The 106,707-nt window shown below is 58.9% G+C and overlaps 5 protein-coding genes across 5 annotated transcripts; 4 read left to right on the top strand and 1 right to left on the bottom strand.

Annotated features, from left to right (window-relative positions):
• The first annotated feature begins 17,559 nt into the window (after positions 1-17,559).
• ABLIM3 (actin binding LIM protein family member 3) lies at positions 17,560-58,710 on the top strand. The gene is made up of 23 exons (XM_035563935.1): positions 17,560-17,608; positions 41,721-41,858; positions 42,968-43,151; positions 43,360-43,472; positions 45,141-45,267; positions 45,677-45,770; positions 49,170-49,257; positions 49,886-49,944; positions 50,272-50,343; positions 50,708-50,863; positions 51,217-51,246; positions 51,544-51,673; positions 52,484-52,582; positions 53,910-53,957; positions 55,270-55,404; positions 55,645-55,709; positions 56,009-56,156; positions 56,481-56,510; positions 56,990-57,048; positions 57,438-57,498; positions 57,719-57,726; positions 58,247-58,327; positions 58,597-58,710. The coding sequence occupies exons 1-23, from the start codon at positions 17,596-17,598 to the stop codon at positions 58,708-58,710; spliced, it is 2,052 nt and encodes a 683-aa protein (XP_035419828.1). The 5' UTR covers positions 17,560-17,595.
• Positions 58,711-67,763: 9,053 nt separating this feature from the next.
• AFAP1L1 (actin filament associated protein 1 like 1) lies at positions 67,764-79,728 on the top strand. The gene is made up of 20 exons (XM_050713696.1): positions 67,764-67,889; positions 70,561-70,645; positions 72,269-72,397; positions 72,940-73,023; positions 73,195-73,296; positions 73,400-73,549; positions 73,882-73,980; positions 74,458-74,669; positions 75,030-75,209; positions 75,837-75,923; positions 76,219-76,312; positions 76,442-76,594; positions 76,886-77,097; positions 77,274-77,419; positions 77,783-77,861; positions 77,990-78,104; positions 78,329-78,493; positions 78,757-78,935; positions 79,181-79,309; positions 79,705-79,728. The coding sequence occupies exons 1-20, from the start codon at positions 67,764-67,766 to the stop codon at positions 79,726-79,728; spliced, it is 2,550 nt and encodes an 849-aa protein (XP_050569653.1).
• A 2,532-nt stretch (positions 79,729-82,260) lies between these two features.
• GRPEL2 (GrpE like 2, mitochondrial) lies at positions 82,261-93,694 on the top strand. The gene is made up of 4 exons (XM_035563927.2): positions 82,261-82,409; positions 86,648-86,816; positions 87,682-87,763; positions 89,452-93,694. Exons 1-4 carry the CDS (start codon positions 82,333-82,335, stop codon positions 89,805-89,807), a joined length of 684 nt encoding a protein of 227 aa, XP_035419820.1. The 5' UTR covers positions 82,261-82,332; the 3' UTR covers positions 89,808-93,694.
• A 2,513-nt stretch (positions 93,695-96,207) lies between these two features.
• PCYOX1L (prenylcysteine oxidase 1 like) lies at positions 96,208-98,901 on the top strand. The gene is made up of 6 exons (XM_035563934.1): positions 96,208-96,327; positions 96,453-96,659; positions 96,967-97,141; positions 97,228-97,439; positions 97,530-97,670; positions 98,112-98,901. Exons 1-6 carry the CDS (start codon positions 96,243-96,245, stop codon positions 98,768-98,770), a joined length of 1,479 nt encoding a protein of 492 aa, XP_035419827.1. The 5' UTR covers positions 96,208-96,242; the 3' UTR covers positions 98,771-98,901.
• Positions 98,902-99,551: 650 nt separating this feature from the next.
• IL17B (interleukin 17B) lies at positions 99,552-101,218 on the bottom strand. Its single transcript, XM_050713617.1, is given in 6 exon segments — positions 99,552-99,622; positions 99,625-99,809; positions 99,888-99,915; positions 99,918-99,958; positions 100,031-100,317; positions 101,198-101,218. Coding segments are annotated over 6 exon segments (633 nt in total).
• Positions 101,219-106,707: the final 5,489 nt, after the last annotated feature.

Raw genomic sequence — 106,707 nt, 5'->3', positions numbered from 1 at the left:
TGATTACACTGTGATTTACTTACACTGTGATTTACTTACACTGTGATTTCCACCCAATTGCTCTAAGGAGTATGGTTGTCTGCATTTTACAAGTTTGTCTGTTAAGCTTTCTTATCGCTGCAAGCATATCTCAATACCACCTTCCTTCCCTCTAAATGATGTAACTCTGTGCAAAAACATTTTTATTCCCACAACCTTGATCCCCTTACCTGAAAATCCTTATTCCCTTTACCCTTAACAACTCTAACCACAACCCTAACCCTTCACATCAACTCCCCATCGCTAATGACACTGACTAATGATCCAAACCCCAAACTGCCCCTAACCCCAGACAGCCAACAAAGAAACAAGCACAAAGCTGAAAACTACAGAAAAGGCAAAACCCTGGATACAGGCCCCAAATCACAAACACGCGACCAAAACGCTACAGAAAACCCCAGACACAGGCCCCAAGCACTACAGCTAGGCCCCAAAAGCCTAAACATATGCCAAAAAAAGTATTAATGCAGGTGCCAAATGCTACAGACAGGCCCAAAAGCGCAGGCCCCCAGAGGAGGAGGAGGAGAACCGGCAGTGAGAGTATTTGTATCCCATATTTGCCCCAGAGGACAACCCCCGGTGACAGTATTTGAGAACTACATGTGTCCCAGTGTAGAGCTCCTGGTGACAGACTGTGGAACACCCTCCCAAGTGCCCCAGGCGACCACCCCTGGTGACAGTGTAGGCACTCCCGGATGCCTCAGTGCCCAGCCTCTGGTGACCTCTGGCGTAAAGGGGGTGCTCCGATGGAAAACTGCCTGGTGACATCCTTTGGGACACCCAGGTGCCCCGGAGGACAACCTGCTGTGACACTATATCAGGCGCCTCGGAGGACACATGCCGGTGACCCCCGACGGGTCGCCCGGGCGCCCCAGAGGACCCACAACGGTGACCCCCGGCAGGTGCACGGGTGCCCCGGAGGACCCACCCCGGTGACCCCCAGCAGGTGCACGGGCGCCCCGTAGGACCCACCCAAGTGACGCACAGCGGGCCTCCGGGCGTCCCAGAGGACTAACCCCGGTGACACCGTGCAGAGCCCCGGGCGCCCAGGAGGACCCACCCCGGGGACTCCAAGCGGGCCCACGGGCGCCCTGGAGGAGCCACCCCGGTGACTACCGGCGGGCCCCCGGGAGCCCTGGAGGACCCATCCCCGTCACCCCCGACAGGCCCCCGGGTGCCCTGGAGGACCCATCCTGGTGGCACCTGGTGGAACCCCGGGCACCCTGGATGTCCCACGCTGGTGACCCCCGATGGGCCACCGGGCGCTCCGGTGGACCCACCCCGGTGACCCCCGGCGGCCCCCGAGCGCCCCGGAAGTCTCACCCCAGTGACCCACGACGGGCCCCCGGGTGCCCTGGAGGACCCTCCCCGGTGACCCACGGCAGGTGCACGGGCGCCCCGGACGACCCACCCCGGTGACCCCCGATGGGTCCTTGGGCGCCCCGGAGGACCAACCCCGGTGACCCCCGGCGGGCCCTCAGGCGCCCCGGAGGACCCACCCCTGTGACCCACGGCGGACCCCCCGACACCCTGGAGGATCCACCCCGGTCACCCTCGGCGGGCCCCCGGGTGCCCCGGAGGACAAACCCCAGTGACCCCTGGCGGAACCCCAGGCACCCCAGAGGACCCCCTCCGGTGTCCCGTGGCGGTATGCCAGGAGCCCCGGAGGACCTACCCCGGTGACCTGCAGAGGGCCCCGGGTCACCCCGGAGGACCCACCCCGGTGACCCCCGGCGGAACCCCGGGCGCCCCAGAGGACCCACCCCGGTGTCCCCCGGCGGTATCCCGGGTGCCCCGAAGGAACCCACCCGATGACCCGCGGACGGCCCCGGGACACCCCGGAGGACCCACCCCGCTGACCCCCGACGGGCCCCCTGGCGCCCCGGAGGACCCACCCCGGTGACCCCCGATGGGCTCCCTGGCGCCCTGGAGGACCCACCCGGTGACCCCCGGTGGGCGCACGGGCCACCCGGAGGACCCATCCTGGTGGCCCCCGGCGGATGTCCAGGCGGCATGGAGGACCCACCCCGGTGACCCCCAGCTGACCACCGTGCGCCCTGGAGGACCCGCCCTGGTGACCCCCGACGGGCCCCCGGGATCTCCGGTGTACCCACCCCGGTGACCCCCGGCAGACCCCCGGGCGCCTCGGAAGTCTGACATAAGTGACCCCCGATGGGCCCCCGATCGCTCCGGTGGACCCACCCCGGTGAACCCCGGCGGCCCCGGAGCGAACCGGAGGACCCACCCCGGTGACCCTCGGCGGGCCCCCGGTCGCCCTGGAGGACCCACCCCGGTGACACCCGGCGGGCCCTCAGGCGCCCCGGAGAACCCACCCCAGTGACCCCTGGCAGGCCCCCGGGAGCCCCGGAGAACCCACCCCAGTGACCCCCGGCAAGTCCCAGGGCGCCACGGAGGACCCACCCCGGTGACCCCCGGCGGGCCCCCAGTCCCTCCGGAGGACCCACCGCGGTGAGCCCCGTCGGGTCCCCGGTCGCCCCGGAGGACCCACCCCGGTGACCCCCAGCGGGCCCACGGGCGCCCCGGAGGACCCACTCTAGTGACCCCCGGCGGGCCCTCAGGCGCCCCGGAGAACCCACCCCAGTGACCCCCGGCGGGCCCCCGGGCGCCACGGAGGACCCACACCGGTGACCCCTGGCATACCCTCGGGCGCCCCAGAGGACCCACGCTGGTGTCCCCCAGCGGTACCACAGGCGCCCCGGAGGACTCCCCCCAGTGACCCGCGGAGGGCCCCGGGTCACCCCGGAGGACCCACCCCGGTGACCCCCGGCAGGCCCTCGGGCAGCCTAGAGGACCAACCCCGGTGACCCCCGGCGAGCCCACGGGCTCCCCAGAGGACCCAGCCCGGTGGCCCCCGGCGGACCCGGTGCGCCCCGGAGGACCCGCCCTGGTGACCCCCGATGGGCCGCCGGGCGCCCCGGAGGACCCACCCCGGTGACCCCCGGCGGGCCCCCGGGCGCCCCGGAGGACCCACCCAGTGACCCCCGGCGGTACCCCGGGCGCCCCCGGAGGACCCCCCGCGGTGACTCGCGGAGGGCCCCGGGTCGCCCCGGAGGACCCACCCTGGTGACCCCCGACGGGCCGCCGGGCACATTGGAGGACCCACCCCCGGTGACCCCGGACAGGCCCCGGGCGCCTCGGAGGTCTCACCCCGGTGACCCATGAAGGCCCCCGGGCGCCGCGGAGGACCCTCCCTGGTGAGCCCCGGCAGGTGCAAGGGCGCCCCGGAGGACCCACCCCGGTGACCCCCGGCAGGTGCACTGGCGCCCCGGAGGACCCACCCCAGTGACCCACAGCTGGACCTCGGGCGCCCCGGAGGACCCACCCCAGTGACACCCTGCGGACCCCCAGGCGCCCCGGAGGACCCACACTGGTGACTACAAGTGGGCCCATTGGCGCTCTGGAGGAGCCACCCCTGTGACCCCTGGAGGGCTCCAGGGCATCCCAGACGACCCACCCTGGTGACCCCTGATGGGTCCCCGGGTGCCCCGGAGGACCCAAACCCGGTGACACCCGGCATACCCCCGGACGCCCCGGAGGATCCACCCCGGTGACCCCCGGCAGGACCCCAGGTGCCCCGGAGAACCAACCCCCGTGACCCCCAGCGGACCCCCGGGTCGCCCCGGAGGATCCAACCCGGTGACCCCAGGCGTTCCCCCGGGGGCGCCGGAGGACCCACCTCGTTGACCCCCGGCAGGCCCCCGGGCACCACAGGAGGACCCAACCCGGTGACATCCGGTGGACCCCCGGGCGCCCCGGAGGACCCACCCCGGTGACCCCCGGCGTGCCCACGGGCGCCCCAGAGGACCCCCGCCAGGTGACCCACAGCAGGCCACCGGTCGCCCAGGAGGACCCACCCCGTTGACCCCTGGCAGGTGCACGGGCGCCCCGGAGGACACACCCTGGTGACCCAGAGAGGGCCCACGGGAACCCCGGAGGACCCACCCCGGTGACCCCTGGCGGGCCCCTGGTCGCCCTGGAGGACCCACCCCGGTGACCCCCGGCGGGCCTCCGGGCACCCTGGAGGACCCACCCTGGTGACCCCCGGCCGGTGCACAGACGCCCCGGAGGACCCACCCCAGTGACCCCCGGCAGACCCCCGGGCGCCCCGGAGGACCCACCCCGGTGACCCCCGGTGGGCACACGGGCTACCCGGAGGACCCATCCTGGTGGCCCCCGGCGGATGTCCAGGCGGCATGGAGGACCCACCCCGGTGACCCCCAGCTGACCACCGTGCGCCCTGGAGGACCCGCCCTGGTGACCCCCGATGGGCCCCCGGGATCTCCGGTGTACCCACCCCGGTGACCCCCGGCAGACCCCCGGGCGCCTCGGAAGTCTGACATAAGTGACCCCCGATGGGCCCCCGAGCGCTCCGGTGGACCCACCCCGGTGACCCCTGGCGCGACCCGGAGGACCCACCCCGGTGACCCTCGGCGGGCCCCCGGTCGCCCTGGAGGACCCACCCCGGTGACACCTGGCGGGCCCTCAGGCGCCCCGGAGAACCCACCCCAGTGACCCCTGGCAGGCCCCCGGAAGCCCCGGAGAACCCACCCCAGTGACCCCCGTCGGGTCCCCGGTCGCCCCGGAGGACCCACCCCGGTGACCCCCAGCGGGCCCACGGGCGCCCCGGAGGACCCACTCTAGTGACCCCCGGCGGACCCCCTAGCGTCCCATAGAACCCACGCAGGTGACTCATGGTAAGTCCCCGGGCGCCCGGGAGGACCCACCCCGGTGACCTTCAGCGGGCCCCCGGGTGCCCCCAAGGACCCACCCCGGTGACCCCCGGCGGGCCCCCATTTGCCCCGGAGGACCCACCCCAGTGACCCCCGGCGGGCACCCAGTCGCCCTGGAGGGCCTACCCCGGTGACCACCGGCAGACCCCCTGGCGCCCCGGAGGACCCACCCCGGTGACCCCCGGCGGGCTCCCGGTGGCTCCTGAGGACCCACCCCGGTGACCCCACGCGGACCGCTGGGCGCCCCATAAGACCCACCCCGGTGATCCCTGGCAGGTGCACGGGCGCCCCGGAGGACCCACCCCGGTGACTTCAAGCGGGCCCACGGGTGCCCTGGTGGAGCCACCCCGGTGACCCCCGGCGGGCCCCGGGCGCCCCGGAGGACCCACCCCACTGACCCCCGGCGGGTGCATGGCCTCCCCGGAGGACCCACCCCGGTGACCCCCAGGTGGACCCCCAGGCGCCCCGGAGGACCATCCCCCGTGACCCCCGGCGGGCCCCCGGGCACCCCGGAGGATGCACCCCGGTGACTCCAAGCGGGCCCATGAGCACCCTGGAGGAGCCACCCCGGTGACCCCCGGCGGGCCCCAGGGCACCCTGGACGACCCATCCCGGTGACCCCCGATGGGTCCCCGGGCGCCCCGGAGGACCCTCCCCGGTGACCCCAGGCGGGCCGCTGGACATCCCAAAGGACCCACCCCGGTGACATCCAGCCGAACCGCAGGCGCACCGGAGGACCCACCCCGATGACCCCCGGCGTGCCCACGGACGCCCCGGAGGACCTACCCCGGTGACCCCCGGCGGGACCCCGCATGCCCCAGAGGACCCCCCCCGGTGACCCCTGGCGGAACCCCGGGCGCCCCAGAGAACCCCCCCCCAGTGTCCCCCGGCGGTGCCCCGCATGCCCCGGAGTAGCCACCCTGGTGACCCCCAGTGGGCCCTCGAGCGCCCCAGAGGACCCACCCCGGTGACCCCCGGCGGGACCCCGCATGCCCTGGAGTACCCACCCTGGTGACCCCCGGCGGGCCCCTGGGCGCCCCGGAGGACTCCCCCCGGTGACCCCCGGCAGGCCCCCGGGTGCCCCGGAGGACCCGCCCCGGTGACCCCCAGAGGGCCCGCAGGCACCCCAGAGGACCCACCCCGGTGACCCCCAGAGGGTCCCCAGTCGCCCTGGACGACCCACCCCGGTGACCAACGGCAGGTGCACAGGTGCCCCAGAGGACCCACCCTGGTGACCCCCAGCAGGTGCACGGGCACCCCGGAGCACCCATCCCGGTGACCCCCGGAAGGTGCACGGGCGCCCCGGAGGACCCACCCCGGTGACCCAAAGCGGGCCCACAGGCGCACCGGAGGACCGACCCCGGTGACCCCCAGCAGGTGCACAGGCACCCTGGAGGACCCACCCCGGTGACCCCCGGCGGGCCTCAGTGCTCCCGGAGGACCCACCCATGCTACTCCAAGCGGGCCCCCGGGTGCCTCGGGGGACGCACCCCGGTGACCCCTGACGAGCCCCCGGGTGCCCCGGAGTACCCACCCCGGTGACCCTCGACAGGTCCCTGGGCGCCCCGGAGGATACACCCCAGTGATCCCCAGTGGGCCCCCGGTCACCCCAGAGGACCCACCCTGGTGAGCCATGGCAGACTCCCGGTCGCCCCAGAGGATGCACCCCGGTGACCCCCGGCGGGCCCCCTGGCACCCCGGAGGACCCATTCCGGTGACCCCCGAAGGGCCCCCGGCCGCCCCGGAGGACACACCCCTGTGACCCCCGGCGGACCCCCGGGCGCCCCGGTGGACCCACCCCGGTGAACCCCGGCGGGCCCCAGGGCGCCCCGGAGGACCCACCCCGGTGACCCCCAGCGTGCCGATGGACGCCACGGAGGACCCACCCTGGTGACCCCCAGAGGGCCCCCAGTCGCCCCGGAGGACCCACCCTGGTGACCCACGGGAGGTGCACGGGTGCCCCGGAGGACCCACCCTGGTGACCCCAGGCAGATGTACGGGCGCCCCGGAGGACCCATCCCGGTGACACACGGCAGGCCCCCAGTCGCCCCGGAGGGTCCCCCCCAGTGACCCCCAGCAGACCCCCGGTTGCTTCGGAGGACCCCCAGCTGCTGACCCCCACTGGTCTCCCGGGCAGCCCGCAGGACCCACCCCGGTGACCCCTGGCGAACCCCCATGCGGCCCAGAGGACCCATCCCGGTGACCCCCTGCAGGCCCCCGGTCGCCCCAGATGACCCACCCCGATGACCCCCGGCAGGTGCACGGGCGCACTGGAGGACCCACACCGGTGACCCACAGCAGGCCCATGGGCTCTCCGGAGGACCCACCCCAGTGACTCCCGGCAGACGCCCGGGCACGCCGGAGGACCCACCCCGGTGACCCCCGGCAGGCCCCTGGTCGCTCCGGAGGACCCACCCCAGTGACCCCCGGCGGGCGCACCGGCACCCCAGAGGACCCACCCTGGTGACCCCCGGCAGGTGCATGGGCATCCCGGAGGACCCACCCCGGTGACCCACAGCGGGCCCACGGGCGCCCCAGAGGACCCCTCCCAGTAACTTCCGGCGGACCCCCGGTCGCCCTCAAAGACCCACCCCGGTGACGCCCGGCGGGCCCCCAGTCCCCCACAAGGACCAAACGTGGTGATCCCCGTCGGGCCCCCCGGAGGACTCACTCCGGTGACGCCCAGCAGGTGCACAGGCGCCGCGGAAGACCCAACCCAGTGACCCACAGCGGGCCCACGGGCTCCTCGGATGACCCATCCTGGTGAGCCCCGGTGGGCCTCCGGGCGCGCCGGAGGAACCCCCCTGGTGACCCCCGACAGGTCCCCGGGCGCCCCGGAGGATCCACCCCGGTGACCCCCGGCAGGTGCATGGGAGCCCCGGAGGAACCATCCCCGTGACCACCGTGGGGCCCCCTGTTGCGCCAGAGGACCCACCCCGGTGACCCCCGGCAGGTGCACGGGCGCCCCAGAGGACCCACCCTGGTGATCCACAGTGGGCCCACATGCTCCCCAGAGGACCCACCCCGGTGACCCCCGGCGGACCCCCAGGTGCCCCGGAGGACCCAAACAGGTGACCCTCTGCAGATCCCTGGGCGCCCCGGAGGACCCACCCCGGTGATCCCCGGCGGGCCCCTGGACGGCCCGGAGGACCCACCCCGGTTACCCCCAGCAGGTGCATGGGTGAACCAGAGGACCAACCCCGGTGACCCCCGACGGGTCCCCGGTCGCCCCAGAGGAGCCACCCCGGTGACCCCCGGCAGGTGCATGGGCGCTCCGGAGGACCCACCCCGGTGACCCCCGACAGGTCCCCGGTTGCCCCAGAGGACCCACCCCGGTGACCCCGGGCATACCCACGGGCGCCCCGGGGGACCCACGCTGGTGACCGCCAGCGGGCGCATGCACAGGCGCCCTGGAGGACCCACCCCGGTGACCCATGGCAGGCCCCCGGGCACCCCGGAGGACCCACCCCGCTGACCTCCAGCAGACCCCCGGGCTGCCCGGAGAACCCACCACGGTGACCCCCGGCAGGTGCACGGGCACCCTGGAAGACCCACCCCGGTGACCCACAGCAGGTCCCCGGGATCCCCGGAGGACTCACCACGGTGACACCGGCCGGGTGCATGGGCACCCCGGAGGACCCACCCCGTGACCCCCAGCAGGTGCACGGGCGCCCCGGAGGACCCACACCGGTGACCCACAGCGGGCCCACGGGCTCTCCGGAGGACCCACCCCAGTGACCCCCGGCGAAACCCCGGTTCCCCCAGAGGACCCCCAGCTGGTGACCACCGGAGGGCCCCCGCTTGCCTTGGAGGACACGCCCCGGTGACCCCCGGGCGACCCTGAGGACCCACCCCGTGACCCCAGGCGGGCCCACCGGTCACGCCCTGGTGACCCCCAGCAGGTGCACGGGCGCCCCAGAGGACCCATCCCGGTGACCGCCGGAAGGTGCACGGGCGCCCCAGAGGACCCTCCCTGGTGACCCCCGGTGGGCCCACGGCCCCCCTTTAGGACGCACCCAGGTGACTCCCGGCCGGCCCCCGGGCGCCCCAGAGGACCCACCCCGGTGACCCCCGGCAGGCCCACGTGCGCCCCGGAGGACCCAACCCGCTGACACCCGGCGGGCCCCCGGTCGACCCGGAGGACACACCCCGGTGACCCCCTGCGGACCCCTAGGCGCCCCGGAGGACCCTTCCTGGTGAGCCCCGGCTGACCCCCGTGCGCACCCGAGGACCCAACCCAGTGACCCCTGGAGGACCCCCGGAAGACCCAGCCCCTGTGACCCCTGGAGGGCCCCCGGAGGACCCAGCCCAGTACACCCCAGCAGGCCCCCTTGCTCCCCAAAGGACCTAGCCCTTTACACCCTGGCGGACCCATCCTGGTGCACCCCGGGCGCCCCAGAGGACCTAGCCCAGTGACCCCTGGCAGGCCCCCAGGCTCCCTGGAGGATCCACACCAGTCACCCCCAGCAGGACCCTGCCCACCAAACCCGGCGGCCTCCCAACAGACACCGCCCGGCCACCCCTGGGGGACCAGATCTGGGTACCGAGGACTGCCCACTGCTATTTGGTGCAGCAATTTGCTTGCAAAATCCCCCTTTCCCCCATTTTTTTTTTTTTTTTTTTTTATTTGCAACTCACCCATGCCTCTTGTGTCGGTGTAGATTTTCCATCCTTTTTTCTCCTGTCCTCTCTGTGGTCACAGTGGTGAAACCACAGGGTGGCACAGGCTATGTACCCTCTCTGTTGTCTTCCTTGCACGGAAGGACACTTACCCCTCATACCTCAGAGGCTTGTTTGTACAGGTGGGGAGGAAGATAAATTCTCTAAGTTGGTGGACCTCTTCTGAAAGTTTCTCCACAGCGGAGACGCAGGCCTGTAGGGAAGAGGAGAGGCTTCCTTCGTACTGCCAGGGTTGTTTAGCCAATTCATGCACTGCGGGTTCCTCATGGTCTTTCCAGTGAAGGTGCCCCCTACTCTAGATGCCTGCCCATATCCTCCCACTCTCCCCGCCACTCCTAACTATCCTGCCTTGGGACAGATCTCTGGATGACACTCTTCAGTATTTGTTTAACCTTAGACGAAACCTGAAGTGTATTCAGGAGACATAATGAGAAGAACATGCTGGTCTGAACATTGCAAGGATAGTCGAAGTTTCGGAAAGCTACCATAACACTCCTGGAGGAGAAGAAAGGGAGAGTGAACAAGTGGGAAAAAACACCATCCCCTGACCCTACCTCAGAAACTATCAACAATTACACCTTTCACGCTTTCTCTTTAGGGAGACAATCTACAGAGGGGTCAGGGGGAAAGGTCCAACAATAGTTTCTTTCTTTGAAGTTATCTCCTTGAAACTATAACTTCTGGTAATCTAAAGGCTTTTGACTTGCATATTGTAGAAACAGCATTTCTTTTATGTACAGCACATTCTCACAATTTCCACTTAGTGAAAGTAATGATAATGCTACTAGTATCTATCCAAATCTGTTCCTACTTACCAGAAGACATCATTTGAGTTCACATTAAGGCATCTTTTTCACACAGTCTGTTGTTCAATCTTAACAAATACTTAAGAACATTCTTCAAAGTCAGGCTTACCTGTAAGCACTTGAGCTTCTGAGTTTTTTTTTTTTTTTTTTTATTTATTATTTTATTTTATTTTTAAGGGTTGGAAAGGGAACTTAGAATCCACATAAGTAATTTCACTGAAAACAGGCAAGGTGAAGGAAGTACTCAAACTCCTCAAGATTAAACAACCGTAGAACCCAGGAACACTTACCTGCCAGCTTCTGAACTTGAGTCACTTCCAAACTACTTCACAGTGAAGTCGTACCACCAGGGTTTTACTGTACTGAGAAGGCACCACCAACGTAGCTAGCTGCTAGAGTCACTAAAACTATTTCACAGGGATAGTAGAAAACATGAAGAAAAAGCAGCCTCCTGGGGAACACTGAGTCCATTTCACCACAGTAGAAAAGTACCCTAGATAACCCAAGCCTCCAGCTCCCCTGGGGAGGTAATTCCCTACAAGCCCTCATGCTTTCTATAGAGCAAAGGTCAAATGATCCACACCTGGCAGATTTCACTTAACAAGGGTGGAGCCAAGAGACCTTGTGGAATAGGCTCATCTACCTGGCTTCAGTCTTTTAAGGTCAATCGCTCCTTATCACTAATAGAAATAGCCTGAGATGTGGCTTAGTGGTTAGAGTTTACGTAATGAATTAACTACAAAAGGTGCACAAGGGTCATATTTCTGGTAGTCATTCTGTGAGGAAAATTAGTACAGAGCCTGTTAAAATCAATTAATCAAACAATCAATTTATAAATAAATAGAAGAAATAAAAGAAAAAAGAAAATGACCTTAAAGGCAAAATTGCTATCATAGATTTTCATCTGTCTAGTCACGGCAGATAAAGAATATAGCAATCAGAATTACTTTTCTTGACATTAATGTTATTTAAATTTGCTTTTCTGAGATCTTTATGTAGGACTTTTCAAAATCTAGCCCTGTGACCTCTGACTACACTATTTACTTGGGCTGCATATAAGCTCTCACATATAAATGCCAGGATCAGGATCCTCACCCACTATTCAGGTCAAGGACTGGGCTGAAGGTTTGGGCTTTAATTTGGTTACATGTCTACATTGCTGCTTCCTGGCAGGTCATGGGAAGAAGATTGGCTGGCTTGGGGGAGCTTATGTACACGTGGCTTTTAGGCTGCAGCCAAAGTGTTCCTCTAGATCTGGAAGTTTGAAGAGGGTTGCAGTCTCCAAGCTCAGATACAACCACATATTAGTCTGGCGCAACTGATTTTTGTGTTCCTTGCACTAGCTGTTCCTTCACCTCCTCTTCAGAGACAAGGACACGCGTCTCTTTCATGCTCCTTCATTAGTAAACAAATCAGGAGAGATTAAAGCCCCTTTCTTCAAGTCAGTAAGATACTGGGCTACAAAGATGGTGAAGGGCCTAGAGGGGAAGACGTATGAGGAGCGGCTGAGGTCACTTGGCCTGTTCAGCCTGGAAAAGAGGAAGCTGAGGGGAGACCTCATCGCAGTCTACAGCTTCCTCACGAGGGGGAGCGGAGGGGCAGGCGCTGATCTATTCTCTTGAGTCACCAGTGATAGGACCCGCGGGAATGGTGTCAAGCTGAGGCAGGGGAGGTTTAGGCTACACATCAGGAAGAGATTCTTCACTGAGAGGGTGGTCGCCCACTGGAACAGGCTCCCCAGGGAAGGAGTCACTGCACCAAGCCTGCCAGAGTTTAAGTGTTTCGACTGTGCACTTAGTCACATGGTCTGAATTTTGGGGTAGACCTGTGTGGTGCCAGGAGTTGGACTCGATGATCCTTATGGGACTGTTCCAACTCAGGCTATTCTATGATTCTATACCCGCCTTTGGTTTCAGCGAGAATTCAGGCCCTCACAACTGAAGTTTCTTCTGGATGGTGTTTCTTCTGAATAGGATAATTTCATCTCCCTTTTGAAGACTTACAAGGGTGTAGTAACAAAAGCAAAGGCCTAAACAGTACCTGAGGCATAGGCTACTTTTCAGCCTGCAGCAGACTATAGGTAGGATATTATCATTTCAGACAACTGTGATCTACGTAATGTGAAGTGTTCCGGCATGCTTACAATCTGCCAAAGGCCAGAAAAGGGGACCTTCATTTTAAGACTGTATGGAAAAGAAAACAAAAACAACAACAACTAAGAGAAGGAACTTTTCCTTCACCTCAATTTTATTATTATTTTGCAACTCCTTCAGATGTCCACAAGGAATTCTGCCCCTCTCCTCCCCCCCTCCAAAAAAAAAAAAAAATTAGAGATTGTGGCATAGAAGTATAATTTCAGTTCACACCAGAGGACATTCTTCTCACTGAAGTACAGTTAAGCCCCACAAAGTGCCAAAAAGCCTGCCAAAAAGTAATGTATTTACAAGTTAGTTTTACATGTTGGTATTATTTACTTGTCTGGTCTTGCATTCAGGGCTTGATCTATCTGGGGGGGAACATGGAATGCCATGCAAGGTTGTTTGGTTGTATGACTGACAACATGACTTTAAAATTTTGAACTGTTTGTAAAGAAGCAAAATACAGAAGAGTACACTATCCCCAAGGGAAATGTAGAAACTACCTGTTGCTTCTCAGGTAGAAAGTTGTAAAGGTGTAAGCATCTGTTAAGGTGTAAGAAAAAGTGTCATCAGCTGTTTGAGCACAATTCTTACGTATACATGAACATTTTCCTCTCCAATTTCCAACTTGGAGTGCAACATTTTTCATCATACTCTTAGATTAGGATTCTGATTCTAACACTGGTTCCTAGTGCAAATTTCCAGAGAAGAGAGAAGCAAACCAGTCCTGACTGCTTTGAATGAGGTGGAGATAGCAACCAAATGTAAATGAAGAAAATAAACCTGTAGGAATGTTTTCAAATAACTGTCGTTGTCCAAAAGCTTTAAATTGCTTGAATCCTTGAAAGGTAATTAATGTAAACTCAGGTTGCGTCACTGGATTTGAAGTAGTAGGCTAGACTTGCACCATTGCAGAGCCTCAGTCACAGTTTAAATCGGCACTGCCTCTAACTTCACAAGAATGAAAGAGAAAAGCACATCTTTCTACCTTGTCAGCTGCTGGCAGACCTAGAGAAAGAAAAAACAAAAGTTGTTAAAATTAGAAAGTAATGGTTTTTTAGGACATTTCACCCAATAGGTAATATTGAGTAGGAACCAGACGACAAATGAAAGGGAAGATGAAACAGTAGAAGGTACTTGCATGGCCTTAATTTACATGGCAATTGACAACAACCTCAATCTACAATGATTTATAAGTGCCTTACACCATTCACCCTTGAGACAGAAAAATGGGATTCCCATATTATGGAAGGGGAGTGCAATCCCTCTCAAAATACGAGAGTCTGGGCTACGTGACTGAGTACTGAAAATCTTAAGACTAGGCAGCACCGAAGTCAACTGAGAAGGGAGGATGAGTCTCTCTGGATGTTCACATACCAGAAAGGAAACTCAGATTTTAGCCCTAAGCAGCTATTTTTAGAGACAGGCTGGGAAGTGGTTCTTTTTAACCCAGGGTCCATTTCAGCATCTTCAAAGCTAAAGAAATGGTTGACTGCTCTGTTGAATTGTGTTCCAGATGGAAAAACTCATGTTCCTGTTAACATAAAGAGCTTAATGTCTTGCTTCTGTCCTAAAGATGAGTTTTGGATTCAAACGTACCCCCTCCAAGATGAACCTTTACATTGTGGGGCTCATATTCTGCATAAGAGATTTGTAGCTTCAAACTTCATAATGTCTCCTCTTGATGAAGGGAAGAGGTTGCAGATGTGTAAAAGGGCAAGACAATGTCCAAAAATACATTGCATTGCCACAAAGCCACTTTAACGGATTCCTGCCAGTGCAAAAACTCCTTTGCAAACCACAACATATTAGACATTAGGGCTAAAAAGTGTGGAACGCATTGTTTAACATTTTTCTGCATACTTCCAACTTTAGGAGCCAGTCAAGCTGAGATGACAGTGTGAGATCCCAACTGTGGCTTAGGATATGCTGTGCGCCATAGAACTTTGTCCCCATAAGACACCTTGTTTAGGAATTACGTCCTCTGTGGTGACCTGATTTTTAAAGTCCACTGGATTTAAAGTGACCTGATTTTTAAAGCCCACTGGAAGTTGGAGCACCAAGTTTCTCAGAGAACACCTTTTTCCCATTTTTTTTTCCTTGCAATTCAAGTACCCATGCCTCTAGTGTCCTGGTAGATTTTCCATGCTTTTTTCTGAAGCCCTCTCCATGGTCACGTGGGTAAAACCACAGGGTGGCACAGCATGTGTACCCACTCTATCATCTTCCTTGTACAGAAGGATGCTTACCCCTGATAGCTGAGACACTGGTTTGTACAGGTGGGAGGAAGATCAGTTCTCTTTAAGTTGGTGGACCTCTGCAGAAAGTTTCTCCACGGCCGAGATGCAGATCTGTAGGGAAGAGGACAGGCTTTCTTCGTACTGCTTTTGACTTGCATATTGTGAAAACAGCATTTCTTTTATGAACAACACATTCTCACAATTTCCACTTAGTGAAAGTAACGATAATGCCACCAGTATCTATCCAAATCTGTTTCTACTTACCACAAGACAAAATTTGAATTCACATTAAGGCACATTTTTCACACAGTCTGTTGTTCAATCTTAACAAATATTAAGAACATTCTTCAAAGTCAGGTTTACCTGTAAGCACTTAAGATTCTGAGGTTGTTTTTTTTTTTGTTTGTTTTGTTTTTTGTTTTTTGGGTCCAGGTCCAGGGTGGGGGGTCAGCTCTGGGTCCAGGTCTTTGGGTTGGGTTTGAGTCCAGGGCTCTGGGTCGGGTCCAGGGTGGGAGATCCGGGGTTGAGTCCAGGGTGGGGGCTCAGCATTTGGGCTTGGGGTTGGCGCTCAGGGATGGGGCTTAGGGTTAGCTCCAGGTCCTGGGTCAGCTCTGGGATCGGGGATCGGGGTCAGCTCCATGGTCCAGGGCTCGTGTCCGGAGCTCATAGTTAGCTCTGGAGTGGGGATTCCAGGGTCAACAGTCTGGGGTCACTACTAGGGTCAGGGGCTCAGAGTTGGGGCTTGGGGTCAGGGCTTGGGGTCAGGGCTTAGGTTCGGGGCAAACTCTGGGGTCGAGGGTCCTGGGCTCGGGCATGGGTCCAGGTCTGGGGCTCAGGTTTGGAACCGGGTCCGGGGCTCTGGGGTTTGGTCTGGGTCGGGAGTTCCAGAGTCAGGTCCAGAGTGGGGTCTCCAAGGTCTGGTCTGAGGCAGGGGCTCTGGCGTTGGGTCTGGGTCGGTGGCTCAGGGGTCAAGCGTCCAGGGTCAAGGGTTCGGGGTGTGGCTTGGGGTTAGAGCTCAGGTTTGGGACTCAGGTTTGGGTCCAGTTCTGGGGGTCGGGGTAGGGAGATCCAAGGTCAGGCCCGGGTCAGGGGCTCTGGGGTCATATATCCAATGTCACGGGTGTGGGTTTAAGGGTCCAGGGTAGGTACTCGGGGTTGGGGCTCAGGTTTGAGGCTAGGGGTTAGCTCCGGGTCCGGGGTCAGCTCCGGGTTTGGGGACTCAGGGACAGCTCTGAGGTCAGGGTCAGCTCTGGGGTTGGGGGCTTGGGGTCAGGGCTTGGGATTGGGGCTCAGGGTCAGGGCTCAGTGTTGGGGCTCGGGGTTGGGGCTTGGGGCCACCTCTGGGTCCAGGACTGGGGGTGAGCTTTGGGTCCAGGTCTTTGGGTTGGATTTGGGTCTGCGGCTCGGGGTCGGGTCCAGGATAGGGGCTTCGGGGTCAGGTCTGGTGTGGGCTAAGGTTGGGGCTTGGGGTTGGCACTCAGGGATGGGGCTCAGGGTTAGCTCCGGGTCCTGGGTCAGCTCCAGGGTTGGGGGCTCGGCGTTATCTCTGGGGTCAGGGCCTGGGGTCAGCTCAGGAGTGGGGATGCCGGGGTCGACAGTCTGGGGTCAGCTCTGGGGTCGGGGGCTTGTAGATGGAGCTCAGGGTCTGGGCTTGGGGTCAGGGTTTCGGGGCGAACTCCAGGGTTGAGGGTCCTGGGCTCAGGCACAGGTCCAGGTCTGGGACTCGGGGTCGAATCCGTGTCTGGGGCTCTGGGGTCTGGTCCGGGCTGGGTGCTCAGGGGTTGGGTCTGGGATGGGGTCTCCAGGGTCTGGTCTGGGGCAGGGACTCTGGCGTTGGGTCTGGGTCAGTGGCTTGGGGGTCACAGGTCCAGCGTTGAGGGTTCGGGGTTGGGGTTCTAGGGTCGAGTGTCTGGGGTGGGGGCTTGGGGTTGGTGCCTAGGGGTCGAGCCCGGTTCTGGGGGTCAGGGTCAGGGGCTCTGGGGTTGGGTCCGGATCAGGGGCTCTGCAGTCATGATTCTGGTGTCAAGAGTTTGGGGTCGAGGGTCCGGGGTTGGGGCTCTCGGTTGGGGCTCGGGGTTAGCTCCGGGTCTGGGGTCAGCTCCAGGTTCAAGGGCTCAGGTTCAGCTCTGGGGCGGGGTTCTCAGGGTTGGGGGATCAGCACCAGGACTTTGGGTCGGGGATTGGGGTTGGGGCTTGGTTCCAGGGGTAAGTTCCACGGTCACTGGCAGGGCGGTGGCATGGATAGCGGGTAGGACAGCAGGATGGGCAGCTGGATGGGCAGCAGGATGGGCTACGGGCAGGTCTGAAAGCAGGGCAGCAGGATGGGCAGCAGGACGAGCAGGGCAGTAGTACAGGCAGCAGGCCGGACAGCAGGTCAGGCAGTAAGACAGACAGGACAGGCAGCAGCCCGGACAGGCGGTGCCCAGCAGATGGCGGCGGTGCCGCGGCGGCGCCCCGCAGGCAGCCCCCGAGTCGGGTCGGGTCTGGCCCCGCACTGCCCCTGGTGCTGCCCACCCCACCCCATCCCATCCATCCCACCCCACCCCATCCCATCCCATCCCATTCCATCCCACCCCAACCCACCCCACCCTATCCCACCCCAACACGGCTCGGCTCGGCACGGCCCGGGGCGGGGCGAGGCGGCCGGGGGGAGCGGCACTGCGCGGCCCCACGCCCGCTATAAGAGCAGCGGCAGCGGCTGTGCTCCGCAGTGCATGGCAGCGCCGATCCGCGTCCCTAGCTTGGTCTCTGTCCTCTCCCCGCCGCCACCACCCCACTTGACCTTGAATTTGGCACTCGGGGCCGCCCTGGGATGAGGCGGAGCGCGCAGGACCCTCGCCCGTAGGAAAGGGAGAGGAGGCCCCCTCCCGCTGTAGGAGCGCAAGAGGATTTACGGAGCATCTTTGCCCCCTTTGTTGAAGGGCAGGGGAGGGCCGTCAGGATGAGTACCAGCAGTAAGTACGGCTCTCCATTCCCTTTGCTATGGGAACGCGGCTGGGATTGCATGGATCTGGCTGGGAGGAATCGGGAAGAAAATGTGACACCAGGGCTGGCAACTCTAATGGGCTGGGTATTTTTTGTCCCCCCCCCCCCCCCCCCCCCCCCCAAGCATTTTGCTTTCTGACAGGGCAAGGCTTGGCCAGGGATGCTTTTGTGTGGGCTGAGCCATGGTGCTTATCTCTGATGAGTACTTCTTTGCTCATGTTTCTGGGGATTGGAGGGCAGATCATGCAGTAAAATGTCGATATGCAACATGGGGAGAGGCAGCCAGGAACACTGTGACTGGCAGCAGGCTCACTTCTGAAGCTGCTGCCTACATATGAATAGACACTGGGGAGCAGCCAATTGGGAGGAGAAAGAGGAATGAGGAAGGGAGACCCCAAAAGCAGGGATCTGAGCAGAGCCCAGGTGTGGTACAGAAAGGCATGTACCTCTGCAGTTGGGTGTTCCTATTGTGCACGGGTGAGGGAGAGGGATGGAGATACTCATGCACTACGTATGAATTGCTAAAGAAGCAAGGCGTAGAGACATGCTACATAAGATGAGAAGTGGCACCTGCTGCTGGTCTGCTCACCTCTGGTTTTGTGGCCTCCTTACAAAGTCTGGGAAGGTTGATCAAGTCACAGCTGACTTCTTTTTCATGGCTGTTAGGATGTGTGACAGCTGTGCCCATTTCGACAGCAGGTCCATTCCTTTAAAAGCATGCCCAGCCACCCCCCACCCACAGCAGCTGGTGCTGACTGCCAGGTGGGGGTGTCCCACCAGGGACGAGGGGGTGTCCCACCAGGGACGAGGTGCTGTCCCTCCTATGGGTCCCGAAGGCTGTGAGGAGTTCCCCAGGCAGTAAGTGGCAGATCGGTGACTTTGTCCCAGTGGTGTGCTGAGGTTTCTCAATCTGAGGGCTTGGGGTGGTTCCCAAGCAAAACACTGTAGAAAAAATTCCTTGGCAGGCTGCAGGCAACAGAACAGGTGATTCCAGATCTGTTGGGCTGTGTCAGAAGTGAGAAAACTTCCCAGGTGCCAGCTGCATGAGCTACACCTGGGGCACGAGCTAGCCCCTTTTTGAGGGGGGGTGGCAGTGTGGGGCTGGTAGTGCCCGGGTAGGGACCAAAGGGGACCCATTTGTTCCTAGCCCTGTGGGGTGCCTGGTAGCAGAGGTTCCTCCCTCTCTCTATCTCTGAGTGATGAATGTGTGATGGCACTCAGTGCTCCCTGGGGCCAGTGACTACAGTGGTTGGGTGGGACTTTATGCCTTCTCTAAGCCAATTCTGACAAATTTGTTTGTTCCTACTGGGGGTTCCTTCCCAGCTCTTAACAACCAGCTTGGATGCTGATAGCAATGAGGGTTGTTTATGGTGCCACATATCGTGACTATCTGATTGTGCTGCAAAACTCCTTTACTCGTTCCTCCCCCATGCAGAGAGGTCCCAGCAAACCCAGACTTGCACCCTGCCTGTTGCTCTGCCCTCACTCACAAGCAGAGGCTGCCAGGCAGGCGGTGAGCATGGAGCTGGGCCTCCTTTGGGAGGCACACCGCCTCCTCCTGCCACTGACTTGCTCCATGACCTCTGGTATGTCACTGGGCCATGCCTTGGCATCTGGATTTCACAGCCTAATGCTTTGGATGGCTTTGCCTACATGCTGTTCCCCCTTCCTAGGTAGCCATGTGGCTTATGGAAGGTTTAGAAGGCTGCTAACAGCTGCTGTTTGTTTCTAGAGCTGTGGGTTGATTGATGCGGTGGGCACACTGTGGGACCACACCTTGTACAAGCAGCTTGGCTGCTCTCTGCAGTGGTTCTGCAGCTTGTGTCCCTCGTGAGGAGGGCTCGGGGGTGAGGGGACCCTGCCTGCAGTGTCATGCACAGGGAGGGAGCTGAGCCCTATGTGGAAGTGAGGAGAGGAAACACAGCAGGAGGATGGATGACAAAGCCAGACTGTGCACAGGGTGATGAGCTACAGGTGCAGCTGCAGTACTGAAGTTTTGGTGCTGCCAAACTGATGCGATGAGGACACTTTTTATCCTCTGTTGTGCGCCTGATCTGTGAGTTGCCACCTCTCCTTTCCTTTTTGCTTGGTGTGCTTTGGTAATGCTTCTGTCCTGTCTGAAGTGACATGAGGCAGGAAGCCTGGGGCTGCTGGCCACTGTACTGGCCTCAAGCCCTGCCGTTGTGCAAAACTGCTGGCTGGGCCTCTGGGGGCTCAGGGCAGGATTTGCCGTGCTCAGGCTGGGCTGTGCAGGTGCATCTCTAAACACAGCACACAGGAGTCGCGTGTGCCCTCGCTGAGGGACTTGCTTTGCACCCACTGTGGGTCCTGGGGTTTGGAGCCCCATGTGTGTCCTCTCCTGTGATGCGGGGGTAGCAAAGCCATATGGAAATGTTGCTTTAAGGGGAAAAGTAGGCCCCTGATCTTGGATGTGAACTCATATCCTGAGGCTCCAGAGCAGCCAAAGGGGGCCCGAGGGTGCAAGGGTTGTGTTGGCTGGGAACGCAGCCTCCTGGCATACAACGAGCGCTTGGAGGGCACAAAGTTGATATTTACATTAGCTACACTATTTATACCTCCCACTCGGATTAGCACTGCTAATTGGTTGCAAATGGATTCATACATTCCTGAACAGGTCTATCAGCGCTGTGCTGCATCTCTGCTGAGGCTGGATCTGGTGGTACTAGCCTTTGCCTTAGAGAACATCCTTTGAAATCACCCTCTGAAGCCTCCACAGTTCCAGGTTCCAGCCTTTCCCCAAGAACCTTTTGGGGGAGGAAAGTCCCATCCTGCTCCCTTTGAGCAGCTGACACCTGTCAGAGCATGGGAAGGCCTTGCAGGGGGGTTTGGTATGCGAGGTGGAAAGCTTTCCCCAGACCATCCCAGTCCCTGGCACCTCAAATCCCTGCAGAGCAGCCCCACTGGTCTTGGGAAGCCAGGACAGGAGGTGTGGGACAAGGCTTGCTGGCCAAGCCTTTGGGAAGGAAGTCTTCATGCCAGATACTGATGAATGCAGCATGTTTGCCTGGTTATTTTTACCATTCCTAAATCGTGTTCCCTGTTACGTGATGATCCACTGAGCATAATTACCCAGTAATCTCCAGGCACATGTGGTTACAAGGTGTTTACCAGCAAACTCTACTAAGTCCCTGTGTAATTAAAGAGGAATCATGTGGGGGTGAACACCTCCAGGAGCTGTGGCTCTGCCCCGTATGGCTCGGTGGGCAGGGGGCGATTCACAGCTCCCCTACCCGCTGGGGAAGGATGTGGTGCTGCTCCCCTGCCCAGAAATGCAGCACCCTGAGCCATCAGTCCAGGTGATGGGCAGTGTTAGTCTTCCCCTTGGGGTTATGGTACAGCCTCTTCTGCTATAGCACGTGTGGCTCCTGGACAGCACCGGTTCCTCTTTCATCTTGGCAGTGCTGGAGGCTGCTACAGCAAGCAGTAAACCTGGGACAAAGCACAGCTCCAGCAGGGAAGTGTCCAGGGAAGTGCTGTCCTCTCACCAAGCTCTGCTCAGGTTCCCCACAAGCCCTCTGTCTTGGTGGTTTACCCTCTGAAGAGCAGAAGCCACAGAAAGTGGCCTTGCAGGCCAATGAAGTGCATGCTGTAAAGTCAATTGAGGCAATTGAATTATTTCAAGGGCCTGCTATGCTCTTATAAAACAAATAGCAAGCTTTCTAATGACAGAGTGATGATCAGTTTAGCCAGATAATTCTTTATGATGCCAACAGGCTTGGCTAATGACAGACTGTCCTGTTACCAGTGAGCTGCTGTGATGCTGCCTTTGCTCTCTATGAAGGCAAACCCACCAAGCTCCTGCCAGACCCTGCAGTCCTATCATGGTGATACCATAATGAAGTGCTCGGAACATCTAATTAGATATTTTTAGACTAAACACATCAGTGCCTCTCCATTGTGAGCACTGCAGCAGCACCTCTGGAAGGCATCCTGGGGGTAGAGTAGTGATGGCAAGGGCCCAGGGAGAGAGTGGTGGGGGGAAGAGGGAGGATTTACAGAGTGGAAGGGGACCAGGAGTGACTGTGGCAGCCATAGGGAAGGCAGAGCCCAGATCCAGATGTTTTAGCCCTGGAAAGCTTGCTTGCAAACAGCTCAGGGTAGGCATGTCAGGGATGGCTGGCAGACTCCAGCAGAGACAGTTGTTCTTGGTTCTTGGTTCCCAAGTCCTCCTGTGCCCAGCCTCTGCATCCGTAGGCCCAGTAAATCACTGGGGAAGTAGAAGAGCTTGTGTGCCCTGATGCACAGCACTGATGGACATGCTTTCTCTTCCAGAAAAGGGCTGTCTGAAGCTTAATAGTACCCAATTGAGCATGTGTGGCAGCCAGCTTGGACATATGGTTCCCATATATTTGATGGTGGCTCAGGTTTTTGGTAGGTTATAGCTTATACCTGCATTTTTCAGTTCTGCTACAGTCTGCATGCTCTGTCAGTATCAGCCATAAGACCTGGGCTGGGAATTGATTTGCCTTCTTTGCTGCCTGGGGCAGAGATCTGAAAGAAGAAGGAGCTGATATTATGGTTTCCTTATGCAGCCTTCCTGACCTTCCTTTCTTCTTGCCCTTTTTACCCTGGCAAAGCCCTTCTCTGAGCCTCAAGCGTCACTTGTTTTTCTGCTCATGCACATTTTACTTCCATGTTGAAACACTTTTTTTCTGAGACTTAGACAAGTGGGAAAGCCCTTGGGAGGAAGGTGTCTCTAAGGAGCAGGACAATGTAAGAGGGTGTGTTTATCTTGTGGGTTTGAAGCCATCCTGCTGGTTTCCATCTCCCTCCTTGGTAAAAAGGGATCCATTTTGGGGAGCACCAGGCTGCTGTGGGCAGGAAAGGTGCTGTTGGTGCAATGCCACCCCTGGAGCCCTTCCTCAGCACATTTTGAGTCCACTGAGGTCTGTATTTCAGTTTGAGGGGTTAATGTGTTCTCACAACAGTGAATTTTGGGAAGATTTCTCTGGTGCATGCAGCCTGGGTGAGATGAGCACAACCCAGGCTGGGACTCGAGGTGCGAGCTACTAAGCATGCATCCCAGGCTCTGCAGTATGGCACTCTTCATGAGCATACTTTGTGCATCTCGCTCACAGAAGCACACTGAGGCCCTGCGTGCCCTTCCCACCACCCGTGTCATGTACTCATCAGCCCTGAAGATGTTGCTGCCTCTTCCACATCCAGCCCTCGGGACCTGGCTGCAGGGAGGCGTCCTGGTGAGCACTGCCCAGCCCAGGAACGCTCGCTGGCGAGGGGAAGCTATTTTTGCTGGGGCGGCTCCCTGGCTCAGCACCACTTGCTGGGACAAGTCGGGCACCTGCTGGGGGTGTCCCCAGCTGCAGCTGCTCCCCAGCCTGGATTCACTGCACAGGTGGGGAGGGCTGTTTCTCCCCTGTCAAGGACTCGTCCCTGCCCCTCTGGCCCTCCCCAGGGAGGCAGGTCCCCGTGTCTCCAGCTTCTCCCACCAGCTGGGGATCTGCATTCAGGTGCTGCGTGCAGTGAGGGCAGGGGAAAACTGTACTTGTCTGGGGCAGGCAGAGGTCCTGGGGGACGCAGACCTACGTGCGCTCAGCACCCACGGAAAATGCATCCCGTAAGGGGCAGGATGCTGGGTGGGCAGGCGAGCTGTACAGCTCGGTGCCGGTTTCTCCTGTCAGCTCTGCTCCAGATTTTCTCTCTCTCTGCTCATATCGCAGCAGCCCTCGGAGTGTGATAGAGTGCAGGCTTCCCCAGCGCCGCTGCGCTCGCACAGCCGCTGTCTGCACTCGGGTCCCAGCACGGCGCTGGTCCCTGCACACCCCTCCCTGCCCGTGCCCTGTGGGGGGCATGGGGTGCCCCTGCCTCCCTTCTCAGCATCCCCTGTCCTCAGAGGATGAAGAAGGGGGGGAAAAAGTGAGATGAGCTCCCTCCAACCTGCTGCAAATAGCCACATCACCCGCATGTGTCTGAGCGATGTGGGCGAGCTGTGGGTCCTACAGGCGTGTCCAATGCTTTGTCACTGGCACTGATGGAGAAGCACCCGGGGGTGCTGCCTGTGAGACAGAGCGTGTCGTTGCCTTGGCATGTGGTGGGACTCTGCTTGGGTTGTGCCTCTCCTAATCTTGCCCAGCTGCTGGCCAGGTCTGGGGCACTGATGGAGGCTTCCATCTTCCTGATGGAGGCATCAGGTCTTCAGTCAGGCCTTGGGAGGGAAGGGGAGGATGCTTTTCTGCAGGAATAAGGGAGACAGAAGTAGTTATCCTGGTGCTGTTGGAGTGCCCCTGGGCTCTTTGAATGCTCCTGTGCTCCCTCTGCCCGTGCTGGGCTGGAGACTGGGGTTGATCAAGAAACTTTGGTCTTCTCTAGTTGTCCAGGCGGCCTCCTGAGATTCAGCTCTTGGGGGTTTTTTGTGCCTTCAGGAGGAGGTTTTCTGTGGCACCAAGCTATCTCCCACCTCTTGCTTGTCTGGGACCACCAACCAGAAGGGGAACCACACAAATACAGCAGCTTTCTCATGGGCACTGGGCACGCAGGGAGCAGCACAGCCACCTCCTCAGCGAGGAGGCTTCCTCCACCTGCCTCTGGGGCACAAAGCTGGGTGATCCCCAGCTCAGAACCCTTCACCCAGTGAGAAATCTTCCCTCTGGATGGCCACATCACCTCTGTGAGGGGATCTGCTGTGTTCCCCAGCATCTGTGCCAGCTGCCTTCTTGGGAGGGAGCAGGTTGGGCCCAATCCTTCCCCTCCAGGATGGGACATAAATGGCAGTGCTGGCCCAGGCAGGCTGACCAGGGAGAGCTGAGGGACCAGGCGTGGATGTTCTTCCCCCTCACTTTTTTTAAAAAGTCACTGTCTGCATGGTGAGTTTTATGTGGTGATGACAGTTCCTGATGGGTTACATATAAAATCCCTTGCATCCCCGAGGATGCTACCAGTTGAAAGCTTTTATGGCATTTTAAAAATAGCTGCAGAGGGGGGAAAGAATGAGTAGATGGATGGGTAGGTGGATCCCTAATAAGGAGAGAAGAGGAAACTGCAAGAGAGGGAATGGAAAGACTTTAGTGAACGGCATGTGAGTGATTGCTGAGAGAGGGGGGGATGCGGTCGTACTGAGCTGTGTGCCCAGCAGGAGTGGGAAACCCTATAAAAAGCCTGGACATGAGATATGTTCCTTGCACAAGTCAGGGGGAGAGGGATGGGGTGAGCATCAGTGTGGGCTGTCTCTCTTGCATATGCTCCTGGTGTTCTACAAGTAGCCATTAAAATTAATCCCCGATTTGGGCTGGCTGCTGCTCTTGCGTGGTTCCCCGAGCACCTCCAGGCTCACCCATGCCTCTCTGCCTGCTTCAGGCTGATGGCCTTGCCTGGGAGCTGGCACATGAGGTTGATTTTGGCTTTCCCCATGGTCTTTCCTACCTGGGCTGTGCTCCAAGGAGAGGTGCTGAGGCTGCCTCTCTGCTCTGGCCCCTGGCTCGCTGCTGACAGCTTCCAGCTCTCGGAGGCAGGACCTGGTGGGGCTGGGGCAGAGCGTCCCCATTCCTCCATGGAGCAGTGATCCTGGCAGGATGTCCCTTTGGGACAGCCCCTCGCTGCCTCACATCGCTGCTGGTGCGGCAGCTCCAGGGCTGCTGTACAGCCCACTGCTCTCCCCCAGCGCTCAGGGAAGATTACATGGAGCGTCTCTAAGAAATGCTAATTGCTTTGGCTTGTGCTTGGTACAGCAGTGCCACTGGGCACTCGGAGCTTTTAGTCAGCTCAGAGATCTGTCGGATCCTTCCGCTCCCTCCTCCAGAGAGCCAGCAAAGGTCTGATGTGGCCATTGCTGATCCTTTCATCTCTGAGCCCAGCTGAGCAGCGGGCTGGCACCCACCTGCGCTGCCCCAGCACCCATTGTGACATAGGGACAGCATGTGCTGCCATTGGGGTGCCACAGCCCTGGGCAGGCACAGCACACTCAAGTGAGGCTTGTGTTGGAGGAAGGTGCTGGGTGGGTGTTGGGAGCTTCCCATCCCAGGGAAGAGGACTGAGCTTGTGGCGCAGCAGAAGCCTTCAACACCGTTCTGCCGCCTGTCCTCCCTGAGCCCCGCTGCTGCTGCTCTCCTGCTCTGCCCCTGGCAATCAGAGCTCTGTGAAGCTGGGCTTATTTGGTGCAGGCTGCTGGGGAGCATTCCTTGGCTTTGCCCCTGCTCAAACAGCAGGGAAAAGCGCTGCTAACAAGATTCCTCTGTCAAATATGCCAGCCTGTCACATCCAGGCCATCTCCCCCTGCTCCCCTGCACTTGCTTTTTTTTGTCTGTTTTTTTACTTCCTCAGCAGTGAGGCAAATAATCAGGGAAGCTGGGGAGTGTGTGCTCCCTGGTCCTTGTGCTGGCCTCTCACAAAGTGCTGCTGCTGGTCCACGTGCTGTTTTCCTATTGTGTTTCTCCAGCTCTCACCTCTTGTCCAACACTGCAACTCAGGAGCTGGAGTCCAAGCCCCGGTATCCTCTGGGGGCATTGAGGCCTTCACCCTGCCTTTGTCACCAGACCTGGGGCTTGGTGGTAACGTGGATGGGTCCTGGCTGGCCCTGGTGATGCTGGTGGGCAAGGGGACGTGTGAGCTTGGGGGTCTCCTGGGAGCTGCATGGAGCCTCCTCCAGGTGCCTGGTGAATCGAGGACTTGCCAAGAGAGGTCATCTGTGGCTGTCCCAGCTCCTTCCTCCATGCTTGGGTCTGGTGGCACAAAGGGTACAATTCAGAAAATTTCGCTCCTTGGCAGGCGGTTCCTGGCTCATGTAAGCCAAAAGCACGCACAACAAAGCCGGTGTTGATTATGTCCCTTGAAAAGGGGACTTGTTCCCTGGAAAATGCAGCTCTGCTGGGCCCATTGACCACCCGCTAATTGGCACTAATGAGGAGCTGGGAGGTGGGTGCTGGGGACAGATAGGCTGTTGCTGGTGTGCGGCGGGGAAGGGAGATGTGACCTTGGTGCAGGGAATCTGGGCTGTGGGATGGGGCTGTCCCTGGAGAGCCCTCTGCTCTCCTCCTGCAGTGCTTAGCCCGGAGCAGAAAGCGTGGAGGGTTAAGAGGATCTCTGGTGCTTACTGTACACAGATGGATTTATTTACATCTGTATTGCAGGGAGCTGGGATGCGGAGGGTGAAATGCCATGTTGGGAGCATAGGGCTGATGCCAGGTTGGGCTGTCTGCCTCCAGCCCGACCACCGGTGCCTTTTTCCTCCAGGCCCTGATGAAGGCACTGAAGGCTTTTAGCAGGAGACAGCCACGTCTGCCTGCCTGCCACTTCCTGTGCTGGCAGCCCCCCCCTTTCCTTTTGAAGTCTGTTCCTGGGCGTACACAGGAGCCAAGGAGAGCAGGAGTGTGGGAAGGAGGAGGGGAGGATGAGTCTGTGTGAAACCCCTGTGTACACGCACCCTGGGGAGCTCATTGTTCTGCCCTGCCACATCCTCCCCTCCATGCACACTGTCCCCTGCCGGCACTGAGCCCTTGTGGCCCCCTGGTAGGAATGCCCCGTGTCCCTGGGGGCTCAGGATGTGCCCGGGGTTTCCAGCCCCCTGGGAGGGCCCGGCAGGTGGGCTCTGGTGGGCTGAGGCAGAGGGGTCTGGTGCTGCTGCCCTGCTCCAGCTGCTCCTGTAACACCTGCACTGATTCCATTGGGGGTTCTCATCTTCTCCTTGCTAAAGTGTCCAAGCTGTTGCACCCAGTCCTTTCTCTGGGAGGTTTTTCAGGCTGCCAGCCCATCTGACCACCGCCTCCACCTGGGTGCCCACTCTTGACCCCATAACCAGGGGTCCCAAGGCTTTGCCCCCTGCGTTGTGCTCTGCCTGTCAGGGGCTGTCTGCGCTGTGAGGGTGGCTCGGCAAAGGGAGAGCTTCCCTTGGGGATCTGTTGTTTTCTTAGAACAAACAACCAAGTGGGATGCTATTTTCCCATTCCAGCTGAGAGAGGTCGTAGTTGCTGCTTTTTGACCCTAAATCCTGACATTTGTTTTTTAATTATCTCTGTCTTCAATGAAGTGTGACCAAGAGATGAGAGCAGAACATGCTTTGGCGGTGGACACAGCTTGTGGTTTTGCAGTTTCAGGGCTTATGTCAATATATTTGTAGCTGCATCGCTACTTCCTACATTGACCTTGGGCTAGGGGTCCAGGTGAGCCTCAGGCTGTTTGAGGAAACGTTTTTGGAGCCCTGCTCCTTTCACAACCAGCCATGGAGATGGCCTGCCCTTGTGGGGCTGGCACTGGGCATTGCTCCAAGAGGGTCCACTTGGTCTTGGCAGCATGGCCCTGAAACACCTCACATCAGGTCTCAGGCTGAATAACCTGGCCTTGTCCCCAGACACCCACCCACATGTCACCTTAAGAGTGTCCCCAGGTCAGGTTCCTGCCCTGCCTCAGGGCATGTGAAGGGCTCCCCCAGCCTCCAGGATGCTGCTTCCCTGTGCCAGGCTGGGATGTCCCACAGCATGGCATGGAGCTGCCAGAGGGAAATGGCCCATGGGCTGATGGGCACCATCTCGGTGGCACAGCTCAGTGTGTGCCCTGGGTTGCTTCCTTGAAGGTCATCCCAAGGTGAGCAGCCAAAAGGCAGCTCTCCTCCTCCTCCTCTCCACAGCCCCAGTGCTTTCCCACCCCATTGCTCCCTCCTGCCCCAGCCTTCCCTCCAGGGTTGTAAGCTTGTCTCCTTCCTTTTTTTTTTTTTTTTTTGCCTTTTCCTCCTTTCCTCTTTCTTTCCTCTCCTCTCCCACCAGCTTTGTTCGCCCTGGCTGTGTATTGGAGTTGCCATGGTGACTGCCGGAGCATCTCTGCATCCCGCAGCAGGTCCTGTGCCTGGCCCTGGGGGCGGCAGGGCCCACTCCTGCCCCTCAGGGGGACCAGCCACCACGTCCTCCTGGGGGTGGGGGTCTCTGGGGACATCCCTGTGACACACCCTGGTGTGTGGGGGGAGGATGGGTCAGGGTGCAGGGTGGTCCTTGCCCACCCGGGATGGGGCCATGCAGCACCTTGTGCTGGGAGAGGTGCTGGCAAGGCTGCTGCGTGGCATGGCATCATTAGCCTCTCGTTGCTGGAGCTGTTAATCTTCGATAAATGTCGCTAATGAGTGAGCATTACTTATGGAAAACAGAGGAGCCTGCTGCAGCACGGGCCGTCCCTTTAACAGGCACCTCCGTGTGCTAGCAGAGGGGCAGAAAGCTGTGCAAGTACCAGACTGAGCCCCGTTAACTTTTACGGGACACGTGCACCTTTCTTTTAGGGAATAAGCTTTCTTTTTCCCACCCTGGGAGCCATGCTATTGCTCCTGTTGGTATTATGTCACCATGCAAGTACCTGCAGAGACTTCACCTTGCCTTGGCCGGGCTCAGGACCCTGGGGTGCAAACATCCCCAGGACTTTGGGCAAAGTGATGCCTGGATCCCAGATCCTTTTTTGGGGCATGATGTACATGGAGGACCAGCGCTGGCAGCGGGGACTTAGCTGCATGCCCAGCCAGGGAAGGTGCCTCTTCATGAGCCATGTTCTGGTGTTGGAGGACACGAGCAGAGCAATGGTTTGGAGGCAGACAGTGACCTGTGGTCTCTGGTGCTGCTTGGCAGACAACGAGATATCCTTTCAGTATTTGTCAGAGCTTTTGTGTCCCTTTCATGAGATAATTAGGGTGACATGTTATTAGCTGATTACTGGGGGAAAAATATATTTACTGAGGATTTATTCTAGAAACATTAATCTTCTGTATAGTTGCTAAGTCCCCATAAATAATCTGGTTTTGATAATCAATTGCTATTGTGACCTCCCTTATAAATCTCAGTTAAATGCACACTTAATTCACATAAAGTTGCCAGATTTACTTGTACGTTTCTGTCCTGCTGTTTGCCTCAGGCAGTTGTCTGTGTGTGTGTTAGCTCCACTCTGTTTATCAGACAGCCCCAAACCAGGACGTGGCTTGCCAAGGCAGAGCAGTGGTAGCAGCAGCGAGGCTCCTCTCCTGGGGTCCTATGAGGAGAGCCCAGCACATCCCAGCTCCCTTCTAGCTCAAACAAAAGTGCCCTGCAAACAGCAATGCACGGAGCCCTTCCCCTGCCCTTTTTGTGCTTTGTGTCAGGTTTGAGGGGAGCAGGAGCAGCCCAAAGAGATCTTTCACCCAGAGCAACCCAAGGTGTGTGGCTGTGGGTGAGTTAAGCCCCAGTTTGCGGGTGCCAAAACCCCTGCAGAGGTTTTCAGCAGCGCTGGTTTGAGCTCCAGGGTGATGGCAGAGCTGGGTGTGCAGCTCCCGTAGCTCTGTGGTGCCTTTTTGCTTGTTTGTGATGAGGCTTGGCTGGAAACCCAGGTCTGGGTGGGCTCCGCAGGGTCCTGAGCGCCCTCAGGCTGGCGGTGGGAGCTTCTCGAGCCTCGGTGCGGGCGGGTGGGTCAGAGGGGAATGAAGTGGGGCTGTTGTAGGGGTGAGGCAGTTGGCCCTGGCTAGCAGGACGTGTCACTGTCAGCTTCCTCTGGAGTTGCAGGGAGATTCCAGCCTTGAATCAGGCTCCGTTGCTTGTCGGGGCCACGGTGACTTATTTTATCCTCTCGCAGTGTTGCACACCCAGAGAGGGAAGAGGACTGGCTTTGTTCTGGCAGAGCCCAGAGGTGCTGGTGCCCTTCCTGCCAGGGAACACACGGATGGGCCAGGTGGGAGCGTGGCAAACCTCCTGCTGTGGTTAGGGACGTGGGGTTTTTTCCCCTCACCTGTGCCCCCTATGGCACTGCCCCGTAGCTGCAGGAGCTGGTGGTCCCTGGAGCACAGCCTGCCCAGCCCATGCCAAGACACCAAGAGGGACAGCTTGAGCAGTGATGGTCTCAGTGACAGGGACCGTGCTAGGGGAGCTGTAAAAGAAATGATGAAGCTGTTGGAATTGCTGGGAAGACGTCAGCTAAGATCTCCTCCTGAGCCTGGCTGGAGCCCAGCCTGCTAATTGTGGTGGTAGGGGAAATACACAAACATACAGATGGCAAGGAGAACAGAAACTGCTGCCTCTTAATATCGAAAGCTCTGTTTTTGACCAACTGAAATCGACACATGGCAGAAGATAAACGCTAACAGCTTTGGGGGAGAGCGGCACACATCGCCAGCCTGCTCAGGAGCACCTTGAGCCCTTGCAAAGCCTTAAGGGGGATTTGCCTCTCCCTGGGCAGCAGGGTGGCCAGCCCAAAGTCACTGCTCAGGGGAGCATCACCTCTAGGGTATCATTCCTTTTTTTTTTTTTTTTTTTTGTAGTTGCAAAGGGGCTGTGCCTATAGCTTGTAAAAGATGTTCTGTCCCATGGGGCTTCACCCTGACCCTAGACACTGAGGACGGGATGGGTGAGATGGACATCAGGCAGCAAGAGACAGCTCAGTCAGCCCACGGGACAGTGAGCCTGATGCTGTGCTCCAACCCACGGTGTCTGCGGTGCCTAAAACCCCTTGGTGGCCATGTGGTTGGCACTGGCATGGTGCTGTGCTCCTGGCTCTGCCACCCCCTGCATGGCCACATGTCTCCCTTGCACCCTGCAGGGGAGTGCAATCTTTTTCTGACCACTTAAAGGCTCCATTTGCTGCCTTCAACAGAATTAGAGTGGAGATCACAATAGATTAAAGGAGGCGGTAAGCACCCTCTGTGCTGCTTGTGTAATCTGTGAGGACCCCACGGGGGCCAGCTGGGTTGGGGCTCTGCTGAACCCTTGTCCTTTGCATATTTTTTGTAGGATGGTCCATATTAAGTGGCTAAAGGTGTGTTTTCTCTTCGGATGCCATGGTTTGGAGGCAGTTTTATGGCCTGGCAGGGATGTGGCAGTGCCCTTCACACCGCAGCTGCGAGCTGTGCTGCACTGCTCCCCGACCCCAGCTGTTTCAGAAGCACCTTCCTGGGGCGTAAGAGAGACCAGAGGAATTTGGAGCCTGCCGGGGAAGCTCCAGATCCATTTTGCTGCCAGCCCTGAGCCGAAATTCATCCCCTGGAATGTGACTGGCTGCACGGCGGCTGGTCTTGAACCTCCAGCCTCCGAGCACGCACTGATGGCAGTAAGGTTGCCCTGTAACCTACACCCCTTCGGTGCATCCTATTTTTGTGGAGTCTGTCCCCTCTGTGACGCCAGGGCTCGCTTGGCCAGCTGTCACCCCCAGTCCAAATTCCCACTTCATTGCATTAATATCTATGTGGTGTCTCTGGCTAGAGATTTGATTTCAAGTTCCCTCCCCAGAGCAGAAGGAGTTAAAAATAGCAAATCCACCACCCTTCATTCTCTGGCTATGACGTAGCCTCCCAGTTTGGAATTACAATGCCAGTGTGAATATGGTCTAAAATAAAACAAATGAGCGTGCTGCGCTCATTCTGCAGAATAAAAGAACAAGTTCCAGTCTTGAGCAGCACCATGGAGGAGCCTCTGTCTGCTAACCTGCACCTGCAGAAAGCAAAAATTCAGCTTTCTTGCAGTGCTTGTGTTGGCCAGATGAAGGATGCTATGCACGGAGTGATTAGCGGGGTAATAGAGGTGGCATCCAGCCCACTGGGGAACTAACTGATTGCAGGAGGAGCCGGGAAGGAATTAGCTTAGTGCATTATGGTTTGACGCTGTCTTCCTCCAGCATCACGTACAAACCGCCTTGCCAAGGGGCAGCTGGATGCCAGAAGTGAATTACTGGGGCAAAGCCGTGCTGGATGCAGCTGTGGTCCATGTAAAGAGCAGGGCGTGAGCAGCGGGCACCAGCCCTGAGCAGCAGCCTGCCTCCATCTCCCCGAATGGGGCTCTTGCTCGGAGCTGGTCTAGAAAATCCAAAATCTCCACATTTTTCCCTCTCAGATGCTGCCCTAGTTTAAAAATGCTGGTTCCTGGCTTGCTTTGTAATATTTTAAATATAGCATCCTTTATTTTTTTTAACGTATGCACCATATGTTTTGAAAACTGCAACAAAATCCATGGGGCTTGTGGGTGGAGATTAAAGGGAAAAAAACATTTCCATACAGGAAGCTGCAAATGTGAAACGCAGCGGCAAACAGAAAATCCCTCAGTGCATCAGCCAGAAATAAGCTCCTTTCTGTCCTGGCTGCCTCAGACGCGCTCATGTGCATGCGAGGAACTGACCTGAACCTTTCCATTGTGTCAGCTCCTCACCCCGATGCCCTGGCACCAGCTCCTCAGCCCCCTCCAAAGCCTGGTGTTTGATGCCACTGTGTCGGAGAGCATCCTCCGTTGTTCTTTCCCTTCTTCAGTGCTGTCTATTTGTCTTGTTTGTTTGGCTGGGCCCGATCCCTCAGGATTGGTTGCTGCATCCCTCAGCTTTGATGGCAGCGGGGAGCATACACCGTGGCTCACTGTGCTCCCTCCCAGGAACAAACGCAGGCTCAGTTTAGCAAGAAATTCAGCTGAAGCAAAAAATGATGAGCTAATAGGTTTCATCTCTTGGCCAGAGCCTCAAGTTTTTCTCCACCATGCACATCTAGCACGCCTTGAGCCAAGGACCCAAAGGCGTCTGCTCGCAGGGACACCCCAAACCTGCCCAGCCTGGTTAGAGCAGAAAATAGCAGCATGTGGGCTGGGGCCGGGCTTGCTCCCCAGCCCGGGCGCTCTCCTCCTGTTCTCTAGCTGCTATGAGCTGCCGGATGAGTCGTTTCACTGCCTGCAGCTCACCCACTTGTCATGCCTCATGAATAAAATCCAGGGGAGGAGACGGGCTGTGGCCAACGTGTGGCTGCTGGTGGGCTTCTTCCCTCTGGGACCACCCTGCAGGTCCCCAGCCATGGTCACTGTCACCCCTGCAGGCAGGAGAGGGGCTGGGTGCCAAGGATAGTGGTGCGGTGGAGGCTGGTGGGACCCCCATGGCTGCCGGGTACCCGAAGCTCGTGCTGGGGTGGCCCTGAGGGGGATGGCACCAGTTGGCCGCATTGGAGGAAGGGACGTGGGACAGAAACCCCATGAGAGTCAGAGTCAGCCCCTTGCTGGTTCCCAGCCTGCAGTGATGCCTCTTCATGGGTTCCTCTGTGTTTGTTCCAGCTCTGCAGCATCCCCTTGCAGTGGAGGTTCGGGGCTGGGGTCCGTGTGTCACCCTGTGGGGTGTGGGGCTCTTGTGGCACGGGGATGGCAGGGCGGAGGGAGGGTGCTACCAAGGACCTAGCTGCACATTGTGTCCTCTGGAGAACATGGCCTCAGGTACTCCTCCTGCACCTGGGACCCACTGAGAGCATCCTCTGTGACAGTCCCAGTGGGTTTGTGCTCAACCAGGTCTCCATCCCGGAGTAGTTCTCAACTCAGTTTGGGGCTCAGGCAGAGCTCAAGCCCAGCACGCCGTGGATATGTGATGTATCAGCATGCTGGACTTACTCATCTGCCTCGCCCCCACGCTCATACACAATTTATTTGTATCTATAGCAGCCTGGGCAAGATTTTTAAGCTGAACCAGATGTAAGGATGAAATTCCATCTTCAGCCTCCCAGTGGGGATCCCTCCTTGCCCGCCTCGAGTAAACCTTTCCGCTGCCCAAACCGCTGATCTCAGGGAGCGCCGCACATCTGCTGGGAGCCGGTGGGATTGGCATCCAACAAGAGCTTACAGCTGCCGGCCAGGGCTGGAAAACAGCAGTGGGGTGAGGGCTGCAGGTCTCTGGAGCACTGCAAGGTCTCTGGACCTATGGCCGGGGTCTCTCAGCTTCTCCCAGCTGGCTCCTGCCCCTCTGCATACCCCCGGGCTTCGTGCCCATTGATTATTGCTCGTCAGACCTCCTGAAGCATGGCTGACCCCTCTGATTCGAGAGGTGATCCCTCAGGAGAAACCTGGTCTGGCTTTCTGGGCCAGGATCCAGCATTTTCACAGCCTCCTGGGTTAAGAGCTGATGTGTGCATGCCGGCGGTGTCTGCTCAGGGCATCGGAGCCCCTACGTCCCCTGCGGTGCCGGGGCTCTGCTCTCACTTCCCACCTGGGCGAGAAGAGCTCTGGGCAGTGTGCGTGGCACTGGGAGCCGCACGGTGCTACAGGGTATCTCAATCAAGCCCTTCTCCACCTTGCACGTCTCATAAAGGCTTTTTTGTCTTCAGCTGACCCTTCTCTAGCGAGGCCTGCTCACAGGTGCTGGGCAGGAATGTTTTGCTTGGACTGCTACTGCACTAGTATAAGCCCCCAGCGAATCTCTCCCTTTGCAGGCTTGCCCTGCCCTCCCATTTCTCCTCCCACCAGCTCCTGCAGTTTCCTTCTGGTGTGCTGAACATGCACATCATGTCTGAGGCTCAGCCTGATGTTCTCTGATTTCTGGTTCACCCTGGAGGCTTTTGCTGCCAGGCCTTTTTGCTGGAACAGAGCAGATCAGGTCTCAGCCTGAGAGTGCACGCAGCCAGCCTCCAGCACCCACACTTGGGGTGACCAGGCCTTGTGTGGGGACCTCAGGGTGGCTGTTGGGAGCTGGGAGCAGGGTCCTGAGCACCTCTGAGCTGGTCCCCACCATCCCCTCGTCAGCATCCCGCACCTGATGCCTGTGCCAGCCACAGGCATCGCCCTGCAGAGCCGACGGGGTGAGTTGCATCGGAGCCATGAGATGGGGACATATCCTGCGTGCTCGGGGAAGCATCCTGCTTCCTAGCGCTGCCAGTCACTGTGGAGCATCCTTGCTCAGGGATGGGGCAGAGGGGGCAGCTCCCAGCTGTCCTGCTGCAGCCACCCTGGGGCAGGATCCCGTGCCACCCCACTGTCCCCCTGGGATCACCGTGCTGTCCCCTCCTGTTCGGTGCAGCTCCCAGCTGCAGGCTCACCACGGCTCCTGCCCTGCAGCCAAGCATTCCAGCCATTATTAATTAAAATGCAATCTATCCTCTCTCTCCCTCTCCCCAAGCCACCAAGAACTGCTAAAATATTCTCAGGGCTAATGGGGAGGGGAATTAAATAGTTACTGTGCAATTCAAGCTGTGCCTTTTGGAGATTTATTGCCGCTCCTGGAGCCCGTGATTCCCTCGGGTACTACGTAGCTCAGCAGAAATCTGCCTGCCCAAGACAGTGGGCACGCTGTGCGAGGGGCTCAGGCAGCTGCAGTGTGGCCAGCCTGCTGCAGCTCCTGGGTGCCCAGAGCTGGGGGATCTCTTCTCTGTGAGCCACTGGAGGTGAACTTTTCATCTCTGCCCACGTGCTGGCTGTCTGTGCTAGGCCCCACGGGACGGGCATGATGCTTGTGTTAGGATGAGAAGTGGCGTGCTGCTGGTGGAGAGCAGCTCCTGCTGCAGGCTGCTGCAGGGAGCAGAGGCAGGGGGGTCCTGCTCACACCCGGTGTGGGGGCACAGGCTGCTGGCAGGGCCAGGGGCTCTGCTGGAAGCATCTGCGTGGTGTCTGCAAACTCATGAGCACCCAGAGTCCCGGTTGCAATTGCAGCTCAAGGAGCTCTTGTTGCCATGACAAGCTGTACAAGCATTAGCTGGGAAGAAAAGCCCCTGGCAGCGCTCGGTGGAGATGGGAGAAAGGCGGCCAGCATGGCGGCACACAGCCCCTGTGCAAGCCACACACCACTGTGGGTTCCGGTGTGGGTCCTGGAGGGGACGGGGGTGCTGTGCGTGCAGCAGGGTGCTGTGCTCGTCCTCCTCCCGCAGCCCCATGTGGCACAAGGACCTCTTTTCCCAGACAATGGCTTTGGCGTCAGCGGCGCCCTGGGTGTGCCTGTGTCGCGGTGACCTGCGGTGGCTGTGCCGTGCTGCCAGCACAGCCCCTTTCCCTGCGCTCCCAGGGTCATTTCGGGGGTGTCAGGGCACGCGGCTGACCTCAGCAGCCCCCAGCAGGCCAGGGAGGAGCTGCCAGGCTCAGGAAGCCGCTGAGCTCTTCACAAGGCTTCTCACCCCATACAGCCCACGTCCCTCGTGGCCGCGGGGCTGTGCTGGGGCAGGTCCCGACCCCACAGCAAGGAGGTGCATCCCGCACAGCCCCAGCCCCAGCAGGCTCTCTGGGCTTCCCTGGCCCTGCCGGGGGAAACGCACATCCTGCAGGCAGGGGCAGCTGCCGGCAGTGGGGGGGACAATCGCCGGCTTCCTCCGCGCTCACGCTTAGAGAATAATTTCCATGAACGCAGCCAGGAATGAACTCGGCCGCACATTCTCTATTCACTGCTCCTTTTTTTTTTCCCATTTCCCTCTAACCTCTTTCATTTTCTCCATTCTGCTTCCCTCTTTCCCCTTCTCCTTTGGCTCCCCCAGTGACCTCCCTCCTCTCGTTTCGGAGCAGTACCAATGTCCTGCTGCCAGCAGCTGCCTGCCCTTGCCCGCACTATCCCCTGCTGCAGTGCTGTCCTGGCACCCACGTCCTGTTTTTGTCCTGTGTCCCACTGAAGGAGGTGACACAGGGTGGGAGTGGCAGCGGCGGGTGGACAGCGTGAGGCAGGTGGGAGCAGTAATGGGTCATGATCTGACTAGGGAAGCCTGGGGCAAGATGGGGAGCAGCGGCAGGCCGAGGGCTGTCGCTGTAAGCCACAGATGGCTACGAGGGCAGAGGTGCGTGGCCTCGCTGGGTTCCCAATCCTGCCTGCTCCATGATTCCCTAACGGGGCTCTTTTATCATTTTTTGGGGACCCCTCAGTGCTGCTCCCAGCTCAGTGGTGCCGCCACAGCCCACTCCTGCAGCTCCACATGTGGTGCCAGCAATTCATGCAGTGCAAACATTGGAAGCAGCAGCAAAATGTGGAGCAGCCGGAGCCAGGCTCACAGTGCCCTGCAGCAGATCCATGGCACCTGCACTCAGCCTTTGTCAGCAGCACCCAGCTTAAAAAATTAACATTAAACTTAGGTAAGGGATCATGGAACGCTTCTGGGTTTTACACAGGGGAAAGATTAGAATGAAAATATTTTAATGAAAGGTAGATACACAATTTTCTCACTGCTCCAAATGACTCCAAATGTGTGGAAGCATGACAGAGAGCAATGGCCAGCAACCTGAGCACCAAGATGGGCACATGGCTGTCTCTGCAGCTCTCGGCTAAGCCACCGCTCGGAGCCCCCCAGTTATTTGGGGTACTTTGTCCCATCTTTCAGCTGGGCTACCTGTGCATGGCATAGCTGGGTTGCACACGCCTGCGTTGTGCCCTATACCAGGCTGTCTGCGGACACAGCCCCGGTGCCTTCCCCACTGCTGCATCCTCGGCAGGGATGGGGCAGGAAGTGGCTGCAGGGCCAGGAGCTGGACAGTTCCCATGTGCCGAGGTCAGAGACACCCCAGCAGCACAGCAGCCGCGGCTCTCCCCACAGCACCAGCACTGGCTGGCCCCAAGCTTGCCCTTCCCTTCCTCCCCATGGCCACAGCCAAGCTCCTCCTTGCCTTTGGCCTCTGCAGGACAAGCCCTCAGCCCTGCAGCTGATGAGAAAACCACGTCCCGCAGCTCTGGGGCTCCCACCCTTCCTCCCTGCCACCCTCGGGGCGCAGCAGGGCTCCGGCACGAGGGGAAATCCTGCCCCTCACCTCCCGCAGGGCTCCCACACACCGCTCTACTGGTACGCCTGCGGGGTAAGCCCAGGGGCTCTGGGGCTCCTGTCTCCCCCCCACCCCTCAGCAGGGTCTCCTTTGTGCCCTTCCCACCCAAAATTACACAGCGTGTTCCAGTGCTTCACCCCAGCCTCTCCCTCAGCATCCAGCCCTTCCAGCAGAATTCCTTTCTGGCCACTCATTGCCCCCCTTCGGCCTCGACGCCTCCGGCCCGGTGCGCTGGCTGGGCCGGGCTTCCTCTTCCTGAGCCTCCCCAGCCCCCGCTGTGCTCCTGGCCTCTGACCCGGCCTCTGCTTTGCCTCCCTGCGATGGCACCATCCTGCCCAAGGGACACGGGGCTGCCCCACTCCTGCCATCCCTGGGGACAGCCACCGCCTGGTGTCATGGGGCAGGGACCTGAGGGCTGCTCACAGCCTGGAGCATCTCCTAGGCTGGTGGCGGCCCCACTCCCCGTGCCCTCCCTGGGGACAAAGCTCCTCGGTGTACTCCTCAGTGCAGTTTTGGGTGCTGTTTGGGGGCACTGTCTCTCCCACCCAGATTTTGAGCTCCCGTGCTTGCGTACGGCTGCTGCTGTGTGTCCCTGAAGCGGCGCAGGGCACCGATCCCTGACCGGAGGTGCCACCTTAATCCGGATCAGTGGGGGATCTGCCACGTGCCCACGCGGCTCCACACCACATCTCACTGCCCCGCTATCCTGGGGCTGTGCCCAGCGAGTGCCAGGGGGACCTGGAGGCAGCCCTGGAGGGATCCAGCCCTGGGCAGCCTTCTGCACCCCATCGGGGGCTGCAGATGCATTGATCACTGGGTGAAGCCCAATTAAAATCCTGCCCTGCGAGCACAACAGGAGCAAACCGGGGGCAGATTAAGGCATTCCTTGGGCAGCTCCCACCCCTTTGCCTGCCGTATCTCAGCCCGCGAGGCCACTAATGCTACTTACATTATTACTGGATTATTTGGGTGTAATGAGCTTTGCCCCGCTCAGCTGTCCCCCCGTGCAGGGGTGCTGTACTGTGTAATACTTCCTGCACAGGGCCACGAGGCGGGCAGCTGGCTGCTGGAAAACAAGCAGAGCCCCAGCAAAACAATGTGTTAATGTCCCTGGCAAAAATTCCATCACGGGGCTGAGCCTAATCACAAACCAGGGAGCTCGGGGCTTAGCGCTGAACAAAGCCAGCAGGACGGTGGCAGTGCCCTAAGCCGGGTCCTGACCCATCCCCATGGGTGCCAGTAGAATGACTGCATGGGTGTCATCCCTGCCAGTACAGTGACAGCCACAGGCACCTCTCCATCACCTCTCCCATCCCCTGCTCCCTTCCCTCCTCTCCCATCAGTCCCGCCAGCACAGGGGCTTGGCCATATGGACACACAGATGCTTCCCCCAGAGACCAGAAGCCCCAAATAAGTGATGTCGGTGCTTTTTTTGACACTGTTTTTTTCCTCTTTATTATTATTAATATTTATTTAAGTGCTGATGTAATTTGCAGCCTTTCAGCACTGCCGCCCCCCGCCTCCTGCTGTTCTGGCTGAGCTGTGTGCATTGCCGTGGCTGCATCCCAGGGCTTGGCTCCTGCTTCACTCCCTGCCAGGGTGTGAGCACAGGGTGCATGGGACGAAAAGTGTCAGCGCTATGACTCTGCTCTGCTGGACACCCCTCCAGCAGGGATGTCCCCTGACTGCAGGAGACCCAGCCCCGGGTGCTCCTGTTGGGACCAGCCCAGGGTTCCCCCGGCTGCTGCAGCATTCGTGGGCTCACAGCTGCTACAGGAGGTCCTGGACCCCTCTTCCCAGGGTTTGTGCCTCCCTGCAGGAGCATGGGTGGGGGCACTGCTGCTTTTATGGGTGCCCTCCGTTCTGCTTGGGACCCCAAGGTGATCTGAAATCTGAGCAGCTCTCAGGAGCTCGTGCCATGGCTGGAGCCTGAGCTTTGCAGAGGGGCAGGGGGGTTCTCATAGAGCATCTCAGCTTTCCTTGCAGCCCTCAGCCTGGATTCCCAAGCCAGCAGAGAAGCAGCAGCCTCCAGTCCTTGTCCCTTCACAGCCCCAGGGCACAGAGCAGAGTCAGGGGGACCAGCACATTGTCACCCTGCTGTGTCCCTGTGGGCGGTAGCAGCAAGCAGCCCCGCATGTCCTAAAGCATGTCCATGGGTGCTTGACCCGTGAGATGGGCTTTTACCGTGAGATGGTCTCTAATCTCACTTTGACTTTTCTTTCTTTGCTTTTTAGGCCAATAATGGGCTGTTTCTGTTCCCTGACACCCGATCTGCCCTTCAGTGAATGCAGAGCCTCTCTGATGAGTGAGCTCCTCTGTCCCGTGCCCGGTTCTCCCTGCTCCGCAGGGTGCTGGCATGCCGGCTTTCAGCCCGCCGCGTCTCCTGTTCCTGGGTAGGCAGTTCAGCTCTGGGTCAGAAAGTCTCCAGTCCTTTGAAATCCCTGCCCTTCAATGGCTGGGTTGCCCAAATTGCAAGTCCGTCTCTGAAACCTCGTAGCAAACAAGGCCTTGCTGCTCGGTCTGTGCCAGCCACAATTAACATGGCGAGGGACAGCCCAGAGCTCCTGCGAGCAGCAAGCAGGTGGAGCAGGGGAAGCAGGGGCTGCTCCTCCCAGTGTTTGCAGTGTGTCTGGGGTGTGCTGAGTCAGCAGAAAGACCTCTGCTGTCTGGGGTGTGCTGAGTCAGCAGAAAAACACCCTGCTGTTCCTCCCCGGGGCAGGGGTGAGGCTGCAGCGCATCCGTCCACCACAGTGGTCTGCAGAGCTGCCAGAAGAGGGTCAAGGAGTGGGGTGAGCACCCGGACGGCTTTCCCTGGAGCTCCGGTGTCCCCGTGTGCCCGTCCTGCTGAGCACAGAGGCCACATGCATCCCAGTGCCACTGTGGAAGGAGTGGTGGGGCTGGGATGCTGCTGCTGGCCAAGGAGGTGAGACCTGCCTGGGCCGAGGCTCTCAGCTGCTGCCATCCTTGACAGCTCCTTGAAAAATGACTTCTCTGTCGAGTTCCCAAACAAACAAGTGGAAGCTCCACAAGCTAACAGTTCTTTCCCATGCTGCTGCCAAATGAGCAGGTCAACAGCAAGCCAGGGCTGGTGGAGTCGAGCCGAGCAGGGCAGTCTGGGGGTGGCCAGTCCCTGCGTGCTCCTTCTGCACCCACTTTGCGGACAGAAGAGCATCGGGGAGCTGTGCACAGCTTTGGGGGCGATGGCACAGGTGATGCAGTTGTGTAGGGGCAGCGAGCAGGGCCTGGTGCTTGCACTGTGCTCTGGTGAGGGGCTGACTCTCAGGGTGTTGCTCTCCTTGCCCTGCACCCCCAGGCACCTGTATGTTTGAGGGGAGCCTCCCGGAGCATCCCCAGGAGAGGACCTAGACCCCTTCTGCATGTGCACCCTGAAAGAGACCTGCGAGAAGCAGCGCTTGGGATGCAGACCTGTGAGCCACATGTGGGTGGCTGCAGTTCTGTGGGGACAGGGAATCCCAGACCTGGGCAGGGATGTGCACCCAGGTCAGGGCCACCAGGGACCGTCATGGCCTGCTCTTTAGCTTCAGCATTGCCTAATGTCTGCCTGCAGCAGGGGTGTCTGTGCCGTGACGCCCAGCCAGGCCATGTCCCGAATGCTAACAGACCCCTTCCCTCTCGTTTTTCCCTCCCTCCTTTCTGCCAGCAGTTCCCTACCAGCAAAGCCCCTACACCCCCGGGAGTGGCTCTTCCGTCATCCAGTGCTACCGCTGCGGGGACACCTGCAAGGGCGAGGTGGTGCGCGTGCAGAACAATCACTTCCACATCCGCTGCTTCACCTGCCAAGGTAGGACGGGGCAGAGCGCGATGGCACCAGGCTGCCCGTGTCTCTGAAGGATGCCAAAGCCACCAGGCTGGGTACAGGGGTGCCAGAGACCTGGGTGCTATCAATCCCTGGGAGGGAGCTGCACATGTGGCTGGGGGCTGCTGTGTCCTTCAGTGCCCGTCCTCAGTGCTGGTGTCTGCGAGGAGCAAAGGCTGCTCCCCCCCGACAAGGTGCTCGGTCAACCACTGGCTTCAAAGGGGACGGAGCCGGTTGGAGATCTTGGCAGAGCTTGCTGCCTGCTTTCCAAGTGAAAGGGAATAAATAATGAGAGGAAATCCTCCTGTCTCACCTTCCCTCTCAGCTCTTACCCATGCCACCTCAGGCTCGCTGCCGCCAGCTCCCGCGCCAGCCCCGAGGCTCGTCCTCACCGCATCCACAGGAGCCTGGCACGGCCAGGGCAGCCCGTGGGGATGCACTCTGGGCCCCACAGCCAGCCAGGCATGATCCTGCTCGGGTTTTCTTGCCTTGGGTAAAGCAGGGAGCTGGGCTGTGCTGGCAGGTGCTCAGTTGGTCCCCCCGCTGCACCCCATCACCTTGCAGGAGAGGTGATGGGCATCGTGCACAGGCCCCTGGAGCCCGTCTCTGTTCTGTTCCCGAGGTGCCTTACGGAGTTGGATGCTCTCAAGGTCTCCCTGTAGATGGAGAAGATGCAGGAGGGGAATGACACTGAGGACCAGGGCTTGCCATGTCTCTGTGCATCACTCTGGGCTGTGCACCACCCATGGCTCCTGCTGCAGGGAAGGAAGTAGGGGGCTGGATGCCTCCCCAGCGGGGCTGGATGCCTCCCCAGCAGCCCCATCCTGCACCCTGCTGCAGCCCAACACTGACATCTTGTGGTGCTGGGGGAGGTCCCAGTGGGCCTGGTGGGCAGGGAGACCAAACCCTCTGAGATGCCTGCAGACACCTGCATCTTTGGGATGCCCTGAGAGCCCTGCTGGGGCAGCAGCAGGGAAAGGATTCACCTCAACCTGCCCAATGGGGCTGGGAAAACCCAACCGGGTCCCAGGGCTGAGCCTGGGGGGCTGCAGCTGCCCCCTGCCCCCTGACGGGTGCGTGTCCTCCCCCTGCAGTGTGCGGCTGCAACCTGGCCCAGTCGGGCTTCTTCTTTAAGAACCAGGAGTACATCTGCACCCATGACTACCAGCAGCTCTACGGCACCCGCTGCGACAGCTGCGGGGACTTCATCACCGGAGAGGTCATCTCGGCGCTGGGCAGGACCTACCACCCCAAGTGCTTTGTCTGCAGCACCTGCAGGTGAGCCCCTGCCGGCACCATGGGACGGAGAGGGTGCAGTGGTGGGTGCACCTCAGCAGGCACCTGGTTTTCTTGGTGGAAATCCTGGGGAGGCTATAGGGTGGTCCGAGCTGGAGAGCTGCCTCAGTGCCCAGCTCGCTGCCTGCCCTCACCTGCAGCCAGGGACCAAGCACGCAGCTCCCATGTCCCCCCTTCTCCTTGGCCACAGGAAGCCGTTCCCCATCGGAGACAAGGTCACATTCAGCGGGAAGGACTGTGTCTGCCAAAACTGCTCCCACTCGCTCATCAGCACCAAACCCATCAAGATCCACGGACCCAGCCGTAAGTTACGCAGGTGTTATGCAATGCCTGCGAGGAGAGACCACGGGAGCTCCTGCAGGCCCTGCTCCTTGGGGCTAGCAGGGCTGTTCGTGCTCCCCCTGAAATCCTTTTTCTAAGCCCATCCCCTGGGTCGCCCCCATGCTTACAGCTGTGCCTTTTGCCCCAGGCTGGTGCTGGGCAGAGCTGCCCGTGCCAGTGCTTGGGGAGGCGATGGGAAGGGTTTGGGGGCTGGCATGCAGCCCTGCACGAGTGCTCACAGGTTTTGGAGGAGGAGCAGGGCAGTCCTGGTCTCCACCCAGGGCTGCAGGTCACCACTGGTTTCGGTCACTCCCTTGGCCTGTTTGTGACCTGGGTGGGTACTGCCACCCCGTCCCTGTGCCAGAGGCTCGATGGGCTGCACGAGGGCTGCCGTTGCTCACTGCCTCCACCAACTGAGGAACATTTCTCAGGCTCTTTGCCTGTGCTGATGATCCCAACCTAAATCACAGCAAGAGCAATGTTTTGGGTGGGTTTGGCCAGGTATCACCATGAGCTTGCCTGATTTGGGGATGTGGCTGGGTCTGTGAGCCCCAGCCTGAGGACAGGGCTTCCCTGTCCTCATCGCCACCCTGAGCCAAGTGGGCGAGCTGCCTGGGGCATGCTGTGGCCAGCCCGCAGCACCTGCTGCTTCCCATAGGGCAGCAGGAACGGCAAGGGTAGCCACGGGCTCTGCCTAACGCCGGCTTCCTCCCTTTCCATCCCCTTCCAGCTCCTCCCCGGTGTGCACAGCAAGGTTACCCGAGGGCACCATGCTTTATCCAGCGGCAGCAGCCAGGTGCACGGTGCCGTCCTGGCTTCCCTCCTGCTGTGTTTCCCCTGGTGGCCCTAGCACTGCCACCCTGCAGGGGTGGCACTTGAGGCTGCTGGAGCCCAGCTGGTGCCCTCGGTGGGGAGGACCTCCCCAGAGGAAGGATGCTGTGCCTCTCCCTGCAGCCCCAGCACTGGAAGCAACTCAAGAACTAGGCGAGCAGCACTTGCGTGCGAGAAGGGCTGGATCCTGACTCAGCCAAGCTGATGCAACTGCTTCTTTTGCTTTTGGCCAGGGCCTTGGAGGGTCAAAAATCCCCCCAGCTTTGCTCAGTGGGCAAGGCTTGGTGTGGAGCTGCTGGAGGCTGGGCTGAGTGGGAAGCCCTGCCTGCTTGCGTGGTGCTGCTGCACCTCCGCAGCGCTGCAGGGAGGACAGAAGGGAGAGGGTTAAGGAGAAGCCCCGTCCGGCCATCGAACCTGCTGTATGGGGAAGAAGAGGATGAGGAGCCAAGGTCAGGGGTCCGAGGCCCATGTGCTTCCTGCTCCCAGGCTTGGCAGGAGCCGGGGGAAACGGGGAAGGAAGGGAGTCTCATAAATACTGCGGCAGGGCCGGACGTGGCTGCCGGAGAGCACAGCCCTTCCTCTGCTCCGCTCACTGCCGGGGTCTTCCCACTGCCCCTGCCCCTCAGGGAGCCCCCAGGGACCGGTCACTGGGGAGCCCTGGCTCTGTACCATGCTGGTCCCAGCTCCAGCAGGCGGCTTTCCACGTGGCTCCCTGTGGGAATGGGCAGGGGGGTGGCATCTTCCCATCAGTGGTAAAGAAAGGATCCCCACGGGGCAGCAGTGTTTTCATGCGTTCCCCTTCTTCTCACCCACCCTCAGACTGCGCAGGCTGCAAGGAGGAGATCAAGCAAGGCCAGTCCCTCCTGGCGCTGGAGAAGCAGTGGCATGTCAGCTGCTTCAAGTGCCAAACATGCGGGATCATCCTCACCGGGGAGTACATCAGCAAGTGAGTGCCACTGGCTGGGCTTCCCCTGCTGCTGGGGCTGCAGCACTGGGAGATTGGGCACCTGGCCATGGGGAGGGGGTGGTTTGGTGTCTGAGCTGCTCTCCAGGAGAGGCACCAAAGTCAAAACAGCATAAGGCAGTGCTGAATTTGTCCTTGAATACACAGGGAGCAGGAGCTGGGGAAAGGCAGTACAACAAATCCGGGCAGGAGGTAGATTGAGAAGCCGAGGGCTGGTGCCCGAGGTGCCCTCTCCAGCCAGGATCAGGCTCCCCAGACAGGCAGCGAGCAAGTGCCCCATGGGCAGGTGGCTCCCGGGGGTACTGTTTGGGCTGGGGGGATTTTGGCAATGCTGCAGGTGGTGCCCAGCCCAGCTCGCCTGCCTCACCCCGCTCTCCTCCCTTTCCTGAAGGGATGGAGTCCCGTACTGCGAGTCTGACTACCATGCCCAGTTCGGCATCAAGTGCGAGACCTGTGACCGGTACATCAGCGGCAGAGTCCTGGAGGTGAGTCTCGGGGCCATGGCCACTTGTCCTGCCCTGTAATGGGGGCTGTGTGCGTCCCACCCATCATCCTTGTCACAGCATCCCTCCCTCGGGGCCATGGCTGTCCCTGCAGCAGGGGTGTGGGCACGGTCCGAGCACCTTGTCTGGAGGGCGGCAGTGGGAGGAGAAGGAGCCAGGGCTGGAGGAGGAGCAGCACCATGCTGCGCACCATTGGAGAGGTGGCTCAGGTCCCCGAGCCCCCGAAGCACCCCCGGTGGTGACCTGGCTGTGCTGGGACGTGACCAGAGCCCCAGCTGTGGGGACACCAGCCCTAACCAGCTGCCACCGTACCTAGCTCCAGAGCATTCCCAGCCTGCCGAGCGCATTCCGGCAAGCAGCCTGCCAGTTGCCTTGGAAACACATCCAGCACGGCGGTGTGCGGGGGACTGCAGCACCCTGCCTGCAGGCAGCCTCCCTGTGCACCCCCCAGGGCTGCCACCAGAGCAGGACCCCTGCCCTGGGACGGATCTGGAGGAGGCTTTGCTTTTGCTCAGCGTTCTAGCCAGCAGGAGCTGCTCCAGCATGCAGGGATCCAATGGGTGCAGGTGGCCGTGGTGCAGGTTTGGGGCGATTGTAGAGCTGTACGGTCAGGAGCAGCCAGGCGGGTGGAGGTTGTAGTTTTTGGGGGAAAGAGAGGCCTTTGGGGGCTGGTCCTTCCTGCAGTCCTGCTCCTGGGGGTGGGGGTTTAGGCATGCTTGCTTTCTGTTTCTATCCCCAACATCTGCAGGGGGAAGAAGGCTGGAATGTGATCTGGTCTGAGCGTAATCTAAAGGGTCAGGAGGTGGGAGGCAGAGAGAAAGATGTCAGAACAAAACACGCTGTGGTTTTCAGACCTGCTGGTCCTGCTGTGGTGGCACAGAGAGGCAGCGATGCTGGAAGTCACTCCTGAGCCCTTCCACTCTGTGCAGCGGGGTGGGAGGGAACTGATCCCCGAGCAGCACTGGCACCCGCTTCTCTGCCACCCCAGCCAGCAGTGATAGGAAGCAGTATCCAAAAATGAGAGGTACCACAGCTCTGCAGCAAGCCAGGCACAGACTCTATGGGCTGCAGCAGCAGCAGTTGTGTAGCCAGCAGCTGGAGGAGGGGGCTGAAGCCTGCTGGAGCTGCCCCAGGGCTCCTCCAGCCTGGCGCACCTACAAGCAGCGCTCACCCTCTGGTCCCTGCTGGTTGGGCTGGCCTAAGAGCACTGCACCTGCCCAGGGACCTCTCCTGAAGCTGGAGCCAGGACCCGCCAGCACCTTCCTCCTCATCCTCCCTCGGGGAGCTGCCCCTGCCTGGGAAGGCTTTCTGCTGACTTTCTGCTTCGCGCTGGCTGCTGCGAGCATGAGCTCAGCACTGCAGCAGCTGCTGCAGAGCAGCTGCCCGGCACAGGGCTGCTTGCTTAGCAAACCTCCAGGAGGAGCATGGCGAAGCCAGAGTCTCCCTCAGCTTGAACCTCAGCTCCCGTGGGGCAGTCCGGTCCCTGACAGCACCCTGCCAGTACTGGAGCATCCTCAGCCACCTGCTGCATCCCATCCACCTGCCAGCAGTGCTGAGGGGCAGGAAGCAGGAGCAGTATGGTGTGCAGGATGCTCTGCCCCTCCGGCACGGGGTTTAAGGGCAGATAAGAGGAGTGAGAGGGAGCTGGGACCCCAGGCTCTTGGCACCCTCCATCTCTAGGATACTCACTGCACTGCTCTTAGGGTTTTCCTTGCCTGGTGCAGCCACATCCGCTTAGGATGAGCGTGCGATGTTCCTGCCCCTACATATGTGATGGGGCAGACGGCCAGCTCTGCCTGTGCTGGGCCATGGGGAGACAGATGCTGGTTGGATCCCAGCAGATGCCCCGAGCAGCCACAACCTCACAGCAGCACCAGGGAGTGCTCCTTGTGCGCGGCGCTCTGCCGGGCTGGAAGTAATGCGCCGTGGCACTGGGGTCCCTGCAGGCAGCAGCAAGGTGCCAGGCGAGGTGCCACCTCCTCGCAGGCATTGTCACCGAGCTGAGAGCAGCAAGGCGCTGCGGTCCCAGTGGCCGTGCCGGGCAGGCAGGCACCCCACAGCCCAGGGAGCTGGCACTGCTCCTGGCCCTGCTCAGCGTCTGCCTGAGCGCTCCCCGTGAAACCAGAGCTTTAATCGTCTTTCCTGGCAGGGCACAGGATGGAAAGGGCGCCTTTACATAATTGTAGGCCCTAACAAGCCTTCCCGTGCTATCTGCCAGCCTGAGGGCTTTCAAAGGGGCTGGAGCTGCGCAGCCAGGCGTGAATGATTAATGAGGCTGTGAGGGACTCCCGAGTGGTAACAAACGGGTCCTGCCACCCACAGCCTCTGCCGGCCTTTATGAACTGTAATATTAAGCAGTATAAAGCAAGCAGGGCTTGCACACAGTTTTGGAGAGGAGCGGTGGGTGCTGGGGACATGGGGTGTCTGTTTGCACGATGGGGAGCAGCCGGTCCCACTGCGCTCCTGCACGCTACGTCTGCAGCGCTTCCCTCCCAGCCTGGTCCGACCCAAAACAGCAGCACTTTTCCCATATAGGAAAAGGCATTTGTGTTATTTTTTTCCCTTAGTGTCAGCACACTGAGCCGCAGGGGGACACTAAGAGGGTCTGAGAGCACCGAGCTCACCTTGCTGCAGCACATCCTTTACCAGGGGCCCGTGTCTGCAGCCACTGGGAAATGTGGGGCTGGGACTGCAGGCGTGCTGGCCCATGGTGTTTTAGGAGCTGGGGTTTAGCTGAGTTGTTTTCAGTCTCTTTCCCACGTGTTTATATCTGTCTCTGGTTGGCACAGCCCCATGTGATGGTGGGTTCTTTTTGGCATAGACCAGAGGGGAAAAGCCCCTGGCTGCCATCCACACCCTGCGGGGATCAGTTCCCTGCTGATTTTGTGGGCAATCGCCACTTTCCTGGTGGCTGCTCTCACTGATCTTCACAGCAGATTTTCGTGTTGATCCTCCCCATTTCCAACTGTTTCCAGCCCCCTCTATCATCACCATTCCCTCTGTCAGCCAGAGCCTCATCTTCCCTCTGCCAACCCAAATTATCCTCCACCCTCTCTTGGGTTATTGCAGGAGTAAAATGTCCTTTGGGGCTGTGCTCCAACTCCTCCTAGCCCCGAGCTGGTTCCTGCCTCCCAGCTTCAGAGCCCAGAAAACGAGCCTATAACTGAAATGCTAGGAGTGGAGGCAAGCTACCAATTAAACCCCTGGTTGCTGTCAAAGAGCAGGGGGAGCAGCCCAGCTCCGGCTCAGCTTTGGGACCCCCCCGGCTCTGCTAGCCTCTGGTTTTGGGCTCCCAGTCTGAGAGCTGGCAGGCTTGGGGCTGTTTCTGGATGAACGGCTTCCACTGCGTCCTGCCTTGCTCAGGGCCCTTTCCCCTTGCAGGCGGGAGGGAAGCACTACCACCCCGCCTGCGCCAGGTGCGTGCGCTGCCACCAGATGTTCACGGAAGGCGAGGAGATGTACCTCACAGGTAGGAACCCCGCTGTGCTGGCAAGGGACGTTCCCCGGTCCAGAGGAGGTGGCCCAGGACCCCGTCCCGTCTGCCCCGTCTGCCCCTTGCCCAGGTTATGCCAAGAGCAGCACCGCAGTGGTGAGGCTCTCACCCAGCATGGCCACTGGCTTGGTGTCAGAGCAGCTCGCCCCTGCCCGCAGCCACCTTAGGTTCTGCCTCCTGTGCAAGGTTTGGTTCCTCTCAATAACCTGTGCTTGCCCATCATCCCAAATCACTGATTGGCACATGGGTGGTGAAGGGGCTGTTGTGCACAGTAAGAGCCAGGGTGGGGGTCCCAGGAAAGCCCCCGTTGTGGGCAGCAGGGACAGCGTGTTCAGGTGTCTCCCTGGGGCACAGCCACCCCCAGAAGCTGTCCCTGCAGAGTGCAGGACTTGCACACCTCTAGCACCAGTGCAGCTCGTGCACCAGCGCATTTCTTGCTCTGTGCAGCTGGGGGGAGCACAGACACGTCCCCCTGGGGGACAGCGGGCTCTGGGACAGTGTTGGAGATGGCAGGGCTTGGGGCACTCAGGGACAGGACAGGACAATCTCTAACTGGGGGTGCAGGCTGTGCACAGAGCTCAAACGCTTTCCCTTTGCACTTCAGGCTCTGAAGTGTGGCACCCCATCTGCAAGCAGGCGGCCCGAGCAGAGAAGAAGCTGAAGGTAGGTGGCAGGGCGAGGGGTCTCTCCCAGAGGTGGCATGTCCCAGGCGATGCCACCCTAGAGTCTTGTCCCATGCTGCGGCAGTGTCCCAACCCAGCATGGTTCCTGAGCGTGTGTGAACCCCGTCCCCACTGTCAGGGGGACAGCATTGGGCACAGCAGCCCCTCGCCAGCCCCACATCCCCTGAGAGGGTCGTGGGTAGCGGGTGGGGGATACCCCTGCAGGAAGGCTCAGCCCCAGCACAAGCACTGCTCGCTGCCCCCGCTGCCCTGCCTGGGCTGGGCTCTGCCTGGGCTCTCACCTGCCCTTGCTCTTCTGCCCCCACAGCACAGAAGGACGTCAGAAACCTCCATCTCGCCCCCTGGGTCCAGCATCGGCTCCCCTAACAGAGTCATCTGCGTAAGTACAGCTCTGCCCTCATCCCCACGGGGCAGAACTGTGACCATGGATTTGGGGTGACTCAGGGAGGGGGAGACAGTTCCCAGCCCCACATCCGGGGACAGCATGGATGAGTCATGTCCACTCGCCCCATTGGCACAGAGTGGAGCACCCAGAAGGATGCTGTCCCGCTGTCCCCTCATCCCAGTTCCTCTGCTCCATCCCGCTGCTGCCTCTTGGGCACCTCTGCTCACCTCTCGCCTCTGCTGTGGTGGTGCTGGGGCTCTGGGTGCTTGTGCCAGCTCTGCACTGTGTGCTCCAGCCTCCCCTTCCCTCTTCTTCTCTCCCTTTCCGTCTCTCTGTCTCTGTCTCTCCCTCTCCCTAGGCTAAAGTGGATAATGAGATCCTTAATTACAAAGACCTGGCAGCTCTTCCCAAGATTAAAGCCATCTATGAAGTGCAGCGTCCTGACCTCATTTCATACGAGCCCTATCACAGATACACGTCAGATGAGACGCTGGAGAGATATAGCTATGGGGAGGTACTGAGAGCTTGGACATGCCCGGAGCCAGACCCCAGTCTGGGGACATGGTGTGGGGCTTCACCCGGTTCTCCAGGAGCCCTGCGGGGAGGCAGGACAAGGGGGGACCTGTCCGCAAGGGAGCAGAGGTCATCCTCGTTGAGGTGGTAGGGAGCTCTCCATGGCAGCCACGAGCAGGAGGGCATGGTGTGGGCTCGCATCCCGCCGGGGTGCAGGGACAGACCGCCAAAAGGGCAACGAGTCTGTTCTCACTGTGACGTGGGGAAAACGAGCCACTGTGTGGAGCCGCTGTCACCACTCCCATTACTCACGCGCTGTCTCTGTCTCTCCTCTCTGCCTCCCGCTGCCTCCAGTCCCTGGGGACCCTCTCCCCGTACTCGCAGGTAATGGCACCGCGGGGTCTGACGCTGCTGGGGCTCCGCTCGACGTCCCCTGCCGAGTGCTGGCCCAAGGTGGGGAGACAGGGGGGACCCCATCCCTTAGGGCTGCTTCTGCCCAGCTCCTGGGCTCTGCTGCCTATGTTTTGGTGGCAGGGGGGGCAGAGCAGCCTGGGGACGTCCTGCAGCCCACACAGGACACACGTGCACGCCAGCATCCTCGGCCACAGGGTGCCTCCCTGCACCAGCCTGCCTCCCTCGCTCATCCCGTCAGCTCTAACCCCTGCTCCTCTCCATCCCCAGGACATCTATGAGAGCTTTGACATGCGGCAGAGGCGAGCCTCCAGCCCTGGCTACATCGACTCTCCCACCTACAGCCGGCAGGGCATGTCCCCTACCATCCCGAGGTCCCCCCACCACTTCTACCGCTCAGGTGAGGATTTCGGCTGTGAGCCCAGGCTGGGCCATGCTCAGACCCCCACACAGAGCAAGGGTCACCCCCTGCTTCTCTCAGGGGACCTCGGTGGTCCATCCCCTGGCAAGCAGGCTGGGACTAGGACTCAGGAGTGGTGGGGTCCCTTGGGGGCTGGCAGCGACCAGCTCCGCTGTGTGCATCCTCCAGTTCTCCTCCAAAGAGAGGCCAAGGGGGCTCAGACCTGAGCCGGGGCTCATGGAGAACTGGCTAGGGGGGTGGTGGTCCCCAAGATCCAGCAAAGCCTAGAAGAGAGAAGCTCCCTCAGCTGTCTTGGTAGCTGCAGGGAGCATGCATGTGGGTGCTTGTGCTGCAAGAGCTGCAAGGAAGGGCCCTGTGCATGCACGCGTGCACCCTGGAGATCAGCAGGGGAGCAAGCAGAGTGTGGTGTGCCTGGTCTCCTGGCCTTGGGAGCCAGGGAGGAGTGGACAGGAGAAGCCGAGGTTGGTGTGTTCGGAGGTGCTGCCTCCCCATGCTGCCCCTATGCCGCACCACCAAGGTCCCGAGCTAACATCACCCACCGCGGGGCTCCCTCTGCATCCCGCCTTCATTTGGGGGTAATGGAAATGTCCGTCCATTCCCCCAGGTGGAAATCCCCCACCTGCTCTGGCACACCTCCCCCTGGGCCGCAACCTGCCACATGTCCCCGTCCCCACCGCCATGTGGGCCGTGCCCAGCTCATCTAACACCACTGCCTTTAACGCCCGTTTTCTTCTGCCTCTCATTCTCTCTGTTGGTCACTTATGGCTGCTTCTGCTCGGCACCGCATAGGCACAGAAAGCGGGCGCAGCTCCCCCTACTATAGCCAGTTAGATGTGAGGTCTTCTACTCCAACCTCATACCAAGCACCCAAGCATTTCCACATTCCAGGTAGGCTCCGGAGCCCCCCGGCCCCCCGGGGAAGCGCTGTGTCTGTCGCATGCCCGCATGTGCCATCCCCTGTGTGTTGCATGCATAGCTCCGCCACCTGCCTAGAGCCAGCTGGCAGCAGGATCTCCCCCCGGCAGAGGCCATCCATAAACAGGACCTGCAGCTCAAACTCTCCCCTCTCTCCATCACCACCCAGGTGTCCCGGAGCCCCCCAGAGTCTGCCTGACCCCCTCAATGTCCCTCTTGTCCCCCCTGCCCAACCTCCTTCCACCTGCACACCCAGACGAGCCCCTGCGGAGCCTGTCCCCCCTGCCTACCCCAGGACCACAAGGCGGCGCGTGTCTGCCGGAGGCCTTTCCGTGCCCCTCCCCTTACAGATGACTATTTTATACTCCCCCTAGGGCCCGCCGCTCCCTCCCCCCAGACTCTTCTGGGCTTGCCAGCTGCCTGCTCCCCTTCTGCAGGGATTGCAGGGGGCCACCAGGTAAGGGTCACCACCCGCTCCCGGCCACGCAGAGCCCACGGGGGTGGGGGTGGAGGGGGGAGAGGAGGGAGGGAAGCAGGCAGAGCCACCCAGCTGTCCTCCTGCATAGGCAGGGGAGCTGGAGGAGAGCCCCAGCCCACCCTGCCCAGCTTCAGGCATCTCCCATTGCCCTGTCCCACCACCAGAGCGTGGGACCATCAGCACATAGGTAACACCCCGGACCACAAGGACACCCGCAGGCTCCCCACCACAGTCCCCTGCTCCCACCCTGTCTCCCCCATCCCCAGCAGGGCCCTGCCCTCCTGCAGGTCGGTGCTTTATGGATGGCCCCCTCCCCGCTCCGCCAGCTCAGCTGCCCAGCCCCTGGGCTCTCGGCGCAAGGCTGCAGCTCGCTTTCCCTTCCAGCTGGCTCTTTTCTCTCTCTGCTGCGGAAAGAGGCTTTGAATGACTTTGCTGTGCCCCTCAGGCGGCTCACAGGTGGTTCTCTCAGGCGCTGTCACCCCCCCCATGCCATGAACCTCGTCCGGCCACGGTGCCTCGCTGCTGGCTGGCAGGGCCGGCGGTTCGGGCTGTGCCCCCTCCCACGGTGCATGCTGACCTGGGGCGCTCGCTGCATGGCCCTGTGCCCACCACTGCCCACCCCGGCCCCGGCTGAGCTCCCAGCCCCATTACGGAGCCAGCCTGGGTCCGGTCAGGCACCTGGAGCTGGAGGCAGCTGCGTGCTGGAAGCTGACGTGGGGCAGCATCTGCAGGGCTTCCATCCCGTCCGCTCTCCGCAAGCTCGCACTGACCTCCCCGTCTGTCCTTCTTCCCTTTTTTCTTCCCTTCCTTCTTTCCCAGCAGCCGGCGAGAGCAACATCTACCGGAAACCCCCCATCTACAAGCGACACGGTCAGTGTGCATGCTGCTTGCGGGGTCTGCTCACCAGCCCGGGTCTCTGTTAGGTGCATGGAGGGAGACGCGGGCAGGAGAGGTGTTGGTGAGCTGGGCTGTGGGGGACAGTGTGCCTGCTTCCCCTCCAGAATCCCTTTAATTAGGTTTAGTGCAAGAAAAAGGCAGCTTTGGGATGTGTCCTTCATGGGAGGATGATAGTGGGGAGCCCAGGCTCGGGAGGTTATCGGGAGAGGGCAGGAGCAGGGCACAGGTGAGGGCTGGGCAGGGGACAGGAAGAGCCCCGGGAGGGGGGCTGAGGCCACAAGGGGTGGCAGAGGGGACGAGGGTGACCCCAGGAGTCAGAGCAGCCTCAGGAAAGGGATGAAGATGGGGCTTTACAGCTTCACATGGAGCCCTTGGATAAAATCACAGCCCGTCCTGGACGGACACTGCAGGAAATGTACCCGGGGTGCTGGAGGGTGGGGAGGAGGCTTGGGGGGGGGCTGGTGCCCCAGCGGGGCTGGCTTGCGCTCCCCCCGCTTGCTTGCTGACTCGGTGGGGCAGCAGCAGCCCGAAGCAGTAACCGTGTCTCCTCTCTCTCTGCGGGCTCCCCTTCCCCACCTGCCCAACTCTCCGCTGGCTGCCTGCGCCTGCTGCTGTAAGTAGCTGCCCGTTGTGGGCTCCCCTGCGCCTGCTTGGGTGGTGGGGTGGCTCTGCCTGCACCTTTCTGCCTGGTGCCTGGCTCCTGCGGGACAGCCACCGAGCTGTGCGAGCAGGAGAGGGTCCCACGCAGTCTGTCCTTGGTGCCCCTTCCCCTGCAAGTGTCCTGGCCCCGGGGGGTTGAGCCCCTTCCCCAGCTGGAGCTGCTGGGACCACCCCTCTGCTGCTGCCACCTGCCCTGGCAGTAACCCTCCGGCTGCCCTCTCCCCAGCAGGACTGTGCCTGCCTCCATCCCTTCCTACGTGAGCCTCCCTCAGGTGCCTGGGCACTTGTGGGTGCCGTGACAGCCTGGGGACACGGGTGCTGGTGGTGCTGGGGCTTGCCGTGGTGCTGTGGGCCTGGGGCTATCAGCCCCCTGGGGACTTCCCAGCCAAACTGTGTTTGTGACCGTTCCCACCGTCTGCCACTGCATCCGTGTCTCCAGGAGGTGTCAGTAGTCTGAAAATGGATCATTTCCAGCTCTGCTCTGGGCTGTCCCAAGCACAAATGGCTGGTGGACACCAGGGAGAGGGGAGGGAAGAAGATTTGTGTTTGTCCCAGGGTGGATGTTTGCAGGTGCTGCCAGAGGGACTCAGTGTCCTCATTACAGCTCTCCCTGCTCCTTTTGCAGACGACATCCCTGCAGCCACCAAAAGCAAAACGAGTGAAGACATCGCACAGTCGTCCAAGTACAGCCCTGCCTACTCACCAGACCCCTACTACCACTCCGAGTCGGAGTACTGGTCCTTCCAAAGCTCCCCTAAAGGTAACAGCCCCCCCCCAGTGCTGTGGGAAAGGGAAACCCAACCCCCCCCCAAATCAGGCACCCCCAGGGAGGGTATCTCCCTGGGCTGGACCTCAACCTGAAGATGGGTTTGAGCTGAGATACCCACCAGAGTGACCCCAAAATCCTAGCAGCCCTTGGGACCTGGCTGTCCTCTTGCAGCTGGGGACTGCCTCCCATCCCACCTTCACCCATCTGACCCCTACATGTGTCTCCTTGCAGCCCCCCGGGCCCGGAGATTCTCATCAGGAGGCGAGGAGGATGGGTACGAGCGGGGCATGCACAAGGTGAGCAATGTCCCTGCCCGCTGCCTGGCAGGGGAGGGACTGGAGAGGTGGCAGCGAGCTCCACATCATCTCCTTGCTCCATGGTCGGGGTGCCACTGCCATTGCCATCCCTTGCCCTCTGCCATTGCCATCCCTCGCCCTCTGCCATCTCTCCCCCCTCGGCCATCTGCAATATGGGGCTGAAGGATTGGGGTGCACCCCATCCCAGCACCTTGTCCCTGGAAGGTGACGTGCCAGCAGGCAGGGGGGGGCTGCAGCAGGGACGGGAGCGGTGCAAGTGGCTTTCCCTGCGTGCCCAGATCCAGAGCGGCATCGGCAGGCTGATCCTGAGGGAGGAGATGAAGGCTCGCTCCAACTCTTACGCAGACCCCTGGACGCCCCCTCGCAGCTCAGCCAGCAGCAGAGAAGCCCTGCACACGGCTGGCTACGAGGGTTCCCTCAACGGCTGTAAGGAAATCTGTCCATCTGTCCATCCATCCCATCCAGGGGGGAAGGACATGGGAGTGGGGGGCCCTTGGAAATGACAAAGCACAGCCATGGGGGGGTTCTGAGCTGTCGTGGGCTCACTGTGTGCTGTTGGCATATCTGGGACCTCCTGGCACCCAGAGCTGCTGCCAGTGTGGATGCCCCTGCCTGCTTCGTGCTCTCCTCCCTCATGGCACGGCTGCCCCCGCAGAGCTGGGGCTGTGAGCAGGACCGGGAGGGCGAGGTGGGGGGAGCTCTGTAGTGTGTGGTTCTCGCCCCCCTGACCCAGCTCTGCTCCCTTTGCAGCCCCCCGGATGCACTACCTGGCTGACAGCGGTGAGTGCATCCCTCGCCCCTCTGCACCTGCTCCTCCCCGGGGGCCAGAGCTTGGAGCTCGGGGGCTGGAGGAGGTGTTGGCACCCAGGGAGGCATGGGGAGAGGAAGGAGCCCCCCTGGTTGTGCCAGGGCAGTGCTGGGAGAGCTGGGGGCAGAGAAACCAGGAGAGGAGGAGGTTTGGAAGGGAGCTGTTGGGATGGAGGAGGAGGGAGGGCTGCTGCAGAAGAGGGTGCTGGCTGGGAATGAGTTGGGGATGGAAAGGGGACAGAGCCAGGCGAGTCTGGAGCTGGGCAGGGACGGGGCAGTACTGGGAAGGCAAACTGACTCTGAGCAGCTCGCCTGGGGATGCAGGAGCACGTCTGTGCAGTGACTGAGGGGATGCATTGGGGAAGGGATGAATGGCACGGGTTTGGTGCTGTCCTGTGCCCTGGGGCCAGCCCCTGCGTTTTCCCTCATGCCCCGTGGCGGTTTCCTTGCAGACCCCCTCATTTCTAAGTCGGCCTCCCTCCCTGCCTACAGGAGGAATGGGTTGCACAGGGTAAGTGCCTCCTGCTACTCCCCCCCTGCACCCCACTGCCACCTCTGCTCTGTGCCAACCCCAAATAATCCTTAGTGGGGCGCTGCTGGAGAGGGAGGTCCAGCCCCAGTGGTAGATCTCACCCCCGTCCTGCAGGTCACGTTGCTTTGCTCCTTACCTTAGGGATTGGGAGACCTGGTGCTGCCTCCCTGTGACCTGGGCTTGTCACTGCCTTGTCCATTCCCCTCCCCGTGCCTCAGTTTCCCCACTGCCAGGCGCAGGGAGCAGGTCCTGCTTTGGGCTGGGCAGGTGCCGTCCCCTCTGGGGACGTGGGAGGTGCTGTGCTGGAGGGGGTCGGTCTGGAGGGGACCCTTCTCACCCTTCCCTCTCTCCGCACATCCCTCCCGCAGCCTCCCAGCGCGGAGCTTTTCCACTATGACAGCACCAATGCCGTCAACTGGGGGATGCGAGGTAAGGTGCTGCGGGACTGGGGATGGCAAAGGGGGGAGACCCCATGGGTATTGGGCACCGGGGGGCTGCCCAGCCCACTGCGGGCAGCTCCAGAAAATGGGGTCTGGGCCAGAGGGGGGAAATGGGGAGGAGGAAGGGTGTCTCTGCAGCTCCGAGGGGGGATGCTCGCAGTGGAGGGGGCTCTGGCTAATGTCTCTTTCGTCTTTTTCTGTCCCCACAGAGTACAAGGTACGATGGCCCTGCTCCGGGGAGTGACTGCCACCCAGAGGTGACACCCAGAGAAGAGCCCTTGCGTCCCCAGACCCTGTTGGGGGAAGTTTTGCCATCTCCTTGCAATGCCCTCCCTTCGTTCCCCTCCGTTCCCTACCCAACAACTCCATCCTTGTACCATGTACAATCCTTGTACTTTGTACCCGTCCTGGCAGGGCCCCCAGCCCCTTGCCGAGCAGAAATGTCTCCCGGGTGAGGAACGGAGAGGGGTAGCCCTGCCAGTGCTCCCAGGCTCAGCTTGTCTCTGGGTCGCTCCTGCCGCTGCAGAGCGAACAGCAGACCTTTGGGTTGCCTTCCACAGCTACCGAGGTGGCCCAGGGTGGATTAGGGTCAGCCTGAAAGCAAATCCCCCCCTCTGCCCTGTCCCCCTCAGGCCCTGGGGGCAGCTGTGCCACCCAAGCCCTGCTAAACATGGCGTGGCCCCACTGCTGTGCTCTCCTGGCCCCCAAGCTCTGCCATGCCCTCTGTCCCCCCACAGATATACCCCTACGAGCTGCTCCTGGTGAAGACGAGGGGGAGGAACCAGCTGCCCAAAGATGTGGACAGGACTCGGTTAGAGGTGAGGCGAGCCTCTCCCATGGGGCACAATCTCCTTGGGGGATCGCAGAGGTACCTGGTTACATGCGGGATGTCCCCATAGCCTGTCCTCATGGACGAGCAAGGAGTATCTCCACGGCGCCCCAGCAGCACACAGGTGCTGCAGGACCCCATCGCACCCAGCAAGACCCCCCACGTGCCCTCCTGCCTCCCTGTAGCCCCTGTGGGTGCCGTCAGACCGGGGTGGGGGTCCCGGCCCCCTGCCTGCCCCAGCTGCCCCTCTCTCCCCAGCGCCACCTCTCCCAGGAGGAATTCTACCAGATCTTTGGCATGACCATCGCTGAGTTCGACCGCCTGGCCCTCTGGAAGAGGAACGAGCTGAAGAAGCAGGCTCGGCTGTTTTAAAAGCAGTGCACTATAAATATATACATACCTATAAATATATACATAGAAAGATCTCTATATTGCAGCTCTGTATGATTCTCAGTACTGTACGTGGCAGAGGCGCCCTCTGCACCCCTGAGAGTGAATTGGAATCTCACAGATAATTTTATGCTCTGTCTCCTTTTCTTCTCGAACCTTGTTTCTGTATTGAGCCTTGGGTTTTGTCAGGGGCTAATTTCACGTGAGCCCCTCGGTGCCCATCGCTGCTGCCCCTCGTGGCGAGGGGCAATGCTCTGGGTACGTCTGCAGGAAGCCAGGGTCCCACCAGGGGCAGCCACGGGGGCACCTTCAGCCTCACCATTTATCCCCAGAAATAGAAATCCAGGACATGGGACAAGGGATGAGGAAGACCCCTGGGGAGCAGGGTGCACCCCCACAGGTCAAAGCGCAGTCCCAAGCCCCAGTGCTTCCCCTGCTGTTGCCTTGCCCTGCAACCCCTGTAGTGCTACGGAGCCAGTTTCTCCTCCCAAAGTGCTGCAATGACAACTTCTCAGGCTGTCCCAAATCTAAGCCCTTCTCGAATGAATAACCCAAGCCACCTCCTGCCTCGTGCAGCTTGTTGCTGCTCTTCCGGTTTGGCCAGGGCCAGGAGAGCAGGGAGCGGGCAAGCTGCAGGGCTTGGGGCTGCTGTGCTTTCCAGTGGGAGCTGGGGTATCGGCACCCATGGGTGTTTGTTTTTTCTTACCGATAGGGTTATTTCCACACTAACATCTTTTCTGGTGTGGGTCCCCCTGCCACCAGCGGCAGCTCCGGGAGCTTTGTGCTGGTGGGGACGGGAGCAGGAAGGGTAAAATTGTTCTGGTAATTGCTCCTGTTGGCGTTAGCGCACCAGTAAGTGAACCGGTTGTATTTACGATTTCACCCCCATAAACTGCAGCTCCCTAAATGAAGCTCGGCTGTCTGGGGCTGTGAGAAACTTCACCTTCAGCAGCACCTTCAGAGATAAAGCCTTGAGGAGCCAGTTCTTCTGTTAATTAATAATAATAATAATAACAACAACACAACAATGAGAGGCTTTTCATTTTCAAAGCATTTTATGGGCACTAACTAGCTGTTCCTCGCCACTGCCTGCATGGCAAAGATGGGGAAACTGAGGCAGGGGCCACTGCTTCCTCTTGGAGCCAAGAGAGCCCCCCTGCCCCATGCCCTCCGGGGCAGCAGACAGCGGCAGGACCCTTGTGGGGTCCCATCACCGGGATGTGCCACATCTGTGCCCCAGGGAGCCCCAAAGCCAGCCCTGGCAGCCAGTGGTGCCTGAGCCCACGCTGCTGGTTTGGCTGCTCCGCAAATCCCAGCTGAAAACCGGCCGGGTTTGGTGGCCTGTGGGTGCCCCGTGCCCTAACCACAGCCCCCGAGGTGACAGGTTTGTGGCTTGAGAGGAAAATGGAGCTCAGTCCAGGAGGGGAGAGCTGGCTGGGTGCCTCCGGCTGTGCAGGAGGGTGCGTGGGGCAAGCAGGGCTGGGCTGGCTGCAGCCCGGGCACGGGGGGCACAGGAGGGGCTGCCTCTGCTCTGCCCAGCACTGCCAGTGCCCCAGAAGGGGGAAAATCTGGAGCTGAATTGCTAAAGCGTGCTTAACATTTTGGATACTGCTCTCCAGTGCTAGCCAGGCACGTGTGGAACCTTCTCGTGTGTCCCTCAGGGCAGAGGGCAGCCTGGTGTCCCCAGGGGGGCTTGGTTGCTGGCTGGGGGGGCGGGGGGAGAAATTGTCCCGGGGGGGCAAGAGCACATTGCAAGAGGTGCTCCCCTCCTTGCAGCACTGTCCCCATGCTCTGCCAGCCTCCCAGGTCCGGGTGTCCCCCAGTGTCCCTGTTAGGGGGGACAGTGGCCGCGCCAAGGAGGGGCACCAGGAGGGAACGGATACGGAAGGTTTGGGGAGATGCTGGAGCAGGGGCAATGCAATGGGCCACTGGGGTGGGGGGGGGAGGGATATGCTTGCCCCCTGGGTGCTCTCTGGGCGGGGGCACAGCCCCTAGATCTTTACCCAAACCGCAGTTTCCAAACCCAACGCGCTCCGGGCGGGACATGCCGGGTGGACGCGCTCCAAGCGGTGCCACGAGGGGGATCCCCGCAGCCCCCCCCCCACCCCGGGCCGGGAAGGGATCCGGGACCGAGCACCGATAGCTCCTAGCCCCTTTCCCGGGGGGGGAGGACACCCGCCCACCGCGCACCTCCCTCCCCGCAGCCCCGCGGCTGCCGGGCGCTGTCCCCGGGGTGTGGGGGGGGGACCCACGAAAGCGGCGGGGGCGGCCCGGGGCGGAGCCGTGGCGGGCCGTGCCTTGCAGTGCCGGTGCTCGGGGCTGCCCCTCGCCGAGGGAGGGGCGGGCTTGGCGATTGGCCGCCCCGCCGGGAGAGCCGGCCCCGCTGCCGGTGCCACTCGGCATCCCGTAGCGCCTGGGACGGCTGCTGCCGCCCTCGGCTCCGCACCATGGACAGGCAGAGCGGTAAGGGGCCGCGGGACCTCCCCCCCCCCCGCACCCCGCCGGGAACGGGAGGCGTGGGGTCGGTGCGGGAGAGATTGGGAAATGAGACACCCCCCCCCGCGCCCCGTGTGCGTCCCTGCGAGACCCCGGGGTGTCCTGGTGTGGGGTGCGGGCTGGGGCTGGGGCTGGGGCTGGGGCTGGGGCCCCCCCATGGGTCGGGAGGGTGAAAAGTCACAGCCTGGCATGGGAGTTCATGGGGTGTGAGTGCCTGGGGGGCTCCGTGGGGGAATTGGTGGTCCCAGCAAGCAGGGTGACCGGTTCCATACAGAGCTGCTGGGACCCTGAGAGTTTCCCCAGCTGGGGAAGGTGCCGGTGGTCTCTGAGGGCCTGATCCCCAGCCTGCCCTCCCGTACGAGCCGGTGGCATCGGGCTCATGTAGGAAAGGTGCCGGCTTTCTGCTGGGGTCGGCAGGTCCAGGGGGAGCAGGGGGAGGCCGGGGGGTGATGATGCTGCTGCTGCTGCTGCTGCCGAATGCTGGTCTAGGAAGGATGAGCAGGTGGTGGAGGGTGCAGCATGGGACTCCTGGCCCCTGGGTGCTCTGCATAGGTGCTGCGGCAGCACTGCCCTTAGGTGACAGCGGGGGATGAGGGACATCGCTCTGGCTCTGCAGGACAAAGTCCTGGGTGGCTGAGGCAGGGCTGTGCCTGCGGCTCGGGGTCAGCACCAGCAGGACCTGAGGGTCAAGAGTTCCCCTTCCCGATGTAAAAGGATTGGGTGGTGTTTCCGCAGTGGAAACGCAGTGTGAGGAGTTCAGCTCTCGGGATGCAGCTCATGGTGGTGGTGCTTAGAGAGCAGTGTCAGGGCCCAGCAGCCCAGGAGGGGACGGGGACAGGGACAGCCTTCCCCCGCAGCTGCAGCTCACCCTGCACACCAGCCCCAGGATGTTGGCTCTGAAGGAGGCTGCTGCTGCGGCGGGGGGTCGGGCACTGACAAGTGACACATGGTGCCAGCACCGTCCTCCAGGGTCCCAGGGGACCCCACTGGTGGGCAAAGGGGAGAGCAGAGCCTCATCTGCCCCCCTCTCTTGCTGTGTGAGCTGCTGGGCAGCCACCCCCACCTGATGTGGGATGTTCCCGTGGGCTCCCAGGGCTGTGGACCCCTCTGTGGGGAAGGGCTGGGGGTGCCAGCACGCTGCTGAGCCCCTCCTGGGACTGCAGGGAGGTGGACATGGGCATGGCACAGGGCTGGCACGGAGGGGCCCCGGTGCCTGAGCCCTGCAGGGCTGCCTGCAGTCCACCGTGCCCCGCTCCCTGTGGGCTTCCCCTGCTTCTTATCCCCCCCGTAGGTGCCTTCTATGGTAGTGGTGGAGGTGCCTGCCTGCTTTGCTTGGAAAGCTTGTAATGAATTGCTGTTGGCACCTGTATCGCTCTTTGCTAAGATAAACCTCCTCCAGCTCCACTGTGCAGCACCCAGAGCTGCTGGATCCCTCTGGGGTGCTGGCTGTGCAGGGAGGGCAGGAGGGGCTTGGTGGGCAGGAGCCCTGTCCCCAGGTCCCAAGCTCTCCTCTCTCTCTGGCAGCCCCTTTGTTCACCTGGAGCCTCGCTCAGCCCCGTGTGTGCCCTGACTTGCTCTTGCTCTGTGATCCTCCAGCTCTGTTCCTGCTTTCTGTTTTCTGGCTGAGCACGGTGCCTTGCCCGCAGGCTGTGCAGCGAGTGGAGTGCCGAGCGCAGGCTCACCATCAGTGCCAGAGGCTGTCGGCAGTCACTCCAGGATGTAGTGGTGGAGAAATGCGTATGTGCCTGCATTTGGGGAGATGCTCAGTGCTGTGAGGCTTTGCTCTAGCAGGGCTGTGCTTGCTTTTCCTTGTTAGTGGCACTTCCCTGACCTTTAGTGCCAGGGGAATTTAGGTCCTGCACCAAACTTATCTGTGGTCTAAATCCAGCAAAGCCAGTGGAGATATGTAAGGGATAAACTTGGCTCCAGCTCGCCCACAGGAATGGGGAGGCATCGGGCTCGGCAGGAGGGCGCCGGGATCATTCTTGACCTGCTGCCTGAAACTGGGCTGCAGGAATCCTGCCCGCTGGAAGGAAGGGGGCGAGCAGCAAGCCGGGGCCAGCTGTTAGCACCGGGCAAGTGCCGAGCTCCCCCCCCGCATTGCAGCCATTCCTTCTGTTGGGAGCTGAGCTGCCCAGCTCCAGCGGTGGTGCTGGCAGCCTGTTTATAGTGTGTGGGAAGGGGCTGAGCTTTCCTTGGGCTGCCCTGGTCCCCCAGGTGGGCAGGTGGCCCCAGGGTGCTGGCACCAAGCGCAGCAGGCAGGCAGGGTGTCGTTTGCCTGGCTCGTGCCGCACGAGGTTAGCGTCCTGCAGCCAGCGACCCTGGGGACTCTGGTATTGCAGTGGGCTGTCTGGGAAACCTGCCTCTTCCCAGCGTCTACTCTCGACCTGGAAATGCAGTTTTCCGGTGGAAATGTGCTGAGCTGAGAGGCTGACGTGCCCCGCGCTGAGGTCCTGCATCCCGTGTCCCAGCCCGGGGAAATAAAACCGTGCTGTAAGGGTCTGAAAAAGTTGTCTCCTCCTGAGCAGCTGGGAGGCCTTTTAGAGGAGGTCAGTGGGTGAAAACTGGGCTCGGCCCAAGATCTGCCTCTTGTTAGGTAGCCAAGTAACTCACAGGGACCCGAGATAACAACGTGCAGAACCAAGGCTTGAAGTGGTGCCTGACATCCCAGCCTCACGTCCCAGCCCCTTAACTCTTCCCTGCACCAGCTGCCATCCCATCTGGTCCTGCTGAAGTTCCCCTGAGGAACAGGTACCTCCTACACGGGAGGAACCTGTTTTTCCATTAAAATTAACATCAAATCCATCAGTCCTATATAATATCCTTTAAATGCCCCCTTCCAGGGCAGCTTGGTTGGAAGATTTCCCCAGGATCTCTGCATTGCCCCTGCCAGGCGCAACCAGCCCTGGGGCTGGCACCCCCTGCCTGGGCACCCGGGATGAATGGCATTGAGCCCTGCCACCCGCGGCAGCCGACAAAAGCCTGGCTTTCATCATCCCCAAGCACTGAAAGTCGTGGCATTCAGGGAGCACAAATCCCCCCGCAGACACCACGCTGATGATCTGCAGCCTCTGCGGTGGGGCAGGAGGAAAATAAGTTATTTGTAGGTCCCCCCACAGGCGGTTGGTCCCGCAGCCCCTTCGATTTTTGGATTTGATAAAGCCTCCCAGCTCATCAAAGGAGGGCTCTTTGCCAGGCGGGGGAAAACAGTGACATTTCATAACAGTTTGGAACGAAAACAAACCTTTGCAGGGAGGAGTTTCCATTCTCAAAATCTCTGTTTTTTTTTTTTTGTTTTTTTTTTTTGAAGTGGGTTTCATGTGCCTGTGATCCTGGGAGCGATAGGAAGGAGGGCTGGGCCTCGCTGGTGTGCTCTGATCACTGGCAATTAGCAGAAGAGCACCTGGGGGAGCAGCTTCAGGAATGGCTTTGGCTTTTTTCTTTTTTTTCCTTTTTTTTGGGGGGGAGGGGGGTAGTTTTGTTTTGTTTTGTTTTTAATTTAAACCCATCAGGCGTGATGATGGGCAAACATCCCCTTTCTGGCTCGCTGTCTGGTGGGTTCTGCCTCCCATTTCGCACAACCCCAGCATCACCTTATGCTTTGGGAAACAGGTCGTAAAGGGCAAAGCCAGGAATAGATGTGCAGGAACAGGTCTGATAGCTGGCGTTTTTGTGCCGGAGTTAAAAACAGGTACAGTAAACCAGTCCAGGCACAGCCAGAGCCATCAACAATAACAGAGCTGTCGCATCTTCCCCTGTGCCCGTGCTCGCCAGCTTTCCCACTGTGCCAGACCGGCCATCATGGCTCCGTGCCCCTGCCCCGAAGGGGTTAAGGCGATCGGAAATGCCGCGGGCTGGTGGCCTTGCCGCTGCACCTGATGCTCCCGGAGCTCGCCAATGGGAGGAAACGGAAGGGCTGTTCTCAGCTGAGCAAACACGCTTATCCTGCCCTCTGAGGATCCTCCGGCAGCACGGCCCTGGCCCCTGAGCACAGAGACCCTCTGCTGTGCCCCTTTTTCCCCTCTGCTTCTCCTCAGTGGCCCTCCCAACAGGGATGGGGAGAGGTGGCCACTGAGCTGGTCCCTGCCCAACCCTGGGGTTCTGGGCATGGCTGGCTCTGGGGTGCCCTGGGTGCTGACTCCATGGGGATATTTCCCCCATAGGTTTTTTCTACCCCTGTCCGTGTTTTCTCCTCCCAGTGCCTCTGGAAAGAGGTGCCTGCATTGTGTGACACAGCTGAAAGCATTTGGAGAAGGGGAGCTGGCTGGTGGCTGTCCCCTGCTCCATCCTGTCTTGTCGCTATGTCCTCCTCTGCCTCCCCGGGGCCAGGCATAACATCCCTCTGTGACTTCTTATAGAGGCACCTCTGCCCCACCTGACATCTTTTGGACCATGGTTTTGGGGAAAGGTGATGCACGGGATGCAGAGTACAGCCTTTTGGGATGCAGAGAGCTTCCCAGCCCCATCAGGATGGCCAGGATGTCCGTTCTGGAGATGGAAAGAGCCCACCCCATCCCTCTCCTGGGGCCCCTCCCGGTGTCGGGGGGGATATCACCAACCTGCTGCTCCCTGCCGGCTACAGGGCTTGTTTTGAAGAGGCTGCCGCCAAAATTTTGATTGGAAAAAGCATAGTTTATTCTGGGTCCTGGCTAATCCTAACATCTCTCCTCTGGCTGAAGCTTGTTTTTACACATTACTCAGCAGGTCTTGCCCCTGCCTGACTATTCCTTTAAAAGGGCATCTCAAATCTCTCGTTTTCCTTCATTATTTAAACACGTTCTCAGCCAGCAGCCCTTATCATCCTCAGCCGCTGGCCCTGCAGAGCATCCTGCAGTACAGCCACTTCGCCTCGCACCCAGTTTTGCAATGTAGCCTGGAACCAGTGAGCCCAGTCCTTGTATGCTTGCAGAGCTGATTGCGTAGCTAGTTTTGAGCTGTGGCTGGGAACAACTTGTACCTGGTCTGGGGATCCCCCGGGCTGAGGAGTCCTTCCCCAGCCTGGCTCAGGAATACCCCACCCAGAGCAGCCGTGCCTGTGTGCCTTTATTTGCTCGGCATCTTGCTTCGCTCAGCGGTAAGAGGGCCATATAGAAACCACCCCCTCCTCCTCTGGGGTGGGGACAGCTGCAGCCTCTTCATTTGGGAAGACATAAGTTTGCTTTTAGTGAGCTAAAACAAACCACCGCAATCCTCTCTAGGAGAGGGAGCAATGTCAGCAGAGAGGGAGCAACCCCCAGCCAAGGAGCCCTGCACGGGGCACTGAAGGGTCATTATCTGCATTGGTCGCAGATGTTTGGGGTGATTTAATCAGCCTGTTAATTATTACCTGCACAGCTCGGGCTTGTGAAGCCACTCTGCTGTGGCAGGAGCTGCTCTTAGGGTCAATGTGGTGGGAAGGGTAGTCTTGTTCAGGGCACCTGGAGGCTTAACTGGCAGTGTGAAAGGCACTGCAGGAAGGATGCACGCTGGTGAGGGCTGCCCAGCAGCACCCATCCTGCCGGGCGATGCTGAACGAGGCGCACGCAGGGCTGGGGGATGCGTGGCTGGGAGCACCGCTCTGCCCTGGGCTGGGCTCGCTGCTCAGCTGCTCTCCTCCAGGGTCGCTGAGAGCAAGGCCGCCAGATAAGGCTTTCAGCAGAGCTATTTATACCAGGGGAGAGCTGCTGCTGGCACATAGCTGCGCCAGGCACAGGACCAGCGCTGAAAGCAGTGGACAGGGAGGTGGCCAGCACAGCCTTGAGCTGCTGGCCATGTTGGGGTGCGTGTCGAGGAGACACAAGGATAACAGCGGCTCAGCAGACACAGCCAGGGCAGCCTTCTGGCTCTTTCATCCCCCTGGTTGCTCTCTGCCCTTCTCCCAGTGCTGCAGAGGGAAAGAAGCCGTGGGGCCCTGTGAAACCCACAATCTCCCTGCTGTAAGATGAGCAGCCGGGGTGGCTCTGCCATGGGGGACTCACTGTCCCCTTGAGCAAGCAGGCTTCACCTTAACCTCCCAGAGCTGATTTTCCGAGATTATCAGCTAAGGTTCTTAATTACTGCGAGGTCACGGTGAGGCACTCCCTGGGAGGTGTGTGTCCCTGCCCTGCCTGATGCAGCCTGGCTTCATGGGGTCCTGGGGTCTCTGGGGGGACGGGCTCCCCCTGGGGCACAAGGGGCAGGCCGAGGGGTCGGAGGCACCTCATGTTCTGCAGCGCTCGGGGATGCTGCGGCACCTGAGCTGGGAATGAATGGCTGGAGGAGAGGGGATGCCTGCCCAGGGTGCTTGGTGAGGGCATAAATCGCTGCTGGTGGTGGCTGGAGAGACGAGTACGGGCTCCATCCACGCAGGAGCCAGCCCAAAGCACTCAGGCTCCTGCTGCCAGAGTTGGAAGTGGAGGCCGAGGCACTCCCTGCATCCGCCCCGCTCAAGGGGCCCTTGTTTCCAGGGAAGAAATGATTCACGGGCATCAAGTGGCCCCTTAGCAAATCTTCCACTGTTATGGGATGTTTCCAGAGTTTAAGTGTGATAATTAATGGCTGGCATTTCTCTCAACCCCTCCATGCGGGAGCGTGCCAAGCTGCTGGGCAGGAGGGGTACTTTCCTGCCTGATTTCCTCGCCCGCCAGCACAACCCAGCTGATCCCGTGTGCCCCATGCCACTGGGCGAGGATCTGCGGGGCCATCGGGTAGCGAGGACATGAAGGGACAATGCTGGGAGCCTGCCTGCCATGACGCTTCGTCGCCAGCCCCACGCCTGCCTCCTGTCCGTGGCAAAGGAGCTCCGTGTGAATGGGAGCAGACCCTTGACACCGGGCTGGGGAGGTGTGAGCAGAGGGTCTGGGGTCCCCGCCTGTGCCCCGTTCCCTGTCCCGTACCCCCCCCCTCTTTATGGCATCTATAACCGGGGCTATAACCATTTGTTTACCGCCGGGGGCGGCTCTAAACAGTGCTCCTCCGCAGGCACAGCATCCTGCGGCCCTGCCCGTGCCAACAGGAAGGATTTATTTTTGCTTGGCTTTTATTTTAGCTACAAACAATGGCAGTTGCTCCCAGCATCCGATTTCCCCCAGCCCCCCTCGCCCCCCAGCCTCCACCTGGCGCAGGAGGAAGTGTGGCTGGGGCTGGGGGGGGGGGGGATGGCAGAGCTGTGGCTGTGGGACGGAGTGCTCTGCAGTAATGTCATGGTGCCGCTGGCTGGGAAACTGCACCTCCCCCCCGGGGCTCTCTTCTGGGCTGTGAGTGCCGAGCAGCTTTGCTTTGCGACCACACCTGTATTGTCCTATTTCTGTGCCTGCAAAAAGCTGGACTGTGCACCAGGAAACTAATGCATCAGCTTGGCTGGAGCGTCTTCCTCCTCCTCCTCCTTCTCCTTCTCCTCCTGCAGGTTGCTGGAGCAAGACCTGCTTCCTGCTCCCATGACTGAGCAGAGGCTGGGGAGGGGGAGGTGGGCTCTGCAGCTGCTCCCAAACCCTTATCTCCCCCCGGGATGCCTGGTTCCCCGAGGGGGATGCACTCCCAGGGTCTAAAATTAGAGCTGGCCTGGGCACAAGGTGGGGAGAGGCGGTGGGGTGCTGCCGTGGGGAGGGGATGCAGCTCCTCTGCCAGCATCCCGCTTGGTGCTGCCCCTGGGGCACGTTCGATCAGCGGAGGAAGCGCTGCCTCCCTGTCCTAGCAGCAGCAACAGCCTGGGGCTGTTCCGCAGCTCTCCCCGTCCCAGGGGTGCTGCCCTGGGTCTCCCCCAGCCCAGCTTGGCTCACGCTAAAGCCATCTGTTGCCGCAGCTCCTGGCCTTCCCGGGAGAGGCTCGGGGACCTCTGCCCCCTTCCCAACCCTGCTGCGGTGCTTGGAAGTGCTGGAAGTGGGGAGCAGGGTGCGTGTCCGTCCCAGGGCTGGTGCTGCTCCCTCCGCTGGGATGTCTGTGTCCAAACCCTGTGCCTGGTAAAGCGGGGTGCTCCCACGGGATTCAGGGTGTGGGAGAAACCCCTGAGGCTCCCGACAGGTGGGACCCAATTGTCAGCGCTGGAGGTGCCCTGTGAGCGAGGCTGTGGCATGGCAGGAACCTGGGGTCCCTGCGGCCCCTTCACCTGCTCAGTGCTCCAGTGCTGCACCACCTTGTCCCGCAGGGCCCTGTGACATCCTGCTGCCACCTTCATCCTGGGCTCTGCATCCCCGGTTGTGCCCTGGCACAAAGCACGTGCCCACCCCCCTGGCACCTGAGCCCCTGGCCCTGCTAAGGCGCCCATCGGTGCCATCCACAGCCCATGGGCTATCTCTCCTGGCTTCCTGCAGCCCTCGTTAACCTCAGCTGGGCTGGGAGCCTAACGAGCGCAGGAAATTAATTCCTTCCCTTCCTCTGCTCCCCCAGGCACAGGCTCGGCTCTGCGAGCCCGCTATGGATCACAGGCCCCTTTGAGCAGTTCGCCCCCCCCCCCCCCCAGCTCTGGGGGCATATTTGACAAGGGAGACACGGGACGGCTCAGCTGGGGGGAACAAAGGAGCCTTCAGTGCTGGCCCCGCTCGGCTTCATGCACCCGCGGGTGAGCTCAGCGGGCTGCAATGCTGGGCGGTGAGCCTTGCTTAGCAGCCATTCTCACCACGTGTGTGCACAGGGGTCTCCTCGCCCCTCTGGCTGTGAACGCCACCAGCTTTGGGGTTATTAATAGGACCCCGCTCGCCCTTTTGGCCCTCAGCTGGTGCAAATCCCTGCCATGGGGCTGGGGGCGGCAGTGGGAGAATGTTGTGTGCATGGCAGGGGATGGGGATGCTCGTGGCACGATGGCTGTGGGAAGGTGGCGTAGGGCATGGGCATGGTCCTCATCCCCCTGGAGGAATGTGTGGCCAGCTGAGCTGGAGCAGGATGGTGGGTAAGTGTCTCCCTAGGTGCTGGGTGGACAGGTCTGTGTCTTGTTTTTTGTCCCAGCAGCTTCCTTGCTAGCCCAGCACCCTGCCAGGTGCTATGCCCGTACCCTAACCAGGCAGAGGAAGATGTCTCGCCTCACCTGGAGAGCGCTGCTGAGCAGAAGCGTGCAGCATTCTAAAAACATCTCAGGGAGCATCTGCCCCTCTCCCCCCCCTTGCTGCCTCTGCAGGGTGGTGAGGTGAGGGTGATGGGAGCTGAGCACCCCCCCCCCGCTCATCACACACTGCATGCCCTCAACAGGTCCTCCCCGGAGGTGTGCGCTGGAGGGGGCAGCACGCAGAGCAGCAGAAGGACCCGGGTCCCAGGTCTGCTGTTACCAACTCCAGAGCTTGAGCAGGAGGCCCAGTCCCGCTGTGTGTGCCCTCTCCATCCCTGTGGGCTGCGGGATGCTGCCAGCTCCCCTCCTGGGGGCTACCTGCCCCTGGGGTCTGCCCACAGGAGGCTGGTGCTGGCAAAGCCGACTGTGCCGAAGGGCTGATGCCGGTGTTTAGCTTGGTGCTGGGCAAGGAGGAGGAAGCAGAAGGTCTGCAGAGATAGAAGCCCATCGGCAGGAAGAGGCTTTTGAGCCGCATCCTGCCTCATCCTGGGGAGGCAGTGCTCTGGGGCCAGGCACGCTGTCTTCTCGCCTGGGGGGCTCATCTTGGCCGGGTGCTGATCTGCATCAACCCACTCACATAGGGCTCCCCTTCAGCCAAAAAGCTTTGAAAATGCAGTTGTTTTTACCGAGCTGCCAGCCTGCTGCACTGGCTCTGCCGGGGACTTGCTCGTGGGTTGAAGGCAGGCAGGATTTAACAGCAACTGTCCCTGCTGTGCCACCAAAATGCTGGGTCAAACCAGGTTTTGCTGGGTGCCAGGCGGAGTGGATGTGGTGTTTGGATAAGGCCCAGCAGAAGCTCATTATGAGCATAAGTAACGAGGATCCAACATCAGCAGCACCACAGCACCCTGCCCTGGCCCTGGGAAATGTCCCCTCGCTGCCACCCAGCTCAGCATCGCTGGGCAGCCAGCTATGGGGCAGCCAGCTCTTCTTCCGAACACCCCGGCTGCCTCCCTGGTGCTCGGCTCTGCTGCGGCCTGTGCTCTCCCTTCCTCTTTGCCAAGCATCCCCATCGGTCAGCACGTCTGAGCCTCCTCTGCGGTCACCTCTGGTCTCTTCCACTGTCCCTGGGGACCCATAGCCAGCTGCACAGCTGCCCCAGGTGTGCTGTGATGATGCTCAGCAGCTGCCAAGATCTTGCTCATGCTTGCATTTTGATTTTTTTTTCCCACACTCCATAGCCTCCAGAGCTGCAGGTTTGCTGGAGCCCCTGAGCCCAGCCTCTCAGAGCTGGGCTGTCTCAGGCACTGGATTCTGCAGGTGCTGCCCTCCCTCCTCGCCAGCACACCGAACACTGCATTAAGTGATAATTTTTTTGTAGCCCTGCTCTCTTTTCCTGCCTTTTGCTGGGTTCTCCCCATTTATCCTGCTGGTTTCTGGCTGCTGGTGGAGTTGTGGGGTGCTGCAGGGCGGAGGAGCTGCTGGTGCTGGGCTGGGGAGTGTCCCGGAGTGGCACTGCCAGGTGGCTCTGGAGGTGGTGTCTAGATGTCCTTTCCTTCCTTCCCTCCATCAGCACGCAGTACAACGATACCCCGCGGGGAGGACAGAGGGGTGGTTTTATCTGCATGGAAACACTCACGTGCTGAGCCCTTTGATGGCAGCAGCCTGCAGAGCTCGTGTTTCCATCAGCGGGCTCAGCGGGCTGCGTGCCGGTGCCTGGGCGAGTGTGCGTGCAGAAAGAGCACGTGTGCGCTTGGCAGCCATGCAGGGGTCTTCCACGTGGTCCAGCCCCTTTTGCCTCGTCTTAATCCTCTTTGCTCACTTATTTTAGCACCTCTGGTATTGCCCTGGCCAAGCGTGCATCGCATGCCTGGCTGTGAAAAGGGGAGAAATGTCCCCAAGGCACAGGCTGATGAAATTCCTGAGCTTGTCCCAGTTTTAAGCTGGATTTGTTGGATTAAAGTTGGATTAAAATGTGCCAGGCCACCGGGCTGGCTTGGGAAGTGTCTCTGTCCTCCTGCTCCCCGCTTCCCCATGTGCTGGGGGGCTGCAGGCGAAGCACAGCACCCCAACCCCCCCAGCTGAAGGGCTTTTCCCTGCTTCCCCCAGTGCTGGACCAGCTCCTTCCTGAGCTCAGCGTCCTGCTCAAGCTGCTGGACCACGAGTACCTGAGTGCCACCACACAGGAGAAGAAGCTGGCCGTCTCCACCATCCTGCAGAAGCTGCAGCCACCTGCAGGTCAGTGTCCTGCTCCCAAGGGACCGGGTGGCTGCCCTGGTGGCAGTGCATCCCCAGCCTGGGACCACAGATGGGCCCAGCCCAGCAGGGCAAGGAGAAGCTTATTGAAGGCACAAATGAGTTTCCCTGCCTGTGCGCCTGCTGCTTCCGTTTCCAGTGCCCAGCACCACCCTCGGGGTGCTTTGCTCCTCTCTCATGTTTCTGGCTCTCTCCTGCTTCTCCCCTGGGTGCTGGCATCGGCACTGCTGGCTGCCCCCTGCTTCTGCTGGAAGTGCTGCCTCGCAGACGCCCTCCTGCTCCCAGTTTCTGCTGAGCACAGGGATTTCCATGGGAAGGCAGAGGGGCCGGGCACCCAGAGGCTTCCGGCCCTCCCTGGGGGCCAGCAGTGTCCCTGGGGGCTCCTCATCTGCCCCCACAGCGTGGTGCAGCCTGCCTGGCTAGGAGGTGATCTGGGACCTTGGGTGGGTGATTTGGGGAAGGTGCTGGTGCTCACCCGGCCGTCCTGCCCGTCTGTGGGCTGAGAGCTTCCCCCTCACCCCCAGGGAAGGATGCAGACTTCATGTATGTGAACACGGCCTCCCTGAGCAACGGCACCAGCTTCGTGGAGTCTCTCTTCGAGGAGTTCGGTATGTGTGGCCATCCCGGGGCGATGCCAGGGTCTCACTGGGCAGGTGCTGCGCTGGGCTGGGTCCCAGCTGGCAGTGGGGGCACTCAGGGGGGACAAGAAGGGTGGTGAAAGCTGCATCCTTGTGCCTGGGGACTGCTCCCTTCACCCTCAACGCTTGCTGCCAACCCAGACTGTGACCTGCGGGACCTCCAGGACATGCAGGAGGAGGACGGGGACACCGGCGATGGCGTTGGCTTGGAGCTTGCGAGGAGCCAGCCAGCAAAAACCGTACGTCGGTGTTCCCACCTGTGAGATCCCTGCTCTGGCACAGGGAGGTGGCCGTGGCTGGGACCCATCTCCATCCCTTGCCACCACGGTGCCCGCTGGCCCCTCAGGGCCCTCTCCACTCATGCTGGTGGGGTTTCTGCCGCAGGTTCCTACAGACCCTCCTCCACCACTGCCCACCACCCCCCCACCCGAGGATTACTACGAGGAAGCGCTGCCCCTGGGCCCAGGGAAGGCCCCCGAGTACATCACCTCCCGCAGTGAGTCCCGCTCCCAGCTGCACCCGCCTGCCCCCGCCGCCCTGCCCGGCCGAGCAGGGCCCTCGGCAGCGTGCCGGCTCCTCCTGGGGAAGGAAACCGCCCGCACCCTCCTCTCCTGCTTCCTTCCCATCCCAACATGCTGGTTGTGCAAGGAGTTGTTTCCTCCGGCTTGGCAGGGAAGGGGGCGATGAGCTGAGGTTGGAGCCATGGAGGGAGCGATGCTTCGACACCCCTGGTGTCTGCATGTGCTCAGGGCGGGTGTGCTTCACTCTGCCCCGCATGCAGGCTCATGCACAGCCAGCAGCCCCAGCTGCCCTCTGCTTCCTCTGCAGACAGCTCCAGCCCCCCCAACTCGATCGAGGATGGCTACTACGAGGACGCAGACAGCAACTACCCCGTCACCAGGATGAACGGGGAGCAGAAGAACTCCTGTAGGTACCCAGGTGCCTTCACCTGGCAGGGGACAGAGAGCTTTGGCAAAGTCCAGCCCCGAGATGTGGGCTTGCACCAAGCCAAGAGGAGCTGTTGGTGTGCCCGGGGGTGAGATGTGGCTGTGCCTGCGCTGTGGTGCCAGCAGGATGGGGACGCACTGGGCCTTTCTGACCCGCTCCTCCCCGGTGCGCCAGGCAGCCATCTCCCACACCTCCACTCTCAGACCCCATGATGTATTTTGGCATATCCATAAAACCACTGCCCCATACCCCGCTAGGGAGGTATAGGGCAGAGAGTCAATGCATGATCCTATATTGAGGGTAGACGGCCTCATCCAGCCTTTGCAGGTTTGAGGCTTGCAAGGAAATAAGCCAGCCCTGAGGTTTGAACAGGCGCACCTGGGAATGGCTTTTGGCATGCAAAAAAGCTCCCTGGGACAGGGAGCTGCTTGGGGTGACATGCCTGCTCCCTTCCAGACAATGACTCGGATGCCATGAGCAGCTCTTACGAGTCCTATGATGAGGAGGAGGAGGAGGGGAAGGGCCAGCAGCTGACACACCAGTGGCCGTCAGAGGAAGCCTCCATGAACCTGGTGAAGGACTGTAGGATTTGCGCTTTCCTGTTGCGCAAGAAGCGCTTCGGGCAGTGGGCCAAGCAGCTCACCATCATACGGGACGGCAAGCTGCTGGTGAGCCAGGAGCTGGTGGGGCATGAGGGGTGGGGAGAGACCCCCGGGTGCATTGGAGGGAGGTCAGCCCCAGAGCAAATAAAGATAGCCATATCCAAACCAAGACCCTGCCCTGAGGCTGCGACTGCCCTGCAGTGTGTGCAGAGGTTGCTGTTGCTTCCCTTGCAAGCAAATGAAGGGCTCCTCACTTTTGGGATCCCCTTGGCTAGTGGAGCAAAGGGAGAGGGCATCCTGCAGCCCTCGTGTGACTGTGTTGCAGAGATGGAATCCGTGCCGCTGGCTCAGGAGCCTGCAAGGGCCCCGTCTGGGCATGGCAGCGGGAGAGGCTGAACCCTGAGTGGTTGTCTTTGCTTCTCCCAGTGCTACAAAAGCTCCAAGGACCAGCAGCCGCATGTGGAAGTGCCCCTGGGCACCTGCAATGTCATCTACATCCCCAAGGACAGGCGGCGCAAGAAGCACGAGCTGCGTTTCTCGCTGCCGGGGGCTGAGGCGCTGGTGCTGGCCGTGCAGAGCAAGGAGCAGGCTGAGGAGTGGCTGAAGGTACCGCCGCTGCCCTCCTCCACCCACAGCCTTCCTAAGGCTGCGATGGGGAGCGGGCTGCCCTGGGGAAGGGGAAGGAAGGGGGCTTTCCTCCGTCTCTTATCAGCCGTGGGGATGGCTGGCCAGCCGCTTCCCAAGCCTTGGGCGTCTCCTGTGCTGATAGCCCGAGCCCCTCGCCGGGGAGCGGGGTGGGGATGTTTGCTCTCCTCCTCCTCTTCCCCATGGCCCTTTCCTGTCTTTGTTCTGGGGGTGGGAGGCGGGGAAGGGACTGGCTCTGCTGCCGAGCCCACAGCTGGGAAAGGGGCTGGCCATGCCTCTCCCGTGGGGAGCTGTGCCATGGGGGGCCCTGAGGAACGCAGAGCCAGCAGGACAGTTGTGTGACTTGGTGCCTGAATCCCTCACGTCCAAAATTTCCAGACCCTCTGACCATCCACCTTAACAATGGTTGAGGTTTGGAAGGGCCAAGCTGGGTGCAAGGCCCCAGGCAAGCAGGGTTTGTGCCCCAAGCAGGGCTCGCCATCCTGTCCTCGTGGCGGGCAGCAGGGACGGGTGCTGCAGAGCCCACGGCAGCGCTCCCCGTGGGCCAGCTCGGCTCGGGCGGTGGGTGAGCTTGCACTTTCTCCGTAGGTGATAAAGGAAGCGAGCAGTCCAGGAGCAGGCGGGATGGAAGCTCCCACGTCCCCAGTGATGCCCTGCAAGATGGACCTGGATAAGGTGACGCTTTCTGGTCAGGGTGACAGGGACCAGCCAAAGCACTGTGTGGGGCTGGTGACCAAGCCTGGAGAAAGCGAGACCAGGAGGATATCCTGAGCACTGAGCTCCTGGTGCTGTGTAGGTAGCCCTTCCTATCCTCACAGCAGGTCTGTGGGGCTCACGGGGCTCCCCAGCACCAGGGGGACATCCCAGCCCTGTGCTGGAGGGACAAAGGCCATGGTCAGACCGTGGTCATCACTTGGGGCTGAGCAGAGGGGCGCTGCTGAAAGGGCACCTGCCCTGCTCCTCCCCACAGAGGCTGTCGCAGGAGAAGCACACCTCTGACTCGGACAGCATGGCGACGGGCGAGACCTGCTCCCCCATGGCCCGCAGGGAGCCCTGCGAGCACGGTACGGCCCCACGCCCCCTGGGACAGGCTGTCCTCCTGTCAGGTGCACCGCACCTCGCAGCATCCATCCTGGTGTGAGGGGGGTGCTGTGATGTGGTATGCATGGCTATCGGGGCTCTCCCCCTTCCAGGGAAAGGCAAGAAGAGCAGCTTGGCTGACCTGAGGGGCTCAATGAGCCGGGCGGCAGGGAAGAAGATCACCAGGATCATCAGCTTCTCCAAGAAGAAGCCTTCCCCTGAGGACACGCAGACCTCCTCCACTGAGGAGGACATCCCGTGCTGCGGTTCGTGGGCACCTGGGGCACAGACAGGTCCTGGGCTCCCTCCTGGAAAGCCTGGCTCTAGGGGGGCAAGCAGGGAGTGAGGGGCTGTGGGGGGAGCTCCTCTTGAGCTTGTGGAGAGCTGGGACACGCCTTGGGGACACTGAGGCACAGCAGGACCGGTCTGCCCATGAGCAGGGAGACGTGCCCTAATCCCTGGGCAGTCCCACCTCATAAGGTCCCAAGGTCCTGCTGTGGGTGCCCGAGGTCCTGTCGTGGATGCTTAGACCCTTCCATCGGGTCTGTGCTCCCCAGGCTACCTCAGCGTCTTGGTCAACCAGTGCTGGAAGGAGCGCTGGTGCCGCCTGAAGGCCAACACCCTCTACTTCCACAAGGACCGCACCGACCTGCGCACCCACGTGAACGCCATCGTCCTCCGGGGCTGCGAGGTGGTGCCGGGGCTGGGCCCCAAGCACCCCTTCGCTTTCCGCATCCTTCGCAACGGGCAGGAGGTGACCGCGCTGGAGGTGAGCTGGGCACATTGCCTCCCGTGGGGACGTGCCCTGGGGATTGCCCAGCTGGGGGAGCACCTGCTGTGATGGCTAAAGCCTGAATGCACCCGGTGCCTTGGTTCCCCTCCTGTGCACATCAGTGAAGCCCAGGGATGCAAGGGCATGTCCCCAGGCCTTTCTCTCTCCTGCAGGCAAGCTGCTCAGAAGACCTGGGCCGCTGGCTGGGTCTCCTCTTGGTGGAGACAGGCTCCCAGACAGCGCCAGAGGCCTTGCACTATGACTACGTGGACGTGGAGACCATCGCCAACATCGTGACGGCCGTGAGGCAGTCCTACCTGTAAGGCTGTGCGCCACTCTGCGGGGGCTGTGCTGGGCTGGGGGTAATGCTGGGATGGGGATGGGGGAGAGGTGGCAGGTGCCAGGGGAGAGGTGGCATCCCAGGGCTGGCATATCCTGAGGCAGGGCAGCTTGCCTTGGGTAGGATTGGAAGTGGAAGGTGTTTTAGTAACGCTGATGAAGGACCTAAGGGATATGCGTGCTCACATAGCACAGGGTGGGCACTCAAAAGCAAAGCTGGGTCCCTGCCCAGAGCTGGGAGAGCAATGTAGGAAGAGCAATGAGATCAAAGAGCCCTTCGGGGGTCTGCCAGGGACAACCTGGAAAGGAATCCAGTGGCAAACACCCGTCCCTCCTCCCGCAGGTGGGCCAGCTCCTCCCAGGACAGCCGGCCAGACTCCTCCCGCGTGGTGTACGACGACGTTCCCTACGAGAAGGTTCAGGTGAGCAGGGCTCGGGGGCTTGCTGTGTCCCACCGCTGTGGCCAGGCTACAGGAGATGCCCTGGAGAGCCTTGGCGGGTTGGCGCAGCCCTGCAGGAGTTTCGGCACGCTCTCCCATCCCCACCACAGGCCCAGGAGGAGCCAGGGCGGCCGTCAGGAGCCCAGGTGAAGCGCCACGCGTCCTCCTGCAGTGAGAAGTCACGGCGGGTGGACCCGCAGGTCAAAGTGAAGAGGCACGCGTCGAGTGAGTGGGGGGCTGCGAGAGGGGCCTCGGAGTGGGGCAGCAGGCTGCAAACCTCCATAGGGAGACCCCGGTCCCTGGGAGGGGGCTGTTCCCACAGGGGGTCCCAGGTTGAGCTGCGCCAGGCCAGCAAGACCACGGGAGGTGTCCACGCAGCTGGGGCTGGGCTCAGGTAGGACGTTCCTGGGGACAGAGTTGTCCTGAGAGGCTCTCCTTTGTGCATGCAGATGCCAACCAGTACAGGTACGGGAAGAACCGGGCCGAGGAGGATGCCAGGCGATTTCTGACGGAGAAGGAGAAGCTGGAGAAGGAGAAAGCAGCAATCCGCAGTGAGCTGGTGTTGCTGCGGAAAGAGAAAAGAGAGCTGCGGGAAGCCATGAAGGGCAGCACAGGTGGGTCAGTGCCACCTGGGTGCTGTGACCGGGAATGCTCTAAGGCACTCGGGTATGGTGGGAAGGGCTGGTATGGAGACACCAGGCTGGCGGCATGGTGGTGGCACTTGTGGCTGTGAGCAGAGCTGGCTGCAGTGTGCTCCTGGGCCAGCAGCCCCATCTAGCGTCCCACCCAGGAGCATGGGTGGCTTCTCGGTCCCCACAGCCTCTGCCCCGGGCCTGTCCATGCAAAGGTGCTGAGCTGGGCACACTTGTGCAAGCAGGGATGAAGCTGCAGGACCTGGAGCAGCGGGTGGCAGTGCTGGAGGAGCAGTGCCGGCAGAAGGAGGAGCGCCGCGTCGACCTGGAGCTCCAGCTGACCGAAGTGAAGGAGCGGCTGAAGCAGTCACTGGCAGGAGGGCTGGCCCTGGGGCTGGCTGTGACCGGCAAGGCGGAGAATGGGGTGCGTACCTCTTCTTCCTCACTGTCGCAGCTCTGGCTTCACCCAGCAGAGGGGCTTGGGGCAGTGCTGGGAGCAGCATGTGGGGATGAGAGGACACCCCTGATCTTTTGGTGGTTAGAGGTGGGAAGGAAAGCGTTGATTAGGCTTGGCCACATCAGCTTTGACTTCATGACAGGTTGTGCTTTCCTGGCATTTCCTGTTTCATGGGTCTCGTAAAGCCTCCTTCTCCTCCCCCTTTTCCACAGGAAGCTACAAACAAGCCAAACGGGAGTCCCCCTGAGCACTTGGTCCCTGTCAACTGTGCAGCCGAACTGAGGAAGAGAAGCCCCTCCATCCTCCCTGCCAACAAGGGAAACGTGCTGCGGAAAGCCAAGGTCCTGCTTCACTCTCCCTCTCCACCCCTGTCCCCCAGGAAATCTCAGCCTTTCATCCTGTCCCTGTACTTGGCCATGAATTTTGGGGATTGTGGGTGCTCCCTACTCCAAAAGCAAGGGGTGCTGCCAGGGTCGCCTGCAGCCAGGCTGGTCCAGCTTGGTTGGCACTGGCTGCTGGCATGAGCCCAGTCTGCAGGGAGACCCAGGAGATGTGCGGCTGCGTGGGCAGGGGTGACAGCATCACCTCCATGATGCCCAGGGCAGCAGTGACCTTGCCTTTGAAGATGCTGGGGTGTTCCAAAGCCCCCCAGTAGGGAGGGAGGCCCTTAGAGGGCTCAGTGCTCCCTCCTGCACCTCTGATGTCTCATCACTCTCTTTTTTCCCTTTCTCTTCAGGAATGGGAAAAGAAGCAGACTTAAGCCAGGCTGTGGCAATGCCTGCCAGGCCCCTGCCAGACACCGGGGCTCACCGAGGAGCTATGAGCCCCCTTTGTCCCAGGCGCTGGGAAGGCACGCAGGGACAGGCGCCCTCCCTCGCCCCTCTGCTGCACCAGCATCTGCCGCGTGGGCAACACCACAAACCATGGGGAAGGGGGCGGGAAGGGGATTTGGGAGGCTGGGGGGGGGGAAAGGGGAGTCCTTTGTGGATCAGGGTCACATACTACTGGGAAACCCACATCTGGGGGAGCCACACGTGGGGGCAGAAGCTCAGCACGAGGTGTGTGCCCATGGTGGCATGGAGAGCATGGGGGACTGGCAGTCGGCCACCAGGCGCTGTGATTTACCAGGATCAGCATGTTCCATCCTGGGGATGCTGGAGGCCAGGCTCACACTTTCCAAAGTGACCATGGACTCTGGGGATTTTGGCTGCCTCAGTGTTGGGGTTCATGAGCTGCTCAGGACCTGACCTTCCGGAGACACCCACCACTCGCCCTTCTCACTGCTCTCAGCTCCGCAGGGCCTCATCTCAGGGTTCCTCGTGTCTCCAGCTCACTGTGCCTCTACTGAGTACCCTTGCCCGATGTTTCTGCATTGTCCTCCAGGCAACAAGGGTGAGGGCACGTTACTTTGGGAATGAACAAAGCTCAAATGTCAGCATTTGAAAGCAAATTAACAGCAGACACCTTTTCAACCTTGCTAAACAGCAAACAAGTGCTGGGGCTGAGGCTGGAGGCAGCCCAGCTCTCTCTGCCCTGACCCCATGCCATTCAGGGGGGTAGGAGAAGGGCTGGGGCTGTCTCTGGACCATTAATACACAGCATCGCTACTGCTGTCAGACAGAGTTTGCTGAAGCATGTCGTCAAAATGGAGCCAAGGGAAGTTTAAAAATAAAAAATAAAAAGTGCTTTCAAACAAGGGGACTGGAACAGACAAGAGAAATGGTGGAAGGTGATTTAGCACAGGCAGAAACAAGGGAGAGGAATAAAAAGGAAAGGCCCAGGCTTTTGTGCCAGAGACAATGGAGCAGGCCCATTACCCATTTGTGCACGCTACTGCCACAATTAACCTTTGCAACTCTCTCTTTCAAGGCCTCCTTTTTAGTAACTAGATAAGCAGCTTTTAATAAAAACGTTGGCACTGGTACGCCCCTTCCCCTGGCTGTGGGAAGCGAGTTGGCTACATTACTCCTGCTTGTAATGAAAGGTGCCAGGACGGTCTGGGGTGGCCTGGGGCTGTGCGTGCATGCTGCATCCACAACAACTGCCATGGGCAGCCGGCTGAACCTGCCGCACGCTGGCTCTGTTGGTGACCACAGGTTCAGAGCTGTGAGCTTGGTGTTTGGCTGCCTGGACATGAGGTACGAGGAAGCCCCGTTCCTGGCCTTGCTCGTCCTCTGCTCAGCAGCGGTGTCGCCACACTGCCTGTCACTGTTCCCGTCCTCCCCATGGACACGCTGCCCCTGATGCAGGAGGAAGCTCAGTGTGGAAATGGGTAAAAAACCTCTTGAGCATTGAGAACCTGTGCAGCTCTTGTAGTGGAAATGGGTCAAACTCTCTTGAACATCAAGAGAAGCATAGAACCTGGGCCGCCAAGCAGGAGAAGCAGAGCTGCTCCACCACCACTTTGAAACCATGCTTGCCAATTTGGAGGTTAAAAAGCACGCTTGGCCAAGGTTTACTATTATTAGTATTATTATTATTATCCAGTTTATTCATTATGAGGCCAAAAAAAAAAAGTTCCTTCCTGCTTGGGTGGACTACAGACCCCAATCCTTGCCCATGAGGCTCTGGTGATGCCGCACCTCCAGTGCTGTGTTCAGCTTTGGGCCCCTCACTACAAGAAGGACATCGAGGACCTGGAGCATGTCCAGAGAAGGGCTACGGAGCTGGTGAAGGGCCTGGAGCACAAGTCCTGTGAGGAGTGGCTGAGGGAACTGGGGTTGTTCAGTCTGGAGGAGGCTCAGGGAAGACCTCTCTGCAACTGCCTGAAAGGGAGCTGGGGGAGCTGGGGTCAGCCTCTTCTGGTAGATAAATAGCAGTAAGACTAGAGGGAATGGCCTCAAGTTGTGCCAGGGGAGGTTCAGGTTGGAAATGAGGAGACATTTCTTCCCAAAAAGAGCAGTCAGGCGTTGGGACGGGTTGCCCAGGGAGGTGGTGGCGTCACCGTCCCTGGGGGTGTTCAAGGAAAGGTTGGACCTGGTCCCTGGGGACGTGGTTTGGTGGGTGATGGCAGCGGAAGGGTCTGTTTAAAGTTGGACGTGGTGCTTAGGGACACGGTTTAGTGGGTGATGGAGGCAGGGGGCCGGCTGGCCCTGATAACCTTGGAGCTCTTCTCCAACCCTAACGATTCGCCCGCCCTCACGGCCAGGCCGCGGCGCGGCCCGCAGCGCGCCCGGCCCCACCCGCGGGGCAGGGGGCGAGCAGCAGCGCCCGCCCCACGCCGTGCCGAGCCGTTCCGAAACGGCCGGCGCCGCCCGCCCCTCACACCGCGCCCTCGACGCGGGGCGGCGCCGGGCGGGCGGCGCGGGGCTGCCGGGAGCTGTAGTCGGCGGCGGGGCCCGCTCCGCTCGGCGCCCGGCGGAGGATGGCCGCCCGCTCCCTGCCGGCCGCCCGGCGCCGCCTCGGGGCCCTGCTCTCCCTCGGCGCGCCCCGGCTCGGCAGGTACGGGGGCACGGGGGGCACGGCCTCCGGGGAAGGGGACGGGACGTGGCGGTGGCGGCGCCGGGCCTGGCCCGCGGTGGGGCCCGGGGAAGCAGGGACCGGACCCGGGGAGCGCCGAGCCGCCCGGAGGGGTCCCGGTGCGGGTAGGGGAAGGAGGTGAGCGCTCCCCGGGCTGGCTCTGTCCCGGGAGAGTGAAATCTCCCCGCAGGGAGAGGTGGCCCTGTGGTCAGCGAGTCACGCCGGGCCGCTGTTTCCTGCTGCCGCGCCACGGGCAGCAGCCCCTGTGCCCCCCCGGCGGTCACTCGTGCGCACCCAAACTTGTGGGCCGCTCGTTCACGGGCTGAGGTGCCACATCTTTAGCGTCCTCGGGTTTTTGGTAATGGGACAGCACCCGTGCCATAGTAGCTCTTTCTGTGTGGTTTGGGAAGAGAGTCAAATTAATTTTGTTAATATTTAGACAGAGTGTCCAGGCATATTTTTGGACACCGTGGAATATGGCTTTTAAAAGGGCAGTGAGATCCATAGCAGTTGCTTTGGTTAGTTGAATGAAATGCAGGCAGCTGAAAACCAATTAAAAAAAAAAAAAAAGATAAAACATATGTTAGTTTATTCTAAAGATTTTTCTCTAAAAGAAGCCATGTAAATGTAATAAAACGATTCTAGAGCACATAACAGAAAACAGCTGGGTTTGGGACTGAATGTGAAGACGTGTGTCTGAAAGTCCTTCCGCTTTCAAGTGCTTTCATGGGCGTGAAGACTGCTTGGCCCCTCTCAAAGCACACAACAAGTCTGAAGGAGGTGTGACTTCTCCTGGCAGAAACCAACCGGGCTTTGTTGGTGGAAAACAGCCAGAACCTGCCATCGGCGTGAAGCTCCTCTTTGTGCAGGGGCGCTCCGTGGCTGCGTGCGCACTGCAGCCAGCGGGAGCAGCTCGATGCAGGCGAGTGGTGGTGGGGACCAGGCGTCCACGTTTTGGGGACTTCTTCCGCTGGACTGGCTGTAGTCTGGGTGTCTGCTGCCAATTTGTGGTCATCATGTGCTAAGGTGCGCTGCAGTAGCTTGTTCTCCTGTTAGGTTTCATCGAAAAGGAATCCACAAAGTGTTCTCTTACACCGCTCCCAGATGAGACAGAGCACAGTGAGTGAGGATAATTAGATTTCTTCCCAAACACTGGTGTAGATGGCTCTGTACCTCAGCTCTGGCATGCTTTGTCATGCAGATTTGGGAGGAGGAAGGAGAGTTTAAGGGAGAGGTGGGATAGGATCCTTGTGTTGGAAGGGGAAACAGCGTGGGTTTGGGGTGTTTGGGTATCGTGCCGGTGCTCCAGAAAGAGATCATTAAAATGCTAATCTTTAAGGACAACTGGCTTGAACCATGTGGCTACGGCCAAGGTCTCTCCTCCATCTATCTGTTCGCCCTTCTGTGACATCAGTTTGTAAATCTTTTTGAATCACCAGCTTAGTTGTACGATCCTTTCACACCCTTTGGGACTTCCCCATGTCTGTCACTTCAGGATGTGTCAACTTCCTCCCATGGGATTCCTGCCTATTTTTAGGGCAGCTGTGATCAAGACTGTACTTAGAAGGTAGAGCACAGTGCAGCGGACAGACTGTAAGTAGCACATGCCCTTGGTAGAAGCGTATTTCTTTCATCCTCAAAGAAGAAGTAAATGGAGCAACATTTTCAATTCTGCCTAATAGTCCTTAAGAATTCCCTTTGGAATCAGTCTGGGACTCTTTTTTCTTGCCTCCAACTTTTAAGGCAGGCTTGTCTGAACAGCCTGTGGCACCCGGGCATTTCAATGCATGGGGGAGTGTTTTGTGGCTTGGTTTCACCAGCTGGAGAAAGGAGTCCATGCTCGCAGCTCTCTGCTTCACGTAGGCAGGTCTCCATGGTGGAGACACCAGCTCGCTCATGCCCCTCTCCTCCTACACACTGAAACACACCCCTTTCTGTAATGTGAATCACTTGCACAGGGAAATGACACAGTAAGCTTCGCTTCTTGGATGCAGAAGAGTTACCTCTCTTGGATAGTTTTGGTTTGGTTTGTTTGTTTTAAACTGCAGGTACCTAACCTGTGAGGTGCCAGGCAAGGCTGCTTTCTCAGCTGCATTGCAGCTTCTTCGGTTCATCTGAAGCAGGGCTGATTTCCATTCCTGCAGCTCTTTAAATGAAATCCAAGAAGATAAAGGACAAAGCTTGTAGTTGGTGCTTACCACAGGAACACATTTCCCCCCACAAATAAAGCTTTCCAGTTGCTTGAAGGTCATTCATTGATTTTTGAAGGCATGGTAAAAGAGGTACATCTCTTTCCTCACTTCTGGCTTAACTACTTTCTAAAATTTTGTAAAAGTACTGGTTAACCAGTCGCCAAAACAAATGAGACGAACATCATTCAAGGTGGGGTGTTGTGCCCCAAACAGATCTCTGCAGCCATGGCTAAAATGTTGGGCTTTCTCCTCTGAAGGCATTCCTGGGACCAAAGCTGCAGGGGCTGGGAAGCTTTTTGAGAAGGCTCTTTAAAGGAGCGTCCTGCTCCAGAGTAAATACACTTAGTAAAGGCACTTTCGGGTCTGTATGGGATATGTAATGGTTTTGAAAAGGAACAGTTTGGCATACAGACCACGTTTCAAGTACCCACTTAATAAAAAGTGGTATATGCAAATGTCTTCAAGTGGGAAAAGGGAGTCTATCATTAGTGCTGTGGGTGGTATAGCAACCTTGTATTAAAGATAAAATGAGGGAACATCTGGGCTACTAAGCAGGGAGTGGTAGGAGACGCTTGGTGGTCTTTGGGCAGATATATCTCTTAAAGTGTGCTTTGGTCAGACAGATAAGGCAGTCTAAGCCATCGCTGCCACCCAACGAGGGACGCCTCTTCCTTTCCCCATGTTGCCCTTCTCACATCTCTCCAGGCTCCACACGTTGTCTGTTCTTCTGCGCTGGCACTTGCACTCATCAGATCTCTCAGCAAACCTATTGAGGACACTGGACACAAAACGCTTTAGCAGGGGTAGTTTTTGGCAGGTCCCTGAAGGGACCTGAACCTTTGGAAGGTCCCTGAACCTTCATTCTGCAGGAGCTGCACAGTTCGGTACTGGACTAAGGGGCACGAACCCGTCCCATTCAGTTGCCACTGTAAGCTAGATCCGTACTTAGTGTATGTAAAAGCCCTGTGTTGCAGGGGGTGTTGCAAGCCCTGCTCTGCTCAGCTGAGGTCCTCCTAAGAAAGGAGAGGCTCGCTCTTCCTTGTCAAGACTATACTAAAACGTTTGCTCTTGGAAGCAAATTGAGCTTTCTTCTGCAGACCCTGTGCCTGTGTGAAATGTGAGGGGGAGGTGGGCTGAGGCTTTGCTGTCCAGGTCAGCTGTAAATGCAGGGTGTGCTTCTCTGCCTGGAGAGGTGGGGTGAAAACTCTCCGCTTCGCTCTTGGAGCGACTGCGGTGTTGGTGGCAGTGAAGGGCGCTGTGGAAAAGCAGAGTGAAACACTGTCTATTTATTAAAGTGTCTAACCTACTGCTTTTGATCATCTTTAGATGAAACTGTTTTTAGCCAGATTTCTGCTATTTATTTTTTGGGAAACCTGTGAGATAGTTACAGTATAGAATAAGCTTCTTGGCATCTAGGCAGTGTTGATACAGCTCAATGCAATTATCTGACTCTTTGGTTGTTTCATAATTTCATCTGCAAGTTCTGGAGTCAGCATTCTGGATGAGTTTCACCTGCTGTACCAGCATGAATTTACCTTCTTAGAGGAGCAGGCGAGGCTCTGCCCATGTATCTAATTAAATGCTGCAGATTCACAGATCTACTGAATTTTGTTCAGAACATTTGTTTTATAAAATATTTCTTAAAACAGCTCTCTGCTACCTGCTCCTTTTCAAGACTGCCTTGCAAAAAAGTTTCTGAAGTTTACCATTCAGTATTGACTATCTGTACTGGGAAGTTAGCAAAATGCAAACAACAGCTTGTTTTCCTGTAAAAACCTGACTCTTTTTTAGTTACGTCAGGGAAGTGGCACACAGCCTCTGTAGTGATATGAGCCTAAAATAACAGAATTTTTCAAAATGTCTGTCTGTGTTTTCTGTGCTAGTTGCCTATCTTTTCTGAAAAGAGCTAAAATCTTATCTAGAATCCTATGTACCTTTTTAAGAGAGCCTTTTAGAAATTACACTAAACAGGAATCTTTCTTTATGACCATGTTGTAACATAACTTTCTATTTTTTTTTTGTCACTAGTTTGTACTTCAGGATGTCCCCATGTGTTTTCAGCACTGCAGCTCAGCAGAGAAGTACAGGAGATGAGTGTGGCCCAGAAGATCCCCGCGATGAGCCAAAGCATCCCCTTTCTGATTGTGCCTTAGAGCACAAAGCCATCAAATTGGAAGAGCAAGTCCGGGATCTAACTGTAAGTGTGCTGCTGGTGGCGCCGCTGTCTTCAATTCAGTCCCCTCGACTTTGTCTTTCCGCCCTATCTTTTTCTCTAAGCACTGTAACATCCAAACGTCATCGCTGTGCTCTGGCAGCATTCAAAGCAGCAATGCTCTAGGTGTTAGGGTACGCTGTGGAAGGAGTACAGTCTGCCTTTCCCAGAAACACAAGCTGTCAGTAGCTCCTGGGAACAAGACACTGACAGTATGATCCTGGCAGGGAAAACTGTATGTGAGAGATGGGCTGTGGTCAGTTCTTTGACAATGCTGTGAAGAGGGAATGGCAGGAGCTTTGTCCTGACAAGTATTATATGTTGTAGTGTGCTGGACCCAGATTGTCTGAGAAGGAAAGTTATCTTTGGCATCTAGCAGGGAAATGGAAGGGATCATTTTATAGGGAATTTTCAAATGTGAGTAAGGAGAGGAATAAATACTGAAGCATGGGGCAATTGTGAGGGTAATTGCCCAGAAAGTACTACTGCAACAAGTGATAAATCAGCTGGTTGCGGATCTGTTGCTAAGACTTGCCTGGTAGAGAAAGGAGCGTCTCAATAGGCGCAGTGAGTCATGCAAAAAGCAGCAGCCTGACAATGCGGCATCCAACTGAGCTGTGCCCTGAAAGCTTCTGGCCTTGACTTGGGTCTTTTGAGGGAGTTGCGGTTGTGCTGATTAATCAGTAGGAGAGGGCTTGGGTTTGCCTGTTCTAATGAAAAGGCTGGAGCCCAGCGCAAACCTTCTGGTGTGAAATTGGTTATTTTTAAATGGTTTCTAAGGGATTGCAAACTCAACAGGAAATCAGTTTTACTCCTTGTTTGATGTCTGCTCTTGCTATCATGGTTACAGGAGCGATACCGGAAAGCTTTGGCAGATTCTGAGAATGTCCGGAGGAGAACACAGAAGTTTGTGGAAGATGCCAAACTCTTTGGTAAGCAAAGTGAGGAAGAGCTGTGTTTACTGCAGTGGCCTGCCTGCCTGCCTGCCTGAGCATAAAATGCTGCTCAGCAGCTTTTCTCTCCCCTCTCTGTCCTGCCCTTGTAAAGTCCGCACGATGTTTGGCCTGGATTGTTGGTGTCTGGGCTTACTCACTATTTTTCTATATGTCCAGCTGCGTCCTGTCAGTTTTATCTCAGTGACTGCTTTGTGATCTTTTCTAAATAAAATAGCTCCAGTGCAGTTGAGTGTAGTTCTACTGACTCCATGGAAATTACAGGTTCTTCTGTATGCTGACAATTGGCTCTCGCAGGATGTATCTCATACTCTCAGCAATTTCATCAGGTTGTAATGTCCTGTTTTATCTTAACGACCTCTTCTCTTCTGCTCTGTCTTTTAGGAGGTAGATCCTGTGAGGGACAAAGGTAGTAGGTTCCTGTATCAGATGGTCTTAAACATTTCTATAATAAACATTTTAGCATCAGTGAACTGAGCTGGATCAGTAGCTTTGGCAACTGAGACAGGTGAAGGGGGGGAAACTGTTTAATCATTGCACTCTGCCAGCACCATTTCTGAGAATGAGAAACCATTATTTTCTATAGCATGTGAATATCTGAAGGGTTTTTTGTAGTTAATTCCAGTAGCTTTGAAATTAGAGCTGCTGTCGTTTTATTACCATTCTACCCATGGTGCTACAAAATGGCTGTTGAGTTCTGGGTTAATCAGCATTATTGGTTTGCAGTTTTTTTGAGTTCTGAGTTTTTATATGCAGCCTGCTTTAGATTTGAAGAAAAATTAGTTTCTTTATTAGAAGTTGCTCATGGAGTGAGGCACAGGGGGCTGTAGAGCATGAAAGCAGAGCCTGGTTCAAGAGGAGACAAGTTGGTAATTGGTCTGCTTCTGTCTGCTCCTTTGTTGCCTCTTCTTCATGCTTCTTCATTATGTGCGTGTTTGAACATGTATGTACAGGTGTAGACAGCACTGAACTATTGCTTCTCTTTCTCTCCTCTGTTTTCGTGGTATGTCTTTCCAGTAAATTAGTTATGGCATCATTATAACTGAGGGAGGTTGGTTTTCCTGAAATTTCTGCACTGTGTAATATACCGTTTCTGGAAATGTGTGTGATCTAAACACATTTTTCTAATGAAAGACACTATGGCAGTTTTCATGACCAACTAAAGGACCATTTTATCCAGTCCTTCCACAGCAATTTTAACGTATGAATATGAATAAAATTGTGGATATACGTATGGATGGCCATGTATTATATCGATTTCCCCCCATTTTGTTTGTTCCCTGTGTGTATAGGTATTTCTGTGAGTTGTTTGGCAAAACATTTAGGACTGTGGGACTGTTCGGGAGGGTATGGAACAGTGTTCTAAATGACAAGTCTTAGTCACGAGAACTTCTCGGAGTGAGATACTAATAATCGTTGATCTGTATAGATGTACCTTTCCTGCATATACCTTGATTTGGGGAGTCTTCATGATAGTACCCATGTAATGCTAAAGCTTTGGCTACAGGATACAGAAGGCACCATCTACTCTTATTGAAGTAAGAGTTGAAATCAATTAGTAGCTGTAATGGTGCTTTCAAACTTCCGTGACTTCGTGCCTGTTGTAGACACTGTAGCTCTGTGTAGTCATTGTTCTTCATGTACTTCTTGCTTCGTTGTACGTGTAGGAATCCAGAGTTTCTGCAGGGACCTCGTGGAAGTGGCAGATATCTTGGAGAAGACTGCTGAGAGTGCTGCAGAAGAAGCAGAGCCTAGTAATCCAAATACGACTCTAAAGAAAATCTATGAAGGCCTGTCTCTCATAGAGGCCAAGTTGCAAAGTGTATTTGCCAAACATGGCCTTCAGAAGATGAACCCTGTTGGGGGCAAATATGATCCATACGACCATGAAATCGTCTGCCACGTACCAGCCGAGGGAATGCAGCCGGGCACGATAGCACTGGTGACTCAGGATGGCTACAAACTCCACGGTCGCACTATCAGACATGCACTCGTCGGCGTGGCGGTAGAGTCACAGGAATGACGTCTGCTTGCCTCCTTGGCATCTGGGACCTGACGGAGCTGAGGACCTCTCAGCACTCAGTGACAATGCAGCTGCATGTCTTTACTTATTTATTAAGCTAGGTTTGTATTGTACGTTGGCTTCTTTATAATGTGTGCAGTCATTTTGTCATTAATTATAAGGTACTTGTATATTTAATGATCCTTTTTGGAGTACATGGAGTCGTACTAGGAGTTCTGCTATTTGTCAGGAACGTGGTACTATAGCTCCTTTCTCTGTTGCTCATTTCTCCATTAAAACTTGTACAGGGAAGGGGATATGAGAGAGAAAGAGAAATTCTCTGAGATTTAGGGAATCTTCTCTCTCAGCTCCATCTCTGAGACAGATGCCTGCAGTGGCCTTCAGGCAAGTAACTCCTCTGCCTCGGTTTCTGTATCTGTAATAAGGGAGTATAATAATACTTACTGACCTACCTCACAGGAATGTGGTGAGGCTTTTTCTTTGCAAAGCACTCAGAAGAGGAAAAGCTCAAAGGGCTGAGTATTATTATCGGTCTAATTCTGGTGTCTTCCCTTGTCCCCAGAGCCCTTAGATGAGGATCAAGATGATCACTTGCATTGATATTTGGGGGCAATTTTTTTCTTACGTCATTTCAGGAAAATAATCCTGGATTAATGAAATCTCTGTCATGCTACAGTTGAATAGGAATGCGGCTTTAAATAGAATTCAGTTGTTGTATCAGACTTCAATGTGTTAGTATTTGTTCTCCAAGTAAAATTTCAGCTTGACACCTTGTTCCTTGAGGTAAAACAGGGAGTGATGGTTCTTGGTAGAGCCAGAAAACTCTTCTCAAATCTCTCTCCAACCAAAAAGTATATTTTATAGGAGAGTAATCTCTCTTCCCTGATGGGTATTTGTGCATCTTTCAAGCTTGACTTGAAACTGTATGCTCTTTGTTGCAGCTTTCGGCAAAATGGAGATGTGCCCTTAAGTAGGAAATCTAGACTGTTTTATTTTCTGGAGCTCTCCAATAATGGTACCCAGATAACACTAACTTCCAGTTCATATTCAGATTCTACTTCTGTGTAGTCATAGCAAATATTAAACCTTCTGTTTATTTTTTTTCTTGACACAAGGAGAAAAATCATTTCTACTAAAAGTCTCAAGTGTCCTTGAAACAATTTTAGCAGCAGTGACAAGAAAGCTGGAGAAGCAGAAGGCAGGGGAAGTGAAAGCTGACCTCAAGCCATCCTCCTAGCTGGAAGCATGTTGTCACAGTATGCCATATGTATTTCCCAGTGGTCCTTTTGCCTGGGAGTCCATTTATCTCAGCTGAAAGGATGCAGTCACCCAGTGAGATCAGAATTTAACCCTTTAGAGAACAGTAAGCAGAAGAGTGGCAAAAGAGTTATATAAGCCAGGCTGTGGTTTGCACTACGTAAAAAGCAAAGCAGGCATGGTGGTTTTCAGGTTATTTCTTACAGATTCATTAATTCCTGCCTTTTTGCTTTCTGGAATTGGATCTGTGGCCTGACAGTTTTGAGATCGACTTGCAAAAGCTCTTTATTTATGGTGGATGCCGTCACTGGTTTGGAAGAAAGCTTATTCTTCTCCCATTCCTTTGCAGGCTTCAGTTGCATAATCCTTTTGTGATGGACTTCGAGATAACAGCAGCCTTCAATTAGCAGCTGTCAGCACTCTTGCATGTGAAGAGACTCTATGCAGAGCACATGCAGCTAATTGGCTGTCACTGCAGAATTTTTAGGAAGATGCACATTTTGAATATGCTTCATGCAAGCTCCTTTAGTGACAGCTGGATGGGGGTGACTCAGTAGTGGATACAAGTGCAGTTTTGTGCCTCGTAGCTAGGTTTTCAGAGGGGTACTTGAGACTTCAACCCTGAAACAGTGCTTCATGGCAGCACTAGATCACTTTGGAAAAAGCTCTAGTTCAGTACTCTTGTTTCATCACACTGTTGGAAATTTTAGAGATATAAAGGACTTCCTGCTCATTGTCTTTGCTGACTGTACATACCAACTGGGTAACCAGGTTATGCTATTAATCGAGGCAGAGAACAGGTGAAATTTGTGATGTGGCAATGCAAGTCTTGCTGTTCTGCCTGGTGACTGCCTGCAGCCTGTTCTTGGAAACTGTAGCTTCAGTTGGAGCAATTGGTTCTTCTCTGCCTCTTCAGTCCCTGGTATATCAGCTGAGTCTTTCTGCAAATACAAGGGGAGAGCTAGTTATGGAAACTAATTTGTAATGTGAAATGTTAGTTATAAGAAACCAAACAAAACCACTGCCATTTCACATAACAGGTAGTTTTCAGTCATAGAAAGGCTGCAGCTTATGTGAGCCAGACATAAAAGTAGCGTGTGGCCAAAAGTGACGGGATACAAAGCATCTTTATACTGACCCACTGAGCAACCTGACTGTGAAAGTATGCTGCATCTGCTTGGTCCACCTTTGGACCACTTGCCAGGCCTGCCTGTGACCTCAGCTAGTATTCACCCTTTTTTGCCTTAAAGAAATACCCTAAAATGCACTCCAGACACTTTCCATCTGTAATAAGAGGTTATTGATTCAGTTTCTGTATCTGGGATCCGCTTTCAGTGAGGCACTGTTGTATGGCTGGAGCAGAGATCTGAGGTATCGGGTTCCCATGCAGTATTTATGAGCCTCCCACAGACCTGGTTTAATTTGGGGCAAGATTTTTTCCCAGTTCCTGCCTCAATTTTTAAAATCTATGAAACTTCTGTAAGGTCTGATCGGGCTTTTATGATGGCTATTGTAAGATGTACCTATTGCTTAGAGACTTAGAGAAATTACCAAAGAGATAGATACTGTTACTGTTGTTTGTCCTAGTTTTCTGCTTAATTGCAATTGTGAAGTGAGAATGAAATAACCAAACCTTGATTCCAATGCAAAATTTAGATTTCCTAAGCAAAATTTGATTCTCTTGCCTTTCAAGCACACTTAATGATCTCTCTTACTGTGGACGAGATTGCCTAAGGATGGAGTAAATTTCTCCTTTGCAGATTGTAGCTCCCATGTCTTCCCCGGTTGTGTAAAGCTCGCACGCTGAGTGCGGTGGGACGGAGTTCCCCTTGGTGCAGTTCCATCGTGCTCTGCAGTGACACCAAAGAGGAGTCTGATTCATGAGCTTCTTCTCTCCAGTCACTTTATTCGATGACTCTTGAGCTTGTAGAAGGAACAGAATAGCGGAGGAGGGGAAGTATTGCATACCTCTTACTCATTTCCACTCCGTTCACCCAGCCATGAACTGAACTGGGAATGCGGACTAGATAACCCCTGCGTGCAATGGTGATGTGTGGACCTGCATTTCTGCTCTCAGAAAGAGGGCAGCCCTGCTGCACAGGGGCTCTGGCCTTGTTCTGTGACCCCGCCATATCGTGCCGGTGTCTTAGCTCTGACCAGGAGCAGTGCAGAATGTGAATGTTGCTTTGTGAACCTTAAGTTCTCAGCGCTTCATCAGCAGAGCTTCTGTTGAAAGAGAACAGCTGTGATAAATCAATGGCTATAAGAAGTCCTTTAAATTAAAAAAAAAAAAAGTATTTAAGTTTTATATTGTGAATATTGTCTTTTTTTTATTTTAAAAGATGTTTTGATATTACTTGCAAAGTCAAATGAACAAAGCGTTGCTAATCTCCAAAAATCTTAATTCTGTTTAGTTGGTGGGAGACTTGTATATGCTGTACGATTTTGTGTTTCTGTGCTCTGTGTTTACCCAACAGTTCTGGCTGTATGAAAGAGGAAGACTCAAGGGTGGGAGCAGTGCAAATAATTGACAACAACATTTGAGTTAATGTTGGAAAGGGCTGATTTTCTTTAGATGTCCAGATACTGTCCATTTGCTAATGATAATAATAAATAAAAAAATTGCAGTTGCTTCTTTTCCTTTTTCCCCCCTCCCCAAACTGCTGCTCATTCTGGCTGCTGCTTTAATCAAGTGGGACTGTGGATTGAAAGGTTTCTAGCTATTCCTTAGCTGGCTGTCTAAAGTAAGGGCTACAGTCCACTGCATTTGTTCGGCGTTTTATGAACAATCCTTTAGGTGGACTCCAAGAAATTTGCGTGTGCGGGCCATCTTTCCTCACACAGGTTGAGTCGCCAGGGGTTTCTGCACTGATGAACTGCCCACTTCTGTCATTCTCTGGTACTTTGTGCCTGCTTTCCTTTCTGTTCCTGGTTAAGTTCATTTGCAGACCACTGTGTAGAGAAAAGCTCTCTGCTAGCCTTTGGTGTTTCATTCTGCAGAACTCCTGACAGTTGAAATACATGTTATCTTGTGTTATTTTTGTCATTCTCTTCCCTCACAGCTTCGTTTTGCTGCTTATTTCTCCTTTTGTGTGTGACGTGGTAGCAAGCATACTGTACAGCAATTTAAGTGGTGTAATATACAGCGTGTTTTAGTGCTTATGGTATCCACAAGCGGGTTAGGATTTCAGGGTTTTGTTGGGGAGAACAGGCTTTCTCTCCAGGGTTGTGATTGCAGCAGATTTCTTCTCCCTTCCTGCATCCTCTGCAAAGATAGCCTGGCCTCCATTCCTCGTATTGCTGTAGTCTCTTTGTGTTGTGCTATGTCAGCAAGCCTTGCTTGCCTCATTTTCCTGAAGCTCTGAATGCCCCTGTGCACTTATCACTTAAAAGAACGTTATAAATGGCCTTTCTGGGATAAGACCTAAATCCTTGTGCTGAGGATCTGCCAGCAAAACCCTCTTGTGATTGTAGAGGCAACTTCCCACCATACAGGCTCTTCCTCATTCTGCCCAGGAGCAGCTGTGATTGCATTGCTTTGTGTGTGTGCTAACCAGCCGAGACCAGAAAATAGTGCTACCTGCTGTTGTGCTAGTAATTTCTGGCTCGTCTGGTTTTCTCTTCAGCAACAGTGAGAGTTGGGAGTTTTCAAATCACAACCACCTCCATCTGGAAAAAAAAAAAAAAAAAAAAAAACACTTGTGTGTGAGCAAGAGAAGGAGCGTTTTGCTTACTGCATGGAGCTGCAGAAGGGCTGCAGCCAGGGCTGGTCAGCCTTTCCAGCTGCAGCAGGGAACCAGAAGCTGTGCTGACCCGGGCTCTCCAGAGCTTTGCTGTAGGTACAGCCTGATTTCTTGTTGCCCTCAGCCGTGGTGAAATCCGGGCAGATAAAGTACGGGCTTGTTAAAACCTGAAGCACGCAGATGCATTTCTGTGCTGTGTTTTAAGCAACTTTGGGAACGTGGTTGCCCTGTGCTGGTGGGTCAGTACTGCTCACTGTAAACTTTAGGGGAGCTGAGCAGCAGCAAGAGCTTGGCCTGTGTCTCCCCCATGTTCACACCTGCATTTTGGGATTGTGTTTGCTCCCCTACACCGAACTTCCAAAGGGGCTCCTGACTGGGGGAGAGGGAGCCTCTGCGTGTGTTCTGGCTTTTCCCTCTCCTGTGATGGATTCCCAAATTTAATTTTGTCTTGGTAGAGAGCCAGCCCTTGGCTACAGCAGGCTCTAGGTGCTGTAATTACATGCACTTCCTGGTTTTGCTCAGATTTTGGTAGCCTTTGTATTCCAGGTAGCAGCAGGCTCCCAGACAGGATCCCCACAGCACAAGCGTCTTGCTGCCAGGCTCCTTGTTTTGCCTAGGGCAGAAACTACAAGCAAAAGCTTGAAACGCTGATGATGATGTACGAGTCACAGCAGAGCCCAGCCTCGTGGCCAGGTGCTGAGCACCGTGTCCTCCTCCACGTGCCAACTGAGTACAGGGAAAACGTGCTCCCACAGCAGCTTGGTCCGAGGGCAGTAAAGGTGGGCTTCTGCCACTTCGGAAGCCCAGCACTATGCAGGAAGGTCCCACACCGGGGCCTGTCGATGTGGTCTGAGGGATCGCTCAGTTTTAGGCTGTTGGTTCAGCGTTGGGCTGGCTGCGGGTCGGCAGCCGCTGTGCGTGAAGCATCCTTGGTGTGGTGTTGTCTTGTTCGAGCATCGCCTCCTCTGAGCCATGGCATCAAGATGCGGGGAGCCAAATTTCCCAAAACAAGGCCAATTTTGATGCTACTTCTGTGTCTCCAGCCAGCCCACCACTTCCATTGGGGCCGCAGGGAAGTCAGGGAACCGTGCAGCCCGGCGTGTGGCTGCACAGCACCCAGGCACGCTGCCGCCCCGGGGGGCGAGCCCGGGCCCCTCTCCCCTTGCAGCTACCAGAGGCGCTGTCTCGGTGCTCTCAGCCCTGCGGCCGACCCAGCCCGGGCTCTGCGGGCCCCATCTCCCTCCTGCGAGCAGCCGCAGCCCCTGCCCTCGTCCCCCTTCCTCCCCGGGCCAAGCTGTCCCGGCGCCAGCCCTCAGCGAAGCGGACGGCCGCGAGCGGGCCCAGCCCGGCCGCAGCCCCGGGGGCCGAGCCTGCCGTGAGGGGCGGGCCGGGGCGGGCGCTGCCGGGCGCCGCTGCCGCCGCCGCCGCCCGCGCCATGGCCCCGCTGCCGCCGCCGCTGCTGCTGCTGGTGCCGGCCCTCCTGGCCGCCTCCGCCGGCCGTGCCCCGCCGCGCAGCATCGGTAGGAGCCGGGGGGCGAGCACCGGGAAGCGGGGAGGGCGTGGGGGGCAGGTAGGGGTGCGGGGCAGCCCGGCTGTGGAGACGGCGGGGTGCGGGTGCCAGCCCCGGCTGACTCTCGGCCCGCAGCCGTGGTGGGCGCCGGGCTGGGCGGCTCGGCCGTCGCCTACTTCTCGCAGCAGCAGTTCGGGCCGCAGGTGCAGCTGGATGTGTACGAGCAGGCCGGTGTGGGTGGCCGGCTGGCTACCGTCACCGTCAACAAGCAGCAGTACGAGAGCAGGGGTGCATCCATCCACGCCCTCAGCCTCCACATGCAGGACTTCGTCAAGACCCTGGGTGAGCAGATGCTTCCAGATGTGCCTCGGGGCCGCGGGTACGCTGCGTCCCCTTCGCTGTCCCTGCTCCCCTCTCCTGGCTCCCCTCGGTGGGATTTAGCGCTCACAAAATCCCCCTGCTTTGTCCCATAGCACTGGGGAGGTTCCATGGGATGCCCAAACACATGGGGTTGGACTGGGGTCCCTGGGGCCATGCATCCCCTGATGCTCAGCCAGGAGTGTCGTTCCGTCACCCGCTGGCCTGTCCGCGTCCCCGTTTGCTTCTGCCCTTTCCCAGCTGCCCGCCGGGGTCCCTCTGCTCCCTGCAGGCCTCAAGCACCGGCGTGAGGTGCCAGGGAAGAGTGCCATATTCAGCGGGGAGCACTTTGTCCTGGAGGAGACCGACTGGTACCTGCTCAACCTCTTCCGGCTCTGGTGGCACTATGGCATCAGCTTCCTGCGCCTGCAGATGTGGGTGGAGGAGGTGATGGAGAAGTTCATGAGGTAGGAGAGCCAAGGGGCTCGGGGGGTGCCGGGGTCTTCCCAGCACCAGAACCTGACCAGGCACCCCGTGGTGCTGTCCCCTCCAGGATCTACAAGTATCAGGCGCACGGCTACGCCTTCTCCAGCCTGGAGGAGCTGCTGCGCTCGCTGGGGGGTGACGCCTTCGTCAACATGACGCAGCGCTCGGTGGCCGAGTCCCTGCTGGAGGTGGGTGTCACGCAGCGCTTTGTGGACGATGTCATCGCGGCCGTCCTGCGCTCCAGCTACGGCCAGTCGGTGCTGGTGCCCGCCTTCGCAGGTGAAGTCCCTTACCCCCCTGTCTGAGGGTTCCTCCCGGGGTCCCCTTCCCGGGCAGGGCTCTGAGGCACCCTCCTCTTCCTCCCCCCAGGAGCCATGTCACTGGCAGGGGCCCAGGGCAGCACGTGGGCGGTGGAAGGAGGCAACAAGCTGGTGTGCTCAGGTCTGCTGAAGCTGACCAAAGCCAATGTCATCCCTGCCAGGGTGACGGGCATCTCTCTGCACAGCTTGGGTGAGTATGGCCAGAGGGGGCTGCTCCGGCCCCGTGCACCCATGAGTGCTGCTGGCCTTTGGGTGTGCGTCTGTGCCCAGCAGGGTGGGAGGTGGTTGGTGGGTGGTATGGGGATCCCAGGGCATTGAGGGATGTCGTCTGTCTGTCTGATCCATCTGGGAGGCAGGGCCCTGTGCTGCAAACCTCAGCCCTGGGGTCCCTTAGGGCTTTTCTTTGGGCTTGGAGGCTCAACTCATCCATGTTGTAGGTTTCCCCCCCTGCTCCAGCTCAGCAGGAGGGCTGGAGAGCTCTGGTTTGTGGGGTGGGCAGCCCTGTCCCGCTCCTCCTTGCCTGACTAGGCTGAGCTTCTCTAGAAGTTTTCTCCCACAGGGAGAAAAGAAGGTCCAGGGCAATACAGCTTGGGGCACGGGGCTACACTAACTGTCTGCCAACTCTTTTCAGAAGGGAGAGCCCTGTACCAAGTGCACTACGAGGGCAGCGAAGGCCAGGGCTCGGCTTTCTACGACATGGTGGTGGTGACAACTCCCCTGCACCCCAGCAGGAGCAACTTCATCTTTGAGAACTTCGAGCCGCCTATCGCCAACTTCCCTAGTGCCTTCCAGCCCTCTGTCACCTCCGTGGTGCACGGCTACCTCAACTCTTCCTACTTCGGCTTCCCCGACCCCAAGCTCTTCCCCTTCGCCAGCATCCTCACCACCGACACCCCCGACCTATTCTTCAACGCCATGGACAACATCTGTCCTGTCAACATCTCGGCGGCTTTCCGTCGCAAGCAGCCCCAGGAGGCTGCGGTGTGGCGAGTCCTGTCCCAGCAGCCACTGGACAAGCAGCAGCTGAAGACCCTCTTCAGGTCCTACTACTCGGTACAGGTGATGGAGTGGCAGTCGTACCCCCGCTACGACTCCACCAAGTCCCTCCCGCCCATCATGCTCCATGACAACCTCTTCTACCTCAGCGGCGTGGAGTGGGTGGCCAGCTCCATGGAGATGATAGCCGTGGCAGCCAAAAACGTGGCCCTCCTGGCTTACAACCGCTGGTATCAGGACCTGGAGAAAATTGACCAGAAGGACTTGATGCACAAGGTGAAGACTGAGCTGTGACGTGCAGGGGTGGCGGTACGGTAGCCAGGGGAGTATTTATTGCCTTGGGAACAGCACGGGGTTTGGGGCAGGGGGTGAGGGACGGGCTGTGTCCCAGATGACTTGAACAAGCTTTGCCTTCAGGAATACGGCCCCTGCCCTGTGCTGCTGCCTGTCTGTGCCACGCGCCTGAGGTTTCCCCATTCCCCTCCCTGCTCTGTACTGGAAGGAACCTGTGGGTTTTCTGTCAGAAAGGGTCACACCTCTTGCTGCTGTGGGAGGGATCTCAGGGGGCTTCAGAGGCCAAGGCTGTGGGGTGAGCAGCAGGGGTGGCTGGCCTGGCCAGGAGCGGAGCCCTGCCCTCCTGCTGGCAGTGCACGGAGTGGCTCAGACGGGGGCCAACAATGAGCTTTATTGAGGATCTCAAAAGCTGCCCCAGCCTCTCCAGCCAAGCCCCCAGTTTGTGCACGGGGTGAGCACCCACTCTGCAGCCTGGGGCTGGGGGTGGTGGGTGAGGACCCTCCTCCTTGGCCCTTCCCTGGAGGTTAGAGGGCTCGCGGTGAGGCTGGAGGCAGGGCTGCATGGCTGGGTTGCTTGCAGGGGCTGCCCCAGCACTGGGTGTCCCCAGAGTGGCTGCTTGGGCTGAGGCTGACGGAGCCCACAAGGGGATTTCAGGGAGCCCTTGGAGCTATGTGGCCGCACTCTCCTTGTGCAGACACGTTCCTTGCCCTGGCGATGCTCAGGAAGCAAGAGCAAGCTGGTTAGATGCCCGTGAAGGGCTGTTAGGGTTAGCTCTGCAGGCTCAGAAGATGCAGGTGCAGCCCACGGCGATGGTCTCCATGACCGTCTGGTACTTCTTGTGACACTTCTTCCTCCAGAGGGCTTGTGCCCCACCTCGCCCCGCACCTGGCAGAGCAGCCGGCGGACGGGCAGCCGGCTGTAGATGGGGATGCTGGCCATGGTGCGGTCCTCCTGCATCGTGAAGGGGTTGATGCAGCCGGTGCAGAGGCACCGGGCCTCGGGGATGTCTGCTGGGATCCGTGTTGCGTCGTGGTTTATGCTGGAGGAGAAGAGAATCAAGAGGAGGCAGGGGAGACGGTGAGCCTGGCAGGTGAGATGGGGACGGGCAGGGCAGTGCCACTGCGGGGTGACACGGGGAGCTGCAGCTGGGGTGGCTCCGTGCTGCTGGAGCCACGGTCACCGCCGTGCCTGCCAGCGTGGGGCCAGCACGCGTGGCCCTGCCCACAGACCCTGGCCCTGAGGACCGTGCCCCACGCTCACCTGTAGGCCCAGGGGGACAGGCTCCTCCGGTTAGACCTCCAGAGCCGCAGGTTGACCTGGCACTTGGTGTCGCCTGGCTCAGAGCTGTTCCGCAGCTGGCGCACCATGTCCTGGATGCTGCGCTCGTAGTCCTCCATGGGGGTGTAGGGGTCGTCTGGGGTCCAGGCCAGGGCAGGGGCAGCTGTGGGAGGCCATGCCAGGCCTCTTCTCCTCCCTTTGGCTGCCTTGCTTTGGTCTTTGGCTTCTGGCACCAGGACCATGGCAAATGTGAAGATGCAGAGGAGAAGCTGAGGAGGAAGGAGGATGGTGCGTGACTGCCCAGGCCTGCAGAAGGGGTCACCGGGCGATGGCAGGGCCGCATCCACTTCGGGGTGGCATGTGCACCGTGGGGTGGTGAGCACATTGTCGTGGTGAGCCCGTAGCCCAAGCCCCAGGTGGTGCTTGTGGCTGCACAGCCCCTTGCCCAGGGAAATACTGGCAATTTGCATCACCCAGAGTGCCCCCGCGCCTGCCCATGCTGCCCCGAGCTGTGCCCCCAGGGGGCTGCGTGCTGGGAGGGACGCATGCGCCCCCAGCTCGGGGTGTACCTGGGGCTCCTCTGGTTTAAAAGGAGCTTTAGAGATGAGACAGGCAAGAATGGGATCTTTATCTAAACCCTCCTCTCTCTCCCTCTGTGCTCCGAGGACGGAGAGAGAAAGAAAGATGCTTTTTCCTTTCCTTCTCCCTCCGGCCTCATGGGGCCGAGCTCCCGTGTGCTGACAGCCGGCAGGCTGCCCAGTAGCGAACAAAGTTGCTTTCTGTAGTCCTGCTCCCTGCTATTCGCGTTGCTGCAGCTGGCCAGAGGCAGCCCCACACCCTGCCCGCGGGTCCTGCTCGTGGGCAGCTGCTGCGACACTCGTCCCATGCGGGGACCCGGGGCAGAAAGCTCTCAGACCCGGGCTGTTCTCTCCCTCCCGTGCTGTGCTGTCCCCTCGGACCATCCTGAATTTGCTCTCCAAGGCTGCTTTGTCCTTGTTGCACCAGGCATGGGAGCGATCGGCCCCGCAGGCCAGCGTGTGCATCTCCAAAGCAAACAAACCCAGGTAGCCATCCGCAAACAAGCGTGTCACTTACTCTATTACAGAAGACAAATGAGCAGCGAGCCCGAGCCACGGCACAGTCACCTACCAGGTTTGGAGCCCGCTCCATCGCAGCAGAGGGATGTCTGCCTGCAGTGAGGCTGGCCCAGACACACCAGGAGCTAAATAGGGAAAGCCTCAGCCCCCTGCGCTTCCCCGGAGGTGTGTCTGGCGCATCCCAGAGGTGCCAGCGAGCCTCAGGGCCGGGGGCCAGCATGGTCTGGGATTCGGCCACTGCCTCCTCCCCGGGCACTGGCTCCACCAGTGGCTCCAGCCACGGCCCCGAGGGACTCACTGGGCAAAACCTGCCCAGGGAGGGGTTTGGGGCTCTGCTGGGGGTGACAGCGTGGTGACAGGAGCCACCCTGGCTCAGACCCATCAAGCGAGGTGATGGCACCCCAGCACCCCTGGTGTTTCTGGCCCCAAGCCCATCCTGACCCTGCTGCTGCTCCCAGCCCCTGGCAGTGCGGGCACACCGGCTGTGCTGGCAGCTGGCCCTGGGGCTGTGCCCCGGAGCTGCAGGCTGGGGGTGCTCCCGGGGGTGTCCCTGGGGGTGCTGCCCCCGCCCCATGCCGTGCCATGCCACTCCGGCTGCCCGAGGCCAGGCACTGCGGCGCAGAGCGCTGCGGAGGGGGAAACTGAGGCGCGGGGGGGGGGGGGCGCAGCCACGGCCTGGCCCAGGGACAGGGCTGGGGGCAGCGGGGGTCCCTCGCGGATGGGGCGCCCGGAGCAGTCCCTGTCCTTGTCCCTGCAGCCGGCGGGATGCTGTGCCACACGGTGGTGCTGTCCTCCACCCAACCGCGCCGCCGCCCGCCGCCCTCCAGCCTCCGTCCTCCAGCCTCCGGCCCTCCCCTGCCCAGAGCCCAGCAGGGCTGGAAAGCGGAGGTGCCTCGAGCTGCTCCCGAAGCTCACGGAGCGCAGGTTGTCCCCTGCTCCTCTGGAGGGGCCTTTTAGGAGTCGAAATCTGCGGCCCCAAAAGCTGGGAGGGCCGCTGGAGGAATGCCCCCACCTGGTGCGTGTGCCCCCCTCTCGGGGCTGCGAGGCCTTTGTGCTTTGTAGGGTGTGGGGAAATGTCCTCCTCCTTTTCCCAGTGCAGGACCTGGGCCTCTAGACAGAGATAATAAACCACAGAAAATGGGGTAAACCTCACTGCCCCCCCACTTGCTGCTGCATCTCCCCTCCCTTGAGCCCCCAGCAGCCCGGGGATGGCGCAGGGGATGTGGTCCCGCTGCCCTGCATGCAGGGGAGCCCCAGCCCGCATTAACACTTCAAGGGCGTTTGCCACCTCAGGGCTTTGGGGGCAATGCCATCCTCTCTGGCAAGGCCTGAAGCTGTGCGGTGCGTGCACCTTGTCCCTTCCCAGGACAGGACAGGACGGGATGGGACAGGACAGGACAGGCAGAGCCCCAGGCCATGCCCGGGCTGTGGGGCCAGGCGCCCGGAGGGTGCTGGGCTGCACGCGTGTGCCGCAGCCGCCTGCGTTGTGTCAGCGCTCGGAAATGCTGTTTACACATGAGAGAGGCTCAGAGGCATCCGCACTGGGAGCCAATTACCCAGTTTTGATCTTTTTTGGTGAAAAGGAAACCAGGGCTTTTCAGACATGGCCAAATTTGATAAGCTGAGGGAGGCGGCTTTTCCCCACCGGCCTCGCACAAGGGAAGGGGCTGGGGTGCGCGACACCTGGGGGGGGGGCCAGCCCCAGCCTCCTGGTCTTAGGGTGGGCCCCGCGTGCCCAGCTCCAGCCATGGCACTGCCCTGCCAAGCTGGGTGCTTGGGGATCAGCCCCAAAGTGTGGTGGGAAGGTGAGGGAGCAGGTATCCAGGAAGGGCTGGAGCCCCCCAGGGGGAGACGGATGTGCTTTTGGGTGCTTGTGTACGTGCCCATCCCTGCGAGCTCCCCCACCGTGTCCCCACCTTCCCCACTGCTGTGGGAACCTTGATGGAAGACGGAGCCTGAAGAGTGGCAGCTGGTGCCCAAATGGGGTAGCCCAGGTCTGCCAGCCCTAGAGAAACCGGGATGCACAACTCCCAGGCGATCCATCACGAAATCCACTGTCATGGCCTCAAGCTCCCGGGTAGAGGCTGGGTGTTAGACGGGTTTGGAGCAAAAATAGCAGAGCTCGTGCCTGCTTGTGCGATGCAGGCGGCGGGGGGGGAGCACACCCACTGGGGAGCATGGGCCAGAGCACGTGGCAGGGGGTTGCTGGTGTTGGCTGGGGGGTCAGGCTGCCATTCCCATGCTGGCAGCAAGCAGCTTTTTGCCTGCAGGAGGGCTCTTGCTGGGGTGGGAGCCATGGATGTGGGGTCTGCGCTTCCCCAACCCCCAGCAGCCTCAGCACAGAGCAGCTCCATGGGGGCCTGGCCTTTCCCCAGCCGTGAGGCTGCTCCCTACAAAAGCTGAACTAGGATCCTCGGCCAGATTTGAGAGCCCCGAGCGGGGCAGCACCAGCCTCAGCACCCGCGTGTGTGCCCATCTGCGGCTGCATCTCGCGGAGCCGCGCCGTCTCCTATCGCCGCATGAGCAACATTTTCCACTCATCAGAGGCGAGTGAGACGGCCTGGCCAGAGCCAGCCCCGTGCCACTGCGTGGGAGGAGAGCTGGGGCTGGGGACAGCAAAGTGGAGACAGCGTGGGGCCCTCCACATCCCCACACCCCTGGGCAGGTAGCATTTGCCCGGCCAGCCAGCCCCATGGCGCGGTGCTCACAACCATATTTGCACAAACGCTGCTCAGCGCACCAGCGGCTCTGTCTCGCCTGGGCCAGAAAGGCTTATTTTAAGCTCGCTGGAAAAAGAACATTGTTTGGTGGGAATTAAAACTACCCTTTCTCAAAAAAGGGAAGAACAAAACGTGCTTCATTCTGCCCACTCCTCCAGTTGCATAAACACGGAGACGTGTCCCGGCTGGAGAGGGTGGCCGGGAATGCGCTGCTGGCATCGACAGGGGTCAGTGCCCCCCCGGGCATCCATCAGCAGGACAGGGACTCATTCCCTCCCATGCCCTGTGACAGCAGTAATGTCCCTAGAGTCCCCACCCTGGGGTTTTCCCACGGGGTGGCTGAGTGGGCGGGCAGGCGGCACAGGGCATCGCCCCAGCACGGGTGCCACGTGCAGGAAGGGTGACCACAGCAGCCGTGCAAGGGGACGAGCTGTTGGCAGCCCGGGGCCTCGCTGAGCCTGGGCTCTGCGTCAAAGGCTAATATTATTTATACAGCCCTAATCCGGCCGTGTCAGCAGCCTGTCCGCCTCCTTGGGCTTGGGGCCGTCTGTAAATTGCACCCCATGGATAACGCACAGCGGAGAACAGCCGGGATTTGGCGTCGGGAAGCAGAGCTGTGCACACTCGTCTCTTGGGGACGCCCGCAGCACCCAACCCGCACGCCCTGGGGCCGGAGGCATTGAGAGGCAGCTGCCGGCAGTGCCGTGCTGGTGGGAGGGAGCGCGTCCGGCACATCCTGCTGCAGCCCTGCCGGTGCATCCATCAGCCCTCCGGCGTTTACAGCACGTCACCCATTACACGATCCAGACGCACAGGTTCCTGCTGCTCCACTCCTCTCCTGCCTTTTGTTTTCTTTTTCTTTCTGCTCTTGGAGACAGAGCACCTGATGGAAAAAGCCTGCGTGCGCTCTTGTTCCTAGAAACAACCCACTTCCTTCCACTGCCGCCCTGGGGTGCCCCATGGGGAGGACAGCAGGGGCAGGGCAGGCACCAACTCTTGTCCCAGCAGAAGTCTGCTTGGTGGCTCTGCCCCAGGTCCCCATAGGACTGACAGAGCAGCCCCAAGGCTCTTCTCCAGGCAGGGAGGCTTCAGGGATGTCTGAAGCACCACCCAGGAATGGGTCCAATCAGCCTGCCAAGCCTGAAGGGCATCCGTTCCCAGCCCCCGCTCTGCCTGTGTCCTGCTGCTCCCTGGGGAGCTGTGCCAGGAGCTGCACCTCTAGCGAGCCCCAGCCCTGCAGAGATGTTCCTCATGGGCCTGTGTGGCTCAGGAGGGCTCAAAGGAGCCGTCGGATGGAAGGGCCCTGCCTGGGGGGTCTTATGGGTCACGGGCACCCAAATGCCTGCAGCTGTACCCGGTCCTGCTGTAAAGCATTGCCTTGTCACACGAGCAGCCTGGAAAGGGATCTTTACGCTCCCCTTGACTTGCCCTCCCTCCTTCCCCAGCCCTTTGGGTTCCTCGTTTCCATCCCTACTGGCTGCACCCCACTGCCCATCCGCTGCACAAGAGGGCTATGCGGGCTATCCAAATAACCCAGCTTTTCCCCCAAAGCCAACAAATGCAATGACCAGACACTGCCCATAGGGCACTTTGTTGGGGTGTCTGCATTTTGTGCCAGGCTCCCAAGGTGAGACCCAGTCCTGCTGGGATGCCCCCTGCATCCCCACAGAGCAGCCCGGAGCCATCCCCGCTGCAAGGACGCAGGGCTGGAGTGAGCCCAAGATGTGTTTCCAGGGCAGTGATGCCCTCAGGTCTGCAAGGAGAAAGCATCCTTATTTTTAGGGCTTTGGTGGCTTTTGCTTTGAGGGCAGGCGTCCAAGTTCCCAATTTCCCAGGGCAAGACATAGGTAAATGGAAAGTTCAGCAGTGGCACTGACGTCTGCCTCTGTGGTCATGCCCCAGCCAAGCCTCTCCTCCCCGCAGACCTGGGGACAAGGCCACGCACACGCAGGGACTTGGAGCTTGCGGGGAGCTGTCACCAGCTGGGGACCCAGGCAGCTCCTGCTGCCCATCCTGTGCTCACAGGTATTGCTGTTTTAGCCACTTGTGGAGGGCTGGGATCTGCGGAGCAGCTCAGGAAGGTCCTGAAAGTCACCTCCAGAGCTGCTCCAGCCCAGGCTCGCCTGTGAGCCACTCCGTGCTGCCCGTGTGGCTGGCACAGCACAGGCAGCGGGGCCGCCAGCTCCTGCCTGCAGTGATATATGGGCTGCGAAACACCAGCAGCCCCCTGCAATGTCAGCTAGCAGATTAAAAGGCTGTAAATTAGCATGGTTGGGTATTAGTGGGGCTGGCTGGGGAGGGAGGTCTGCTGGCATTCCCCAGTCTCTTGGGAGGGTTGGAACCAGCACACGCAGCCCACCAGCCTCGCACCCGGGGGGCTGCTCTGCACCACTGCCCATGGCACCCCGAGGGTACCCAGCACCTCCAAGCCCCAGGGCTGCTCCCTGTGGGGCCATGCTGGGGACCCCCCGAGGGTCTGTCCCCTTGCCAAGCAGAGGCTGGGGTGGGAACGGGGCTGCCTGGGACCACCCAGCCCTTCGTGCCCAGCCAAGTGGGGCAGGGAGTGGGAAAAAATGGCTTTGGTGGAGATACTGAAACTGAATGTGCTGCGGGGAGAGCTCGCTGGGCAGCATCTTAGCAAAGGAGTAACGAAAACAAACCCGCGCCGAGGAATCCTGCTTTGCCCCAAATGTTTTTCTTATGGAGTTGTAATAAGACAAGAGTTGTAAAGATAGTAACCTCCTAAACATTACCTTATTAAGGCTTCTTAGAAACCACAGGGCACGACCCTTCTGGGTCATGGAACAAGAGAGCAGCATCCAGCGAACAAACAGAGGCTAAC

This window comes from Cygnus atratus, chromosome 14 (assembly GCF_013377495.2).
Source record: "Cygnus atratus isolate AKBS03 ecotype Queensland, Australia chromosome 14, CAtr_DNAZoo_HiC_assembly, whole genome shotgun sequence".
Classification (NCBI taxonomy): Eukaryota; Metazoa; Chordata; class Aves; order Anseriformes; family Anatidae; genus Cygnus; species Cygnus atratus.
This window is presented reverse-complemented; position numbering and strand designations above follow the sequence as displayed.

Excerpts from the sequence above, each read along its gene's own strand:
- PCYOX1L (XM_035563934.1), top strand. The coding sequence starts at position 96,243 with ATGGCCCCGCTGCCGCCGCCGCTGCTGCTGCTGGTGCCGGCCCTCCTG. Across the intron at positions 96,660-96,966 it reads GGACTTCGTCAAGACCCTGG|GCCTCAAGCACCGGCGTGAG; the intron begins GTGAGCAGATGC and ends TGCTCCCTGCAG. Across the intron at positions 97,671-98,111 it reads CATCTCTCTGCACAGCTTGG|AAGGGAGAGCCCTGTACCAA; the intron begins GTGAGTATGGCC and ends AACTCTTTTCAG.
- GRPEL2 (XM_035563927.2), top strand. The coding sequence starts at position 82,333 with ATGGCCGCCCGCTCCCTGCCGGCCGCCCGGCGCCGCCTCGGGGCCCTG. Across the intron at positions 82,410-86,647 it reads GGCGCGCCCCGGCTCGGCAG|TTTGTACTTCAGGATGTCCC; the intron begins GTACGGGGGCAC and ends TTTTGTCACTAG. Across the intron at positions 87,764-89,451 it reads GGAAGATGCCAAACTCTTTG|GAATCCAGAGTTTCTGCAGG; the intron begins GTAAGCAAAGTG and ends TTGTACGTGTAG.
- AFAP1L1 (XM_050713696.1), top strand. The coding sequence starts at position 67,764 with ATGCGGGAGCGTGCCAAGCTGCTGGGCAGGAGGGGTACTTTCCTGCCT. Across the intron at positions 70,646-72,268 it reads CAAGGAGGAGGAAGCAGAAG|TGCTGGACCAGCTCCTTCCT; the intron begins GTCTGCAGAGAT and ends TGCTTCCCCCAG. Across the intron at positions 74,670-75,029 it reads TACGGGACGGCAAGCTGCTG|TGCTACAAAAGCTCCAAGGA; the intron begins GTGAGCCAGGAG and ends TGCTTCTCCCAG.
- ABLIM3 (XM_035563935.1), top strand. Across the intron at positions 55,710-56,008 it reads ACGAGCGGGGCATGCACAAG|ATCCAGAGCGGCATCGGCAG; the intron begins GTGAGCAATGTC and ends CTGCGTGCCCAG. Across the intron at positions 58,328-58,596 it reads TGGACAGGACTCGGTTAGAG|CGCCACCTCTCCCAGGAGGA; the intron begins GTGAGGCGAGCC and ends CTCTCTCCCCAG.